Consider the following 144,179-nt stretch of genomic DNA (forward strand, 5'->3'; position numbering starts at 1 on the left):
GACCATCAGTCAATGTGTGATGTTTTCAGGAGGAATCTGGATGAACTTGGCAGGAAAGAAGGGGAGCAGCACTGTGAATTCCAGCAACTAGAATGTTCAGCAGAGAGTGAATGCCCCTCAGAAGGAGATTGCCATCCTAGGTAAACTGTGGGGCAGTCTCTGCACAAAGTCATGGGAGATTATGGTTTATAAGCTGAGGAAGATACAGGTTATCTGTCAGGATAGTTTGCTGTTTTTCTGATAAAGATCTTTCTTAGTTTTCTGGTGTCTGAAGCGTATATTCTGGGGTTAGCATCCAGTCGAGTTTGAAAAGGATTAGTTCATTTTTTCCTTCCTAATTTGTGAGTGTTTTATTTCTTCCTTGTCTTGGTCTGATCAGGCTGCTGTAATGGATAACTGAAGATCTTTCTCCAAGAAATAAAAGTTGGCTCCTAAGATGTATACTGGAGAAATAAGCATAATCACAGAAAATTGTTAAACGTAAATATTTATTGTTGCATTGTCTCTTAGACTAGCAATCTGGAAACAAGTTAGATGCTACTAATAGAAACAAAAATGCTAAATTCATTCCATATATATATATTGGAAACATTTTGCACCTTTTGAAAATTAATTTTAATGATATGTTAACAAATGGCAATGACTATGACAAAATACTATATTAAAAATACTTAATGGAGAAAACAAGACTGAATACAAAGTCAAAGGTGATAATTGACAAAATGTAGCAGGCTTCCTTCTACTCAGGGAATACAGGCCATAGCTCTGTCTGTAGCATGGTGTGCATTATCTGTATTTTCCACAGTAATGTGTAGTACAAATTTTAAGAAGAAAGGAGAAACAAAGAAAGGGAATTGGAACAGAAGGAGTTGGAGTCTATAGCAGTCCTATTGTGGGGCTCCCTCCACAGGGTTCTTCCATGACCTCCTGAGCCGGGTCCTGCACACTGCAGACTCTCATTTGCACCATCGACTAAACCGCTCTGTTATGTGCCAAAGGAAAATGCTCTTTGGATTCAGGAGCTTCTGGAAGGCTCATTCCATTGTCAAATAAGATCAGCATGTTTCATTACTATGGATTTGCACTTAAGTTTCTAGACTTCTGTGGGCTATTTTTTTATTGCTAGCATCAGGAACTGGATTGGAGAACAAAGTGAGGAAAGATGCAATTTACATATTATAACGATTTTGTGGTATATGAGGCTATACGAGGCAAGTAGGAAGCTAACCAGAAATCCTGAAATTCAGGCTTTATAATCAGTTCTAAGTAGTCATAAATAACTGAATTTAATTTTTTTCTTAATTCCAGGTCATTTGAATATTTATTGGAATAATTACTGCTTCCACAAACACAAACTTTGCCTCACACAATTAAATGAAAGAGGTCCCTGCAATAGGTTTCTAATTTGGTTGGCTACCTATAGATGAGAAAAAAATTTTTTTAATGCACATAGCAAGATAGTTACCACATTTTTGTAAAATATACAGTTTTGCCTCAGAGCTAGTTAAACAAAGACTGAGAATGTGTGACTGCCCACATAGTAATGTTACTATAAAGGGAAACAACAAAAAAAAAGTTTAATTTCCCATTTTCAAAGATAAAAGATAATGGTAACAATTTTAATAAAATTAAAAACAAAACAAAACAAAACAAGCTCTCTTGGTTCAAACATTAACCATAGCAAATTATCCTCTGACATGCTTTCTAAGCTATGAAAACTAATGATCAGGTTTTTTTTGATGTTTAAAAATAGAGACTATGCTACCAAGGTGGTCTCCAAGTAACCAAGTAACAGATGATGTTTATAAAGACTCAATATTATAAAAGATAGAACACACTTTTTTTCTCCCAAAGTACACCAATGTCTGGTACAAGCTGGCAGCTATTTATAATTTATGACTAGTGGAAATATTTGTGACTTGTAATAACACTGTTGTGGTAGAACAGAAAAATAATAGGTTCCAAGATATTCAGTTAAAAAAAAATACACAAGAGGAAACTATTTCCCATCGTAGAAATTCTAGTACGTGTAAAGAAGGGCAAGCCCCCTCACTGTGGGGTCCAGGCTGGAGCCCATGTCTACCATGTGTACGCATGGGATATGAGGTCCGTGCTGGAGCCCATGTCAACTGTATATATGCATAGCATTAGCCTGAGGCTCACCATCCTCCCCACTTTTTCCTGAAATTGTTTATTGATAATGGTTCTATCTCAAGCAAATAAACAACAACCAAAAAATGAAAACAAAACAAACAAACAATCCAGAAGTCAAATGGAAAAGGCCTAAAGTGTTCTCAATAAAAGAAAAAAATATTCCTGTTAGGAATAATATAAACACATTTAAAAAATAACTGAAAGTGATTTGTCATTTAGAAATGTGCTTTCCACTCATAGATCCATTTTATTTTATATTATTTTTTTTTTACGATCCTTAGCCAGAGGAAATTATTTCTTAGTTTTATACAAAAGGAGCCTCCTGGCTCAGCATGGCTGCATTCCAAAGCTGGCTGAAGAGAGAAGAAAGGGATTAGTTTTGGAATGCTGGATTCACTGTGGTTTGCAGCTCTGGGTGCTGAGCAGCAGCAGGTGACAAGAAAAATAGAAAGTGAGCATTCAGAACCAGAATCCACAGGAAAGCAAACATCTGGATTCAGAGGCTTGGCCTTACGTGGATAAATGCTTCTGTACTTTCTTCTGCATTTTCTAACATTGGAATCCTGGCCTAGAATATTGCACAAGAAGAGGTTCCCATATTCAAGGAGGAACATCTCTTGGTTATAACAAACAAGCAAACAACAAACAAACAAAAAACACTCCAAATAAATAAAAGTCAAATTCAGAGTTCATGAAGATTATTGACCCAGGTATCACAGTTAAATTTAAGATACTAAAAAAATCCTGCAATGTGCTTCTAGTCAAAATAGAGTAATAATTTGTATGTGTCTTTCACCTTGGAAAATCTAAAATAATAGGTACAATATATTAAACAGTTTCCTAAATAATGAGAGCATCTGAAAATATGAGTTGACGACTTCTGAGACTTGGGATACTATATCCTTTGCAAGGTGAGAGAACCTGGAGGGACCCGTACTTGCTTTGATCAAATTGAAATAGATTGCCAACTTTTTTTTTTTTTTAATACAGAAGCTATTTCTAAAACTCATATAGAAATGCAAGTTCTCCAAGTGGCTGGAGAGATGATGCAGAGGTTAAAATCACTTGCAGCTCTTGTAGAGGACCCCAGTTTGGTTCCCAGCACCATCATGGTGGCTCACAAACACTTCCCTTCTTGGGGATCTGTCACCCTTCTCTGTCCTCCATGGGCACTAGGTATGCACATGACACATACATATAAGACAGGCACTCACATAGATGCATAACATAAAAATGAACAAATCTTTTAAAAACAGTTTGAAGTCTGGGTAACTTACAGTCCATGACTTTAAGACCTATTAGAAAACCCTAGTTTTGTAGACTACACAGACAGAACTAGCATTATGGTGGAGAGAGAGGTTCCACTTCTGTTCACTACAGAAGAACGGACAGTACAGAAATAAACCAGCACATTCACGGTTCAATAATTTTAAACAAAGATTCAATGATTATCCAGTGAACAAAGACATTTTTCCAAGTGAAGCTAAAACAATTTAAAATTAGTTTGTAATAAAATGAATAGTCTGTATACATAATTATGTATTAAACTCTATGCTTCATATAAAAAGTTAACTTGAAATGGATCATAGGTTTAAGGTTCAGCCCCAAAATGGCTGTCTCCAGAAGATGACAGGAGAAAAGTTATGTGACTTGAATTGTACAAAATGTATTAGCTATTCAATCTATGCTGCTTAGTTTCTTGTCACTTGACAAGGGTCATTTGGGGGGAAGAGGGAACCTCAAGGGAGATAATATCTCCATCAGATTGGCCTGTAGGCAGGTCTGTGGGCATTTTTTGAATTGATGGTTAGTGGGAGAGTCCAGCCCATTCTGGGTAATACTCTTGGGAAGGTGGTCCTGGGAAGTAGAAGAAAGCTAGATGAATGTGAGCCTGGAGAATGACCAGTAAGGAGTATTCTTCTGTGGCCTCTGCTTCCAGTCCTGCCTCCAGGTTGCTGCCTTGAGTTCCTGTCCTGACTTCACTTCACAATGGACTCCGAGCTGTGAGATGAAATAATTCCTTTGCTTCCTAAGTTGCTTTTGGCCATGGCATTTATCAAAGCCTCAGAAAGTAAACTAGGACAACATCAATATCATAATTCATAAGATAAAAATTGATAATGATGGCATGAAAATTAAGATCTTATGTTCAAAATATTTTGTTAAGAAGATAGAGACAAAAGCCACAGCCTGGGAGAAATTATTTCCACATTACTTTTCTAATAAAAACTATGTAAAAACACCCCAAATCAATAAAATAACAAACATCTCAATTCAAGTGGATAGAAGATTTGAGCAAACACTTAACCATTAGCAGCTAGCATATGAAAAATTCTTGGGAACATTAGTCATCAGTAAAATGCAAATCAAAACCATAACAAGATACGACTACACATTTACAAATAGTTTTAAATTTTTACTGTGTCTACAAGGGTGTGAAGCAACTGGAGCTCACACATAGCTGGCAAAAATAGAACTCTAAAACCACACAGAAAACAGTTGGATTTGGAGAAATGGCCCTCTCATGGGTTCGAACTCTCAGTCCTTAGCTGGGTGGTGATGTTTGGTGAGGTTGTGGGATCTGTGGGGGCAGGAGGTATGGCTGGCTGGTGGGGGTGGATCACTGATGGTGGGTCTTTGAGGGCTATCAGTCAGTCCTGATTCTGGTCCTGCTCTTTGTCTTATCTCTCCACACGTGAACAAACCTTGTCATACACTCCTTTTATGACTTGTGCTGCTCACACTGTCACTTCTTCCCCACGATGAGGAATTGTATCTCCTGAAGTTGTAAGCCAAAATATGTTTCTCCTCTACTAAATTGCTTCTGCATTTTATTACAGCAGCAAGAAATGTAACCAATGGAGACACCTTTTAAAGTTCAATACAGATCTGCTGCCTGATCCAGTCACTGCACTACAAGTATCTACCCAAGTTAAATGAAAGCAGGTGTTCATACAAACTGACTCATGGATGATCATAGCACTTTAGTTAGTTAAGAGCTCTACAATTATACAAATGTCCATCAACAAGTGAATAAAACAATTCCATATACTTAGACTAGTTACAACAACATGGAGTAGTCTCATAGTGGTTACAGTCCTCTACAGAAGCCAGATAATCGAGAGTGTGAGCCCCATTTAATTCTAGAAAGTGCAAAAACTATAGGATATTACAGAAAAAAATTTCAGGGATTATAGATGTGCTCATTGTCTTGATTGTGATCATATACAATTCATAGATGCAGACCATGTAAATGTATGTGCTAAAAGATCTTATTTTATAATTGGAACCACATTGTTTATTGTGTGACAGTGACAATTGAATATCAATGAAGCTGCTAAAACTTTTATCACTCCTAAAAATACGAGTGATACTTTATACTTATTCAGTAATTTTTATTTTTATAGTGCAATTTTGTTTGTTTATTTGTTTGTTTGTTTTAGGATTGAGTGACCTCAGTCCCTTTAGGGGAGGTAAATGTGGGCAAAGGGCATATATGCATGCATTAAAATGTCATAATGAGACTCATCATTTTATACTCATTGGAATTTTAAAAAGAAGACTTGATTTACATTCTGCCTTGGGAAAGCACACTTCCTCATTATGGGCTAGAAATGAGCCACGAGAGAAGCAGCCATGAGACAAGTTGTACTGGCTCTTATTTAGGAAAATCACCGTTACAGGACAGTGTTAGTTTCCCACCACAATATTCCACATGATAAAAGCAGCATTGAGGCAGGGCGGTGGTGGTCATGCCTTTAATCCTAGCACTTGGAAGGCAAAAGCAGGTGGATCTCTATGAGTTTGAGGCCAGCCTGGTCTACAGAGTGAGTTCACAGACAGCCAAGGCTACACAAAGAAACACTGTCTTGAAAAACCAAAAAACCCAAAAAAACCCAAACAAACAAAAAAGGAAAACAAAGCATTATTAAATGCTACAAAGATGAGAACCAGACATGGCAAGAACAGTAAAAACTAGAGCCAGCATTAGATTGGACATATGTATGTCCAGGGATATTCACTTACTTCTTACATGTTTTGCTCATATGGCAAATTCCAAGGTTCTTTCAGCTTGCTGATGCCTTCAGATACAACAAACCCTTACGTTATATGCACTACTACCAGACCTTGAAAGTCTATGATATTCCTTTAAGGTGCTTATCATTTTTCTGGGCTTCATTCAGCTAAAAAAAAATCTCATTAATTTTCTACTTTTTGATGTGAATTCACCCTGGATAATTCCCTTCTTTCACTTTAAGGCTCTGTTCCTGGAATGAAAGGGTAGAGGATTACTAATGTTCTATTTACTTTCTTTGAAATGTTCCTCCTGTTCCCTCTTCAGCCTGGAGAAAGCCTACATATGCTCTCTGTTCTAGGAAACTCCGGCTGCCTAAACAGTTCTACAAAGCTATTGTTTATACCTGGGTCTGAGCTGATGGAAGCTCCAAAGTCACATGGCAAAGCATTTAATTTTTCTGTGTATTTCTCCCACAATTTCTACCTTTAGAAACCAATGGCAGGTGGTACAATCTATTTTTTTCCCCTTAGGAAGACAGGAGCAATGTCTATTCATCTCAGATAGAACACTTACACAGACCAAAGAAACAGTTCCACACAAACCCAGGTAGATGAGACAATGAGTTTATTGGGGTGACTTACAGGAACATAGGTCACCCAAGCAGCTGAAAGTGGTTGAAAAGCACATGCCAGTATGGGTGACAGCTGTAAAAACTGTGTCACTGATATGTCCTATATAACTTGCAGGTAGCTCCACCAAAGAGTTCACCCTCCCCAGAAGTCCTTTACTGTTTACATAAACTTAGGGAGGAGGCCTTGTGAGTATTGTGACTTTCATTAGACTCCCCCTCCCTTTTTCATTGTTGTAGTCAGAAGTTTTCCTGTGTTCTGCATGGTCCTGCAGCCGCTCAGACATAAGTAAACACACAGAGGCTTATACCAATTACCAATTGCATGGCATATGGCAGGCTTCTTGCTAGCTAGCTCTTATAACTTAAATTAACCCATTTCTATTCATCTATGTTTTGCCACGTGTTCCGTGGCTTAATGATCTGCTGGCATGTTGTTCATTGGCCAGCAGGGTGGCGTCTCTCTCACTCCGCCTTTCTTCTTCCCCTATACATGCCTGAATTTCCCACTTGCCTCTAAGCTGCCTTGCCATAGGCCAATGCAGCATTATTTATCAACCAACTAGAGCAGCACATATTCACAGCATACAGAAAGACATACCACAGCACATTGTTGCCAAAAATAGTAACTCAAATATTAAGTGTTCCAACATTCCTTTTTTTTGTGTGTGCTTTTAGTAGGTACGGCAGCTTCTGTTTCAACGTAGGACCCTAACATAACCTTCTTAAATACACTTAAACTGTTGGTTACACTGAACACACATAGAAACCACTGTATACCTATATCAACTGAAGTGGCAATCATAGAAACAACCACAAGCACAGAGAACTCACCTGACTCAGGTTGCTGCCTGGCCCACAGGGATTAAAAGTTATCTTCTGTTGAGAATGGATCCTAGTCTATGAAACATGTCATAACTACAGAGATTTGTTTTCAAAGATTATGTTTTAGAAGCAAAGAAATGCAACATGAATATTTATGATTGGCTAGGACTTAGCACTTCGTGGCTAAGTGTTCTACATATTTTCTTTATTTAAGTCTTATAACAGTGCTAGGATATTTGGATTATTGTTTTCCATTGCTACGTTGCAGATGGGAAAATTGGGGACCATGGAGGTGAATAAACTTGCCTAAGGACATAGAGCTTGCTAGCTGAAGAATGGAAAATTGAATGTAAGTCAGCTTGATGAAAGTGCTGCTGTTCTCTATTACTGTGCTAAATTCCTTCTGAGGCTGAGTGGAGTGAATGAAGCCAAAGCTTCTAAGAGTTTGTGCTGCCACTTGGACACTTGTTTATCTTTATTCTGGATTTTTTATTTTCTCAAAGGATACTCTACTATATGACTAATAGTACACTTTTCTCTGTACACTCAAAGAATAAATAAATGTTTTTGTCTTTTCTGAATATGGCCAAAATTGTATTTTAAGAAAACAAACCTTTTGGAAGAAATATGGTAATGGACTATTACTTTTATAAGAATATATGTAAAAATGCTGAAAGTAGCTAGACAAAGAATGTAGGTTGAATGAAGGAAAAACTATGTTAATCTCCATCTCAACACATGCATTTCCAGAGGCCAAAGCCACATGTGGTAGAAGAGCCTTTTCATTTACTTCTTTGAGCTCATATGAAAGGTGGAGTGTCAACTCCTTTCAAATTATGAATCTTGATATTGAGATGAGCATGAGAATAATACTCATTTGTCTATCTCAGCCAAGCACCCACCAATCACTTGGGCCTAGGCATGTAACTGAAAATAAGTGACAGCTTACAATGATTCTGTGTTTGCTGTTTATAATGTATCTTCTATTTGCAGTGAATTGAACAGACAGTATCCATTCTGGGACATGTACTGCCCAGATTGCTTTGGGAGGCACACCATGAAACATGTAGTTACCTGTTTCTCTGTGAAAGATAAACTAAAACACTTACATGTATGTAATATCAATCAATTTGGCTTTTTATTATTTTGTATTTTGAGACAAGGGTTCTCTGTATAACAGTTCTAGCTGCCCTGGAACTCACTTTTGAAGACCAGGCTGGCCTCCAACTCACAGAAATCCACCTGCTTTTACCTCCTGAGTGCTGGGTTTAAGGTATGTGCCACCACCCGGCTCAATTTGGCTTTTTTTATGTTCTTCTATAGAACGAATGAATCATAGAATCTTATGGCTAGACAGCTTCTTAGACATATTCCAATGCTCAGGAATATTCTCAGTCACATCACTAGCAAGCAGCTACTCATGTCAGTTTGAATTCCTGCAGTGATGTGTCAGAAGTAGTTTATTTCATCACTGGGAATGTTAATCTCTGAGCTAACCTTTACATCTTGTGTGCATTTGTTAGCTTTGGTGCTATTCTCTAAAGATGCAGATGGTGTCACATCTGCTTGCTATGATATATTCGTATCATACACAGCAGTGAACTTTTCTGTCTGTTTTAACCTACTCTACCTACTGTCCCTCAGGCAATGGAATGAATGAACCAAGAATAAATATCTGAACCAGGAAATAATCTCCCTTGCAAACTTAAATTGTAAACTATGGAATGTGAAGAGTGTAATGAGTAAAAAGAACTTTTGAACTCCTCAAAACTCAGATTGTTGAGAGAAAACAAAGACAAAGCAGAAAAATTGTCTGTGTCATGAAGCATTATCAGAAATTGCTGCTACAGCAAAAAGAGGTCTAACAGGATAGATTTTTTTATTGTTTGTTTTCAATTGTTTTGTTTCATTTATGCTCTAATTAGAGTCTTAGCAAACTATAACATATGGTAAAAAATTTGACGAGGTTGATGGATACAAAATAAATAATATATACACTCTTTATTCCACCCCTTTATTGAAGAAAATGTGGAAACAGAATAAGCAGCAGTGTTATTTGTGGGTTGTGGATCACATAGTGCCGACTCCTACATAACTACTATATTCTTAGAAGGAACTCACAGTGAACTCTGGAAGTCTGATAAAAAGATCACCCTTTCATCTGCTGGAGTGACTACTGGAAATGTGTAAAGATGGAGTTTCTGTCTTCCTAGTTCTTTGTATCTTCCTTTTTGTGATGTTTATTAATACTTTTTTGAGACAAGGTGTCATGTAGCCCAAGCTGGTCTGGCCTTTAACTTGCTATGTAACCAGTTCCTAACTTTCCTGCCCTCATCTTCTAGGTACTGGGATTACAGGCATGCATCATCAGGTCAGGCTGCATCTTTGCATTACTACAGTGAGCATAAGTCTACTTTCAAGCCATTTGGACACAACATGAAACTTGTTAGTTGTGACCATCCCATATACTCAAGTCTTCTGACTTGCATACATATGGTGACTCAAATTAGTTAGTCTATCTTTATCCCAGGCAGAACAGGAGCATATTAAATTGTATTTATTCTTAGAGGCCATACTCTTGGGAACTTTAATATATTTTGCATGTCACCTTAGTTAGCTTAAATATTTTGAATATTTAACTCTACCGCACTAACCTGAGCTGAGGCATTCATTTATGCACATAGATTTACCTACCATTAGAAGACTGGAGAACCACACTCTTTACCTTTGACATGGTGTTCATCAAGCTGCATTCGGCTAGCATTGTTGCTCTGACTGTGTTTTTATTTTATTTTATTCTTTATGTGTGGACCAACTCTCAATCTTCTGGCTCTAGACTGGTTGGCACATTCAAGTTAATGCCCTAGGAGGTCAATTGCCATAACTAATTCACATGTGAGCAGCTTCCTGCATATTTCAGTCTCTAATGTCCTTTATGTCTTTAAGATTAAACTCTCAGAAAAAAATATTAAATGCTTAGAAGTTAATCTATTTTTGTCAATTACTTTGTTTTAACTGCATTTTCTTCTATATTGTGTGCATAGGAACAAGCCAGGAGACTTAAGAATAAATTAATAATTAAGACTTATGCTCTAACACAAGGTTGGCAAGAATATGATATGTACTAATATATTATGGCTGTGACACAGATCACAAATTTTCTATCTTTCTTTCTCAACAAGAGATGTAGGCACTAGCTATGAATGAATGCATCCATCCATTAATCTTACCACCCACTCATCTGTGTGTGTTCATTGTTTAATCAAGCATGTATAAAACTCTTGTCATATCTCAGGCAGTGGTCTAGGCATTGAATAAAGTACAGTAGCATGAACTTGAGTTTAAAAAAGGAACCAAGACAATGTATATAATCCCTTGCTGCCTCCAAAGCTCTAATCAAACAGAAGAAAGATAAGAAAATCTCTTCTATAGTCTTCAGTTTCAAATTTTCTCTGTTAGTAACACTAATTTGGTGAAAGTGTGGCACCTAAAATAAATCAAACTAATTGCCATTCCTATACATAGTTCATCTTTTAGGATATTATCAAGTTACTATAACCTTTGATTTTCATATTTTCATGGTTAGTGGATGGAAAAATTAAAATAAAATACTGAAACTAAATAAGAGTCATAGAATCTGGATTGAGCTGCTAAGTTTTTATCCATATTATTCAGTATTGAGCTGTAATCATGTACTAAGTACATGTGTACTCAAGCAGCCTGTTCAACACTCATAACAGTTATGCAAGGTCATAACACAGGAAATGAACTTCATATAACAGGAAATGACAAATGCTTAAAAGAGCACAGAGTCAAAGGTAGAATAGCTGGATTTGAATGGAGGCTTGTTCTGTCTGAGTTGTAAGGCCCCCTCCCCAGTTCACCAGAGTGTCATTACCTCAGTTACATGCCCTTTTTGCTCTGCAGGCAATTAATCAGAGAAATAGTTTTCCTCCTTGCCAACAGACTGGAAATGCCCAGTTCCATCTGTCCATGGCTATTTACCCTGCTATATTAGTTCCTCCTTGCTTTTTTATTGGCTCTTAAAATGCTACATATTTTTCAACTGAGAATGATGGCGCCAACATATGGTTTCAATTGAATGATTCTAATATATCAATATGAACAAAGAAGAAAAATAAAAACTTAACCTCTTTACTTTTGTAAATATCTTTTAATAAAAATCTACAATGTGAAAAGTCTGGTATTAAGTTGAGATAAATTTATATTTGTTTACTTTTACCTCTCTGTTCATTATGTCAGAAATAGTCAGACACAGCTTTCATTCAGCTGCTTTTATGAGTTCTGAAGTTTGAGGCACTATTTACAGAACTCAGACTATAGATTACATTGTCTGCCTATGGCCTTGAGGTGGATCAGGAGTTGCCAGGTTGATTTAGTTCTTTATCCTTGAAAGACTGGAGGGATTTAACACACTACTCTCTTTTCACTGAAAGATTCTTACTTCTACAAAGTCTTGCCTTTGGCTTGAGAGTGAAGGAATTTTTATTAGATTGTGGTTATTCTCACCCAAAGCAGTTTGCTAAAACCTGGTGTGGTATGTCAGAAGCAATGACTGAGGTAGGTTGTGAAAATTCTAAGTCTTCAAGAAAATTTGGCTCAGAGTAGAGGAGCCTCTGGTATATCAATTGATGCCATAACATGCAGTAATCATAGTTCTTTTGTATATATTATTATGTTTGTGCTTTCGTAATAGACGCTTTGAGTTAGATATTATCAGTAGCATTTCCATATACAGGTGTGGGGTTCTTATTGTAAGGAAGCTTTGGGTTGCTTTAGTTCAGATAGTTAATGTCAACACAGACCACTCATACACATGACAGTGTCTTGCTTCATTTTGAGATCAGATTCTATGAAATCAATTGTTAGGTGTTCTTTAGCTGTCAGTCACCAGTCACTCTCAACAGCATGTTTATAGGCATCTTTCTTTATCTTTCTTTTATTTTGGTTAGTACTTTAGATGCTGGAAAAACTGTTATGAACAAAGTGAGTTTTCTTTTGACCTGTTTTCTTTGTAGATTATCTTGTTCTCACATTCTTCAAGATCGTGAAAGCTGAGTCCATCTCACATTTGATCATGAATGATCTATCACTTTTATTCCAATGAAGATAAGACAATTCTGAATTGTGAATTTACTCATTTTCTTGTGTACAAGTCCGAAAATGAAGAAGCCAAAGATTATGGATCTGCAAGACAGAAGTACCTGGAATACTGGTAAGCCACTGGAAGAAAGCAAGAAGAGGAAATCAGATACTCTTAAGACTGAGCTATGAATTGTGTATAAATTCTTCACTGTCATTGAGGCATCAGGGTTTATTGTTACTATTACATTATATTATTGAAAAATTTATTAGAGTAGATTAATGGTACATAATGAGCATCATTATGACATTTTACACATTATAATGTAATCATTGGCAAACTTTTCCTTTTCTTATTTTCTGAGACAGGGTTTCTCTGTTTAGCTTTGGAGCCTGTCCTGGAACTGACTCTGTAGACCAGGCTGATCTTGAACTCACAGAGATCCACCTGCCTCTGCTTCCAAGTGCTGGGATTAAAGGCATGCACCACCACTGCCCAGTGGCAAACTTTTTCTGTGAAGAGTAAAATAGTAACTATTTTAGATTTTTTTTTTTGGTTTTTTTTTTTTTTTTGGTTTTTTGAGACAGGGTTTCTCTGTGTAGTTTTGCGCCTTTCCTGGGACTCACTTGGTAGTCCAGGCTGGCCTCGAACTCACAGAGATCCACCTGGCTCTGCCTCCCGAGTGCTGGGATTAAAGGCGTGCGCCACCACCGCCCGGCTTATTTTAGATTTTTAAAGAGTCAAGATATAAAACTAATGATATTATGGGTACTTATAACAACAGAGAAGATGAAAGTTCCTAAATGTTAGTGATTAAATAAAAGATGTAGTAATAATATATAATGATATAAAACTTACCATGTAATAGTGTACCCTTTGTAATATAGATCCACTAAAGAAAAAAATGAAATGAAGATATAATACCACTTAATTTTAACTTAAAAATAGAATTTACAGTCAACAAAATTTCTTTGTTAATGTTCACCTGGTTCAATTTTGGTGTTATGTATTAAAATATTTTCTCACTGATGACATTTTTCACATAGATTTTGGCTGAATGTTAGTATTAAACCATGTTTGAATAATTTTATGAGACCTGTTCACTGCTTAGAAGGATTTATAGAATTCAATTAGATTCATCTCTTTTAACTTAAATAAAAAAGTATAATTCTTCTTTCTCTCTATGTATTTGTGTCAGAGGACAACCTACAAGAGTTGGTTACCTCCTTCAACTGTATTGCTGTATTGGTCCCAAGATTTAACTCAGGTTGTCAGGTGTGGTAGCAAGTGTCTTTATCTACTGAGCTGTCTGGTTAGCTCTCCCAGAATTATACCCAAGTCATTGCTTTTTAGTATAACATTATATTGAAGATTAATTATCTAAAATTGGATATTAGGTAGATTTTTATTAGTACAGTTGAAATATGTACATTTTTAACATACTTATATTGCAGGTGAACAAAGTATCTGGAAGTTGAATGAATTCAGTTTTGTGTGAGAATGAAGATCTGATACTTGATTTTAATGTGACAAAAATGTGTAAAACAGTTTAATGTTAGTCTGATCCAAATATTGTCACTGGAAAGCCTTAAGTTCACTATAAATATTTCAAATGGACATTGTTTTGCCTTTATAATTTTAGTTGAATTCATTAATAAACATTACCAAATTTGTGGCAAGTGTTAATTCTCAAAGTTCTTCATTTTTTGTTATTACTGAATAGGGATGGTTCTTTTCATTCAAAAAAAAAAAAAAAGTCCAGAATAGGCTGTGTGCACCAAGAAACAGAAAAAAAAATCTTCAAGTAGATTACTTCCATGAGACAGCATTAGTCAGCATTCTTAAAAGCAATTCACAGATTCAATCTGTTAATATTATACAACTGGCAATGATTAAGTCCACAGGAAGAAATAAACTCTATTGATTCTACTGGGACAGTGTCACAGTAGATTGTATATAAGCTGCCAAGTATCTATTGATGAACAATGAAATGAAGAATGACAGGCTAAAGAAAACCTTGTACTGTGAAATCAACACTGTGAATTTGCTCAACTGAATTTTTTTTTCTGATACATCTGGGGTATTCTGAACTATCTAACTGGAACTTTGAAACTATTGTTGCCTGATACACAGACACTCAAAGACAAGTCTTTAGGCACTTTAGACCCTTCAAGAAGGACAGATAAGCAGCATTGATGACATATCTAATTGTTGACTCACTCAAGGAAACACTTAGGTGATATTGTTCTCGATGTCTTCAGTGATTTGAGCAATTTGGGGATGCGATCACGCATTCAGCACATAATAAACAATTTTTTGTTTGTTTAGTCAATTAAAAAGACAACCACTTTGAAACTTACTTTAATGTTAGCCTGATCTCTGTTTTTCAATATTTTTTCCGTGAAGAAATTCCTGTCATGAGCTATCCAGTTTTAAGCTTAATTTTTGACAATGAGTTGGGAATATTGTCATACATATTAATCAGGTAATTTCATTAAATAGTGTATTCTACAGCTACAGTGTAGAATACTTTGCTATATAATTTGATAACAACATAATTTATATTCTAGTGTATCTTAAAAACCCGAAATCCAAAACTTACCTTTATCTGTGGGAATAAGAATATGAATTTAAAATGCAATTAGATATTATACCAATGTAGGAAGGTGGCAATAGGAGGTTCTCCTCTAGATAGAGTCCATGATCTCGCCAGCCATGGGTAGTTGGCTAAGTTTTTAGTATCAGGCATGTATAATTTCCTACTGAGTGAGCCTTAAGTCCAATTTGTGGAGATATTTTATTTGTGCTCAAATGTGGTAATATTTTATTTGTGCTTTAATAAAGTTTGCCTGGAGATTAGAGGGAATAGCAAGCCATTTTAAGTAAACAAGAAGTCAGGCAGCACATGCCCTTAATCCCTTAGCAGGCAGGATCTCTGTGTGTTCAAGGCCACACTAGGGAACAGACCCAAGCATGGTGACACACACCTTTAATCCCAGTACCAACCATAGAGACATGGAGGTCTGTACAGACAGACAGAAAATGACAGAGCTGTGCAGTAAGAAGAAGTGAGGTAGCTGAGCTCAGAGAGCAAATGAGAGGGCAGAACAGCAAGGCAATAAAAGCATGGGTAGATGGGAAGTAACTCGCATTTGAAAGCTGCAGAGTTAGTGAGGTAAGGTTGGCTGGTGGCTTTCTTTATTTCCCTGATCTAAGGCTTTCACCCCTATATTTGGCTCCATTTTTTTTTTTTGTTTAATAAGATCATTTAGAAATTTGTCTACACCAATTAGACAGCTGATAACTACTCCATAAGATAGAAATGTTATTATTACACCATTTGCTGAGTTGATTATTGTGATCCATAGCTTTATAGCTGGGTAGGGTTATTGTTTGCTTTTGCTTTTCTACCTAGGCAGCTTGCATAGAACCTTTGGATACTATGAAAGCTAATCCTCAGTGAGAAGGCTTCTAGATCAATTCCAGCTCAATTCTTCTAAGTCCTATGTCTAAAGTGTGTGTTATCTTCAGGAATAGGGTCTTATTTTCAAATTCTGGAAGGAAACCAAGGACAATGGTAATAACTTCAAATATTGTCTACTCCCTATGTTTTCCCTGAGTACATACATATGCATACACACATAGGCATTTAGGTCTACATACATATAGGCATGTAAATGCAAAGTTTTCATTTATAATTCTTGTGCATGGTCCAAATATTGGAACATGTCTTAATTGCTTTTTTGTTGCTGTGATAAATTACCCTGACAAAAGCAACTTCAGGAGGAAAGGCTTTATTGTGGATTACAGTTCTAATGGGACACAGGGTGTCATGACAGGAGAAGACAGGGCAGTGGTGGAGAAGCCATGACATGAAGAGGAGGAGGCTGTATGATCATATTGCCTCCACACTCAGGAGGCAGAAAATGATAAATTTATGGCGCAGTTCAGCCCTTTTCTCCACTTACAGTCTAGGAGCCAAGCTTGGGAATGGTACTGCCCACAGTTGACAGGACTTCTCACCTGAATTGTTACAACACAGACATGCCAAAAGGCTGTCTTCCAGGTGCTTCTGGATTCTGTCAATTGCCAATTAGCACTAGCCACCACAGCATATATATATATATATATATATATATATATATATATATATGGAAAAGCCATATATAAAAGCCAAAGAGTGAGTTGAGGGGAATCTAAAGCTTACTAAAAAATTTAATTCAAACCTGCCCCCATCCCTTAAGTGCAAAGCTCATTTTATTTCTTGGGCCGATGGATGTAGCACTTTCCTGGCTTGAGCTGAGTCTCTGGGATGACCTCCTCCGTGTGTTTTCATTAGCCATTGAATCTTTCCCAGGGGGAGCAGAAAGTCTGGCACTGCTTTTGATGACACACAAATGATGTGATGTCTGGTTTTCACTAAAAAATTAAAAAGCAAAGGATGTAATGCCAGAAATGAAAGTATAGACAATACTATATATACATATCAGAGCATTGTTTCATATTTGAAGCAATTATCTCTGAGGGCTACAGTGGACAGGCCTATGATGCTTAAACAAGTATGATGCAGAAAGTGGAGAAAGTGTAAGCTTCTTCCATCATAGTCTATTTGGATTTTCTGTTAAATGATCCCAGTAGGAGAAATACACTAGTTCCTGAGTTACAAAATGTTTTATTAGTCAGGTATCAGGCATATTTTGAGTTTAGAGTTTTGAAGTGAAGGTGAGCCAACTTCCTAAATTATGGAAACATAAATAGTGTCCCCAAATTTGTGTCACACATTATATAGGAATGTGGCTCATTCCTATATAAACCCAGGAGATCAATGTATTTTTTAAATTTTTGGTTTTTTGAGACAGGATTTCTCTGTAACAGCCTTGGATATCCTGGAACTTGCCTTGTAGACCAGGCTGGCCTCAAGCTCACAGAGATCCACCTGCCTCTGCCTCCCAAGTGTTGGGATTAAAGGTGTGCACCACCACTGCCTGGCTTGAGATCAATGTCTTTATGTTGTCATTTGAACTAAGTCCAAGAGGTTTCTCTATTGAGAACGGGTATTTAACTATTTACACTATATGTACTGTACAGTAGCCCTTGAAAGATACTCTGGGGAGACAAAATGATCTAATTTGTTTTTTGTGTTCAGGATATACACAGTCTAAATGTGGATGTGCAGTTTACAAAAGTGATTCATTAGAAAAACTATGGTGATAGACATACAGATGGGGCATTGAATTACCTTCAGGGACATATGATGCTTTTCAGATTCCAGGTGTTCAAACATTCCAGGGCTCAAACACTGGAGATAGTTGAAATGATACAGTTTGTGTGGGCAGGACAATCAAATGATATATGAGAGGTTTACTAGGAAGGGTTTACTAGGACACACAGATTTCTAATAATTTTTATGTCAAGAGAAAAATAGTAATATTAATATTTAAGCATTAATATATGACACACATTAATACAATCAGCCAACTTCTATTAACACTTTACATGTATCATGTCATTTAATCCTCTGACAATTCTGCCAATTAGGTGTTACCTTGGAAATGAGAACCTTCTGGAGAAACAGGAAAAGCCTTGTAGACTGAGGGAAAAGTATTCTTTTGTGGAAAGCAGAGTGGAAGATGGAGAAAGCGGCTAGGGCATGCTGTCCTCTGAGGGAGTGTGCTTCTGGAATCTGAGGCAGCATAGAATAGTCAACATCTTAGAAGATCTAGTTTGAAGGGAGGATGGCATGTGGGTAGAAAAAGTAGTCAAATTTTACTGAAGATTACTAGTATAACTTTATTTAAAAATGTGGCCCTTGGGGATTTCATAAGCATCCTATCCCTATCCATAGATTAGTTTTTAACAAGAAAAAATTATATCAAGTATTAATTTTAGAATGTGTGCTAAACTTTGGAAATTATTTAAAACTCTTAGCATGCATCACTTCCTTTTACCTGCACATAAACCTTGTAAGACAAATGCTATAATGATCCTTATGTACAGGTTGGCAAACTAAAGTGATGTCTAGAGGCTTAAGCTACTTTTATGTGCTTCTCATTTCTAAAGCAGATGTCTGAGCCAAACGTTGAAGACAAAGGAAAAGGTAGTCTGAGTTCTGAGCCTACAGTCTTAACCACATTTTGAGGAAAGTGTCACATTCTACCTCAAAACAAGTATTTCAGTTACAGCAAAAAAAAAAAAAAAAAAAAAAAAAAAAAAAAAAAAAAAAAAAAAGCTCAGAGGAGAAAATTGTAGCAAGATGTGTCCTTTCAAAATTAAAATATGGCTTAAGTATTTAAAGATTTTTTTTGCCCTTCGCTGGGAGGCCTTGCCGACCACCGATAAATGTGTGGTGTCTCAGACACAGATTGGAAGCAATGAGGTGGAAACTTTTGGCTGTTGCTCTGTGGTTTTCTTCAGCTGGGATTTTCCATTGATGCAGTTTGGGCTATCTTGTCTTTAGCTTCTTGGTGCCAGAGCCCATTGAATGTTGAATTTGTGAGTTAAGTTTTTTATTTCATGTAGCCTTGACTCTGCCTGAATCACCTAAAATCATTACCAGTTGTGAGCCTTTCCTGGCACTAAAATCTTGCTCCCAAGATATTTTTTTGTTTTCTTATTCCAATTGTTTTATTCTTCAGTGTCATTTTTATCCCAGGAAAGAAGTAATGGGCCCATCTTTTGATGATTTTGTTGATTGCTCATTGGAAAGAATGCTATTTAAAACTTTTTACATAACATCAAACAACCAGGAAGATGTGTAAATGCAACAAACCAGGGACCCATGAAAAAAGAATATTCAGGTAACTCAGACAGAAAAGTGTTAAAGCTATTTAAAATGTATCCTTCGACATTGAGTGACCCTGCTTATGTCTTGATGTATGACACCTCTTCCTTGGGAGTTCAAGTTCCCAAGGTTTTGACAATAGTCAAATGCAAAATAATTGGGGCAAAGAATAAAGTAGGCAGGGGTACTGAACTTAGCACCTAGCACCTACACCTCTGACAGTCTTTGTCTCCCCTTCTGTGGATTGGGAACAGTGGTCATAACTCATGGTGGCTGGAAAGATTAAAGATATGTATAAAGCTGTTTGTGCAGTAGTCAAAAAGTTTTACAAATTAAATTACAAATTACTGGTGAATTATTCCATAAGCATTTTCTCCATCCAGATTGTCATTAAAACAAAAAATGAAGCATACATATGTTAGATGCTGTTTTTCTTTACTAAAATGGACCCTATTTGCAAAGAGGAATGAAGCCAGGAGAAGGACAAGGGTGGGGATAAGGGAGAGTGATGGGAATTAATATAATCAAAATATATTTTAGGCATATATGAAAGTGTACAATTAAACTCATCATTTTATGCAATTAATACATGCCAATGCAGATGACTAGAAAATAAAAATCCCAAATTAAAAGTAAAGCAATCCTGGCGGACTTCAGCTTTCCTTTCAAGCAACCCTCATCAGACCTAAGCACCAGGACTCTTTTCCCCAGATAATACCATTAACTGCTCTAAGAGAAATGCACTAACTGCCCAGTACAATTGTTGGTGAACACCTCATGCTCTATGTGATAGTTAATAGTATCCTGGGAAAACTAGCTTTGACTCATAGAAAGTCTCTCTTCTGAACACTTTTTTTTTTCCTAGCAATTTCTACCTATTGGTCTCAGTTCAGTTCCTATAGGCCACCCAAGAGGACCCAGTCTCTTTTCCATATTCTCCAAATACATGGAGATATTCTGAGCTAGTTACTTGACCACTCTTGGTTCTTCTCATATCATAAGATGGGGTTTAGTGGACCATCCTTATGGTGATTTCCTGACGATTAAAAACCAGAGGCATATGACTGGAAAGAATTACAGAAGGGCCTCATTAAGCCACAGTGTCTCAGTTCTGACCGTCCTTCTATTCAAGGCAGTAAGAGAGTGTCCAACACATGCTAATTAGAGAATCAGATTTCCCCCATCTTAGTGCTTTTGCTTATTCACAGGAGATTGAACATCAGAAGGAATGCTTGGAATATGAAGTTAGCATAAACACTGATAGTAATCTTTAAAACAAATTTTAGCTTCATTTAATGGTGGTTAATTTCTACCCAGTGTCCCAAGGAACAGTGAGTCCCCCCTCATCTTTATCAGTGGGATTACAAGAAAATAATTAAGTATAATTTTTGAAAATATGGGTTAATGTTTTTTTCAATCTCATTCTCTTGAATTTAGATTTATCTTACGTTAATCAAAACACACAGATAGAAAGAAAGAGAGAACTCCCCTGGTAAGTATTTAGTGAATTCTCCTGATGTGTCAGACTCTAGGATACATATATATATATATATATATATATATATATATATATATATATATATGGAAAATATATAAAGTTATTATTATTAGTAGTAATACTAAAAATAAAGATACTCAATCTTGGATTTGGGGGTATAGTGAACTTTGTTGATGGCATGTAAAAAAGTTAAAAAAAAGTCTATCTTATTCAAGGAAGCTGGGATGGAAATGTGAGAGGAGATATTTAGTGCTGAGTTATAGCAGGGTCTCTATTCATTTCCTGTTCTTGCTGTGTTGGGTTGTCCAAGGATCATACTTCTTATAGCTTATGTGAACCATAAGTTCTATCACCTTTTGCAATAGCCAAGGTGATAAAAAAAAACCTTGATAAAGTGGTCAGTGAGGGCAATGTCAACTCCAGAATCAAAAGTATAATGAAATAGTTGGCATTATTAAAGTCACAAGAGACAACATGGTCCTCAGTACAGCTCAGGATACCCTTTAAGGGCTCCTGCAAAGCCTGCTTAGCTACCTTCTTGATATGGTCATCATGCCACAGTTTCCCAGAGGGGTATTCTATGATCTTCTGGATGGGAGCGATGTCATGCACTGTGGTCATATGTCTCCTCACAATGCTGAGGTTGTCTTGGTTGACTTTGGCCAGAGGCTAAATAACTGATAGTACAGGAGGCGTTGATGACAGTATTGAGAGAATTGCCATTCTTCTCATTCATACCAATCAGAGGGGATGGCTCTTTTGGCTTCACACCATTTCAGTGGTTTCCAGCTTTCTCCATGGTAGTTAAGACACTAGTGTATTCCACAGCATACTTGGTACCGGTATCACATTGATGTTGGTGAGCTCTTACTACTGCAACGTGGAGATAACTTTCCCATTGATGACAGTTTTCCCATTCTCAGTCTTGACTGTGCTGTTGAAGTTGAGGTTGATGGATGTATCATTGACAGCAACAATATCACTTTGAAAGAGTTTAAGACAATCCTGCCGACCAGAAGTAATGTCATATCTGTTCATTTTGACGTTCACCATCATGTCTCATATGTGTATTTGGCACTGCCCAGGACATTAAAGACAAAGGTTATCTTCTCACCCATTATGCAACAATAGTTTTGGAATCCAAATATTTCTATCCTGAAGTGAGTTTCACTTAGACTCAAGAAGTTCCAAAGAAGAAAGTTTATTGTGGAGGAAGCTGTTTAGGACTCAGGAAGTAAACAACTCACAAATGTCAGGAAGTCTCCTAAACTTACAAGATTCACAACATCTTTTCTAAGATTATACAATCAATAAAGACTTCTGAGTAGAAAGGAGATTCTCTGACCTCTCCAGCTACTTGCATCATTCCGATTATTATGTGCTTTTCAGTGAGGCAGCTGTTTTTGAGTTACTTATGCTTCTGTAAGCCATCACTCATGTTTTATTGATAGCTCCAATAAACTCATTGGTTCACCAAGTTGGACTTTGGTAGAATCATTACTTTCATCTGTTGTTGGTTTACTACCTATGGTGAGCAGGCATTTGTTCATGTGTCTCTAGAAAAAGTCATACAATTATTTGACCAAAGGTTTTATTAAACTCTTTGCTACTGCAAAAACAAACAAACAAACAAACAAACAAAAAACAAGCAAGCAAAACAAAACAGCAATTTAGCATAGTTTATGCCTATGTCTGCCATTCATTAAACGATATCATTTTTATTGAATCATGTCTTGAAAGGGTATCTACTGAGTACTGAATATGGAGAAATAGATGTATAGTGAATTACAAACAAGGTTTAGGGTGGGAGCTAATGAGTTAGAAACTAAGTAGATACTGCAAGAAGGGTATGCAGAAAATTGTAATTGTAGGACTCAAGCCAATGTGATCTAAGCTGATGGTGTTGTAAATGAACGGACAGCCCAAGGCTCATGGATATAGATACAGAGGTTGTATTAACCACACTTAACAAACACTATTGTACAGAGCAATCAAAGGTAGTAAAAACTGTGAACTCTCAGAATTCATTGCATGGTTGACTTTTGTAATACAACTGAAGTTTAAATAACCATTTTAGCAATTCTTTTAAGATCTTTAATCTTCCATGGATTATGAAGATAATAAGGGTAGAACCTTGTGTATTTATTTCCTTGCATTTAACACATGGCCCTGATTATAGTATGTGCTCAATAAGTATATGTTGATTGATTTACTTGAATAAATGAATTAATTTAGCCAGGTACATTTTCCTGGTACATAGCCAGAGCTCAATTCTTGTAATAACTTTCCCAGCTTTTCCCAGTGAAACAGCCTCTTCCAAGGAAGGATTCCTATAATCCACTTGTGCTTTCCTTATGCTCCTCCTAGTCTGTGGTCATTGCCAGGAAGATGTGCTCAAAATACCTAGTGTTACTCAGAGTCTTGTATCATTCTCTGGGAGAAGAATTTTCAAGTCCTGTTGCTATGGAGAGATGAGGTTGAAACTGCAAGTGGTCATCAGTGCTCTTAACACTGCCTTTGTGTTGTTTTCATACAAATGTTTTTACTGGAACAATTTTTGGCAGATGAGGCCTGCTCCCAAGACTGTGGAGAGCAAGAGAACTTTGTTCACCACATGCCAATGGTATGTACTTGAGTCAACTTAGGGCCAGTGTGATTTCAATTCATGTCCCTTTCACTTCTGTCTTGATGCTTTCCCACTGACTCAGTGTCTATCCTTTATCCTTTCTTCAAATGGAAAACAGCTGGGCTAAAGTGAAGTTCATGCCCAAATCCCCTGCTTTACTCTCTTATCAAGGAAGCAGCTGCTTTTTCTGACACATTAATCCCAGTGCAGATGTTTTGCTAATTATCAAAATGTGCAATTTGGCAGCTTACTAGTAGAGCAGCCAAAACAGATTCACACATTTAAACATCGTCTGCCACTCAATTACAGTGATTTTCTTTAAGGGCTCTTATGTCATTTACGACTAGAAACTGTGAGAAGATACCTTTTTCATGAGGTAGGAAAGTTTATTTAAGAAAACACAAACAGTGACTGACCATGTGTGAAATGGAGAGGGGGATGGAGTTATATGGATTTCCCAGAGCCTTTAGGAAGGGGAATGGAACTATCCAGCTTGCCCAAACCCTTGAGAGTCAAAGCATGCAGAGGCAGGGAGCAGAATGACCTTATGGGTGAATCACTTGGGTCACTCTGGCCCAGAGAGATGGAGTACAGCACATTGCAGTGAAGGCCAGAGTGGAAAACAAGGGGTCTGAGAGCAGCTATTAGAAGCAAGTCTCCAGGGGTAGCCATAGAAGTGTTGAAAGCTGGATATCTTCTCAAAGGATTCCTGGTGCATTAGGAATCTCTGTGAACTACATCACTAGAAACTTCAAAACAAGTGACCTTGAATAGCATATGGAGAGTTTGTATTGTAGTCCTCCTGTTTTTACATCTCATAGGTGATACAAGTCAAGAACATATTTTCATCCTCTGCAGCAATCATCAATTTTTATGAAGCCATCATAATTATTACAAAAGTTAAATTTCCTCCAATCATAAATCCAAGTGAAGACAGTCTACCAGAAGAACTCACATAAAACAAAATAAAAAACTGTATTAAAGTGAAAAAAGCTACAGAAAACATACTCTAGGAGAGTATGTTTCTAGAGGCACAAAAAAACACAACAAAGAGAAAGAGAGAGAGAGCATTGCATCACGATAACTCCATAAAGAGTAAACAAAAATAAAGATGATCAGTTTTCAGACATTGCAGAAAAAGAGTTCAGAACACTAGTAATTTCTTTTTTCATATGCATGAGTGTTTTACATGCATGCATGCATGTATTTCTGATCACCTGGTAGTAATAGATGGGTTATGAGCCACCAAGTGGGTGTTGGGAACTGAACCCAGGCTTCTGCTAAAACAACAAGGGCTCTTAACAAGTGAAACATCTTCCAAGTCCCCAGAACATTATTCTTAAAAAATTGTCAAAGAGCAAGGAAAGGACTCAAGTAGAAAAGGATTTGAATACAAGACATGGAAAAAGCTTATAAAGTCAATTCAAGACATAGATAAGAACATTATCAAAGTGTATGAAAGAATCAGAACTATGGGAAAAAAATCTGTGTAAGGAAAATTGAGAAAGGAAATAGAGGCACAAAAAAGGTACTGAAAAGAAATTTTGGAAATGACTCAATCTATCAAACACATAATAATAATAACAACAACAACAACAACAACAATAAAAGCACCAACAGGCAAGACCAAGGGGGAAAATGAATTTCACAGATGGTGGACAGGTTGAGACAAGAACTCACACCCACAACATATACCCACACATATACACACACACAAATCATTTTCAATGAAAATGATCAAAACCTCCTAGAAATATGGGATACACTGAAGAAACCAAGCCTGAGAATTCATTGTATGAGAGAAGGAGCTGAGATGAAAGCAAATGGTCTAGACAAGATTATCTCTGAAAATATAGTTGAGAATTTCTGAAACCTGTAGAAAAAAGCAGACACCCAAACACAGGAAATACTTAGAGCTCCAACTAGACAAGACTACAGGAGAAACTGATAAATGATACAACATAGTCAAGATGTCAAAATTACAAAGCAAGGAAACAGCATTAAAAGCTATACAGGGAAACTAGAACCTAAGAAAGAATGGAATGATATATTATAAGCTTTTAAGTTAAATAGATGTCAATCAAGATTGCTATACCCAGCAAAAATTTCCAGTGAAAATAGAAGGAGAAATAAGAATATTTAGAGACAAATGCAAGCTAAGGCAATTTACAACAACTTACCCAATAATGTATAATAGTCTTTAAGTAATACTTATGCAGAGAAAGAAGAATGTTTCACACAAGAACACAGGGTAGAACACAGTCCATGAAAGCAACAGATGAACATACTAGAACGGGAAAGAAATCCATCATGTCCAACACATCAAACTAGCAAGCATCCAAGAATACCAAGAGAGGAAGAAAAATAACTAAATTAACCAACCAACAAAAAACAGCAAGTAATTAAACTATAAATAATATAAGCAAATACTTTTTTTTTCAAGACAGGATTTCTCTGTGTAGTCCTGGCTGTCCTGGAACTCACTCTATAAACCAGGCTGGCCTCGAACTCACAGAGATCTGTCTGCCTTTGTCTCCAGAGTGCATAAACATAACTTGAATAAAAATTACCTTAACTCATCAATCAAAAGACACAGACCAATGGACTGGTTTAAGAAACACAACTCAATTATCTTCTGTCTCCATGAAACACTAACAGGTAGCAGAGATAGCTGTAAACCAAGCAAATGGAAACTTCAGCTTCATAGAAATTCTCATACCCAATAAAACAGACTTCAAGCCACAAATAATCAGAAGAGATAAAAAGGCTCACTGCACATTGATAAAATAAATTCATAAAGGTGATATAAATATAGTAAATATCTATAGGATGATTCAGCCCTAACAGGCTTGCAGGCCAGCCAGCCCAAAACAGTAATAAGATACTCCCTGAGAACCAACCTTGGTCTGCCTATGGGCCTTAGCAACAACAGCTGAGACATGATCTGAGATGACCTGGACCAATGAGAGGCAGCCATGTCGTACCAGCAGATGCATAGTCATCAGACCTTCCCCTGGGGTGAGGGTGGGGTAGAGGTGGGGGTAGGAGTGAAGGGTATATAAGGCTCGCCTCACCCTGAATAAACTGAACTTATTTCAACATCCTCCCAGAGTCTGTATCATTGACTCTGTGACTAAGTGCCCCTCCCCCAAAGGGAACAGCACAGGACTCTGCTCCATGTATTTAAGCACCAAATCTTGGGGGTTATATTTGCATAAAATAAACACCCAATGACATAAAAGAACACATGGGTACTATGGTGATTTGAAAGAAAAATGGCCCCCAAAGGGAGTGGCACCATTAGGAGGTATGACCTTGTTGGAGGAATTGTGTCACTGTGGGGGCAGGCTTTGAGATCTCTTATGCTCAAGCTTCCCTCATTGTGACTGTCAGTTGACATACTGTTTCCTGCAAGATGTAGCACTCTCAGCTCAGCACCACATCTGCCTGCATGCAGCCATGCTCCCTATTATGATGATAATGAATTGAACCTCTGAAACTATGAGAAAGCCACCCCAATTAAATGTTTCTAAGAGTTGCCATGGTCATGGTTTCTCTTCACAGCAATAAAAACCTTAACTAAGCCTGATACATACCCAGTAATAATAGAGACTTGAACAACCCACACTCATATCCAGATAGGTCTTTCAAATAAAAAATTCAATAAATAACTCTCAGACTAAATTATACCACAGATCTATTATACCTAACATATCTATAGAAAATTCCACCAATAGGTAATAAATAAATACACATTCTTCTCAGTAGAGAAAGGACCTTCTCTAAAATTAATCACATTGTAGGTCACAAAGCAAGCCATAATAAATAAAAAATTAAATAATTCCTTCTCTTCTATATCCACGGTGATATTTAACTAGAAAATATGAATAACCTCTAACGGCACAGTGAATCTACTCAGTGAAATTATAGCAGGAATTTCCTAAAATTTACAGAGCAAAATAGAGATCCCAAATCATGAAGAATTTATTTAGAACCACAAATAGGTTTGATCAGAGAAGAACAACTACATGACATATATTCAAAACACCAGATATACCAAGCAAGAAACAAAAGCTGTGGCAGGAAAACACTCATCTTCAAAGTCAAAACACATCAGAGTTAGGAGATCTGTCACTAGCAATGCAACTCTAAAAGACAGAGCATCTTTCAAAACCTGAAATTAAATAACTTCCAGTAAAGATGGCTAAGTCCAACAAAGCCATCTTAAAGTTGACTAAGGAATAAGGAAGGACCTTTGAAGACAAACGAACCAAAGGGAGTTCATGGCATCAAACTAGTACTGTAGAAGAAGCTGAAAGGGTTACTACACATACATTAGTTTATTTCTACCACAGGGAAGAGGAAGCAGCATGCATTATGTTTATTTCTTGGCTTTTTCTCATTGTGTGTGGCTGGTACAATGGGTCTTGCTTTGTAATTGTCACTGAATTAGTCCCTGGTCATTTCTGATAGTGATATCAACTTAACCTAGATAGCTGTTTCTCTCCTATAGGGCCTTCAAGCTGTTTCCTGTCTGGCCTCTCACATATCTGATTACTTTATTTCTACTAATTTAGTTATCTTCCCAGAGTTGGGAGCTGATCCTATGCCTCACCTCCTCTTTGGGTTTGCTATGTCCTAGAAAAATAGCTGCCCTTTCCCTTGTTTCTTAGAAGTTTACATAGCCTTTTTTGGGGGTGGTTCTCAGTCAACAAAATCAGTTTCTCCACTGAGCCACTGTTTTTGTTTTTCTAAGTGTCATGCCTATAGCCCAATGCTTGTCACATAATAGGCTCTAAATAAATGCTTATTTAATAAGTGATTTTTACAACAAATATAATTTCTTCTATCTCATTTATATAAATAAAGTTTTAGAAAGACTTATGCTATTTTTAAGTGTGTGTGTGTGTGTGTGTGTGTGTGTGTGTGTGTGTGTTGTTATGTTTCCATAGATACAGTTACCCTCAGAGGCCAGAAGAGGGTATTGGTTCCTAGAGGAAACCAGTGGTTGTGAGCTACTCAGTGTGGGTACTGGGAACTGAAATCACTTGAGTGCTCTGCAAGAGCAATATGTACTCTTACCTTTTGAACTGTCTTTCTAATCCTAAATAAGAGGATTTTATAAATTAGGAATGTCACTGTGGAGGATATTAGAAAATGGAATATAGGAGGCATGGCTCAATTATAGTTTCTGTATTAATTCACTGAAACCTCTACTAGATCTGTTTTCTTACACATGGAATGAATGCACATGATCGAGGTAATTGTATGCTAGTTCATATTTTGTCTTATTCATTTTTCTGGTTAGCACAGCCAGAATCAAACCCAAGAGCTTCTGACTTTTGGAGTCTAGGTATACTTAATATGCTTAATTTTCTCAAACCAAAGATTGATATTAAATAAAAAGACAAACAGCAATTGAAAAGATCCCATGGATCATAAAGTCAGTTCATATTAAACCAGCTCTGTGACCTTGAGTGAAGCCTGGAATCCCTGGCTCCAGTTTTTCCATTTGTATATGGAGAGTATTGGCCTAGTTTGTAAACACATGGCACTTCTTTAACTACTACTTCTTTCTTCTATACAGAAAGCAGGCATTACTAATCAGTTACTGAACATTTTCCCATCAAGTCCAGCCAGAAGATTAGAGGTCTCTCAACACAGTGCTACAACAAGCTACTTCTATTTTATTGGAACCTTTTTATGTCAAGAATGTAAATATACACAATGGAGTACTACTCAGAAGAGAAAAACAATGACAGCATGAAATTTGCAGGCAAATGAATAGAACTAGAAAATATCATCCTGAGTGAGGTAACCCAAACCCAGAAGGACAAACATGGTATGTACTCACTCATAAGTGGATACTAGACATAAAACAAAGAACAATCAGACTGCAACCCACAGAACCAAGGAGGCTATATAGCAGGGGTACCCTAGGATGACAGTGGCTTATAATAAGTTTTGGTTTTACTCAATTACTGGGCAAGCCTCATTGAAACACTTCACTATTAGGATAAGAATTTATACTGTATCAAGCTGATAATAGATAAATAAATAAATAAAAATTAAAAAAAACCCATGGGATTATAAGGTAAATATTTTGTCCTTCTGTGCACTAGATATTTTCTGGGGTCTAAATTCTGTTGTACTTTAACAGAGCAATAGTAGATGTCAGATTATTTGGATTTATATTTCTGGTCTCTGAGGGTAGTGATGAGGCAAGACTATGCATGGGTCTTTCATCATGAGCTAATGTGTAATCACCAGCCTATGAGCAGCTGTAGTTCTTTATTTTTTCCTGCCTAATGCCAATGACTCAGTTGTATAAGCCAACAAGGGTATCAATGTTAAATGCATCTTAGCAGAGTGAAAATCAATGATAATTGGCAACAGATGTGGATACATGGTTCTTGTGTCTCCCTTTTCTTCCCAGTGGACTTCTGCAAAGGAAGTGTTAATTGACTTTGGCATCATCTCTCTTTTCCTGAAGGCCTATTTAGCAAAGCATTTGAGCACTTGGGAAACCCTTGATGCTTTTGAAAACTAGGTTACATCAGAGAATTTTCTTAATAAAATTTATGTTATTCTATTTTCTGGCATGCTATCAGTATACAGATAAATATTTGTATGATAAATGAATTCTTCTCCTTAGGAGGTAATTCAAGTGAAAAGTGCCATGTTCTCTTTGGAGTGACCCTTTATCATTTTAGCACATATAAAATCTCTGTCTGTTGGTTGCCTTAATTCCTTTGACTTTAGAAATAGTTGAGGTAGTATAGTGACATACTTCTTAATGTTGAAGACTAGCTTTTAAGTCTCTCAGGAGAGTCAGCAGCTTTGAATCCTCTCTTTGCATGTATTATGAAGCCTACTGCATGTTAGTTAGTTTTCAATAACTACTTAACAATGAATTATTAACTACAGTCCCAGAAAGATAGCTTTTAAAATAAATATCAAGGCAACAGAGGTGTTTGATTATTGTATAAAGAATTATAGGCTTAGGCCATGTAAATAGAATCATAATATCCATCCCCTTGTACCTGCCTTTTGCCCTTGCAACCTCTTACCAAAACAAAACAAAATTTAAAAGAAGAACCAAAAACCAAACCAGATAAAACAAAGCAAAGCTGAACAAGAGAAAAGGTGGGGGGAAGACAGGAAAAAAAAAAGAATTTTATTGTGGAAGTTCTGGTGTGGCTTCACCCTTTAGGCCTTTCATCTTCTTTTACAGGCGTTCATTGCCCTGAATCACAGGTCTGGTTTGAGGCCTCAGTCCTCTGTCAATTCACCAACAATGGGCTTTCACCCCAACCCCCACTTGTACTTCTTCCCCCCTACCCATTGTCTTGTGTTGTGGAGATCCTGTAGTTTGGGATTTGTAAGTTCTTACCCTTCTCCTGCTGTGGGATGACTCAGCCCTAACAGGCTTGAGGGCCAGCCAGCCCAAAACAGTAATAAGATACTCCCTGAGAGCCAACCTGGGTCTGCCTAAGGGCCTTAATAACAGCAGCTGAGACATGATCTAGAGATGACCTGGACCAATGAGAGGCAGCCATGTCACACCAGCAGGTGCATATTCATCAGACCTTTCCCCAGGGCGTGGTGGAGGGCATATAAGGCTTGTCTCTTCCTGAATAAACTGAGTGTGTTTCTACATTCTCCCAGAGTCTGTGTCATTGACTCTGTGCCTACTCGCCCCCTTCCCCAAAGGGAACAACAGCACAGGACCCTCCCTGCCACATCCTGCTCTGACTGTTTATAGATGAGGTAGATGTTGGGGTGGGCCAACTCACAGCCCTAGTCCTGGGCCTGGGGGTCAGCTGGATTAGACAGTCCACCAAGTTTCCCCCATTGTCAACCCCCTCCCCCAATGCATTCTCCATCACTGCCTCAGCCAGCCCACCATTGCAACTTGCTGCAATGTAGTCTGCTGCAAGGAGCAGAGCCATTTCTGCTCTGCTCTCAGGCCCTCAGTCCTGCTCATTCACACTCATACCACCAGAACCAGCTCCACTGTCTTGCCCAGCAGCAGAACCCTACCTCCCAATTGCTGTAGGGGACATATGAGGGTGGGGTAAGGTCGGTTCTCCTGTTCTCACTCCCAAAGGGCTGGCTCACCTGGGCTCCAACAACAGGGTTATCTCTAGTGTGCTGTCCTGGTGGGTTGCAGGGTCTACTCTCTTATGTGCTGTAGCTGGTGAGGATCAGGACTAGTTCTCCCACTCTTGTGATCACAGGGCCAGCTCTATGACCTGCTTCAGGTAGCAAGGGATGGGGGGAGGGCATATTTCCCTCACCCATGCCACCACATGGCAGAAGGGGGGGTGTCAACTCTGCTGCACGTATGCCCTCAGGGCTGGCTCACCTGCATCTGGACAATGGGGTCAGCTCTAGTGTGCTGTCCAGGTAAGGTGCAAGCCAATGGTGAGGAGCGGGGCTGCCTCTCCTGAGCGCGAGTGCAGGGCCAACTCTTCTGCTGTAGTATCCAGTGGGGGATATGGCCAGCTCAGCACAGCACTCTGACCTCAAAAACCATAATGGTGCCCAATTAACCAGCACCAGAAGCACCTAGAGGGCTCCTGGTTGGCACATAATTGTTGCTGTAGTGCTCTTGTAGGCCTGGGGCTAGAACCCCCCCTCCCCCTGAGCATTGCTTGGTTGAGTCCTGATTGCCCTAGCTGCTGTAGCTAAAGTTTTCCTGGTTCTGTTCAGGACCCAAGTAAACACACACAGACTTATATTACTTATAAACTGTATGGCCATGGCAGGCTTCTTGCTATCTAGTTCTTATGTCTTAAATTAACCCATTTCTATTAATCTATAAGTTGCCACATGCCTTGTGGCTTACCGGTACTTTACATCTTGTTTCTCATGGTGGTGGTGCCTGGAAGCGTCTCCTGCCTCAGCCTTCCACCTCCTAGAATTCTCTCTCCTTATCCCACCTACACTATACTTCCTGCCTGGCCACTGGCCAATCAGCATAGCAACACATTTTTACAGCATACAGAAAGACATCCACAGCAAGCTGCTTTGCATGGTGTGGAGCTGCTGCTTGAAGATAACTTTTCCATTCAACCTCTGCAGTACATTGCAGGGAAATGGCACAATTCGAGTACATTAAAGAGGGAAACAGCTGGCAAGTGTATTGGTCAGCTTGAGGCTACTATAAAGCAATTTTTGTTGAATGAGTGGTTTGCATGACAAAGATTAATTTTCAATAGTTACAGAGGCAAGAAGTACAAAATCAGGGTTCCAATGTAACAGAGTTTTGGATTGGGTTCTCTGAGTATGTCCTCATGCTGCCTTTCATAGATTTAAGTGCACCGAAAGAACCTCTGGTTTCTTTGTTGTGAAAGACACTAATCTCATCATAGAGGCTGTACCTCGTGACTAAACCTGAACATCAATATCTCCTAAATGACTCATCTTGAAATAGCACTATTAAGGGGATTTGGAATTCAACATATAGATTCCAGAAGAACAGAAACTTCATTCACAGCAATGACTGACTTGAGAAGCCTGCTATACCGTTCAGTTATTAATAGCCTACGGGCATTTATTCACAGATAGGAAGGATTTAGCATACACGTAAGAACTGTCTATGCATGTCTGTTGTATGAAGGACTATTGGGCCTGTTGCATCAGTGGGATACTCATGTGAAACTTCTTAGGGCAGAAGGGAAGTCAGTAAAAAAGGAAACATTAGAGAGATGTAATGAAGACTCATAAATACAATTTGCAGCACATCTCACACTCACCTTCTGCTTGTGTGAAGCCAAAAAATTCCCAAAGTATAGAATGACGATCAGGTTTAGAATTTTGTATTTAATCACATAAAACTTGTGTTTTCTTTTTGGATGAGATATATGGGAATGAGCGTTTGGCACCTATCTCCTACTTGGAAATCTTCAGGCATAAAATAACATTGAGAAAACAAGTTTGTCATATGGCAAACAAACCTAAGCAGTTATTTAAATCTATTTAGTACTTAAAATGTAAACCTAAGCCATGACTTCAATTGTAAACTTTGAGATCTGGGCTGTAAAACCTAGCAGATCCTTGGCAGGCTAATATAAATCTTTCAAGTATTTTAATAATTAGAGCTTCAAAAATATGCCATGTTTGATGGCAACTTGAGAGCTTTCTACCATCACTCTTTTCTATAGAGGCACAAGGTTCTTGAGGTCACAGAAAGAGTTTGCCTGATCTGCCAGTGGACATAAGGCTGATGGTATTGTAGTCTTCTCCCAGGAGGCAGACTTCAGCTTAGTAAAAGGGATGACATTTTACAAGTTGGAGTTGTTCAAAGATGAATATACTATCTTGGCACATGATAAGCCCCCAGAGCAGTTTAAGCATGAAATATAGAAACAGTCTCTGGCTTGCTATAGACTAGAGCAGCAAAGTCCACAGACTTCTCTTTAGAGATGGTCCCCACACAAGACCCGTCAGACACTGTATGGTGTTCTGTCTTGGTGAGCCATGTCATTCAGTAAATTTGATATTTAAAATGCATTTGAGGATTAAAATATATATTTTAGCTTAAAATGGATTTTTTGGCATGTATCCTTGCCATAAGTTCAAGGGTATCTGTATTTCAGTTCTGAGCACACAACTCAAACACTTCTAAGTCTCAAACACAGTCACAAGGAAGCCACAGCACACAGTCTTGCCATTTTTCATCTTTGTTTGGATACATCTTCTTTCCCTATAATATTGTTCATCTGGCTTCTCTACCCTCAGCATCAAATTTTATGGTTCATCCTGCTAATAATATTCCCTTTAACCCTCAAATCTTGCTCCTTGGTCCTATGGCTGTCACTCATTATTGTGCTATTTTTTTTTCTTTGAGACAGGGTTTCTCTGTGTAGTTTTGATGCCTGTTCTGGATCTCACTCTGTAGACCAGGCTGGCCTGGAACTCACAGAGGTCTGCCTGGCTCTGCCTCCTGAGTGCTGGGATTAAAGGCATGCACCACTACCAGCCGGCTATTGTGCTATTTTAAGTATCACAGAAAAGCATAGTCTTGAGCCTGTGTGGTGGTTTCAATAAGAATGGCCTCCATGGGCTCATGTATTTGAATACTTGGTACCTAGTTGATGGAACTGTTTGGGAAGAATTAGAAGGTGTGACCTTGTTGGAGAAGGTGTGTCAATGGAGGTAGGCTTTGAGGTTTTAAAACTTTGAGGTTTCAAAAGCCCATGCCATTTCTACTTAGCTTTCTCTGCCTCATGTTTGTGTTTCTAGATGTGTGCTCACTGCTCCAGAGGCATGCCTGCCTGCCTGCCCGCTACCATGTTCTCTTACATGATAATCATGAAACTCCCACCCTCTGAAACTGCAATCCCCAAACAAATGCTTTCTTTTGCACTTGGCCTCGATCATGGTGTCTTATCATAGTGATAGAAAAGTGACCAAGAGAGCCTGGGAGCCTTCTTTCCTGAGATCATACACTTCTTCTTCCAACTCTCATAAACAAGGACACCAATGACCTAGACATTCTTGGTTCACTCGTCTCTTTTTAATGCAAAGTTCAATGGTTCTCTAAGTAGAGGCATGCAAACACCCAGGAAGGACACACCCTCTCCTTTTACCCAACAACTTGAGATGCTGATTTCTTCCAGCTGGGCCCAATTCTAGGCTTTTTAAGTGTATAGCAGAGTACTTGCTGAGAATGAAACAGAACCACGTGTTTTGCTCCACCTCAACAGCTGTTTCTCTAACAGAATCCTGCTTTGTATTATACAGCCATATAAATGATAGTTGACACAACAGTATTTCTATTTTATATCTCTACAAGCACAGAGCAAAATTGAGCTGAAGAGAAATGAGCCATGTCTAGTTATTTTGCAACTATTCCATTTAGGCTCCTTTCTTAGTAAAACAGCATATTCTTAAAATGTCTGCACTAATTTGCCTTTAAGTCTATGCCAACGGCATAGAGTAATGACAATTTTTTTAAAAAAATCTTTCATCTGTCTATTTTATATAACATGATGGATTTCATTTTATTTTTAAATTATATTTTATTTATTATTATTATTGTGTGTGCATATGGGGTGTGTGTGTGTGTGTGTGTGTGTATGTGTTTGTGTGTGCACATGTGCACATTCATGTACATATCTGCCATGGCACACATGTAGAAGTCCAAAGACAGCCTTCTGGAGTCAGCTCTTCTCTTTCACTATGGGTTCTGGGGATCTAGGGTTTGAACTGAGGTCACAGGCTTGTGTGGTAAGCACCTTCACCTGCTGAACCACCTCACCAGCCACACATACTGAATTGTTAATGCACATTTATTCCCCAGAAAAACTAGCCTTAGTTATGTCTATACAATTAACAGAACTGTCCCATTGAAATGCTTTTGAGGATAATTTCTTTTTGTAATTGAATATGAACTAGAAGAACATTTTAAAAATGTGTTTCACTTTGGATGGGAATCATAACAACTATGGCCAAATTATCTGGACCCTGGATCAGGACACTGACTCTGAAATGGAAAGATGGAACTGGAAAATGGTTCAGGAACCAAGAATGGGATCAAACCTGTCTCTGAATTCATCTGAGCTATTCTTGGATGGAAAGATGATGAGAAGTTCAAAGAAACTCTGGTTTCTTTTGCTCAAGTGACATTGCTCAGAGAGGTGGTTCTTAACCTATTTTGGGGTCAAAGACTATTTTGAGAGTTTGATGGAGGGTTCAGATAATTGCCCAGAAAAAGAATTTCTTACATGAGTGGTTATAGCAATACAGAGATCAAACAAGAACTTTAGGCAAGGGGTTAGGTACAAAATGTAGACTAAAGATATTACTCAATAGCTCAGTATTAAACTAGCCCTATTTTCTGCATGAATGGTTCCAGAATTTCAGTCTCATATTTACTAACTTGCTAAATGTGCTTGAAAATAGCTATTTGTATTTACTATTGGCAACACAAATTTATTTTACTTAAATTAAGACCCCAAGCTGCAAATTAGAGTCATTTTGACTGTTTCTGCAGGGCCCCAGTAGTTAGGAAGAGTATTCCAATCATCGAGGCCCACTTTTTTGCTTTTACTGGGTTTCACATTTGCTTCTTTCTTGCTGATTCCTACACTGTCCAGTCCTTCATTACTTCTCATGTGATCTGCCTATTGATTTCTAGAAGTTTTTCTCATCTGCACCAATACAACCAACTATTGTACTTTTTATCTATGGCTCAATGAATGTTAAATTTCTCCATCAGCTTCATAGGTCATATCTAAGACTTTTAGCACACTATTCAAGATTTACTGTACAAATCTTGTATTCCTATGTTTTGAAAAAATGCTTCTCTTTGCCTGGTGACTTCATGTTTGCTTTCAGAAACCAGAGTCTTTAAGAATCTCTCAGCCAGGAAGTGGTGGTACATGCCTTTAATCCCAGCACTTGGGAGGCAGAGGCAGGAGGATCTCTGTGAGTTTGAGGCTAGTCTGGTCTATAGGGCAAGTTTCAGGACATCCAAGGACAGTTAAGGCAACACAGAGAAACCCTGTCTCAAAAAAAAAAAATCTCTTGATCCCTTCCCTAGTTGCCTTTGTTTGCCTTGTCCTTTCCCTTCTGTGAGGAATAATACCTTTTTCTTTCTGAACTTCTAAGACATTATAATCTACATCTGATATAGCAATGATGGGGAATAGGGTAGATTGTTATGATAAAAAATAAAGAAAGGGTAGATTACTGAATCTACTTTAATCCAAAAAACAACTGTTGATCTCAAAATATTTTACATTGGCATGGATTTTAGTTTATTGATACAAATTTAAAGTCAATTTTGTTATACTGTGTGTATATTTCTACACCTGTTTAAGGTATTGTGTTTATATAGCTCATTTAAAAATGTTATATATAATTAAAAATACAGATTAATAGTCATCTATAATAGTCAAATTTATAGCCATATTAGTTAGGTTTTCTAGGTATACAAAGATATATTTCAATTAGATAGTTAATCTTCAAATACTTCAAAAATCTACAGAATATGGCATTTAAAATGTCTTAAGAATTTAGACTTTTCTTGACAGTGAGACACATCTGCTCCTGGCAGCACCAATTACTTCAAAGAAGATAATGGGCATTGAAGAAACTCCTTAAGGAGTTTGCTTTCAGTGTGGCAAGGCTAGCCATTTGGGCAAGAAACTGTTCTTTGCCTGGACTGCTTGACAGTATGATATATAAACTGGACATGCAGGATCCATAGAAAAGTGAACACTAAACTTTACCAAGACAAGGCAGGATGGTCCTTCAGGTTCCTGCTTCACAGAAGGAACTGCCAGACATTTTGCAGGACACAGAGAAAAGCAAGTAACAAACTTTGCCAATATAGGCAGGACAGTCCTTCAAATTTCCTCCTTCAGTAAAAAAGTCTACCAGATACTCCAGACCTATAGGTTGAAGATGCATAACCCAACATTACAGAAAAACTTTGGGTGACTGTCCAGGCAGCCAGATGTCTCTGTCATTTCTAGAGTTTTGGAAGTTGCTTGCAATGCACTCCCTGTTTACTCAGGTAATATCATATCCTTCGGGGTTATTGATGGAGTTGAAGGCTAGATATTTATAATTATAGTTCTCCTTAGTTGTGACAAAAGGTAAATTAGATATGAGACTTTAGACTCAACAAAAAGAGCATGAATGATAGGGTATTTTCCTTAATTTTGTAAAATACAAATAGATGAGATATTGTAACTGTAATTCTTACTTGATAACTATATGTAACTTTACTATGTTCAAGTTAAAACCTTCCTTTTTGATTATACAAAAAGGGAGAAATGCTGTGAATATGTGTTGCTCTTATTGTTTGATAATAAAGCTGCTTTGGCCAGTAGCCAAGCAGAATAAGTTTGGGCAGTACAATCAAATGGGAGAGGAAGAAAGGCTGAGTCAGGACAGATATGAGCCAGCTGCCGAGGAAGCTTGACATATAGAAAATGAGGTAACAAGCCACAAACCATGTGGCAAAACATAGGTAAGAAATATGGGTTTATTTAAATGTAAGAGCTAGCTAGTAATAAGCCTGAGCCATCCTCTAAACATTTATAATTAATATAAGCCTCTGAGTGATTATTGGGAAATGGTTGCAGGACAGGTTGAAACAGAAAAGCCTTTGAGTATACTACATCTTTTCAAGCCTTGGTTGAGTTGTACCTCATACACTATAAGTCAATGTATCTAAATGTATAATTTAATTATTTCTTAATAAAAATCACAGAATTGCACAATTGTCTCCCACAATTCAGTTCTGCACGTATTTTTAACTTTTAAAAAACATATAGTGTGCTGCTGATGTGATTCAATGGTAGAGCCCTTTCCTAGCATGTGCAACCTTCAGCGCTAGACAGCATTATCAGTAAGTAACTTTTATAATTAAAACCATTCTGAAGGTATTAGCTCTGTTACCAATTATAAACTAAAGGCTTAAAGATATGAAGTAATTATCCAAGTCCCATAACTATTATGAGGCTAAGTCATCTTTGATGTACACATCTCCTTGATTGCAGAGGACATATTTTTAGACAATATGACACAATGATTATCCAAAAAAAAAATCCCTCTCTAAAATTGTAATCCATTAAATAAAACTGGGATTAGTTTTATGCAATGCTGTTACAAAAGAGGTCAGTAAACATCTGTTTAGTGATTTCATGAATGCATACCCATGTTTCACAAGAGGTTTATTTTGAAATTATTCTACTATTGTTAATTTTCTCCAAATGAAGGAAAATAGTTGTCTTAGCTATGGAATAATTTATGCAACTATCTTGGAGTGGGGTAGAGACAAGAAGTTTTCTTAAATCACATTGTCACAGAAAGGAAATGAGTAAAATCACAAATTTATACCACTCTTGAGTAAGCAATCCTTTCTCCATTCCATTTCAGAATATGTCCTGAGTATAGTGTTAAAGATTGATTAGGGAGAGTGAAAATGAGAATAAAAAGAGGAGAAAATAAAGGAGACAGGAAAGAAGAAAGGGATGAAGTCTAGAAGATAAGAAAAAGTAAGAGAACGTGGAAAGAGAAAGAAGCATCTCATCTTGGAATCTGGTTGAAGCCTCCCTCCAGATGAAAGATGAATACTCTAACAGAAAAAAAGATTGCTGTAAAAGTTGCCTATATTATCATATTCCTTATGTAAAGATATTTCTAATAAAAGTCATGCTGAAGGCTTAAGTCCATATGACTTTTGAACATGGTATTTTTCTTTTCAAAGTTATAAACCTGGAATTTTCTAGGAATCTCCCAAGAAATTCCATTTATATGGAAAGATACATTTTAACCCCTGTGAAGGCTACTTTTGGTTGTCAACTTGACTACAGCTGGAATTAACTAAAACTCAAGTTGGAAGATCTACTTAAAAAGAAAAAAAAAACCTGTTTATCGATTATGAATTTCACATCATGCATCCTGAACCCATTCATCTCCAGGTCCCTTCTTATCTGCCCTCTGTACTTGCAACACCTCCCAATCCAAATAAAATAAAATAAAATAAAATTTAAAAGAAAAAAGGAAATCTCATCATAGAAGCTGTAGTGTGAAACAGTGAGTTACACAGTATACACTTTAGTTCATAGATCTTTAAATGCAGGGTTCATTGCAATGAGTCATTGTTCTGGCTCAAGGCCTCTGGCTTCTGCTACACTATTGATACTAGGGTCTTAATGGGATTCCTCTGGGATATCCTGTTGTTCTGTGTCATAAGGATCCTGAAGTTTTGTGTGAGAGCCCACAGAGGTTTCCTAGTGAGAGCTGAGCTTGCTTTACCCAGTAGGGCTGCATAAGGGGATGACTTGATGATGCGAGTGGTTACCAGGCGTGTGGAAGGGTGTGCACTTGGCTGTTTGGTATACCTTGATCTAGCAAGGGGGAGGCCTTTTGCCCCACCCTTTTGCAATGTTATAAAAAGCTTTTTTGAAGAGACAGAAGGTGTAGAAGTAACCATCTTATTAAATAAGAAACACAGAACCAATGCAAAGAAGAAAGCCAAGAGGTCAGAGCTAAGAGCTAAAAACCTTGCCCTTCCTCTCTCAGTGGTCCTACCTCTCCAAAAGAGAGCTACTTCCTGTGTCTGTCTTTTTTTATAGAGTTTCTGTTCTGCCTTCTCATTGGTTGTAAACCCAACCACATGACCTCCTAGTCACTGCCTGTCTGTACAGACCTCCAGGTCTTCTATGGTTGGTATTGAGATTAAAGGCATGTGTCTCCAATGCTGGCTGTATCCTTGAAAACACAGAGATCTACCTAGCTCTGCCTACCAAGTGCTGGGATTAAAGGCATGCACCACCACTGTGCTTGGCTTTTGCTATGGCTCTAATAGCTCTGACCCCCAGGCAACTTTATTTATTAACATACAAATCACATTTTAGTACAAATAAAATATCACCATAAGAAGGGGCCATTAGGTATTGACCCAGGTCTTCCTGAAGCTATCCTGTGTTTCTGTCTGTCTCATCTCTGCTCTTTCCATCTATAGATTCCTTATGCCTCTCTCCTCCTCATAGGAACCCTGTAAAAGGTGGGAACTGGCCTTCCACAGTTTTGATCTTTAGGACTGGCTCGTTCATGTGCTCCAACAGTTCATAGATGAGGTAGATGTTGGGGTGGGCCAACTCATAGCCCTGGTTCTGGTCCTGGGTGGTAGCTGGGTTGGTTAGCCCACCAGCTCTCCCTCACCCCCACCACCAGGGCAAGCTTTCCAGCATTGTCTCCTACTAGCTCACTCAATGCAGCAGGCAGCAAAGGGAGGGGACAGTTCTCTTCTCATGCCCGAGAGGGCAGACTGGAGGATTTGGCAGGCAAATAGGCAGGGTTACAGTAGCAGAACATAAGCATAGCAACTTGAAACACATGGTCATAACAAGTTGAAACAAAGACATGGTTGCAAGGTGGTCATAACAACAGGTGATCATAATAACCTTTTGAAACAAAAGTATGGCTGCCATTTCTTGGAAAAGGCAGAACAAAACTATCTGTCATTAAGGTTATAAGTGGGGCATAGCTCAATCCTTGTATTTAATCATAAACAGGAATGAACCTATTTTGTCTTTACTTTAAGATGGCTTTTAAGAGTAAGATGGCTGGTTCATCATTCTTAAAAAGGAGGAAAATGAATTCCTTAGCAATTCATTAAACTATAGTTTTAGAAGTCTCTGCTGATGAGACCCTTCCTTAGTCACCCACATCCATGCTTGCATATGGCCTATCCTTCCCGTGGAGCATCTCTGTTTTCATTAACCCATGTTTAAATCCATACTAAATATCTCCTTAGTAAGACTGCTTAATGTTAGCACACCTTGAGATTGTTTTCTGTGGTGCAGTCTTTGCCAGATTGAAAGTCTCAGAAAGGACTCCCAAGTGTCGACTTTTGCTGACCTATTCTGATCTGAGTCTGCAAGTCCTTGGATTGAGGAATGGACGGACTACAGTCGAAAGCTGTAGACAACCTTACTTCAGTTTCAGTGTACTTTTACACTTGAATGTAACAATGAAAGCAATGATCTAAAGAAGGTTGTTGGAGTTCAGAAAAACATGATCAGAACAACATGTAAATAAACACCCTAAGCACCTAAGAAATATAGACATAGCAGCCCTTTGCTACAACTTTCTCAGGACAGACCAATTTAGACACAATTGCCTGACACATACTATAGATTATATCTAGCAAAGCATGAAAACAAGGTAGAAGGGCATATCCAGATTCAGGGTACACTGACCAGATTGAGTTCTATAGCTATGATCTGACATCCAACAAGACTTCCAACATCCAATATATCTTATAAATTAAATATAAATGTTTGTTACAGAAGCCATGGAATTGCATCCAAGAACAATCCAGGGGACAAAATTTACCTGAGGTAAAAGGCCCTCTGCCTTTTTTCCTGGAGCCTCTCTCAGAGTTCCTCAAGGCATTGTTCAGCACACATCATTCTTTTGACCATGTTCAGACACCCAAGCCGCTGCTGCAGTAGTATGCTGCCATCTCTGGCCTAAGCCCCCCTGCCATAAAGAATGCATACTGTCACATCCTTTCTTAAGGTGATGAGAAGGGCATGTTTTGCTAGCACACTACTTCTGAGTATCCTCCCTCCCCATAATTTCTTTTGATTGCCCTGAAAATGTGGGATATTTTAAAAAGTGTGGACCTAGAAAACTATAAGTAGATGAAACTTTCTGTTGTTGTTGTTGGCAGATTTAAGTTCCTTTTTTTTTTTTTAGCAAATAAACTTTCCAAATATGATGAATAGAAAGAAGAGGGAACATACATAAAGGAAAGGAAATGTAAAGAAAGAAAGAAACTCATGAAAGGAAAGAAGAAAGGAATGAAGTACATTGTAAGAAGAAAATATGAAGAAATTAAAGGGAAGGGAGCAGGAGAAAAAGAAGGGAGACAAGCTGGGGAAATTTAAAGAGAGTAGAAAAAAAGTGGAATGTAGAAAAAACTTGGAGGGAACAAAAAAGAAAAATTTAGCTCAATTTCAGCCAAGTCTGTGTATGCTAAAAGAAAGCTTTTTGAGTTCATGCTTTAACCACAGGCTTTGAACCACAGTTTGAGCTGGAAAGTGTTGTACTGTTGGAAAGCTTGCCTCATGCATAGGATCTTCTGAGTCTCAGGCAATGCTTGAAGGCAAACCTGGAAGCCCTGTTTTCCATTTCCATAAGAGAAGGACACTTGCCTTATGTGAGCCAGACATGAAGGGGCTGAATTCACAAGCGCTCAGTGCCAAGTGTGTGTGAGTTCTGCATTGCTCTTGGGAGGCCAGCTTGTTTATGGCTTTCTTGATGTTAGTCCAGTGTGATCTCATTCATTGTGACAGGGATTCTACATCAGGCTGTTAAAAGTGGTCTTAAGTGAACCTCAGACCACTCTACAAGGCAGGATAGAGAAAGCTGTGGCCTAGGTTGGGGAGTCTGCAAAGAGAAGGAATGTTGGACTCTCCTATCCAAAGTTTAAGTTAAACTCTGAAGAAAATTTATGAATTATGTAAATCTTCTTCGAATTTTGTTTGCATATGGACAACAGGTTTTGTTTATCTGGAAAAATTTGCATAATCATTTCTCCCCAACTGTTGCATTCTTCAAGATGACTTACTGTTTGTCTTATATTAATCCTCCATAGATTGTAGTGAACTTTGTTCATTATTTTATAGTTGACCCCATCTGCTTACATATTCTGGGGAGCTTTAAAAATATTGAGCACCAGGACATTTTATTAGGAACTTGTTATCTGATGGATCTGTATTTGCTCCCTATAGATGACAGTCATCAAGGGCTCTGCTCCTTCCTGGCTGCTGTACCACCTAGCCTCACTTCTACTCCGTCCTTTCTCCACATTGTCTTAAATGAACCACAGGCTCTACTATTCTCTGAAGGCTTTGAACTCTCTTATTTCGGAACTTTGTGCTTTCTCAGGCTTCAGTGAGAGACTTTGCTTCAATGAATAATGTAGAGAGCCATCTAGGAAGACTTCTATGTCAACCTTGGATATATATGTGCACCCACATACATGTAAGGATATATACAAGTATGTAACACCCACACACCCCCGTTTCTTGTGATTATGATAAAAATCATAAATAGAAACCAGAATTTCATCCATAAGCTGTCTTATTTTCTTCTGAGAGAGAGTGTGTGTGGTAGGTAAGTGAAGCCCCATTTAATTAGCACATGATTTAAAGCACATGATATTTGACAGATACCATGAGATGGGTTAGCATATGGGTGCTGCATATATTGAGATCTTGGGCTCGAAGAGGATCAGATTCTAATCAAAGCCACAGGTTAGGATTATGGGGAAATTCATTATGATATAGCATTTAGGTGTCAAGATATTATGAGTACTAGTGGGATCAAAACCTGCAGCGTGAAGGGAAAGAAAGCAAGATGTGGAAATTGGAAGACTGACCTTAAATGATCCACAATGGTCTTGGGCATCTCCTGGGAAGACGTGGAGCTGACACAGGTGATCAGAGTTGTTCCACTGAAACAGAGAGACCTTCACTGCCTACCTTAACTGATCAGTGTGCATGAGCTCTTCCAGGAAGGGAAGGTCCTGAGGCAAGGTGGCTTTCCAAAGCTAATTCCTCAAAGGGCAAATAGCTGAACACTTTCTGCTAAGGGAGGGGGCAGGGGTGGTGGTGGAGGGAGTTGACAGTACATTACAAGTCTGTTGCACCATAGATTATATACTATATATCACATAATTCTGATACAGATATATTTAAAAAGATAATTCTAAATCCCTAGTCCTTGAAATCCTTTACATAGTTTTTTTAACACACTGTCAAAAAAATACAGACAGTTGATCAAATGTATGTCTTTGAAGATATAAGAGAGCATTAGAATTTTGATTATTATACAGGGAAGCACAGATGATATGGAAATGTGATGATTTCAATGTCATAGAACTATATATGCAATTAAGGAAAATCAATGGATGTGGGCTGGTAAGGTGGCTTAACAGGTAAACATACTTTCCATGAAAGGTTGGTGACCACATACATACATGACATACCACCCTCCCCACATCATACACAGTAATAATGAACACAAATTAAATAAACAAGTGCTTTATATCTCTTTTATAAAGGTGGCATGGATAATAATCACTTTTCATATCATTTGAGGTTTTTTGAGACTGGTTTCTATGTGATGTTTTTCACTGCTCATACCCTTTGGCAGGTAAAGGTGACCATCTGCTGAAGAGACCGAAACTCCCCCATGTTCCCAGCTATTGAGAAGTCCGTGTCTCCCATGGTTCTGGCTCCTGTGATGTGTTTTATCTTTTTCCTTCCTGTGCCTCATGTTCCACTTTCTAATACACATCTCACCTTCTTCCCTGCTTTCTTTTCTCTTTCTTTTGTCTTTTTCTTTCTTTCTCTAATTAATATAGACCCCCAGACACACACTCTCATGTACACAAGCACTCACATGCATACCATGTATTGAACATGCTGTAGTGTGAGCCCTACAAACGTCACTGAGATGAGATCTGAACCTAGAGGAACTCAAGGAAACTCGGATCATCAAGTGAGACCAAAATTTCCTACCTTGAGACAGTCCATATCTCTCAAAAGAATGTTTCTGCTTAGGAAGCCGACTTTCCAAACACTGAAGGAACTGGTCTCTAAATTATCTTCTGTTTGATTCATCCGAGATGGAATCAAACCCATGACTTGGCACCATGCCAGATGTAAGAATACTGCTGAACGATTTTCCTTGTCTTTTGTTAATCACCATCATGTTGATTGTTGTTGCTGATGAGGTAAATTCCCTGAGCAAGCTGAGGCAATATTTTCCAAGGGAAAGTGAGTTTTGTTTTGAATTTCCTTCTCCTCACCATTGCAAACCATGCTCACATCCCAGCCTTGGTCTGCCCACAGACAACCATCTGGTCCACAGCTGCTGTATTCAAGTGGAAACTCCAGTAGGAACAGTCCACGAACTCCTCTTGCTTCTTGTAAATAGCAATGTCTATGTTATAGGTTACTCCAACCCTAGTACTGGAAAGTCAACAACTATTGTTTTCCTTTATTCTTCTTTCTATAAATGGTTGTTTATATCAGGGACACGGATATCAAGCATACAAGTGGTCTTAAACTATGAGTATGGCCAGTTGTGTTTCATCATCTTTGAGAGCCCAGCTCCTGGTGAAAAAATAGAAACTGAAGCATCAACATCAGACTCAATGTATCCACATGCACACTCATGCTGCCAGGAAAGCCTCCTGCTTGACTGCAGTTTCAATCATGGAAAACAACCCACTCCTTCACTTTCCTTTCTCTTGTCCCGACCAAGCCTGGTGATGTGGTTAGGAACAACAGTTAGTTGATGTGTGTTGGTAAACTTGCTGAATGCATTACAACCATCTTCATACCAAATTCTCTTACCCATGCTCAGAAGTGGTTAGATGTATTAACTCTGTCATCCCAAGGAGGTGAATCCATTGTCCAGAGTCACACAGTCTGTCCCAGTCTAACGCCACGTGGTTCCTTAAATAGATTATTGTAATCTGCTGTGGAAGAGGAATCATGAATTATCCAGCAATGAAATTTTGATACATAGGACAGGTCCTGGGCCACAGAAGATGATAAGAAGCCAAACAAAATAAACATCAGATAGCATCTGGTATCCTGTCTGTCCCTGGGATGTTGCTCCAGACACTTGGTCTCGTATTATTCATGGAGAGCATGCCTCTCTTTCTTCTGTATGTTTTCATTTACAGGGTTCAAATTATGACTATGTGTATAGACAGAGCTTTATAGTAAAAATATTTCTATTAAGTTATTTACTAGTGTGGATATTAAGTGTTTATACTGTGAAAGCACTCTAACTACACAGCATGAGTCTAATACTCAAAGAGAAGGCCTAGCCTAAATTGAAACTACACTAATTGTTGAGTTGAGATTTTAGTAGGATTGTGGAAGTCTTGTGTGTACCTTCTTCTGGAATCTTCTTTCTCATTTTTTTCCTGATTCCTGAAGTTCTACTCCTGGAATTTCATTTTCTCATTGCTGGTATTAAACAAATCTAAGCATTTTAAGCTTTGAAGACCATAATATTCAGTCTTGAAGAGCTTTTCCTCTATCCTTTCCAGAGCCTCTTGCGACCAGACTGGCTGTGAGTTTTGCTTTGCTTTCTTACTTTATGCTTCTGTTTCAGAACTACCATGAAAATAACCTCATGGCCGATATTTGAACTGATACCCATGGTCCCCACAGTGTGTTCAGCGGCTCCCTCCTAAAACCTGAGTTTCCCTACGAAGAATAAGTGGGCTTACAGTTTTATTTTGCAAATGAAGAAAACAAGACTTAGTAACCAAATTTCTGGCCCCAAATCCACTTATGATAGATAAAGACCTGATGTACTCTTAAGTGCATAACTTTCCCACCATGCATTTCCTATTCTTAACATTCTCTCTGATAGTGTGACTCTCATTAGAATCACCTAGAATGTTTATAGCAAAGGCTAGAGCCAAAGTATTCCCCAGTGAGATTTTAATTTCAATGGTATGGGAGGGACTTGGCTATCAGAATTTGCATGTGCTCCCCAATTTTAATGTGAGAAGTATTTGCATTGCACTTGGTGAGCCACAAAGAACTCTATGAACTAAAAGCAGTATAAATATTAGTGATTTCCTTCTTTGCACATTTGCTGAAAGCCAGGCTATTAAACTAATGAATCCTTGGAAAAGTCAGTTTTCTGTGGCTGCAGAGGCTTGAGAATCCAGCTTTTTTGTCATTCCAGCAGACAGTTTTCCACTCAGGACTGCATGCTGCCCCAAGCAAAACACAAGGGGAAGGTGGTCATTTCGGCATGGCAGCTCTTGATACCTATCGTGTTGTTTATCCTGCTGTGGATACAATACTTACAAGAGCTGCCACCAGCTCAATTTCATACAGGGCCTGCTGTCCAGAGAGAAAAAAATAGCTTGTTCATCCTTTCTCAGAAGTTCTATGGAGAAAACATATTTCCCAATGAATCAATTCCTGTCTTTTTCTAGGCTTGAAACAATAACACTTTAGATGTGATCAGTGGCTTGGACTCAGAAGCAGAGTTGGCTAGCTTCTTGCAAATAAGGTCAGTTTGCTAAGCACCAGCAGGAGCATGGTAGGCATGCTAAGGGGCCAGTCCTCTAAACTCACGTAGAGTTAAAGTTCACTGTGTGAGGATGGGGCCCATTTTCCCTCCTAGTTCCCTGATGGATCATGGGTTTAAGTTATGGGCAAATAATCTTTTCTGAATAAAGAAAATGTGGTTCATTGGGAGCTTAAATAACCAGAATGCCAATTTGTTTTGATAAAAATATATTAATTCTTTTTTGTTGTTTGTTTTTTGTCTTTCCAAGACAAGGTTTCTCTGTGTAGCCCTGGCTGTCCTGGAACTTGTTCTGTAGACTCAAACTCACAGATATCTGCCTGCCTCTGTCTTCTGAGTGCTGGCATTAAAGGTGTGTGCCACCACCACCTGGCAGATATGAGTTCCAATCTGGTAAATTATAAAAGCAATTTAAAAAAGGAATATTAGAAAAATCCTCCCAGTTATGGTCCAGATTCTATGAGATGTTGAGAACTGAAAGTTGGGAATGCTTTGTATCTATCTGTCTGTCATTCTCAGCCACAGAGGTTCATGCTATAATTTTGGCAAATTAATTCACCTTACCCTGCAAATACCATTTGTTGAGTAACTGGTTACACAGTGAACTATAATTTTGTTTTCCTAGAATTGAATGAAAATAAAAACATGAATAACTAAAATCTATAGGACTCAATGAAGGCAGTCCTAAGAAGAAAGTATATCGTGCTAAGCACCTTCATCAAAACACATATATTATATGGAACCCACACACATGGAATTACAATGGTATGATTGCTAAATGAAAACAGAGCAATGGTAATACCAGGTGACCTGCCAACATAGATGGGGTCATTTCATAAGGCCTTATCCCTGGATGAAGAGCTGTAGGCAAGTCGTGACTGCTGACCGAGGGAGAATCCATCTTTCCCAGGGTGAGCTTCCTAATTGGTAATCCAATACTAAATTGTCAGCCCTAATGGGTGTACTCATGAGTAAGACTAAATGTACTCAGCAGATGGTACTTCTATATTTATTCACACACACATATATATGTACATACTAGCAATAACTAAAGAGAGGGCATGACTTTGTGAGTGAGTCGGTGGTGGTTGGACATAGAAGGAACTGGATGGAAGAGAGGGAGGAAGAAAATTATGTAAATGCATTACATATATATGAAACTTAAAAAAGAAACAAGAAAAATTTGAGAAGTCTCAAAGTAATAACTTGAGGAATCATAAGGCCTTGGAAAAGCAAGAATGAACCAAAGCCAAAAAGAGCAAAAACCAAAATCAAGGCTGAAATTAATAATATAAAAACAAAGCAAATAATGATTCAAAAAACCCATTAGATAAAGAGCTGATTCTTTGTAAACATAAACAAGACTGACAATTCCTTAGCTAAATTAACTAAAAGGAATAGAGATAAGATCTAAATGAACAAAATTATAAATGAGAAGGCAGACATTACAGCAAACACCAATAAAATTCAGAAAATCTTAAGGGCATATTTTAAAGGCCTCTGTTCCACTAAACTGGAAAGCCTGACTGAAATGGAAGCGTCTCTAGATATAACATAAGAAAGTTAAAGTAGATTAAATAATTTAAACAAATTCCTAAACCAGCAATGAGTTTTAAACAGTAATAAAAACTTTTCCAACAACAACAAAGCCAGGAACAGATGGTTTCACTGCATAATTCTGTCAGAACTTCTAAGAACTAGTATCAATAGTACTTAAATTGTTCTGTAAAATACAAAAGGAAGAGAGGCATTTAAACTCTTTTTAATGAAGCTATATTACCCAGATTCCCAACCCAGATAAAGATATAAAAACAATAACAACAAAATTAAAGACTGATTTCCCTGATGATCATAGATGCAAAAATTCTCAGTAGATACTGGCAAATTCAATCCAAGCCATATCAAAAATGTCATTCATTATGACTAAGTTGGTTTCATCCCAGAGATACCAGGATGGTTCAGGATATGTAAGCCAATAAATGTTATCCATCACATAAGTAGACTCAAAGACAGAAATTACATGGAAATCTCAGAAAAGGGCTTTGGCAAAAGCTGATATCTCTTTATAATAAAAAGCATGGAGAGGCTGGGGATAAAGGGAGCTTACATCAACATAATGGAGGCATATATAACAAATCTGTTAACTAGAGAACATATACAACATCATGTTAACTAGAAAACAACTCAAAGCATTTTCACTAAGACCAGAAGCAAGACAAAAGTGTTGTCTTTTTACTCTTGTTCAATATAGTGCTTGAAATCTTAGCTAGAGCTATAAGAAAAGAGAAGGAAACAGAATTATATGAATAGGAAAAGAAGAAATCAAAGTATACCTATTTGCTGATAATGTGATTTATTGTATATGAGACTCTGAAGACCCCATCAAAAGATTCTTGGGACTGATAAATACTATCAGCAAAGAGACAGGATATAGAACTAACACACACAAATCAGTAGCCTTCTTGGAAACCAATGACAACTTACTGATACAGAATTAGTTTCTGGTGTTGCTCTGGAAATATATAATTTCACTTTATATTGTTTTTCTTTTCTGAGAATGTGGTGTGATTTTTCTGACCTCAGACAGTATTGTACAATAGTGTGGTTTATTAGTTGTCTATTCAGTACACCAGACAAAGACCTGGCATTCAGCCAGTACACACAAATGCAATGTAGAAGTTGATTTCCATTCTGATTGGGTTGCCTATTCTAATAGAGGCTGTAATCCAGTTTCCCCTTCAGCAAAGAATCATTGATTCATCCAGCTGCAGGGAATACAGCCAGGCTATGCCGTCTGCTGAGATCCTTATTGCTTGGGCTCGACATTATGGTCACATTTGTCATTATGCCCCCTTTGAGAAGAAGCCTGCTACCAGTGCCTAAGCAAAAGATATAAAGGTCCAGTTTCCTTCCTTCAGTGCAACTCCCAGAGTGAGTCACTGAGACTTTACAACAGACAACTGAGACCTTCTTCTCAGTCCTGCCTGCTTACTTTCTATCCCACAGATACCGATCAGGAACCCTCCCTAATAAACACCCTGAACAGTGACATCCCTTCTACAGTAGCTTCCCTGTCACAACTGGCAATAGGGCCCATGCTATGCAGATGTTGAGTGTTTTCAGTAGCAGCCTTGGCTGGGTGCTCTTGAGTCCTGGTTTGTATCGTGTGGTCGATTTCTTCCTCGTTTCCTTTGTTCTGGATGACTTTAGCTGAGAGTCTGACTTCATTTACTGATTTTTTTTGCTCTATTTGCTATATCTTCATATCTTGTACTGATATTTCCTTGACTTGTTTGCATTCATTGGTTTGAGTATCGTAAGTTCATTTCTAAATGGTCTGTATCATCCTACTATTTTTCTTCACCTTCTGTGCCTCCTCATCATATTCCTCCCTCTCATTACTTTCTTTCAATTTCATTAATATTTCTTACTAATACTCTTGTAATAGGTAAAACACAGTATTGAAAATAAAACCTCTGTTTCATTAGTTTTTAGACCTAGAAGAACTTTTACTAAGCAAGCTTTAGTGACTAAACTTTATTTATTTATTTGAACATTTATTTAAAAAATTAGGTTGATGCCTCTGTGTTTGGTCTGTTAGGTTCTTCATACTGTTGTATGGTGTATATTCTATGCCTCTGCTGTGTGTCTGTCCTTCAGTTCTACTTGACCAGGAACCCTTGGCAGGGTCACATACTTTCATATACTTTGTGTATATTTCTCTGATGTTGTGTTCCTTAGCTTCTGACCCCTCTCTTTGCCAGGTATATTATTCATGTCATTGCAGAAACACCATAAAATTATAGAAATTAACATTTTAAAGCAACAAACGTCCCTGGAAAAGGCCAGAGAACTTGCTCTGGGATTTGAAAGAGATTATTTCACAAAAGCAACAGAATGGTGCAAAAATCAATAAATTGGACAAGGTGAAGCAGGATTACAGAATGTGCTGTCTCTGAGGATGATGAAGAAATTAGCTCAAGGATACAACCTTTCTTAGACATGCGTTTCTTATGTGTATTTGTGTGAGTGCATAGCACATGTGTGTGTAGAAGCCAGAGGCCAACCTTGGGCACTGTATCTCAGAAATGCTGTCTACCCCATTTTGAAACAAGGTTTCTGACTGGCAACTTGCCAAGTAGACTAGCGTTAGTAGCCATGGAGCCTCAGGGATCTGCTTGTCTCTGATTCACAATTCTGAAAACATGCATCTGTAGCATCACACCTAGCTTTTTATGGGGATGCTGAGGACTTGAACTTGGATCTTCGTGATTGCAAGGCACTTTACTGCTGGAGCCATTTCTATAACCTTCTTTTTAAAAAGTGTATTTTTGCCGGGCGATGGTGGCACACACCTTTAATCCCAGTACTCAGGAGGCAGAGCCAGGTGGATCTCTGTGAGTTCGAGGCCAGCCTGGTCTACAGAGGGAGATCCAGGACAGGCACCAAAACTACATAGAGAAACCCTGTCTTGAAAAAACAAAAAACACACAAAAAAAGTGTATTTTTATCTTGAGGATTTTGCACAGCAAAAGGCAGTTCTTTTATACCTTGAATTTGAAAGCACACCTTCTCTCTCCTGTAAGAAATACTCAGGAAGCAAACACTATACCAGATCAGGAGTTAGTGTTTAGTATTTAAAAATGACCAAGATATAGCATCTCTTTTGCTATTTTTGTTACTACTCTTGTTTTATAGGTTTGTGTTTTCTTTCATTTCTTTTTTTCCTTCCATTTTTTTTTTCTGAGACAGATTCTACCAGATGGCCTTTTAAGTTAGTTAAGCAATGGAGCCCAAACTTCGAGAGAAATTCCATTTTGTCAGGTTAGCCTTGAATCTCAGTTCTCCTCTCTGTTTCATAGGTAGTTGAGATCACATGCATGCCCCACTATTCCTGGCACACTTTGATTTTTATACTAAGTGAAAACTAAAGTAGAGATGGATTCTACACAAACAATGTAGCAAAGTGCCACAAGTGTTGTACTGCAAATACAACACTAATATTCAGTGGGAGCACAGAATGAATGTGAGAACAGTTTGTTCATGTGAACTGAAATTAAGACACTCACATCTTTTACTTGAAAATAATAATATCCTGGAGCTTAATACTAGATCTTTCTCATGCCAGTAATGCTGCATCTGGTCCCTTTCTCTCTACCCGGAGAGTTACACAATGCTTTTGTAACCTTGTGAACGAAACCATGCAGTAGCTCCCACTCTACTCCTGTCACTTGCAGATTTGATCCACCTCCCTTGAATGTTTCCATCCAAGTCTGTAACAACGGTTTTGCTCAAGGTGATATCCTTGAACTACACACAGAACTGCCCCAGTTTTGAAAAGCTTCAAGCCACTAGAGAGTTCCTTTGTTCTCAAACTGATTCCAGCCGTGAAAGCTCTGAAAGAAACACGACTTTTCACTTCTCCAGGGGAACAGCTGCCTTCCAAAAATCCCTCAATAAAATTTGTTTCAGACGAGGAAACAGATGCAGATCTTCACTTTGCACAGCTCCTTCTCCAAATGCTAACTGGCATGCTGCAATGCTAAGCAAGGTGACAGGTGGCCCTCGACCTTCCATTTAATCCCCACAGTGGCCTTATCAATTGGGTTCTCCTGCTCACACTTTACAGATGTGGCGAGTAAGATAATAAGTGTTTACATATTTTACCTACTAATGTACAGACAATAACTAGGTAAGCTGAGATGGAATCCGGTTTTCCTTACTCCCTGATGCAAATAGTTTCTTTGGGAACCAACCTGCTGTGCCTGGTCCCTGAATGCAAATGCACTAATTATTTCGTTGATATGTGAATCTTACCTCTGTTTTGCCAGGACAGATTATATCCACATATTCTATGCCAGTAAACTATTAGAATGGGATTTTTTTTAAAGTAGACTTTTAGATTAAACTTTTAGAGGATTTTGATTGTGTGGGATTTTGATTGGGGCTTATGTTTTAAGAGCCTCTCTTGGCAATCTGATGACCGAGCAGGCTTGGAACATCGGTTTACTCTCTCAGTGTTAACCCTAAATGCATAATTGAAGACATGGTAAGCTTTCTCTCTCTAGAAACAGGAGAGTAAGTCTTTCTTCTCCTGGGAAATTTGCCTTTTCTCTATACACACAATTGATTTTCTTATTTCTCAAGCAAAAGTCCCAAAAATGGTGTCTTGTTTACATTTCTCTCTTCATGCCTATCATGAGAGTTTACCTAACTGGATTTGCTAAGGGCTTGTGCTGTGACAGTGGCTACCCATGCTAATGCACATGAAAATGTGCAGGAACTGGCTTACATCTATTAGTAAAGCCAATATGAAAGGCAAAGAGAAAAGACAGGTATATGTTTGGATAGAAGTACCCAATAATCCCTTGCTGGAGAAACATACAGAGTTCAGAGTTCTGGGGTGTTATGTGCTAAGTCTTGTTATAGATGTTCAATAGTGCTTTTTAAGACATATTTTTTTCAAAAGCTACCTTTTCTATATGATTGAATTTTTCTCTTTGATCCTATGCACTTCAAGACCAATGCTGGAAAATGTCAATAAGTGTTAGCACCCAAAACTTTTCTTCATACCTTTATATTACGAAAAATAGAACATTGAAAATATGTCACAATTTTTTTTCCTGAAAAATCAGTGTCAATTTTAGGGATTTCTGCAGTTGCATTGATAACAAGGCACGTTTGTGTTAAATTGTAATTTTTCTGTATTTAGCAGTAGATTGTGAATTTAGATCTCCCCATCTCTCCTCCACTTCAGTATAACATAGAGGTCTGCTGTTTGAGTTTGTGATGTGATAATGATTTCACAAAGTAGCATTATTCCTTAATTTAAAGGCATATTGGAGAGCTCAGTTGGCTGGATATATCAAATGGGAAAAATAATGTTTGTTTTTTATCTAAATTTAGACATCACTCCTTAACATCTGCAATAAATCCTCCCAAGAGTAATTTTTGTTTATTATTTATAATTATACAATAGATTTTAAAAAATAGTTTAAACTACATATCAGAAAACTTCTTTTACTCTTCTGTCAAGCATGTGCCAGTGTCAAAAATAAATAAAGGAAAGTTTGTCCCTAAATCCAGAGAACACTGGTTGGATTCCCAGAACCCACATGGTGGCTCACAACCATTTGTATCTGTAGTTCCAGGGTATCTGACACTTTTTGTGGCCTCTACTGGCACCTTGTGTGAATGAGACATGCAGACATACATGCATGAAAAATGTGTGCACATAAAATTTTGTGCATATAAAAATATTTCAATTACAAAGTAATGTTGAATGTAATCAAGTTTGCCCTTGTCTTAGGGAAATCATGAACTGCATGTACACACTGGCTATAGACATTCTTAAGAGAAAATTCATGAGTAGCTGAAAGAGGCTGGGATTACATCCAGGGCAACATGATTGTTGTATCATCATTGAATTCACATTGAGACCTGTTTGGTTCTACCTTGCAGATATATGTAGTCATAGTTGCATAGTTCACAGAGTTATTATATTCAATGTCTCTTCGTGTCAGTTTTTCCTGTGCATTGACTACAACTAAGGAGTAGTTTTAAAAAAGTACCTTCTTTCATGCCAAATGTCTCTGACGACGTTTCTCTACTAAACTGTGCTGCAGCATAACATGATACCAGTTGCAGTGAGCTTCCAGGATAAGGCCGCTGTACCTTGGCTCCAAATTGTCCTAGTTCAGCTTCTTCCAAAACAACACTATAACAAATTGTAGAGGGTCCATAATCAGCAGAGGATTTTTGTGGCTTGAAAATATACCCCAAATTGCCAATAATGAATATTCCATAAGCAAGAAGGCCTTTTCAGTTCCAAACGCTATTAGGGAAGCACAAACTTTGTCAAAAATACTTATTTTGCTAAATACTTTTGAACTGAGCAAATGACTTTAGAGATTCTGCAGGAAGAATCCAAGTATGAGTTCCATTTACATTCAAAGTGGGATTTTCCTGTGCGAGCTGACTTAAGATGAAAAGTCCCCACAATCAGACCCATCTTCCAAAGGAGATGAGAGATTTGTTCATATTTTCCAAGAGCTCATTCTCTAGGTTCAATAAATTTTGCTTGTGTTACTGGAATAGTTCTATTTATAAAAGATTGGAAATATTCCTGCTGGTGATTAGGGAATAATTTGGTCACTATTTGGAAGACAATTGACTTTCTCATGTAGCCAAAGGACACTGCATGTTTTGGGACTTGCTCAAACTGTAGGACTACATTAATACAACTGGATTCCATATACATATGTTTGGAACATCCCCAAGGGCCTTTGTGAGGATCTAGATATGATATATGATTTGAAAGATGAGAAAACAAAGGCCTGAGAAACTAAGAAGCATCTCCAAACGTATGCAGTAAGATTGGCCCTATTCTTCTGGTTTCATTCCTTCAGGCATCCCATCATATCAATATGTTGTTATTTTCCATTCCTTTTCATTTAACTATTTAGGGCACACTGTGTGACAATCACTGTGATAGATTCTAGAGATATACTCATATCTCATTTTCTATATTTGAGGATCTAAATAATGTAAAGGTCATGTCTGCACGTCTCCCCATCATGATCTCGGTGTCCCCCACCTGCAGAATCTCTCCTCTCTCTCATCAATTGGATTCCCAGAGCTCAGCCTGGTGTCTGGCCATGGATCTCTGCATCTGCCTCCATCAGTCACTGGACAAAGGCTCTATCATGACAGTTAGGTTATTCACTAGACTGGTCACCAGAGTAGACCAGTCCAGGCACTCTCTGGACTACTGCCAGCACTCCAAAGTGGGATCATCCTTGTGGATTCCTGAGAGCCTCCCCAGCACCCTGCCTCTTCCTATTCCCATGATGTCCTCATCTGTTATGGTGTCTCCCTCCTTGCCCTCCCACTCTGTCCCTGTTCCAGGTTGACCCTCCCATTTCCCTATGTTCTTATCCCCAACACCTTGCACTCTGCCACCCCCCCCCCACCCCCCGCAACATCCAGTCCGTTCATGTAGATCTCATCTACTTCTCCTTCTCTGGGCCATCTGTGTGTCCCTTCTAGGGTCTTTCCCTGTTAGCTAGCCTCTCTGGAGTTGTGGGTTGCAGTCTGGCCATCCCTTCCCTCACATCTACTATCCACTTATGAGTGAGTACACACTATGTTTGTCCTTCTGAGTCTGGGTTACCTCACTCAGGATGATATTTTCTAGTTCCATCCATTTCCCTGCAAATTTCATGATATCATTGTTCTTTACTGCTGAATAGTACTCCATTGTGTATATGTGCCACATTTTCTTTATTCATTCTTCAGTTGAGGGGCATCTAGGTTGTTTCCAGGTTCTTGCTATTATGAATAATGCTGATATGAACATAGTTGAGCATGTGTCCTTGTGGTAAGATTGAGTATTCCTTGGGTATATGCCCAAGAGTGGTATAGCTGGGTCTTGAGGAAGACTTATTCTCAATTTTCTGAGAAATAGCCATACTGATATCCAGATTGGCTGTACAAGTGTGCATTCCCACCAACAGTGGAGGAGTGTTCCCCTTGCTCCACATCTTCTCCAACATAAGCTGTCTTCAGAGTTTTTGATCTTCGCTATTCTGACAGGTGTAAAATGGTATCTCAGAGTTGTTTTGATTTGCATTTCCCTGATGACTAAGGATGTTGAGCAATTCCTTAAGTGTCTTGCAGCCATTTGAGATTCTTCATGGATGGCCCATCGAAGGAGAAGTGGATGAGATCTACATGAATGGACTGGATGTGGGGGGTTGGCAGAGGGCGAGAAGTGGGGCATGGGAATATAGGGAAATGGGAGGGTCAACCTGGAACAGGGACAGAGTGGGAGGGCAAGGAGGGAGACACCATAATAGATGAGGACATCATGGGAATAGGAAGAGGCAGGGTGCTGGCAGTGGTCCAGAGAGTGCCTGGACTGGTCTACTCTGGTGACCTGTCTAGTGAATAACCTAACTGTCATGATAGAGCCTTTGTCCAGTGACTGATGGAGGCAGATGCAGAGATCCATGGCCAGACACCAGGCTGAGCTCTGGGAATCCAATTGATGAGAGAGAGGAGGGATTCTGCAAGTGGGGGACATGGAGATCATGATGGGAAGATGTGCAGAGATGACCGGCCACACTAGTGGAAGCCCATGAACTGTAGACTAGTGGCAGTGGAGCCCCCGTGGGACTGGACTACGCCCTCTGGATATGGAAGATAGTTGTTTGGCTCCAACTGTTTGGGGGGCACCCAGGCAGGGGGATTGGGATTCGTCCCTGGTGCATAGGCAGGGTTTTTGGAATCTGGTGCCTGTGGTGTGCTGCCTTGGTGCAGTGGGAAGGGGCTTGGACCTGCCTAGGCTCAATGTGTCAGGCTCTGCTTACTCCCCGTTGGAGACCTTGATATGGTGGATGTGGGGAAGTGGGGTTGCTTGGGAGGGCGGGCTGGTGGGGTGAGAGGAGAGAGGAGGTGGGTTCTGTGGGTGGTATGCAGAGTGAGTAGAAAATTTCTTAATAAAGAAAAATGAAAAAATAATGTAAGGAAGAAAACACTAACAGCAAGGTCAGAAGCACATTTTAAAAAGTAAATGGAGAGATGGTTCAAGCAGTTAAGTGCTGTTTACTGCTCTTGCAGAGGACTTGAAATCAGTTCCTAGAATCCACATAGGGAAGCTCGCAACCATCTGTAACTCCAGCTCTAGGAGATCCAAACTATCTCCTGGGCTTGGAGGGTACCTGCAGCCTTGTGCACAATGCCCCCATTAAAAACAAAAATGAATCTTTGAAAAGTTACTATATTTAGACCAAAGCTTTTCAAATATTCTCTGCACAACCAGTGAAGTGGAAGCACAGAGACAACCTGAAAAACGAGGGAGAACATTTACAAATTGGAGAATCTGACAAACGTTTGATATCTGGAGTAGATAGGGAATGCTGAAAACTCAGGAGGAAAATCAAGCTGATCTGTAAAAACAAGCAGTAAGCCTAAACATACATTCTTCACAAAAAGACACACAAATTCTCAACAAGTATAGTTTAAAAAGTGTTCAACATCACTAATTGTCAGGGAAATTCAAATTTTCCCACAGTTAGCTTTTACCTCTGACTAATAGTGGATTTTGTAAAATATGCTAACAAATCTGTTAAGAATATGGCAAAAAAGGAACTCTTGGATATTTGTGTTAGGATTATAAATTAGAATATGCATTATGGAAAATAATATAAAGATTCCTGAACATGTGAAAATAGAATTACAGAACAGTCTGGAAATTCAGCTACTGGGTATAGATCAAAAGGAAATAAAATCAATATGTTGAACATACACCTGCAGTTTGTGGTTTTTTTTTTTAAAGAGGCATTCATAATAACAGACAAGAAAAGGAAGCCACTTAATTGCTCATCAGCTGATGAATTGTTTTAAAAATGTACACATATATGCAATAGAGTATTATTCAGCCATGTGAGAAAAATGGAATTCTGTCATTTGGGAAAGTCTGGACAGAGCTGAAGATGATTATATAAGTGAAATACGCCAGGCACTGAGAAACAAGTAAGTACCACCCAATCCATTCTTAAGTGAAATATAAAATTGTTGACCTACTGTGGTTGAGAAGAAGAAAGGAGAGATTGGAAGAGATTAATTAGTGGTTACAAAACAAGAACTACAGAGGAATTCTGATGTGCTCTCACATAGTAAGGGAGATAACAATAATTAACCATACATTTCAAAAGGCTAGAGGAAAGGCTGTAACATTTTTCCCCACATTGAAATGATAACTGTTGTCATACACTGGTTTATTGCTACATGTATTGAAGCAGTACTCTAATAATATGTACAAAATATTTATTTTTATGTTTCACATAAAATTATCTATTTTTTAAAGTTTCTACATTCTCATTATACTTACGTATTATGAGTCTATATTAACTGTTGCTCACCACAAAAAGATGCTTCTGTCTAAGACAAATAATGGTATAAATATAAATATTTTAAAAGTAGCTTGGCAACAAATCTATTTAGACTAATATCAATAGCAAGTTCTGTCCATAGGGCCTTTGATATCCCCAGACATATATTAACTGTGCATGTTTCTAGTACTGGGTATGTTGGTTTCTGTGGAACAGTCCTCAAGCCCAATTAGAAAGTAGTTTGCTACCTCCAAAACAATCATGTCACTATCACACTAGTGGGGCTGGCTGCCTTACCTGGCAGGTATCCACAGTTGGGTAGGACTGTTGTTTCCTCCCCTGGAACTCTAGCAGCCTGCATAGCACCTCTGAAACTATGAATGCTGCCAACTGGGTGGTGGCTTCCAGCTTAGTCCCAGCTAGGTTTATCTGTTTACTGCTTCCCAAGGGTGAAGTGTTTCAGAAATAGAGTCTTAACATCTACTTCTGGTGTATGACAGAGCAATGACAATAGCTTCCATTTCTTTGAGAGCCCCTGGGGGTGATATCATATACCTGAAACTTGGATTTTTTATTTAAAGACCTATGACTTCTGGGAGTAGTGGCATCCACCCACGAAAGGTACTTTTTTCAAACTTTTAAAAGACTGATTACATCAATTCATTACCTAACAATTTAACAGGTTTACATATGGAATTTTCCTGTATCCTAAGTTTTTGATGACCCCACCTTTTCTTTATTCCCTTTGCCCTTATTTAAACTTTTTCAATATTCCTACTATTCCGTCTACCCATTCATATTAAATGTGTTTTATATCCTTCCCTCTAAGAGCTTCCTTCTCCCACCCACACTTCTCACGGCTTCTTTCTTGTTCATTGACTTCAACAGACCCTTCAGTTTAAACACAAAAATCTAAAAATTGAAAGCTATGATCCACACACAAGAGAGAACATGGGCTTGTCTTTCTGTGTCTGGGTTGCCACACTCAGGATTTTTTCTGACTCAAACCATTTTACTGCTTCATAATACCATTTTTCTTTAGTGCTGAGTAGAATTTCAATGTGTATATGTAATACATTTTTAGTATTCTTTCATTAGGATAACACCATTTCCTAGTTATTATAAACAAAGAAACAACAGACATGGATGTGAATGTATGTTTGTTGTAGGATAGGGAGTCCCTTGGATATATGCCCAGTAGTAGTGTACATGGGCCATGTGGTAGTTTTATTTTTAGCTTTTTTAGAAGTCACACTGATTTTCATAGTAGCAATACTGGTTAACACCCTCACCAACAGTGAATAATGGTACCCTTCCCCATATACTGAACAGCATCTTAATTTCCTCATGATAGCTATTCTGACAGGGATGAGAATGAATTTCAAAGTAGTTTTAATTTGCTTTTTTCTGATGTCTAAAGATGTTAAGCACTTTAAAATGTTATTGGACATTGTAATTTCCTCTCTTGAGAAATTTCTACTCAGATCCATGGCCCAATTTTGGATTAGATTGTTTTCTTAATTATAGTGTTTGGAGTTCTTTGTGTACTCTAAACAGTAATCTTCTGTCAGCTGTAAAACTGGAAGAGATTGTCTCTCATTCTGCCTCTTTACTTGATTGACAACTTTCTTTGTATACAAGCGTTTTCAAGTCAGTGTGGTTTTACTTGTAAATTGTTGACCTCATTTTCTGAGCAAGCAGTGTCCTATGTAAGAAGTCTTTACTTATGCCTGTGTCTTATGTAGTATCTTCATGGTTTACTCCAGCAGCTTCAGTTTTATGTTGTGGTCTTTGATCACTGGGAGTTGACTTTTGTTTGAAGGATGAACAAAGACAGAACATGAAGAACACCTAGGAGATGATTCTAAAGGCTGAGCAGAATAAAATGTATTTTAAGCAGAAAGAAAACCATATGTTGAGGGTATAATGTATTTAATGACCAAAAGATGCATGGTATGCAGTGTGGTTGATAGGAGATGAAGCAAATGTGATGGCAGCAGTCAGATGGTGAGAGCGTATGTATATTGTGTGATGGGTTTGAATTCTATTCACAGATTATAGCAAAGTTCTAAAAGTTTTTAAAAGTCTGTGAGATAGATATATGATACCATGGCAATGTAGCATTACTGAGATATAAGTGTGGAGGTTATATTAGGAAACAAAAAGATGAGAGATAAGGAGAACATATTAGATGTGACTGGAATAATGAAGGAAAAACTAAGACAGCATGAACTAGGAGTAGCAGTGGGTATAGACAGGAGGGAAACAGAGGGATAGATTTGACAGTGTTCACAGTTAGATGTGAAGACTGAAGAACAAAGAGCTTGGGTATTTACAAGCTTTATTGCTCAGACTCCTGATAGACCAGAATCTCTTATCAAAATGAGGTGTCAAAAATGAAACGTAGTTGTAGTAAAAATTAGGACACTAATTTGTTTGAAATGCTTTGTGTATCTTAAGTCCAGTAGATCTCCAAGTTGCAAAGCCAAGAATGTTCCCTAGGACAGAATTATGTAGGAACAATTTCATCTTCCAAAACAACTAGCAACTTAAAAATACTATTTGATCTAGTAGAGTATTGTCTAGTTGCTAGAGTAGAGTTTGACCTTGTTTCTAGAGCAGAGTTTGACCTAGTTGGCAAGGATGATTTCAGCCTCAGTTTACTGCAACTTTCTTGAGGCTTTTCCTTCCATTATCATATTGTCTTTATTCCTTTATCTTTCCCTTATAAGAATCAGCACAGGACTAGAGCTTTGAACCTCAGTTTGAGCAACATCTCTTTGATATATATATATATATATTTCACCTTCATAATTTTGGCCAAATTAAAATCATACTTCCTATTTGTAAAACATCTATGGTTTCTTACACTGCAGATATCCTAAAATGAACTAATAAATATGAACAAGTTTTGAAACAAAACATAGATATGAAATGTATGTATTATAGTTAACAGAGATGCAAAAGTGACTGTTGCTATTTTAATACACAGAAAATTGAATTCAAATATCCATCCTGAATAAATTAAAAATTACAACGGAGTTGAAACTAAACAAACAAACAAACAAACAAACAAAAAAGCATTATATCCTCTTTGATGAGTCATGTGTCCTTTCAGTGGGCAGTAACCTTAAGAAGTGAGTCCCTGGAAAACATACATACATACAATATCATACAGACTGAACAGGCTATGTTTAGTAAGATATACGTGCATACATATGAATAAATGCATGCAAAAACAATTCATGAAAAAAACAGGTAATAGATTTGACAGAGAGTAGGGAGGAGAACAAAGGTGTGTTTGGAGAGAAGAAAGGGAAGGGAGAAATGTTATAATTATAATATAATCTGAAAAGAAAATAAAAAGAAATAACTCTCAGAGAATGAAGGAATTAAACAAAATAAGATAAAAGGCAAATAATGTCTCTTTGCTTAAGTCAAGCCTATTAAGATCCTCCATATGGAACAGTGAAATTCTTACTATGGCTTGCAGTACGTGTTCTATTCTGTCCTGTGTGTTCTCTTCCAGCCTTATGCATTCTTTGTCTATCTCTGTTGTGGGTTCTCCTGCTGCCATCCTAGTTGTTCTTTATTTCCCTAAAATACAATGACACCATATCTATGTTGTTTCTTGTGCTTAGAATTCATTTCCTTTTTTGACTTCATTTTCTCCTTGATCTTTCTCTTCTACAATTGACACTTATATTTGCAGATATTTGCAGCAGTATTCTTTAGTGTATTACCTGGGTCATCACCTCTTCAGGATGGCACCTTCAGAAAGCTTCAAATGCCAATAACGGCTACTGTTACTGCATAGTGTCCACGTTTCATAATTGTAAATATATATTGTTTGTAATTTGTGCAATTTCCCATGGGGAAGTGGATGTATATTTCCATGAGCCATGTTGTATCTTTTTTGCACAGTAAACAGGCTCATGAATGTTTTCACGTAGTGGATTCTCAATACATATCTCTTGAATTAATAGTGTACTGGGCTATATCTAAGGTTAATATTGACAATGCTTTCTATTTATTTATTTAGGGAATTTATTTATATAGGAAATTAAACCAATAGTTTCACATATACCATAGTTGTATGCCATACTTTTGAATTTTTCTGTTTGAAACCAAAATAAGAACAGGTAAATACTGGCTAATTTAATTTTTAAATATCAAATTCTATCTATCAAAATCCATATTTAAATTTTTATTCTCTGTATACAGGAGGAAATAAATTTACAAATCAGAATTGAATGTTTGGCAAAATATGTAATAGGGATGATCTACTGTGACAATAAAAATGAATACTTCCAGTCTGATTTTGAATGATTCCAGATGTTTCAGTGTGGCAGATTTCTGTAAAAGCTTCCTCAACATTACCACTGTCAAAAATAATTTGCTATATGTACAGCTTTAGGATACATTACACCTGAAACATACAAAAGAAAATGGCATGGGCTTACAACAGCAACTGTGTATGTCAAATAAGACATATGTTTTGGGGAAACAAAATAGTTTTTTATCCAAATCTGAGCATAATAGCAAAAGCTAAGCTGTCTTCTCTTCATGGATGCCACAACTTTGTGATCATTTTATTATTTTATGGAATTTAAATATATGAATATTTCTTTTCCATAACCATTTTACTTCAAATAGCCCAACATCTGTTTGTAGTCTCTTCTCTGACTCGTTAAGTACTCATAAATTTAAGTGGAACAAACTGAGGCAGCATGATGCTATGCCATACAATTCTTGAATTCTTTTGTGTAGTGAACAAACACAGAAATTCTTTTAATCAGGCTACAGTCTAAGAGTAAACACTTGAGATTCAGTCATATAATTGACTGGCATTGCCTCTTCCAGCCCCCTCTCTCTGCACTGCTGGCTGATGGAAAGCTGCTAGGAACCTGTCTCACTAGTTGCCTTGGAATTTTGTTTAAATGTTGATTATGATTCAGTAGGCTCTCAGAGAAGCTACACATCCTATCCTATGTTTCTAACAAGTTCACTGAATTCTTAAGGGCTTCTAGTCTGGGGACCTCATTTTGAGCCATAATCAGCTCGAGAGCATAACGTCCACAGGACCTCACAATATAGGTGCAATGCATTTTCACTAGAGTAATGACTGTTGAACACACCAAACATCCCTAAATTTTTGCATAGGAGAAGTGAGGTCATGCTCTCTCAGCCTCTGCAGGTGTAATCTTTTCCTTTTCAAATTTGAATACTACTCGTTGATACCCCTGATTCTACAAAAGTTCGAAAGCTTTAGGTTGCCTTTGACTATCATTCTACCTGTTCTGCTATCTCTTATGTTCAATCATCTGGTATAGCATATTTGCAAACCTCTCCCTTTGCCTACCACTTCTGTCTTCATATCTTTCTGATCATTAACAATCATTACCAACACTTATGAATAATCTATAGTATGTTTGCACTTACATCATTATGTAATCTAAACCTTAAACTAACTGCAAAAGAGCTGGAGAAATGGCTTAGTGGGCAAGAGTTCCCATAATTAGAATCTATAGAAAGCTAGACATAACTGCATACCCATCTGCACCTGATGTGCTATGGGAAGCAGAAGATCTCTGGGGCTTGTTGGTTGCTAGGCAGCTCCATGTTCAGTGAGAGACTGAGTCTCAAAGAAAGGAGGAGGACAGTGATAGAGTCGGACATCTAACATTCTCTGGTCTTTATGTGTGTACCCTCCCACATGTGTGCATACACCACACATGTGTGCATATACCACACACATATGCATTATACTCTCACACATGTGTACACTCACATATGAGCACACATATACACAAAAACAGGAAAAAGAAAAAGGCTTTGTCAGTTGTGCACACACACACACACACACACACACACACACACACACAAGAAATAGGCTGAGAGCACCAGTGGTTCACTTATTACACATCTACTCTAACCATAACTAAATTCTAAGCAGATTGACTACTGCTTGCTATATCTTAACTAGTAGGTAGCCTTTGGTGACTGTAACGTTAGTGTGTACACCTACACGGTCATTTTTGAGTCTATTCTGCACTGGAGTTTATGAGCTTTCTTCTCCTTGCTTACTTCTGATGTCTGTACTACTCACACACGTTTCAGCTGCATTTGAGCTTCTACACCTCACAGGCATAACTTACCTTCTGTCACAAGCTTTCTGCTTCATTGCCCCAGCAACTCAGTATCTCAGTGCCTTTAGTGTCTCTTCTCCCTTTCTTTCCTCCCTCCCCCTCCACTTTGTGCTAGGGATTAAACCTAGGGTCTCATACATGGCAAGCAAATGCCTTATCACTAAGCCATCCCAGCCCTCTTTTTACTTTTTATTTTAAAACAAGATCTCACTAAGTTTTTCCAGACTGACCTTGAACTCACACTGTAGCCCAAACAGGTCTTGAGCTTTAATCTTTCTGCCTTAGTCTCTTGAGTAGCTAGCATTACGGGCTGACACCATCAAGCCCAGCTTGGTCCTTCGTCATCTTAACAATTAAAGTAGTGTTGCAGAATTAAGGCTGAAATGCCACATACCATGTTCACAAGTATTCTCCCGTTGGGGATTAAACACATTCTTTTGTTTTATAAATATTAGTACCAGTTAGTGTATCCTTATGCTGCTTACTGTATAAGAAACAGTAAAGAGTTATCATTTGTTTTCTAGTTGAAGATCTGAAACTTAAACAGAGTGATATATTAAACAGAGTGATATATTAAACCACATCTCTATGTCATTATGTTTAATTGTGCTGATGAGGAAGAAATAGGTGTGAAATCTAGCTAAGACATGAACTCAGTAACCTTTCTCTGTTGTGTATTTGCTCATTCCTTGGCTGTCTCTGGTCCCTGTCCCTGCTTCTGTGTCTCATGTCTGCTTCTGACTCACTGGGTTTAGCCCATTTAGAACTCACTGCTCAGCATCCTGGATGTAGTTCCTAAGCAGTGTTACAACCAGTTCACTGCTTCGAGCTTGACTTTTGTTGTTATTGTTTTGCTTGTTTTGGCATCATTTTAGGCTTTAAGTAAAAGACTCAAGAAACTTTATTCCTCCAAGAAAAAATATTCAATGACTATAATGCTTTTGCTTCCAAATTTGTTTTCTCCTTTTAATCTTACTGGACAATAACATATTGTTTTTGAAATATGTATACAATTTGGAATAGCTACATTTGACTAATTAGAATATTAATTTCTTTACACACTTTTCTGTGTCATGAGACTGTTCAACTCTTGTAACAATTTTCAGTGCAATACTCTGTTAAAATCTAGAGTCACTATAGTATGCAAAACAATGGTTTTTCAAACAGTAGTGCCACTTGGAATAAATGGTCATTTCTAACTGGTCAACCTGTTTTCTTCATATAACCACTGAAAAGAAGTTGACAAATGTTGCCCAGCTCCACTGAGTGTATTAATTACTCTTAGAATCTTTTTAAGTAGGGAGTTTGTCTGGATGTTTCCTACATGATTTCTCCGTGGAAGGCTGAGATGCAGGCTACTCAACCTGTATAATTTATGTAGCTGAGTCTATTTTACTGTTGAGAAGCCAAATCCCTCAGACAGTCTTGCCAAAGAACTATCTTCCTCTTTTTTTCCATATTCAAGGTTTTCATTCTGACATTTGGGTCCCTTTAGTAACAAAACTATGAAACAAATTCTTATTGGTAATAAAATATATTTTCCTATAAGCAAAGTGGGACCGTTTGAGAAAAATCATTCTTTCAAATAGTTGGGTTTTTGTCTTTGAAGCGAACTGCCTATATATGCAATACCAATGGCTTGACCTTGAGGCACTTAAAAAATAATTCTTTAACTCTAGTGACAAATTATATAATACCCCTAATAAAATGGCCTCTCCCTCCTTGGGCCAGTCTTCTTTTTTGAAGGATATTTTTACTTATTCATTGAAACTTTCATACTTATGTATATTGCATTTTGATCATATCTGCTTCTAATCCCCCCTCCAACTTCCCTTAGATACCCTAAAACACCCCTTCTCAACTTCATTTCTTCTTTTCTCTAAAAGAATGAAAAATATGAACATCAGATATATGTCTTCTCTACCTACTAGATTTTAATAATGGTTTTTATTTTTTTTATATTATAATTACATTACTTCTACCTTTCCTCTTCTCCTTCCAAACCCACCCATGCATCCCTCCACTTATTCTCTTTTAAATTGGTGACTTATTTTCTTTAATATTGATCTCTTTCTCTCTCTATGTATAATACAATATATCAAAATTAAATATATAGTTACAAAAAAATAAAATTTATATAAATTATTTTAAACTGGTCATATGAAGATTGGTTCTGGGAGGCTGGTAATGATACACTCAAATTTTATTTGAAAAATTGAGAAGTTAGTTAAAATTAATTTTATATAATAAGTAATTTGTCAGCATTTTTGACTAGGAAACAAACTTCAAGGGTATAGAAAGAGGACTTCTCTAACATCAAGGAGTCTTAGAATGTAATGTTAATGGGATAACATTGGATTTTGTCAACTTGATCTAATGCTATCTTTATGGTTACATATTTGTTCAAAGTTTGGGGAAGAATCTGACCTCTGGCAAATTTTATAGCTCTTTCTAGTGCCAGTACTTTTGGAAAATACAGGAAATAGCTTTATCTGGAATAACAGACTCTTGAGTCAGGACACATGTCCAGATTACGAGTGTCAGGAATTGAAGGAGAGGTAAAGAGAAGTAGGTTATGGGGTGTGTGGCTTTTCTTGGAATGCCTGTTTCTGTATTATGGGAGAGCAAGACATTTTAAAATTAGAAGCACTACAGAGGGTGTACCACCATGGCCTTCATGCTCTTCTGTTTCTTCTCATTGTCCCCCTGTTGATGCTATGCCATATGTTCATGAATGATTATAGGCAACCGGAGAACTAGGGACAAAATCTGGTGCAATGCTAGAGGTACAATGAAGGTTCTGTAGTATCCTAGCTTTTAAGAACATAGAAATGCTAAAGTATGATAATCTATGGTTTATCTGGGAGGTTATAGAAAATTCAAATGTGTCAAAGTGGGGGTTATAGCTCAGTTGAACAACAAAAACAAACTATGTATATATATATAATATATATATGTATATATGTATATTATATATGTATATTGCTTACAGAAGCATGCTAATACTATACTTTCCAATCTCATGATATCAAAGAACGGACGGAGCAATCTTAGGATATTCATATACAACAACTTCGTGAGACATGACAAAGTAAGAAAATATAGTATAAAGGAACTTTTGATAGAGTTTAGTTTCTATTTGTGAATAACCTGTACAATGGTTTGTAATTTCTAGCTCTGTACTCACCATAACAATCATAATTACATAACAAATAACTGGGCATAAGCAGAAGAAATGAGAATAATGAAGAAGGGAAATGTGTTTCTTGTTAGACCCTCTTAAGTATTTTTACCACCTGCCATTTTGTGGCACATCTGTCTCATGAGTACAAATAACTACAAGTAAGTTCTTAACAAATCTGAAACCATATTATAAACACACTGCTTATATATAATACAATTAAGTATAATTCCACCATGACATTTCTCATCTGTTGAAAGTTTTAATTGAATTTTTACATGTCAAAAGAATCTCAGTTTTATTTTATAAAAATTAAAGTTTATCTGGGGTCATCCTTGTAGATTCCTGGGAGTTTCCCTTGTACCAGGTTTCTACCTGACACTGAAATTGCCACCTCCCTTTACAGTCATCTCCTTTAGTATCCACCCCCAACCTGATCCTTCATGTTTCCATCCCCACCTGCTCCCAGTCTACCCACAAAATCTTCTATTTCCTCTTCTCAGGTGTGTCCCTCTTGAGCTCCCTTTGTTATCTAGCCTCTCTGGGTCTGTGGAATGTAGCATAGTTATTCTTTACTTTATAGCTAATATCTACTTATAAGTGAGTACATACCATGTTTGTTTTTCTGGGTTTTGGTTACCTCACTCAGGATGATTTTTTTCTAGTTCTATCCATTTGCCTGCAAATTTCATGATGTTATTGCTTTTAACATCTGAGTAATACTCCATTATGTAAATGTACCACATTTTCTTTATCTATTCTTGGGTTGAGGGACTTCTAGGTTGTTTCCAGGTTCTGGCTATTACAAGTAAAGGTGCTATGAACATAGTTGATTGTCATGAGCTGTCACAGGCCATGATGCAGATATAGCAGAAAGCAACTTATAACTCAGATGTCAGCCTATCAGATGAACAAATCTCTGTTGGAGGAGAAATCCATTTAAGCAAGTCTTATGGAACCACTGACTCTGAAAACTCTTGCGCCTGTCTGTAATTTTACATATGCAAAAACAGCTGTGAAATCTCCCCATTACCATGCATTTTCATGTGATATGTATATGTAATCTCATGATTATATCTCAATCTTATGGGCACATATATCTATGGATGGTTAGGAAGACGACTTCTCATTAAGCTGTATAATTTTGATATATAGAATATATACTAGGATATGCTTCATAACTAGATCTATTGTTCCACAAGGATTGTGAAACACTTAGAAGCCTGTTTAGTTTCTTTACTCAGACTAACATAAGAAAATAACAAGTTCTCCCTAGGATAAGACAAGCTACATGCAATTAACTAATTTGTAACCTTAGAGCAAATTTAAACTAAACTAAACATGTCTACAAATGCCTCATAAGATTAACCTCCACAAAAATACAAAAAGACAATTTCCCAAATGTCTAATTGTAGAACCAAGGTTATTATCACAAAGCAACCTAAGATACTACGCCAATTCTTCACCGGCTAAAGTCTTGCTGATAACACAGACCAGCAGTCACTGCCTGGAAAAGTGTCAAACACCATGTCCTTGCCTATATGTTGCCATGATAAATGGCTCTGTTCCTTATTGTTTACTCAAGGAATGTTCTATGACCTTCAGAGGTAGCTTTTGCAATTTTGCTTATTATTGAAAAAAGCCTACTGTTGAATAAGTGTATAGCTGTGTAGAAGAAAGGAGAACAACAACAAAACGAATGAAAACTTAGGAGGAATTGGAACTTATGAAGAATTAAAGCTATAGGAGAAAAATAAAAGAGCATGAGCCGAACAGTTCATGTATAAATTTATTACAGATAAGAAATATTTCTAACCCCCTGCTCCTGAGATGCATTCTCTGCATAACCCTGGATACAGCACTGAGAGCTGGTCTTGCAGCCTGCAAAAGTTGAGCAAGTGTCCTTGTAGTATGAGTGAGCATCTTTTGGGTACATCCCCAAGAGTGGTATAACTGGGTCTTGAGGTAGATCAATTCCCAAGGAAGACCCAAGCTGAGACTCCTAGTAATATGGATACATAACCTGAACTGGCCATCTACTGTGACCAGGCAAGACTTCTAGTGGAGAGATTGTGGAGGGACCAACCCAGCCACATAACTTTTGACCTACAGTCTGTCCTGCCTATGTGCTGGGGTAAGGGTGGTACAGAGATTGTGGGAGTGGCCAACCAATGACTGGTCTAGCCTAAGACCCATGCCATGAGAGTCAACCCACTCTGACACTGTCTGCAGTGTCAGAACCCAGAGGCTGAATGGCCCAGAGACCTAGGATAGAACCAAATACAACTAGAGGAAAAATGTCAATGTAATGAGTGATGCCTAACAACATCATGCTATACTTACATTCTGAGGTACCACATAGTGTGTGAGCACGAATCAATTTAGTTTGATTGGCACAAGCTTTCAAGCAGGTTGGACATCATAGACATCCACTAATCTGCTCATGCTTTAACATTTCCTTTCTAATTCACTGCTTCTAGTCCAAAGACAACTATTTGAACAGAGCCTGCTACATCATCACTGAACAGGGGATCTTACTTCCCCATCCTTCTGAGAGTAGAAGATGCCAGAGTCTGCTAGCAGTTGCCAGGCTTGACAGCTCAGGAGATGGTTAAGTCTAGATGAAGTCTTTTGATGCTATTTAGATGGCCCCAGGTCACATGTGCAGAGACTTCTTGAAAATCAACAATTGCTGTCACACAGACACCCCCAAACTGAGCCCCAAATTCACTGATTAAAGAACAAAAACCCCAAAACAAAGAGAGAACCAAGAAGTTGCTAGAAGAGTGGCTTCCAAAGGAAGTGATACTGCCAAGGAGCTAGGCTCTGGGAGGCCACAAAGCTTCTAACTTGTGGTTTGTTTCTATTTTGATTCAAGGTCAGACAGAGAGTCAGAGTTTGTGTTGCTCTCTGAGGCTGTGTAATAGGATGTTTTAGCCAAAGGCATGGTTACCAGGTGTTTAGAGAATTAGGAAAGGGTCTGTACTTGTGTGTATTTCATACTTTGATCTTGAAGAGGGAGGTCTCTTGCCTCTCCCCTTGCTAGTGTATAAAAAGCCTATTAGGAATAAACTCAAGGTGACTGGGTATTGACCCAGAGTCCTCCCGAAGCTACCCTGTGTCTATATCTTTTTCTTTGTCTATATCTATATTTTTTCCTATCTAGTATTTCTCAATTCTTCACTCTCCCCTTTAAGTACCCTTCAACAGTTTAGGGCTGGACCCTAACACTAGACAGAAATCTTTTGAAAAAAATTTAAAAACAAGACAAAACCATCCAACCAACCAAACAACAACGGCAACAAAAACAGCAGTGTGGAATTAAATTTAAAGCTCTTTTTGTGTTTGTGTAGATGCCATGAGAATTTAGAAAGTATGTACGCAAATAGAAGAAGTTGAAGGGTTATGGCTGTCAGCTTGGGATGGACCCTTTCCTACTTGGAATTAGATTAGAAGCACCTTTGTATGCATATGTTATCTAGGAGCAGAAAGCTCTCATAACTTGGAAGCTTAGCTGGGTGGGGTCTTTCCTTGAAAGACATCCTTCCTGTTATTCCAGTGATGATTAGGAGGTCTCTCATTACAAGCAATAATCTTGTTAAAAATGTAGCCCCCTTTAGTGTATGCCTTGGCTAGAACATTAATCTTGCTCATGTGCTTTTTCTCTCCAAATTATATACTTTGTGTTTCTTTCTGGTTGACTGGTTTGCATAAGATCTATCAATAATAACCATGCCACATCCTCAGTGTTCTACTGTCTTGAAATTTCCTCTACCAAAGAAATCAGTCCATTACATTTAATTTTAACATCAGGCAAGTTCTTAGAACACGAGCAGAAGGTAGCCAGAGTCTTTGCCAAAATATCATAAGAATGGTTTCTAGTCTAGTTGCTAATAGAGACCTTGTTCCCTTCTGAAACTTTGTCAGCTGGGCTCCGACAGGTCACATTCCTTTCAGCACTAGTACCTTCCAGGGTCCTACTAAAATGGCCCATTATGTTTTCCTCATAGCATTCAACCACTTATCTAGTCAAAAGTTCCTAAGTCTTCCATAAGACAGTATGTTAGGGTCTTTTTCACAGCAATTTCCCACTGTCTGGTACTTTTCTACACTAGAAACGTAGTTATGTTGCTGTGATAAAACACTCTGATCAAAAACAATTTAAGGAAGGAAGGGTGTAAATTTTAGCCTAGGGATTCAGAGGCCTAGAGTCCATAATGATAGGCAGAGCATGACACTAGGCAGGCATGATAGCAGGAAGAAGAAACTGAGCACTGAAATCTTCATCCACAGGCAAGAGACAGAGAACAAACTGGAAGTGGTTGTTGGCTATAACTCTAAAAGCCTCCTCCAGTGACATGGTTCCTTTGTCAGCTCTCCATGATCTAAAACTCCCCCAAACAGTGCCATGAAGCATGCAAGTATATGAGCCTATGGGAGACATTTTATTTGACTGCCACAGTCATGTAATTACAAGTATTATGATAAGCCCTTTATAGATATCATTTCTTTTGACTTTGTGTAAGTGTATAAAGTATGCCTTATAATACTAAATGAGCCTTAGCTCATTTCACATTCTGAAATCATTACAGCCAACTGAACAAGAACTTTTGGGAAAATTTGCAGTTAACACCGACACCCAGCTTATTTGTTTCTCTGCTTGGCCTGTCTTTCTTCTGTGTTTCCTCCTCATACTTACCCACTACCCAGCACAGGAGTCTCCCAGTGAACGCTCTCCAGCCATTGCTCAGCTCTGAACCATTCAACCTATCCATGTAGTATCTTCATTTTTCCTTTTCTCAACTTAATTTCCACACATTATGCTCTTTTGTATAAATGAAATGTATAACAAAATGGGCCACAAAATGGTATCATACAGGGAAGGATCCCTGCTCTGAAATCCTCCTGTGTGTCAATCATTCAGGTGCTATCATTTTTCTTTTCTTCTTTCTCTTTCTTTCTTTCTTTCTTTCTCTCTCTCTCTCTCTCTCTCTCTCTCTCTCTCTCTCTCTCTCTCTCTTTCTTTTTTGGTTTTTTCATGACAGGGTTTCTCTATGTAGCTTTGCACCTTTCCTGGAACTTACTCTGTAGCCCAGGCTGGCCTCGAACTCACAGAAATCCGCCTGCCTCTGCCTCCCAAGTGCTGGGATTAAAGGTGTGCGCCACCTTCGCCTGGCAGGTGCTATCATTTTTTAAAGATTATTTTATTTTAAATTATGTGTCTCTATTTGGGTATGTACATGTGAGTGTAGTGCCTACAAAGGCCAGAAGAGGGCTTAAGATTCCCCTGGAGCTGGAATTATATACAGGTGGTTATGAGCTACTTGATATGGTTGCTGGGAATTGAACTTAGGTCCTCTGGAAGAGCAGTAAGTGAACTTATAAAATGGCATTAGATTTACATGTTCTTATATCCTTACTAAGACTTGATGTTTCACATTTTTAAAAAATCTTGTCAATTTTATGGAGTAAACAATTTTTATAGTATAATTTGTACATTTTTAATTAATTAATTTTTTTTCTTTCTTTTTACATACCAACCCCTTTCCCCCCCTCTTTCCTCTTCTCCTGATCCCCCCACTTCCCCCCATTCCACTCCCCTCCCCTCCTCATAGAGGGTAAGGCTTCCCTTGGGTAGTCAACACAGGCTGGCATACCAAGTTGGGGCTGGACCTAACACTCCCCCCCACCCCTGCATCAAAGCTGAATAAGGCATCACACCATAAAGAATGGGCTCTAAAAAGCCAGTTCTTGTACCTGGGATAAGTTCTGGTCCCATTGCCAGGGACCCACAAACATATCAAGTCACACAACTTTCACCCACATTTAGAGGGCCTAGTGTGGTCCCATGCAGGCTCTCCAGCTGCACTTTTTTTAAAAACTGAGGTTGAAATTTAAAAATTAATTCTGCATTTCTCTTTTTATTTAGTGTACATAAGTTCATGCATACTTGTATGTGCTCTTGCTGTAATGTAGAGGTCAACGGACACCATGTTGAAATCAATGTTCTTCTATATCAGGTAGATACCGGGGACTGAACTCAGGTCATTTTATTCATGGGAAAACACTTTTACTCACTGAGCAATTTATTTGAGACTGAAACTTTTAGTAGAGCCTGTATATATATTTGTAATTTGCCTGGTGGTATTACTCTTTCTCTACTAGGGCATTTTTATATGGACATAAATGTATTTATTCATTAAATGCATTAATCTCTCATGATCAAATTAAACAATTCTTGTTTTACTATTTTCCTTTAATTCTTCCCAATTCTAGTTTTAAGACAAGTTTATATTTACAAAGGTATTGGTGAAATTATTAAGGCCACTCCATGTAGTTAAAAGGAGATTTATTTAATGGCGTAACTTACAAGTTAAGGGATAGGTAGGTCGCTAGGTCTGGGGAAGGTGTATCGCAGTCCAGCGGTGTTCTCTGGAGCTCTGCTTGGCCCACCTTCACCGTCCAAGGTCCCAGAACCGAGAGAGCACTGGCTGATCCGATCCAGATCTCGGGTCTCCAGGGGCCTCCCTTGGCCCTGCCTTGTAGGCGTGACAGTTGCTGAAGTCTCAATGGGGGTTGGAACTTGCAGAACAAAGCTGGAATAGCTACCCACTACACAAAGGAGCTGTTTCTCCATCTCCTCTACACATGGATTCCCGTTCCTTTTGTAACTACAAAGCAAAGGTGGAAAGGGAGGAGCTAAAGTTTTATTAAACAGGTAGAGAAGAAATCATTTAGATTTTATTCTTTTTCTGTTAGTGTCTTTCTACTCCCAAGCTCTATTCAGGATTCCAACTTGCGTCTGTGTTTCCTAGTTCCTCAATCGCCCCTGTCTTTCCTGACTTTTGACATTTGATATTCTTTACTTTTCAATGTGTCTTTTTGAGATCCTTAAGTCTTACAATATTTTGTGTCAAACATATCAAAATTTCCATTATGTTTTCTCTATTTGGTGTTTAGATACCAAACACTTGGAAAGTAATATCCTGTTGCAGATAATAATAACACTGGCTGTTGTCTTATGGTGGCTGTTTGCGTTTGTAATACAAGGTTTCATTGAATGGCTCTGATGGCCTTGAATTCTTTACTTAGACTGTGCTTGCCTTGAGCTTACTGTGGTACCTACCTACTTCTGCTTTCTAAGTGCTAGCATTACAGGCTTATTTCATGCTTCAATTGCTTTAGTTTTTTGAGAGTGAATTTTACTTTTTTCTGGAATTTACTTTGGCAGGAGCTATGAGGTAAAATAAGTTTATTATTTTGTCTCCAAACACATGAACACATTTGCCACCATCATTTATTGACAGCTCCATTCTATAAAAGTGTTTAACTGCATTTGTGACTAACTTCTACCATTCTTGCATACTTTTTGATAAAAATTCTTGGAAAAGTCCAGAAGTGCAGAAGTCTAGAAATAATTGAGAATAAGTACTGTGATTTCCAAGACTGAGCAACTTCTTTCTTCAAAGAATGAACCAAAAGAATTTTGTGCTCTCACATATAATTCATTTTAAAAGAATTATAATCTTCTTCAGTCATTGGAATTATTGCACAATTACTTGTTAATTCTAAATTTTCCACTGTTCACTTGGAGGGAGGAAAGCACAAGTTGTTTCACAGTCAAATCCAAACTCCAAATTTAAAATATTTTGAGTTAATTCTGAAATAATATAAAATGCCATTATTTTCAGAAGAATGATAAGAATTGCAATAGCAAAGATTAGAATTGAGAAAAAATGTCAAAATTTATTATAGTTTCTTGTTTTCCTCATCAACTTTATCTCATTAAGCTCATCACAACACCTTGACATTATAACTATTATTCTCTTTCATATAAGAAAACAGCAGGATGGGGACTGGAGAAACGTCTCAGATGTTAAACATGCTCATTGGTCTTGCATTGGAACTAGGCTCAGTTCCAGCTACAACAGGTGGCTCACAATCACCTGTAACTCTAGTTGAGGGAATCAGACAGACTACTCTAGCCTCTGAGGGCACCTTCATGTACATGATGCACTTACAGACAGGCAAGCTCATACATAAACACAAATAAAAATAGATTAAAAACAACAAGATGAATGACTGTAGTTAGCTTTAGTAAAAGCTAATAGCTGGTCATTTCAAGGACTTGAAAACATAACTTTTGATTCCATTATGTTTTCATTACACTAAATTTTATGCTTAAAATGAAAAACAAACTGGTTGTTACTGTACCAGGAAGACCTCTTATCTTCAGATAAGTCACATGAACACATGAGATGTGCACATTTGATGACAAATATGAAAGTAAAATATTTGGTTTTTCACTGTGATAAGTATAACATACAGTTCTATGTTCTAATCATGAGTCCCTGTAAGCTCTTCAGTCATCACAGAAATACCAACCCCAAAATAAATAAAATAAAAATAAATAAATAAATAATAAATAAATAAAAATAAATAAATAAAATAAAATAAATAAATAAAATAAATAAATAAAAATAAATAAAATAAATAAAGCCTTAGTTGAAAACTATGCTAGTCCTATGGACTACTGTAACATTGCCTGCACAGTTACTGCCTTCCAAATATATGATGCAATGGGGTCCTGAGTTTGGATATACACGTCCATATATAAGCTAGAATGATGACACATGTCTGTCTTGTTGGAGGAAGTATGTTGTTGTAGAGGCAGCCTTTGAGGTCTCAAGCCATGTCCAGTGAGACAAACCACTTTCTGTTGCCTATGCAATATGTAGAACTCTCACTTACCTCTCGAGCACCATGTCTGCCTGCACACCACCATGTCCCACCATGATGAAAACAGACTTAACCTCTGAACTGGTAAGCCACCCAGTTAAATGCTTTCCTTTGTAAGAGTTGTTGTGGTCATGGTGTCTCTTCACAGCAGTAGAAACCTTAACTAAAACAACCGGTCTTTTGACTCTGCAACCCACCATGCAGGACTGAATTTGTTTGGGATGTATCCAATATGGTACCCAGAAGCTGGATGGTCTATCATAAACACTAGTGGAATGCTTGCTTCTTGTGATAAAATTTCATTTAATAGTTTTTATACATGGTGAATCATTTGGGGAAAGTTTGGGGACTTGCTCAAAGTCACAGAACAGTAGCAGGCAAAGGAGCTATGAATTGATCTATAGAAATTGATTCCAGAGCTCATTCACTGTACGTGCTTCAAAGACCAGAATAACCACCGAAGGCCAGTCTAAGTGGTGGTAGGATAAAGGAAGTGAGCCAATGTAGCATTTATATAAGTTGTTAAGACAATCACATCATACATAGGAAGAAAAACTTTCACCAGTTTACTTTTGTTATTTTGAAAACAGATACCACACATGAAAAGGAGCAAACCCTAACTTTAACAAATATTTTGGTGTCTTAGAAAAAAAGCCAATTGAAATAGGTTCAAGCAAGGCATTAAAGTTTTCCTTTTCTGTTATGAAATATTCTGATTCAAGCTATAAATCTTTCTGTCTCAGCTCTCAAGAGTAATAGCAATAGGTTAGTGTGTGGGCACATGGAAAGGGCAAATGAGCATTTCTTCTCCAATAAGAAATCATTTAAAATGTACAGTAAAGCAATAGAAAAATTTAAATACAGTGGTGCCAAATCAAACTATAAGGAATATTTTAATATCAAAATTTACCAGTACTTTCTCTGACAGGAAAACCATTATTAAGATCTGTGAGCCTGGTTGTACAAGAAGAAGTTCTATTAGGCTCTGCAGAAATCCTGACTCACAGTGATTCCATCCTTTTGGGACCTTGGCGGTAATCAAGCATTTCTTCACGACAGCTGCGAGATCTGCATGAGATGCAAGGTCAATATGAATGGCCAATGAGAATATAGACTCTGATTTAGTTAGTTAAAGTGTAACATGCACATGAGTTCTCTATTTTGGACATTGAGAGCAACATTTGGGCCCTTCAGTCCCAGAACATTTATTCTGTATTTATTGACCAGAATAACTTGACATCTTAAAACATTGCTGAGTTTTTTCAAATCTTTGTCTCAAATGAGCTAAATATAATATTTAGTCCAGCATTGATCTTTAAGTATAAAGACTGAAGTTATTTGAGTTCATGCTAATATTGATATCATGCTATCTTTTGAGGGATATATGACTTGCTTTTGAACCACATAACTGACTCCCCAAACTAGAAGTTTATAATTTCCAAATCCATTAGGAATTAATGAGAGGATTCATGTTCATGGATCTTAAATCATAGAACTTTTTAAAATTTAGATTATTAAAGTTCTAGCTATTCCTGTGCTGTTTCCTTTGACCTTCAGTAAGCACTATAATAGCTAACAATTCAGTTGGTGAAGCAGAGACCAGCAGAAGAGGGAAAAGAGCCACAAAGAAGCACCTGACTAGCTAGTTTGTTGTTCCATCCAAAACTTATTACCTTTAAAAAAAACTGATGCCCAGGGAATTCACAGTATACTAATGGCATAATCGAATTTACTTAGCTGGTTAGAAAATACTGCAAGACCTTCCTTCATGTAGCTCACTTAGAGAGAGATCTAGAAGAGAATGGAAGTGCCAGGGTTTGGCCAGCTTTTGCAGTCGAGACCTGCCAAGTTGCACAACACTGACATATGAGCTATCAAGGGCTTCACTAAATTTTATTAACCACTGATATGTACTAGACTTTCAGGTATCTAATGCAAATTTAAGTGACTTGATTATTAAGTGTCAGTGTTGCCTATTTCATGAGGTGAGGGCAGATCAAGTAAAAAAATCCTTTATAGTACCCATAATAATAGCTGCTAGTAGAACCTTACACCAAGGGATAGGCATTGTGAATCTGGAAACAACCCCATACCTAGCTTAGCTTATCGGTTCATATATGACAGAGGTGCTGCTGCAGACCAGCAAGAATTATTTTTTTCGTCAAATGGTGCTAAAACTATTTGGTATAATATGAAAAAAATAGTGTCCTGTGTCACACATTAGCAAATATCAGGTCCATGTAAATTAATGATAAATAGGAAAAGCAAGAATATGAACTCTTAGAAGACAATGCAGTAGATCTTGAAGATTTCTACCTGGAAAAGGAATTCTCAAAACACCAAATACTCAAGTGATACAGGGAAATATTGACCACACTAAAATTAATATTTTTTGTGGATCAAAAAGCATTGCAAAAGGTCCTTTCAAAAAAGAAAAAAACCCAAATGAGAGACAATTATGATAGAACACATATACAAGATTGGAAAATATGCTTTAAATTTCTGCAAATCTGCCATCACAAACCTGTCAGACTTAGGAAGTATAACAAGAAACTTTCTGAGGTTTAGGAGCAATGAGCATTTCCTAGTAACATAAAATATATATATATATATATATATATATATATATATATATATATAATGATCCCGTGTTTTTGCTCCTGTGTATATAACCTAGAGAGATCAAGTGTATGTGCACTGTGAGATACATAGAACATAACACTGATATACCAGAGAAAATTGGAAAAGGAACTACATACATTTAACAGACTAATATTTTAATTTAAGTAAAATTTAAAAACAATCATAACTAAATAATGCCATGGTTCAGGATACACAAATGGGTATTAATGACCAGGAAGAACAACAAAGAAAGGACTAACAAGTTCAGAATCATGGATTCTTTCAGAGAAATAAGGAGGATTTGGTGGGGCTCTGTGGTGTTCTATTTCTCAGCCTGAGTGCTTGAACCAAGAAAATTCATTTTATTTTTCTCTTTAAACTTATATGCATATATTTTCAATTATTTTGAATGCCTGCTATATTTTATAATAAGACAAGATCAATGTAGGCTTAATACATGTTGTTGTTTGTTTTTGCTCTTTTGAGGGTCCTACCACCCAGCTCCCAAATAAATCACATTCAGAGGCTTATTCTTAATTATGAATGCCCGGCCTTAGCTTGGCTCATTTCTAGTCAGTTTTTCTTAACTTTAAATTAATCCATCTGTCTTCTGCCTCTGGGCTTTTTCCATTCTCTTACTTCTGTAAATCTTACTCTTACTCTGTGTTTTGCTATGTAGCTGGGTGGCTGGCCCCTGGAGTCCTCCTCCTTCTCTGGCTACTTCTTCTTTCTCCCTCACTTTTTTTTCTAAACAAAAAATGAAAGGTTTTAACTTTAACATAATAAGACTGTACACAATAAGAACAATTATCAAGTAATGATTACATTGACAATGTAATGAATTCCAGTTCACTTGTATCTGGCAAATTAAAAGAAAACACTCCATTATCTGTCCTATCTTAATGAATCTAGAGTTTTATACCTAATTAACTGTCTATCAAAGCTAAGGAAAACTGCAACTACAACTATCTAGTCATCAACTCCATCAAAGACCCAGAAGGATGTAATATTATGTAACAAGAGAGACATTTGACTGCCTGGACAGTCACCCTAAATTCCTCTGCAACTTTGGGACATCCATCTTCAGCCTACAGCCCTAGAGTATCTGGCAGACTCATCTATAAAGCAGGAATTTTGAAGGACTGTCTTGCCTTGTTTTGGCAAATTTCAACAGTCTTTTTCCTTGTGTCCTGCATGTCCAGTCTGCACAGCACATTGTCTGCAAGTCAAAGACAAGAACAGTTTCTTTGCCCAGTGGCCAACCTTGCCACAATGAAAGCAAATTCCATAAGAAGTTTCTTCAGTGCTCATCATCTTTTCGGAAGTAAATTGATGCTGCCAGGAGCAGATGTGTCTCATTGGGATGAAAGAGTTTAAACTAACAAAATATTTAAATGCCATATTCTGTAAGTCTTTGAAGTATTTCAAGTCTTATTTATTTCAAACCTAACCATTTCACCTAGAAAACATACCTAACACATATACAAATTTGATCATTATAGATGACTAACTATTGACCTATGTTTCTTGATTGTCCTATATGATTTATAATAATAGCTTTCAAAAACTAGAACTTCACCCTACATTTCCAAATGAACTGCATAGGCACAATATCTTAAGCAAAAACAGAAACATACATATAATATGTAACAAAAATAGCCTTAAATTTTTATCAATATACAAAAATCCTTTAAACAAGAGTAGAAACATATATATATATATTATACATAATATATATATATAGTGTAACAAAAATAACTTTAAATTTGTATCAATATGCTATATTCCCCTAAGTGATGACAAATATCCATTACCAACCAAATAACCAAAGACCACCCACCCCATCTCTTGGGAATATGGACATAGTATTCTCCAAACTGCTTCCTGCTGTCTGTGGATGAAGTATCTTTAGGCTCCCAGAGAGAAAATTTTGAGATAATGATCAAGTCCTGGGAAGAGCAGCAGTAACCTTTGCTGATAGACATCACCTGTCAAGTTTTAGGAGGACTTGCCTGACCAAACCTGATCCATATTAACCCTGAAGGAATTCACAGCCTCTCGTCTCCTGTGGGAACAAAACTCTAATGCATTTTTTATTTCCATTTGACAAATACATTTTTGACTTTTTAAAAGATAAGGTATTCCTAAGGTACATAGACTGATTTGTTTCAGCAGTCCCTCTTTCAATTCCAGGTCTCTTTGCAGCTGTCCTTTGCTTTTCAACAACCAAAAAATCCAAAATCAACATAATAACACACATAAGTTTTTTCTATGGCTTTTTTCTTTTATATTACTTTTACTCTCTCTTTAAAGATTTTATCATTATTTTTAAACTGTTCATTTCTTTCTATGACTATACCCTTTTTCTATCTTTAAGTCTACACACATTGTTAATCACACTGTAACCTGTTTAGGGTTTTTTCTGCCTTGACCTCTTTTATTGCTTATCTTCAGCCTTCTTTGACTGTATGAGCAAACCTTTAAAGTGCTAACCTACACTTGGATCTTCCACACATGGATGGCTCTCAGCTGGCTCCACCTGCTTCTTGGGTTGTGAAATCCAAATGTGAAACCTGAGACCTATTGGATATTTGTCTGACCAGGAACTTCATTCAACCTTCCTAAAGTTCTAGAATGCTGATGCTTTGCACTGTGGCAGGTATTTTTACTAATTTTTTTGTTCCTACTTAATGTTCTAGCTGCTCAAAGGGTTTGCTAGCAGGCAGAAACTCAGCTTTTTAAGCCCTACATGGAAATTTGGGCCCGTGTTGGAATGCCAAAATGTTGTTGGTTATTTTTACTCTTTTGGGAGGCCTACCACCCAGCTCCCAAATAAGTCACACATGGAAGCTTATTCTTACTTATAAACATCCAGCCTTAGCTTGGCTTGTTCCTTGCCAGCTTTCTTTAACTTAAATTACCCTGTCTACCTTTTGCCTCTGGGCATTTCCTTTTCTATTCCTTTATACTTTTCTTTGTTTCTTAATCCATGGCTTGCTTTGTAGCTGGGTAGCTGGCCCCTGGAGTCCTCCTTCTTCTCTGTCTACCTCTTTCCTTTCTTTCTTCTTCCCAGATTTCTCCTTCTATATATTCTCTCTGCCTGTCAGCCCTGCCTATCCTTTTTCCTGCCTTGCTATTGGCTGTTCAGTTCTTTATTAAACCATCAGATGTTTTAGACAGGCACAGTAACACAGCTTCACAGAGTTAAACAAGTGCAACATAAACAAAAGTAACACATCTTAAAATAATATTCTATAATATGTTTATAAACATTCGATTTACCACATCATTTCCTTTTTTCCTTACATTTAGCCTTATTTGCAGGGCATTAAACAAGTATTTCTCTAAATTGTTAGAATTTTAAATAAAATCTTATTTTTGGTTTCAATAAGTGGTTTATGATTCTAATAAACTGTTATCAGTGTCTGGTCTCAGAGTTTGATATATGCCTCAATGATCAAGAGTACTTGTTGCTCTTGCAGAGGGCCCAGACTCAGTTCCTACCATCTACATGATAGCTCACATGCATCTCTAATTCTAGTTCCAGGGGACTCAATGTCATTTTGTGATCTCTGCAGGCACCAGACATGCATGCAGTACATATGCATTCATGCAGCCAAACTCTCTTCTCTCTCTCTTTCTCTCTCTCTCTCTCTCTCTCTCTCTGTATGTGTGTACTAAATTAAAAAAATTTAAAACTAAATTAAAAAAACAGTATCGGTCTTTACTTACATTTTTTTTTAAATCTTAACACTCAATTGAAAAATATATATTGCGTATTTATCATTTCTAGACCCTGAAGAAAATATCTATCTGGGGCAGAGTTTTTATATTTGAATAATCCTCAGTCCTGTGATGAAGCAATGTTTACATGCCCTAGTTTAGTGGTTTTAAAATATATATGCACTGTATTTTTGTGTTTCATTTGCCAGATGCTTATGTTCAAATAGATGGAGGACACCCTAGGTTAAGCATTATGTTCTAGTTGCCAGATTTCAGAGCCCTTTGAATATCTCACAACCATTGTGAGAGTCTAGTGACAATGGTGAAATAATGTTGTTCAGTGACCTGGGACATGTGTTTTCACCTGAATCCCTGTTTATAGTTATCAGGATGCTATTATTTTACAAAATTCATTTTGGAAATTGACAAAACTACTACCAAAATTACCAGGGTAATTATCATTTCTTTGACACTAAACGTCTGTGTAAGAATGGGCAGATTACTTTTATGAATTGTTTGATCACCTTTTAAACAAAAATTAGGTGAAGAGTTATTATCATCTGCATACTGCATTGAAGACAGGTAATAAGATCTATTCGAAATTAAAATTTGAATTTACACAGGCATCTAATTGCATTCTCCTTATAAGGAGACTAGGAGAAAATGACAGGAGATGGTTTATAGAGCTACTTTAATGAGTGATTTCTGCTGAAGCATTTCCTAGAATGATCGTGAAGAATCTTGAAAACATTACACTTCATAAAACATAAAAAGAATGACTGTAAGTAATCAGGCAAGAATTACAATGCTTGTAAATTTATCAATGTCTGCATAAAATGATTCTGGCTTCTCCGCTGTTTCTCTGGCAACTTGGGAGAAAAGCTTCAGAAGCAGATGGGCCATAGATGCCAAATCATTTCACATGAAATTGTGTTCATATGATGGAAGAGGCAACATGATGCAATTCTTGGCTTGTCATCATAAAGTGGTAATGTGCTCTGCTTAATTCCCAGTGCACATCCAATTATAAGATGCTTTCTGTATCAATACATCTGTAATAGTTTTTAATTCCTTTACAAAATTTGAGTTCTGATATCAAATTGCTAAAGTCACCAAGTAAGAATAAAAGAATTATCTACCATTTCTGTGAAACACATATTCAATATGGATTAGATAAATACTCTCTCTTTTGAGAGAGAGTTGAAAGAGTCTTGAACACATCACTCACTAATGCCCTGACATTTTTTAAATTGTTATAACCACTTAGGAAAATTACTGCAGGGGCGGTACCCTGATTCCAAGAAAAAGAGAAAAGGTTAGTGGCATAAGAGAAAGGGTTGATGGGAAGGCTCAAGGATGCTGTTTTAGGATTTCAGTTGCTGTGATAAAAACAGCGTGACCAAGAGAATTTTGGGAGGAAAGATTTATTTCCACCTGGAACTCTCAGGTCACAGTCTGTCACTGAGGGAAGTTAGGGCAGGGACTGAAGAAACCTGGAGGCAGGACCTGAAGCAGAAGCCCTGGAGGAGAACTGCATACTGGCTTATTCCTCCTTGCTCCTTTCATTTGGCTTCTTTTGTTTGCTTTGTCTTGTCTTTTTTTTTTTTTTTTTGTACCACCCAGGACCACCTGCCTAGAGGTAGCACCACACACAAATGGACTGGGCTTTCCAACATCAATCATTAATCAAGAAAATGCCTGAAGGCTTGCCTACATTGTGATCTTATTGAGGTATTTTTTTACCTGAGGTTCCTTCCTCTCAGATGACTCTAGCTTGTGTCAATTCGACAGAAAAAGTATCCCTCGCAGATGCTTGGTTACTGGAAGGACTATGATCTGAACAGGCAGCTTTGTTTTGTCCCATCCTGTGCTCTTGAGAGGAAATTAGAATGCTTCATAAAGATTCAGAGTGAGTCAGGTATCTTAACTTGATTCCGTGATCTTTGTCCTTAGGTACAAACAATTTCACTCATGAGCCTCATTTTATCTCTTGTAATATGGAGAAACTATTTCAGAGATTGAAAGAAGTATTGCATGAGAAAATATAAAAGTGGTTGGTGTATGGTAGACACTCAATAGGGGTTCATAGAAATTGAATGAATTAATAATAATAAAAAATCCATCAACTTTGTTTTTACCATTCAAGAGTTACCACATTCTTATTATTTCTGTCATCCATTATATAGTCATCATTTTGATGAGAAACTAGGTCTTTTGAAATTCTTCAAAGCAAAAGAAAATGAACATAAAACAGTGGTGTTTATTGTGACTCTCTGAACAATCACTTCTCTTGTACATATGGGACTTCCAGGTTGGAGGAGGAACAGCTTTGTTTAGTTCTACCTTTTGAGACCACCCAAGAGATCCAGCTGGAACAGTTCATTGGCTGTTTATCTGGACTGGGCCACAAGAGAAATCTCTCCCACATTTTCTCTGCTACTTTCTTGTATACTTTGTCTTTTTCTATAGTGTAGTGCCAAGAAATGGGTCCAAAACGTGCAGTATGTGTCCTGAAGCTTGTCTACCCTCATGGACTTTTTCTTTCTTTTTTGTTTCTTTTTATTTTTACTCTGGCTAGGGACTCCTGAACTTTCTCTTTTCAAGTAACTAACTAACTAATTAATTGATTGATTGATCAAATTTTCCCAGCCCAATCACATTTTCCCTTCCCTCCCTCCTCTCCTCCCAGGCCCCACCCCAACTCCCCATTCACTCCTCCTCTGTTCTCTTCAGAAAAAGGTAGGCCTATCATGTATATGAGGCAGCCATGGCATATTAAGTTGTAGTGAGACTAGGTACCTCCTCTTCTATTAACGCTGGACCAGGCAACCAAGTATGAGGAAAGAATCCTAAAAGCAGGCAAGAGAGTCAGAGACAGCCCCTGTTCCCAATGTTAGGAGTCCCACAAGAAGACCAAGCTACCCAATTGTAATGTATGTGCAGAAGACCTAAGTCAGTCCCATGCAAGCTCTCTGGTTGGTGTTACAGTCTCTATGAGCCCCTATGAGGCCAGGTTAGTTGATTCTGTGAGTTTTCTTGAACACTACAAGAAAATCCTGAACTTTCTTAAAGGGATAAGAATCATTTTCTTAAAGTTTTGCCTATAAACGATGACAATATCTGTTTAAATGTTTTTCATTAAATTGACCATTTACAAATAATTATATTTTTTGATGTTAAAAAAAATCCACCCCCAAAGTTTTGTTGTCTAGCATATTAAAAATCTTGGACACAAGGTCACATTTAGTGCAATAATGGTCCATGGCTTTATTGAATAAAGTAAAAATACCCAGGTAAATATTAGAAGGCAATGTCACATATCACATCAAATAGACAGATATGGATTTTTATATATCTGAGCTCATATTGCAGATACACCAAGTTGGCAACGTGGCATATACAATATCAGGTACCTAATCAAGAACATGATAATAACAGTATCTTTCATCAAATATTGTGGAAAGCAAAATGCTATAGTCATACAAAACAAAACCTTTAGTTACTGTGAGATATTATAACACTGTGAGGTATTATAATAATAAAAATTGGTATTGTCTTTTCATCAGTGAGACAAAACTAAAATTGCCATTGGACAAGATAATTTGGGGGAATGGAAGAGATGTAAAATAAATGAGAAATTAAAAATATATTTAGATGTAGACTGTTGCTGGGTGCTTTTTTTTTCACTTTTTGATTCTTTTGGGGAGCCCGGCACCCAGCTCCCAAATGAATCACACACAGAGGCTTATTCTTTCTTATAAATGCTTGGACTTAGCTTGGCTTGTTTCTTGCCAACTTTTCTTAACTTTAAATTATCCCATCCTTTTATTTCTTTCCCTTCAGCCTCCCTTCTGCCCCTCCATCAACACCTCTGTTTCTGTTCAGAAAGGGGTAGGCCTCCCATGGGTGTCAACAAAGCATGGGATATCAAGTTGAGGTAGGACTAAGCTTCTCTCTTTGTATTAAGGCTGGGCAAGGCAACCCAGTATGAGGAATAGGTTCCCAAAAGCCAGCCCAAGCATTAGGGACAGGCCCTGATCCCACTGCTAGGAGTCCCATAGATAGACCAAGCTACACAACTGTCACACATATGTAGAGGGCCTAGGCTGGTCCCATACAGGCACCCTAGCTGCTGGTCCAGAGTCTGTGAGCTCCTATGAGCCAAGGTTAGTTGTCTCTGTGGGTTCCCTTGTGATGACCTTGACCCCCCTGGCTGATACAATCCTTCCTCTTTCTCTTCAAAAGGATTCACAGAGCTTGGCCCCATGTTTGGCTATGGATCTCTGAATCTATTTCCATCAGTTACTGGATGAAGCCTCTCTGGTGATATTAGGGTAGTCACCAATCTGATTACAGGAGATGGCCAGTTCAGGCACCCTCTCCAATATTGCTAGGAGTCTTAGCTGGGGCCATCCTTGTGATTCCTGGGAGTTTCCTGGCATCAGGTTTCTCCCTGACCCTGAAATGCCTCCCCCGCTGAAATGCTCCCCACCCTGATCAAGACATCTCTTTCATTACTTTCCCCCTAGATCTCACCCTCAACCCACCCAACATGATCCCTCATGTGCCCATCCCTCCCCGCTCCACCTACCCTGTGCTGCCCCCAGTTTACTCAGGAGATCTCTTCTATTTTCCCTTCCCAGGAAAATCCATGTGTCCCTCTTTGGGCCCTTCTTGTTACATAGCCTCTCTGGGGCTGTGGATTGTAGCATGGATATAATTTACTTTACAGCTAATATTCCTTTTTGAGTGAGTACATACCATGTTTGTCTTTCTGGATCTGGGTTACCTCATAAAACCTAAAAGCTTCTGTAAGGCAAAAGATACTGTCAATAAGTCAAAACCATAGCCTAAAGAATGAGAAAAGATCTTCACCAGCCCCACAACTGACAGAAGGCTGATCTCCAAAATATATAAAGAACTCAAGAAACTAGACATCAAAATACCAAATAATCCAAATAAGAAATGGAATACGGATTTAAACAGAATTCTCAACAGAAGAATCTTAAATGAGATACACTTAAATAATTGTTCAACACCCCTAGTCATCAGGGAAATGCAAATCAAAATGATTCTGAGATACCACCTTATGCCTGTCAGAAAAGCTTTGATCAAAACCACTGATGACAGCTGGGCGGCTGTGGCGCACACCTTTACTCCCAGCACTCGGGAGGTAGAGCCAGGTGGATCTCTGTGAGTTTGAGGCCAGCCTGGGCTACAGAGTGAGATCCAGGATAGACACCAAAGCTACTCAGAGAAACCCTGTCTCGAAACAACCAACCAACCAACCAACCAACCAAAAACCCTAAATTACCAAATGATTGATGGATGGTTTTGTAGGACACATTCTTCTTCAATTTGAGGTACATTAAAAAGACCTAAAATGTTGGTCAGATCTAAAGTAATGTGTCTTATGTATTTATTTATGAAATAAAAATTGTACCTTTTATAGTAATGAAAATATTCATAGAGATAAGAGCATATAACAACAAAGATACATTTAAGTATGAAAGTAAGAAGAGGATTATAGGCAATGTTTTCATTTTTTTTTTACTCCTCTCTTTCTCCTTTCTTTCTTTTTCTCTTTTCTTGTTTGTTAATTCCTGTAACATTATTGGGCACTTTTTGCAAAGTAATTAAAATTGAAATAAAAATGAAGATAATATACCTCCTTTATTTGAAATGTATTATTAAAAAGCTGCCTATTATATGTATTGTGAAATGGTAACTTAATAGCTTTATAACATCAAACAGTATCAATCTTATAATTAAACAAAGAATATTGAGATAGATACAAATTATAATTTTAATTTTTCTTGTAGTTATATTTAATTTTTGTGTCAGTGTTTGGGTTAAGACAAGAAACAATCAGGCAACTATCCACATGTTACAAACTAGTACTTGATGAGACAAACTGTTACTAAACAAATTATTTTAATAACTACATAACATTAAATTAAACTGGATAATACAGCAAATCCCGTTAACAAAAAGCAGCTCAGACAATAATCATATTTGCAATTGATACATATTTTCCAGGCAAGCTATAATATTTCACTTTATGAACTATTGAAAAATATTTGAAGATTAAATTCCAAACATCTGTAACATGTCTATGTCAAATTCTCCTAATTGCCTGTGGTTATTTTGAAATCTTATTAGACATTCTCAATTTAACAGCAGGGATGGCACAATATGTTTTCTTGGCAAAAGAGTCAAAGTCCTGGATCTCAAATAAAGTCTGATATAGTCTCTTAGTAAGTAACTTTTGAAAACTTAATTCACCTTTCACCTCTCTATGATATACAATTTTCTTTTCTTTCTTTTTTTTTTTTTTTTTTTTTTGGTTTTTCAAGACAGGGTTTCTCTGTGTAGCTTTGCGCCTTTCCTGGAACTCACTGAGTAGCCCAGGCTGGCCTCGAACTCACAGAGATCCGCCTGGCTATGCCTCCCGAGTGCTGGGATTAAAGGCGTGCGCCACCACCGCCTGGCAATGTACAATTTTCTAACATGAAACCAAAGAGAGAATATAGCCTTTTAGGCTTTCTTATTTCCAAAATCACCTACTAGAACTCCAAAAATAAAGTTCTTATTTTGGTCCAACCACTGCCAGTGATAAAGTAAATGATTGCTTACTTGGTTTGTAAATGAGATTCTGGCCTCAAAGGTGACTCTTTCTGGTCTTAGATATGAAAAATACTTCAAGGATTTTAGTGAATCAAGACATGCTGTTTTCAGAAAGGACCCAACTTAATCCAGTCAGCTCTGTGGTTTCTGGTTAAGCTTGCAGTTTATGATTTTGGGGTCTATAATATAAACACAAGGCATCAGCAAACTGGTCATAGTACTTATGATGTTTGAGGGACTGGATTGGGAAAAAATGGAAACACCAAAAACAATACTTTTTTTTTTCAAAATGCTGTATTTTGCTAAGACTTCTCAATCCAAAAACATTTTGCAAAATCAACAATGACACATGACAGTCTTGAGTAGCAGCCTGTGAAAATATCACATAAAACACATAGATTGGAAATTTCAAAAATATTAAAGCTATCTTATAGACTTCTAAACCAAGAGAGTTATTTTCAATATAGTCTCTCTGTCACAAATCCTCCTGATTATATCTTATTTCAAATTCTGTTGTGGAGACATTTCTACAACTTGATTCTTTTCCAGTTTGGCTTTGTTTGAAAGCAAACAGCATTAAAAAAAAGAAACATTTTTGCCTTAACTAATGCCAGTAAATTCCTGATTGGCCAGGAAGAGCAATGATTTAGTATGAGAATTGAGCAATTTTTCTCAACTGGAAAGTTTAGTAAAATTTTTTCTTTCTAAAATAATCATATAAAATTCTAAGATTTAGTAATAGTTATTATCTGCATTTTCTACCTCTCTACTAAATTATGCAGCAGAAAATAGGTTGCAATGGATTGTTTCAATTAATCACAGCCAGTTTAAATGGTTACATTTCATTTTTGAAAAATTATGCAAATTTTACAAAAGGCAAATATCAAAGATACACTATACAGTGAATTCATCTTGCAAATATATAGCTATACAAAGAAGCTGAGTGATAAAATGGAACAATTTTAATTTTTAGGGTTTTAATACATTTACTGATTTATGAGTGTTTATAAATATGTATAAGCGCAGGCCACTGAATGCATATGGGAACCAGAGGACAACTTGTGGGAGTCAGTTCTCCATGTGGGTCATGGAAATTGAACTTCGGATAACAGACTTGGCAACAAACATCCTTACCAGCTGGACCATCTCTGTGTTCCTAGTATTTGATTTTATGTTATAAAATTTATGCAAAAATATAGTATTTTAATAACAAAAAGTAACAATAAAATGATCATTTTATACAAACATCATCACATTGACTGTGAATTCTGCAGATACAGTGTATTTTCTGTATACTGGACTTGCATAAGTTTAATATTGTCCAAACTAAGCAAATAGAGTAAGGTTAGAAAGTAAATTTTCAATCACAAGTCAAAATGGTGATTTTTACTTCTGTAGCTTCCTGCAAACAGCACTGCTCACTGTTGTCCAAATATGTTGCTGTGGGGAACATTTCCTATTAAAACCACCACCCTAAAGAAACTTTGGGAAAGAAGTAGTTGGCCACTCTGACAGCAGTGCACAATGTTTCATTTCTCTTAATACCATTGCCATATTCGTTGTTTATTCTCTCTCGTCCCTGTACTCCAACTTCCTTTGTTTTTCCTTTGTCACCGCTTGCTTTTAAGCTGCCTTAATTCTTTCTACAGCAAAAGCTGAATGTAAGTATATAATTGGAGCAAAACTATACGTATGTGCTAGACTATGTGAGGAAACTACGGGGTGTTCAGTTTGACTTTGGGGCAGACTCCATGTTCTAAGCACACATGTGTCAGGAAACTCATCACACTCCTTTTCTACTAGCTGCTTAGATTTCTAGCAGAGAATCATGAGCTATAATCACATCTTTTCAGTGTATCTAGCCTCCTCTTACCCACAGCAGGATTCCTACCCATCCAATGAGAAGTTGGATCATAGATAACTGTTTCTCAGTTTAAGAAGACACAGCGAGGTGTTAATTTTGTCCACATGCCATATAGCACAGTTTGATAGTAAAGAAGGCATCAGCCGTCCCATTCCTTAAATGAGCTCCCTTTCCTCTTCCAGGCCTCTTCTGGTGCCTGGAGACATCATCATTCACGCACTAAGCCATTCCATGGTATCTGAGGTAGTCACATGTGAACCAGATGCAGGAAAAGGAGATATTTCAAGCTTCCATAATAATTACCTTTGTTCTCCTTCTCCATTTTGAAAACATTTTGCCTAAACCCTTGAATGGTGGTTATTCAATCTCAAACACCTCTGCAATTAAAAAAAAAATCTGAGTTTGCTAGTTTATGCTTGAAAATTAGAAACCCTTGGTGAACACCATGCTGACATAGTTAAAATTGGCTCCAAGAAAAGAAAAGGTGAATTGAATAGTTTTATTGATTCAACATTTTGTGAATGGATTTGAAAATTTAGAAAATACAGCCGCATTCATAACCTTGAGCAATTTTCACAGCAGCCCAGATACACACAGCTTGAGCTGTGCTGTTATTTCATAGATTAGGGAATTATGGTCTGAAGATCCAGAGATGCCCAAGATCAGGAAAGTGTGCGTTGCACACTAGTTTTATTTTTTAATTGTAACACCCAAATAAAACTCATAGATTACTCACGTCACAGTTTGCACTGTTCTATTTTCTGTCTTCTGTGAAAACACCAAAACCTTTAGACTAATGTAGAACGTTACCTTGTCTGGCACTAGCCATACTCTGCCTCCTAAATGTCTCTACCACCTGTTCCTTCCTTCATCACTTTATAATCACCAGACTGCTATTGCTTTGTTACCTCCATTCCTAGTTGGAGTAAACATGGTCACCTTGCTGTGAACTTTATAATATTTCAATAGGAATTTGCGAGCACAGGTGTCTCTCTAACATACACAGTCTTGATCACTCTTGATGCACTACCTACAATGATTTCATGATATACAAAAAGCTCAAATTTCTTATGTAGCAAACGTGTCTCTCAATTATTGTTAATCTAACATTATTTTCTTTTACACTCTATATTTCCATACTATTATTTTTATCATATCTACCACACCATACTTGCCACTTTCTAAAAGTATTATGCAGTGCACAGCTGCTGGGTCAAAGTACTCAAGACATTTCTAAACTTCATTTTTAAAAATTTTAGTTCAAACATGCCTCAAGTAAGAAAAGCTCCTATTTTCTTCCAACTTGAATTCATACTCCTATATTCTCCCATAACTTTTGGTTCAAATTCCATTCAGACACTCACTGGACTCTGTGTTTCTGTCTTCCCTACTACACTAGAAGTTCTGGAGGTTTTATTCATACCTACCATTCTTTTTGTGCACTTCAGTGCTCTGCAAATTAGTACTGATATAATAATTACCAGCTTAGTTTATGTGAAGACCTCAAGGCTTTGAGTTAAATTTAATACTGCTTCCATTTTTATTAAAATGGTGAATATTATCTGAAAGGAATAATATGACCAAGTACACTTTTTCCTAATTTGACCAAGTTACTAAAACAAAAAGTATACAGCAATGTTCTGAGAAACTAAAAGGCAAAATTTGATGCTGATAGCTTTTTAGGTAGTATAGCGAGAAACAACATAGCCTATAAAGGTACACCTAGGCTCTCATAGTAAATGCTATGGGCATAAGAAGGATGAAGGGAACTTTACTTTTTTTTAAAAAAAGCACAAGCTAGTCCTTTATCTGGCATTTTAACGTAGGTTTATATTTATCCCTATACCCTCAGAAGTCTCCCTTCCTTCCTTCCTTCCTTCCTTCCTTCCTTCCTTCCTTCCTTCCTTCCCTCCTCCCTCCCTCCCTCCTTTCTCTCTCTCTCTCTCTCTCTCTCTCTCTCTCTCTCTCTCTCTCTCTCTCTCAATAGAGCTTTTACAACTCAGAGAAGTGTAGCACATTGAGCTCAGGAACATCTTTACACTATAGGCTATTGTGTTCCCTGATATATTTACTTGAATAAGATAGACAATATGCATGTATGTATGTATCAGAACATCACAGTGAAACCCACTACTTTGCCTGGTAACTTTAAAAATAAGAGAGAGAGTGAGAGAAGAGAGAGAGAGAGAGAGAGAGAGAGAGAGAGAGAGAGAGAGAGAGAGAGATCAAGGATAGTGGAGTTGACTAAAGAATATCAAGGAGAAATTTCCCTTTTACCCTCACTTCTTTCTTAGAGAAAGGAGGTGTATTTATGATAAGTAGAAATATGCCTCAAATCAGATTTCAAATACAGGACCCATTAGAACTCTGTTATGAATATCTTTCCTGGGCACATTCTGTAGCTTGACCTGGACAGAAGCAAAAGAAAGGAGGTGGATGAGGAACGAGAGGGAGAGTTTTGTACAATTACTTTATTTTAATAGACTAAATTGTGATATGGAAGTTAGTCTTACATCTTTAAAACATAAATCTGAGTGGAGCATGCTGTGTTGGGAAAAACCAGTAGCAATGTGCTGAGTGTTTATGGACAAAAGAACTTCGTGACAGTGCTAATTACCATCAGTGAACAAGAATGGGAGGTGGTGGCCCGGGAGAGGGAACTGGGACACAGATAAAACCCATTAGACACGCACATTCTTCTGTCTGCTCTGTCTTTAAGCTCTAGCTACTGACCTTAAAAAGTTCAAGGTTTGTCTTTAGAGACGAAATCCCTTTGAGATCATGAGAAATCCAGAAGGAACTTGTGATCAAGGGTGAGGAGTCTCACAATTTGCTTAAAGGTGAAGCCCAAAGTATCTTCATACCCCAAGCCTTGTGAAGATGTTGGCTTTCTAGCGCAGGTTCCTGGGGCTCCTTATTTGAATTTTTCATGCAGTCTTCCCTTGTGATTTCCACTGAACACATTTTATTAGGTGCAATAGCTGGATCCCGCTGTCTCTTTCTCTAGGTCTGGAGTCAGCTTATGAATGAGGGCAATTCAACCTCCATGGCATGGCTGGGAAAAAATAAATCTAATGAATTCAGGCTGTGAGGGGAAAGCTGTTCTGGGGCATTTGCACTGGGAACAGAGAAGAAAGGAGACAGTCAGCTGCTACCTGGCAGCCGTCTGGAGCCAGGGTGTCGTCTGGGCTTGGGTTTCCTGCTGGAGTCAAGCAGGCCCTCTGTTACATAAGGCCTTGGTGGCTGCTCCAAGGCAAAGCCACTGTCTGTGGGACACACCCAGGTCTGTTCTCAGGAGCCTTAGTTCATTTCAACAAGCCACTCCTGTTAACATGCCTCCTTTTTAAAAAATCTGACCATGCCCTTGCCCTAGGCATTCTGCTTCAAGAGAGAAATGAGATATAACTACTACCAGATTTAGCCTCAGCAGGGATTGCAGTGTTCTCGCAGGTGAACTACCCAGATAAATCAGGAGGAACCATTAATCAGTACAAAAAAGTACTTAAGACCCAGGTCCAAAATTCTAGAAAACCATCACCTACATTCTTCTTAGGAGAGCAATGTGAATGCTACTCAGTATTTATTAGCCAAAGCCATAAATAAGAGGCACTAATATAGCATTGGACTGCTGAAGTGAGAGGCAAAATATTTAGTTATGGCATGCAGCACAACTAAGCAACTCAAATGAATGCTAGCAATGAATAAGGCCTTGGTCTACTTAGTGCTCATGGACAATCAGCCTTGTCATTAAGGTTTAATGTACTCAATGTTAAAACATTGTGCTGAATGTCATTGGCCAAATACTGACTTTGATTATATCACTTAAGTGAATCTTCAAACAACATTATGACATACAAAAATTATTTGTGTTTTGCAGAGGAAAGCACTCATGGCAAAACAATTTGCTTTGCATAATGGCACAAAGTAAATGTCAAGAGCAGCAGTTGGTCACCTCTCAACTACCTAACCTCATTGTTGCCTCCACTATATTATTTATACTGATGGAGGAAACTACTAAACATTTAACGGGGGGTGGGGTGGGGTTATCCTCCTTTGTTCTTGTCCAGGTGATAGATTTTCTTATTTAATCTATAGCATTCAGCTAAGGACATACAAATAAGGGGAATCCAAACCTCCTTGAACTAGTACAGTTGAGAGCAGGGAGTCTCTTACAGTGTTAATCCTTTTCATTTATATTTAGACAATATGGACTATGTGTTAACCTTTCAGAGACTAACCTTAAAGTCTATTTCACATCTAACTGTGCTACTCGTCACTGAGCTCCTTGAAGCGGTATTTGTGCTTTTTTATATTTCCTTGCTTGACTGCTTCAAGCCCTTTCTCAGCTATAGCCAAGAGCAACATGAAGACTCTGAAGGAGGGTTTACAACCTTGTTTTTCTTTTACTAATACAGCACACTGTTCTCATCATCATCCTGATTTGGCTATTGACATGGTGACAAGCTGGAATGTTTGCTCAGAGATCCAACCGTAAAAGAAAGCAACAAAACAAAAAAAGGACAAAGCGTTCAGAACGAATAGGTGTCTTCCAGAAAAGTCTACAGAAAGGAGTTGAATTCCTTTGGTGCTCAAAGAGAGAAGTATTTATCACCATAGAACAAGTGTAGGGTTTTTTTTTTTTTAAATTGTTAGGAAATCATGGGAGGCATATATAGTTGACTCTGTCATTCATCTCCTTAGCCTTTTAGTGGTTCCTTCCTTGAATCTTTTAGCAGAACACACATGCACATTTTAATCCTTTAACTCTTTCATCAACTGAACACTTACCTTTTCCAAGAAGGAGTTTTAAGCAGCCTTGTCTGAATAAAATTGGCACATCCTCCTCTGTACCCTTCTCTCACATTCTTCAGACTGACTTTCAGCCTTGAGTCAGCATGAGAAGACATACTTTGAATGCCTGGGATTGGAACCTGACTTCTACACGTATTAGCTGACTTTCAGCCACTTACTTAACCTTACTGATCTCTAGTGGCATTCATAAGAAAATTGGAATTAGAATAATAATAGCAATAGCAATTCTCTTGAGAAAAAGAAAAATCTTTTTTTCTCAAAATTTAATGAACATCTGGTAAAGTACATGTCACAAAAGGCCTCACATTGATTCCAGAAATCGTGTGTCTGTTTTTGTAAAATTTTAATGTACTTTAAATATTTTCAACTATAAATTTAAGTGTCTTAATGATGCACAATTGTCAATATTTAGGGTGTTTTATGATGATTCATGTACATAGCACATGGTGATAAAATCAGAGTCACAGAAATTTCCCACTCCCTACACATTCACTCTTTTCTTTTATGTTGGAAAGCCTCAAATATCCATCTCTGAGCTCTTTATACATCATTGTGAACAAGTCAGACACTGTCCTGTAGAACACTAGAGAATTCTCCTTCTGTGCAAATGTATTTTATATAGTTTTTAAAAAGTATTCTTCATTGTATGTACAGCAATAATTTTGCATATTAAATAACACTATAATAAAATAATTCACTATCGTTTAAAACAGAAGGGAAAAAGAGAAAAGTTTTAGGTTACAGAACCCCTCCCCACAGAACAAATTTCTTTTTAATTCAATTTTTCTAAGTGAGTCAAGGTTTCAAATGTATTCAGTGACTAGCCATGTCAAATTCCTAGTTTGTTAATGGTCAATGAAATTAAAAAGAAAGCTCAATTTTCACAGTCATGGCTTTATAGGAAGAACACATGTTGAACTATTTTGGATGCAAAAATGACTATTGCTACTTCTGTACACAAAAAGTTGAACTCACAGATTTATCATATAAAAGAAAAAAAATATGATGGAGTTGAAACTCAAATTCAAAAAGGAAATAGGTTTATATCCTCTTTCATGATTCATGTGTCCTTTCAGTTAGCAATTGCCTTAAAACATGAGTCTTTGAAAACATACATACATATAACATTATACAGATCGGGCAGATTGTATTTATGTATTTAGGAATAAGTATGCATATACATATAAATATGTAGATATGTAGCAATGATATAATTTTAAAAAGAGGCCATGAATTTGAAACAGAGCAGGGAGGGGTATATGGGAGGCTTTGGCAGAAGGAAGGATGTAATTATAATTTCAAAAAGTAAAAAAAAAAATGTAAACAACAGTTTTTTCTCTCTTTCCCTTTCTCTCTCTCTCTCTCTCTCTCTCTCTCTCTCTCTCTCTCTCTCTCTCTCTCACACACACACACACACACACACACACACATACACACACACACACCAAGTGTCATGAGGACATGAGGATTTGGTACAAATTTATACTGAATAGTTATTTATTACTTATCTGAAATTCAGATTTAGTTAGGTGTTCTGTATAGTATCTGGAATTTCTAATTTTAAGGGGAATTCATTTAGTTGCAATTCTTCTTTAGGTAAAGGGATTTCCTCCTCTTTGATTATACTTTTGCTTTTTAGTTCTACACACACCCTGAAATCTATCCTGTGTCAATATTCATTCTTTCTAGGTACCTCGAATGATAAAAAGGCAAGAGGTATTAGGGATGATGTCAGAGAGTGTTAAGGGCAATCAGCCCATCATGTGATGGGATTACAAGGAGGGGTACAAATTCACCAACAATTGTTTTCTACAGTTTAGGTCATCTCTGGAGCAATACTAAGGGCTTGTTACAGAAGATATTTACTATCTCATCAATAAGATCAACTCATAATTGACATCAAACCTAATTTTACTATGAAGCTTCTATTTCTGTATCTAGTCTAAGCTTTACTTCTAACACAAGTTAGTTATAAATATATCATGATAAGCATTATTGCTATAGTAAAGGTAATAGCAGTAGCTGTTGTCATAATAGCATGTTTTTTGCTCATTCACTTTAGGGTAGCCCCTTTACAATTATTTTGAAAGAGTTATCTCTTCCAATAAAATGTACTTCAGCACAAAGAATTAAGAAACTTTTCCAAGTGAGAAACCACAGACAAATGAGAAACCCAGTGCCACTGGATTAAGGGTTGATGTCAGTCACTGTATTATTTGGCTCTATTAATGAATATTATCTTCCCACTGGGACAGTGACTCAAAGCATCTAATTTTCCTTATTGAAACACAGCCCTGGAGTGAGTCACATGACTCTGGTTCAAAATAGTACCTTTGCTTTTACTTAATGGTACTTTTGATAGATTGTTAGCCTCATTTTTGTTTCTGTACCTCTTAAGTATAATGACAATACCCACTTAATAAGGTTATCATGTAAAATAGATTTCATTTTATGGAAAGACCTGACATTTAGAAGTCCAATAAACAATTCATGTTATTATTGTAAATGTTTGTGCCCATGAAAACTGGATTGTATGAGATTTACCTCTTTAAGAACTGAGTGGCTCACATCTGTAATCTCACCACTCAGGAGGCTTAGGAAAAAAATAAAGGTATCTCAATGTTTACATATAGACAAAAATGGAAAAATTTCTATTCTCTATCTTGTGATCATCATCTCACTGACATTTTATGTGCATTCAACATATACTTCAATGAAAACTGCAAAATATTAGAAATAGAAAGCTAAGCATTCCTTGATGCATTTTAGTTGAAAAACATCATGGTATTTTAGACTTGTTTTCTAATAAAATAATTATATTTATTTTTCCTTACAGTGTTTCAGTTGATTTTTTATTAGGCAAATTAAAACAAAAATTCGGTTATTTTATGACCAGTATATGACTGTTTCTTTGAAAGGAGAAAAATGCTTGGAAAGGAGTACTGATTTCATACATTTTGTTCTTCAAGTGAAGATTGTATGCAATTTTCTGTGGTTTGTTCTCTCTTACCTTTTCTGACGATCTTCCTGTACTAAGTTCCTGTTTCAAGATCTGTCCAACATACTCTGGAGAAGATGTTGACTAACTCTTAGTCTTTTATAACCAAGCTCTTGTCCAAAGTCACTTAGGATTAATATTTTGCTTTATTTTTCTGTTTCAAGACAAGATCTCATTTACACTCCCTGGGCTGATCTCTAATTTTCTGTGGTCCTCTTGTCTCAGTTCCTTTAGTGTTGGTTTAACAGGCAAGCACCACCATGTCCAGCTAGAACTTAGAATTTGGCATCAGATTACTGTATGAAGCCTCTGCAGATAAAGCTACTGACAGAAAGAACTTTAAGCTTACAGTAAATTGCCTTACATTCCACTTCTTATAAGTTGTCTTTATACAACTCTCACTATTAAAATATATCAGACATTTAATAGATGCTTGCCCATTAATGGTAACCATTATTTAAATAAGTGATATGTGGCAGCAGCTTACCCACAGTAGAGATTCAAAATTATTATTTCCTAGTTTTAATATAACCATGCTTCCTACCTATAAAATATCATAAATTTTGACCTTTGAATAGGTCCTACTTAGATTGGTGCAACAATCCTAAAACATAAATTCTAACTGACTTAACCAGTCCTCAGTAAAAAAAAAAATAGCTTTCCTACCAGATATTTTTTTTAAAAAAATATGTTTTCATGAATAAGAGGATGTTTTTCAGAGATGTGGATTAAGGAGGAACTGAAAGGTAGTATTTTGTAAAGATGACCATCTTATACACTGTTAAATTGTTTTTACAATTAAATATTTTTGAGAATTTAATACATGAGTGCTGCATTTATGTTTCCTATACTGCCTCTCCCCCTCCATGGCCTCCATTACCCTCTCCACTCCCTTTCAAGTTAATGACATATTCTTTAGTTAGTTAGTTAGTTAGTTAGTGTGTGTGTGTGTGTGTGTGTGTGTGTCAGACAACCAAGGGTACCGACAATAGCCTAAGTCTTTTTTTGAGTCTCTTCCATCTCCCTGACTAACAACTGAAGGGTAGTTTCTCATGGGTGGCACTTGAATTTTTGTTAGATATTCTATGGCTCTTATGGGAAGTATTATCAGTCCAAATGACATAACTTCATTCAAATATATATATATATATATATATACACACACACACACACACACACACATACATATATAGGTATGTACATAAACATATGTGTATATTACAAAACAGGATTTTTTTCTGTGGATTTTACAAATATCCTTGGTGTTATTTATCCCTCTGTACTGCTTTTCTTCCCTCCTTGCCATTTAAATGCTCCACTTCCCCATTTTTCTCTTTCTTTATCGACCTTTCCCCCTCTTTTTGTCTAGATTTCCTTTTCCCTCTCTGTGCATAGACCATTTTAACTGCCTCAATCAAAGTGTTCACCAGAAGTGACACTATGTCTTCCCCAGTCCAGTTGACTTTGTCCTTTTTGTAATATACACCTTCAAAGTATGAAATCAACATGAAAAACAATCCCTCTACACTCCTCTCTATATTGGAGAAAACACGTGAAGAGGCCCCATGGAAATAGAAATACTTATGGATATTCAGATCTGGTATCAAAGTTTGGGAGTAGAGAAGTTTCCCATGCAATCCTAGGCATATCTACCTTGAAACAACATGACAGACCTCAAGTAAGAAGGTCCATATTAGATGGATTTTCTTGGATTCTTGACACATAAAATTATGAGATGATACATTACTGTTTCAAGTAACTTCATTATAGAGTGATTTGTTCCATATCCATGCTAACTGGAGCAGGATAATTGGAAAATAATGTTATTCTAGTTCGGTTCAAATGGTCAAACAGATGAGACATGTATTAGAATATTCCATCCCTCAATCTAAGTGACCACTGTGATGGTAGGGAAATGACACTGTCCAATTTGTGAGCTTTCCATTAGTTTGTGGAGTTGTGGCAATGAAGAGCCTTAAGAGTTTTGTCCCAAAATACTTGTGGCTTTGGATGAATAAAATATATGTTCTTCTTAATGGCTTTCCCAGTAATTAAAGTTTTGTTTCTACATCTTTTTCAGTAAGTGTAAAAAAGGCACATACGTCACTCTTTCTCCCAAACTGGGCAAATGAAGGAGGAAAACAGAGCACATATGTTTCCACATACTTCTAATTATTATTTCTCCTTGACCTAGATCATGCACCCAATCTGTGGAGGGGTTGGGAGGACAAGGGACAGCCTTATGTCTGGAGTACATCAGATCATATTCATTGTGCTTTGCAGACTGCAATTACCTCTCCAGTTTTTCTTTTCTTTTCTTTCTTTTTTTTTTTTGTTGTTTTTGTTTTTTGTTGTTGTTTTTCGAGACAGGGTTTCTCTGTGTAGCTTTGCGCCTTTCCTGGACCTTGCTTTGTAGACCAGGCTGGCCTCGAACTCACAGAGATCTGCCTGCCTCTGCCTCCCGAGTGCTGAGATTAAAGGTGTGCGCCACCACCGACTGGCTTTTTTTTTTTAAAGATTTATTTATTTATTTATTATGTATACAGTATTCTACCTGCATGTGTCCCTGCAGGCCAGAAGAGGGCACCAGATCTCATTCCAAGTGGTTGTGAGCCACCTTGTGGGTGCTGGGAATTGAACTCAGGACCTCTGGAAGAGCAGTCGGTGCTCTTAACCACTGAGCCATCTCTCCAGCCCCAGTTTTCTTATTATTACCCTTTTAGTTACACAAAAGAAACAAAAAGATTTAAAGCATATTAAATCGGAATTAGGCAATGGAGATGATGGATAATAGGCAACTTAGACTTAGTCACTATGTTACAGTAAAATGTGAGGTCAACACAGGAGTTAAAAAATGAACAAGGTAGTTTCGTTCCTGGCTATGAGTGTTGGGAACAAAAGCAAAGTGCAAATCCTTTAGTGGAGCTATCTGCAAGTTGTGCAGAAACGCCGTGTAATAACTTTTATGGGTTTTCACTCATGCTAGGAGGAACCTTTGGGGGATGCAGCTGTATTTGAGTCATCCCAGAAAAACTCACTTGGTGTAATTGGCACCTAATTAGGGACTGAAAGGACCGAAAATGACTTATGGAGTTATGTGCTTTTATGGTGAATGATAAGACATGACATTGAAGTTGGTTCATCTGAGAGTAGAGCAACCGTGGTGGCAACTCAGGATCTACCTTTCCCTCGTGTGGTAGGGAATGGTGTGCCTCTTCGTTGTAGTGACAGCCGCATGCTTTCCGCATTGTGTGATGAAATCTGCACCAAACCGAATCTCCTGAGAGTAGGACATCCTTGGAGGGAATCCCGGAGTGCCTCCCTTCCTTTATATGGTATGAGTTGGGATTCTTCCTTATGATTATGGGAATTTCCCCGAAGTGGAGATAGTCTCGATAGTATCCTGCAGTCACACAGGAAAGGATCATAAGCCAGCTGTGGTGCAGTTGTGGGGCTTTTGCTGTAGGCGATAAGACATGAAACATGCTGTGTCTGCCCAGAAAGAACTTGCCACCGAGAGGCAGGAATTACAGTAGGAGAGATCATGCAGATGCATAGGAATCCATGCTGGAGCAGGCTTTCCAGTGGTATAGTTGCCTTCGAATCACCAATGCTCCTCTAAGTAAGCCCAGGAAACTCATTGGTTCAATAAACTGGTCTTGAGTAGAATTGTTTCTGCTAGGCCTCATCATTCTGTGCAGATACAAGTTTTTTTGTCTTTTGTTCTAATACTGCTTTGAAAATTCACTTCTTGAACTTCAAGTGTCCAGGCAATAATCTCTCATCTTTGTTGTGTCTGAAAAGTTAATTTTCTGCTTTTTTTTTTCTGTAAGGTAGTCATAGGTTATAAACTTTGTACTTGATAAGCTTTGTGTACTCTAGACATTACCTTATGAGTGCCTAATTCTAGTAAGATGATGAGAGGAAATTATATCTTTTTCCCAAATGTATATATTTTTTCCTGACTGAAGTCAAGATTATTTTTTATCTTCAGTTTTTGGTAGAAATGTCATTAATTTTTGTGGAACATTACTTTACACTGTGTAAATATATGTTTCTGTGATTAGTTTAATAAAGAAGCTGACTGGCCAGCCGGGCGGTGGTGGCACACGCCTTTAATCCCAGCACTCGGGAGGCAGAGCCAGGCGGATCTCTGTGAGTTCGAGGCCAGCCTGGGCTACCAAGTGAGTTCCAGGAAAGGCGCAAAGCTACACAGAGAAACCCTGTCTCGAAAAACAAAAACAAAAACAAACAAACAAAAAAAAAGAAGCTGACTGGCCAATAGCTGCACAGAACAAGGTTAGGTGGGAGAACTAGACTAAGGACACTGTGAAGAAAAAGGGTGGAGTCCGAGGAGTCACAAGCAAAGCACAGATGAGTAGGAAATGAACATGTCATGCTGAAAGAAGGTACCACCACATGGCAGAGGGTAGATAAGTAATATGGGTTAATTTAAGTTGTAAGAGCTGGTTAGTAATAAGCATAAGCTATTGGTCAAGCTTTTATAATTAATAAGAAATCTCTGAATGATTATTTGGGAGTGGCTGCTGAGACACAGAGAAACTCCCCCCACAAATTTTCATTTTATGCAAATGTTTTCCAAACAATTAAATTTGGATATTCTTAAAATGTGTAATTAAAATAACAGATACATCATTTTTTATACACACAATGATAATCTTTTTTTGGTAAATCTTTCCAGTTTTACTTTATATGCAATGTAGCCAAATAGATTCTCTTCTGTCTATCATGGAAGGCAATATCCTCTAGGCTGGCAGAAAATTGTTTCTGTATTTCGATTCTCCCTCTTTAAGGCACTTTCAGTTAGCTTTGTGGATTTTCAGGCTCTGCTCATAGATGAATGGAACAATTTCCTGAACCTCAATGTTTGTTTAAATTGGCACAAACTCCTAAAAAAAAAAAAAAAGTTCTATCAAGCTTCCTGTGGCCATCATCCAGAAACAAAGCTCAGATTCACTGCTGGCCCATTGCCTGAAGCCTTGACTGCTAAATGGAGTGGCAGGGTTGACAGAAACTCAGGAATGAGTTAATGACTTTGTGCAGCAATGGGCTTTTCTGGTCTTTGCTTTCTGTTACCCATAGTCCAGTTTAGCTAAAGAACTAAACAGGCTAACTATGTTAGACAAACACCCACATTTAAGCTTTGAGTCAAGGCAAGCTTGAGTTGGCTTTTACTGTGCCATTTAGTGCTGCATGACTTTATTAGCTAGGACACATTTTCCTAGAACCCCTGTGTCTCCATAAAATGAAGTGTTGCAGTTATTGTGAAAATTCAATGAATAACTACACAAAGAAGACAGTGCAATTTTGAGGATGTTGGTTTTGACCTAACTGGTACCTTAGTTGTTCTCTATAGTATTTGTGAATAGTGTTTTCTGTCCTGAAAATACTTAAAAATGAAGTATAGTTTTGTACATATGGCTAGGAGTGTACATTGAAGCATACTCATATGTTTTCCACAACTGTAATTCATTTGCATAATCTTTTCTCAGTCTGTAGTCCATAATATTTAATACTTTTTGCAAAAGGAAAAGTCAAATAACACAGATTATGATTTGCCCCAGGGCAATTCATTATTTGTAGATAGGCCATATCAAAATAGCATCTTTGCATGAACTGTATATTTCAGAGCAGATGAAATCTCACAGCAGAGTTGCTCATTCCTGTGTGCCAGCCTCCATCATTTCATGCATAGCATGTGGTGAGTTTCTCCTTGACAGTATTTAAGATAGTAGACTTTTGAGTCAGAATACTCACATTAAACTGTCTGAGCCACATCTTTTTTGGTTTATTTTGTATTTAGAATAATAAAGGGTATTTTATTATTAGAATAAAAATGTAGCAATAATGGTACAGTCATGAGCATTGAATACTTATTATGTAATAACCCACACATATTTCTAATACCTTTCAATATTTATCTTTGTAGGTATTAATACTATACCCACTTTGCAGACAATAAGAGTAAGGTTAAGAAAAGTGAAATGAGATGACCAAGATTATCAAACAGTAAGCACGAGAGTTTGAGTTTATAGCCCATGTGTCTATGTATTGTTCTCTATGTCCTCTGTTTTTCTCTACAATTGAATGTAATACTTGACATTTGTTTATTGAGGTTGTTATTGGGGGTTTGATATAATGAGTACTTTATATACTAAAATTTATATGAATTCTGTTTATTTTTCTGCTATTACAGTACTCCAGCTTCTGAAGCAGAGTAAAGGTTGTTCTAACATTAAGGAAAAAGTAGGAAATGTCTTGAGAACACATTGATTCCCTAGCTGAAGGCAATTTCCAAAATACTTCATTATGTATTAAGCCCATTTCTTCTATTGAGATCGAAATGCTAGATACGTATTTCTATTTTTTTCACTTTAGATACCATATATATGTGAGTGTCTATGTGCATGTGGGGGAATTATTGTGCCATTTTCCTAGAATTTCTTCAGTAAATGATCACAAATGTGGTTGCTTAAAACAATAGAACAATCTAACAGCAAATTCCCTGATCCTTTGGCTCTTACAATCTTCCCACCCTCTCTTTTGCGATGTTCCCTGAACTTTAGGTACAGGAGAGTTTTGAATTGTATCCATTGGGACTAGGCTCTACAACTCTGCATTTTGATTGGTTGTGGTCAGGGAGTTTGCTGTGAGATTGTGTCTCCCAGTAATTTTAGAAGCTGCATACATACAGTCTCACCATCTGCCTAAACATGAGCTGATTTAGGGTAACACCAATGGGCAATGCCAACATGGATAGGAAAAAGCCCACAAGGCCTCAATCTCACACAATGAACTATAGGCAATCAAGGAATGCTGTAAGCAGAAGACATGGTCTTCCTCAGAGATGAGCACACCAACTAGCTATCTAGTACCAAACAATCAGCTCTGAAAACATGCATACAAGTAATAGAAAGTCTGAGCAGACTATATTTGAGAATACACATCATACACACACACACACAGGTATGTATGCATGCATGAATCCAATAACAATTAGTGAAAAAGGCCATGAGTTTGAAGGAGAGCATGGAGAGGGGTATATGAGAGGGCTTGGAGTGAGGAAAGGGAAGGGAGAAATGTAATTATATTATAATTTCAAAAAATAGAACACCTTATAAATCCAAACATACTCAACATATAATGTAGTAATCACATTCTCTGGTATTTAACTAAATTAATTAAAATATTTGTATATATGAAACTGTTACCACAGATGTTTTTTGCAGTTTTATTCATTATTGCCAGAGGTTGGAAGCAAACATGGTATCTTCAGTAGGTGAAGGATAAATGTCACATGTAAATGGAATGGAATATTATTCAGAATAAACACGTGAAAAGACACAGAAGAAATTCAAATTCATATTACTAATTGAATAGAAAAAAATATGAAAGGGCAGAGTCTTGGCGATGGTCAATTTAAAAAAAAAAGTTTGTGTATGTTGACAGTACAAGGTGATGGATTTCACAATGATAAAATATGTGCTGGGGCCATATTCAGCTTCTCATTTGTGTATTTTTATCTTTCCATACTCCTAGCAGTTCCTTCTGCTTCCAAATAGTTACCTTTCTACTTTCATACCATATCATAAATTGTGTATGTATGTGTGTGTGTGTGTGTGTGCATGCGTACGTGCGTGCATGCGCGCGCGCGCGCGCGTGTGTGTGTGTGTGTGTGTGTGTGTGTGTGTGTGTGTGTGTAATCCAGTTTCCAGATATAATAGAAAAAGTATTAGATTCTTTTCTTTTGAGTTGTCTTAATTTTATGTGTCTATTTGACTGGGATTTCAGATTCCCAGAAACTCAAACTGTCATGGGTGTATTTTGTGACAATGATTTTGGGTGAGACTGGTATCTACCTTGGTATGTGAATAAAGTAGCTTACCCTTCATGATGTAGGCCTTATCCAATAATCTGAAGTTCTGAATAGGAAACAAGAGCACCCATTCCCCTACAAAAGAACTCTTTTTTGTTAAACAGCCTTTGGAGACACGTTTATATCTTTCCTTTGAAACTATGAACATTAAGTAATAGTGTCTGAATTCAGGCTCATGGATTCTAAGAAATAATGCAGAGCTTTAATGCAGGATATTGGTAGTTGCGAAGATTGTATGTATAGTGGGCAGGACATATCTTGGAATTCTGTGATTTCCATTCAGTTATGCTGTGAACTTAAAACTGTTCTTAAAAGTCTATTGGTAATGGGAAAAGTTTTGGAAACAGCAGCTGGAGAGTAAATTTTATGAAGAAAATTAAATCTGAACAAATATTTATATTATAAATAGGTAGAGGGAAAGAGACAAAGCAAGTCCAAAGCTTAAAGGTCAAGCCTTAGGAGATGCTTTAGGTATGCACAGTGGTAAAGGTGAAAGACTCAGTCAGGGGAAAAGTGATGGTTTATCACACCTCTGTACTAGAGAGCTAAGTCCAATGTATTAGCACTGGGAGACACAAAATGCTACTCTTCCACTCCATAGTTATGTCTTGAGGAAAAATGCACAAATGGAAATATACCGAATATGCAGATGATAATAAAAAGAAAGTGTTCAAGACAATAGATGTGGGAACTCGGGTCTTTTGAAGAACTGAAGCCCTTATTTACTTGGCTTCTCAACTCTTTGTAGCTCTATAGTCTGTACATGTGTATTATACTACTTACAATTCAAATGGGCACAGACACCTATAGCTATAGTTGAATTTTGAATTCCAGTTTCATAAAATATGAGCTTACAGTGAATGCAAAGCATCAGCAGTATTTAATAAGATGACTATTTTTTTCTGGTTAACTCTCAATGTTTCCAAAATAAATCATGGTTTTGATGCTTTCAGAAGTTATGTGAGTAGAGTGGCATGTGTGTGCTAACATCAAAACTTCAGAAAAGTATAACATGACCAGATTGAGGCCTTTGAACACATAAATTATACCATGCATGAAGCATCTACTTGTCTTGTTTCTAAATCTTACAAATCACATGGTTAAACTGAGCGAGTACTGGATTTTGTAGTAAAGACTTACATTCAGTAAATGTAAAAACTCAGAGCAGGGTGTGAAAGCTATCAGGAAGTGGGTAGAGCCTGCAAGAGCACTGGAGTTGGGCTGGAAACAAATCTTACTTAATAAAATGCCACTCAAACTTCTGCTTCTCCTTCAGTCATCACTGACTCCACTGGCAGGAATGAGAGGGTGACGCAGACAAGTTCTCTGACACATGGCCCAGAATACAGACAGGGAAGCTGACAGGGATGATGAAATAGCCCTCTACTGTGAGTGCATGCTCACCTGCTCAGTGTGATTAAGTGAGCTTTAATTTCGCTTGCTGTCAGATTTTACAACTTTCAACACCTGCAGCTCCCTGGTAGACCAAGGTAAGCCTTGGAAGAATGCTTTTTTTCCTTTGCCTCAGTTCCTAAATAAAACTTTATTTCCCTGCAGATGTGGGAAATCTGTTTTGCTCAACAGGTCTTTGACTTAAGCAGATTAATTTATTCTGTGGTCTGGCGGCTAGGTTGTTTTTCCCTGCTTCACAAATCTCCCTGTTCTCTGCATCCCAAGGCTGTCCTCATTGCCACATACTTCTCCAAAGGAAAACAGAATTTCTGGCCCATATTTTTAAGTTTATTCTTTAACAATTTCACGCATGTATATAATATATTCCGATTACTCTTTCCCTATATTGTTTCTTTTTAAAAAAAAATTTAGCCATCAACCATTTTTTGAGATGTTTATATACAAGTACACTATATTTACATCATTTCTACTTTTCTCCTCTCCAAACTCTTCCTGTGTCCCCCAAACTGCTAGATATCCTTTTAAAGTTCATGTCATCTCCAATAATTATTATTGTTTTACACACGCACACACACACACACACACACACACACACACACACACACAAACATACACATTGAGTCTATTGACCATGTGCATATGTATTTAGTTCTGACCATTTAGGCTTGGCCAACCTATCAAGCAGCCCATCCTTCAACAAAATTCTTATAATTTCTGTCCCTGTGGGGTTGACCACTCAAAGGTCATTATTCTCTATACCTTGATCACTTGTGGTTCTTTGTAATAGCCTCCTTCTGCTGCAAAAAGTAGCTTCTTTGACAAAGAGTAAGAGCTGTACCTATCTATAACTATAAGGCAGACATTTAGAAGGCAGGTGGATACTATATTAATTTAGCAAAAATAGAAGTTGTAGCTTCCTTTCTAAGATCTATGAACTCTCTAGCCATACTAGAGAGGTTTAAACATATGTTCCCACTTATTGAGTGGGCCTTAAGTCCACTAAGACAGTCATTGATTACTCCCAAGACATCCTTGCCACTATTGCAGAACTGAGGACATCCTGCTGGGCTGGTCATGATTGTAGTTTGCAGTATTTATACTTGGTTACTACTCTTGATAACTGTTATCCCCTGGAAACTTGCATATCACCTTCTGACATTTCCAGGTCAGTCAATATCAGCTTGAATTCTCTGAGTCTTGTGACTGAACTCAATGGTGTCTTCAGTAACAATGTCTTCACTTCAAGTTCTAGCAAGCAACCAAGAGCAGTACTCAGTTTATGTAATTTGGGGGTGTGTCCCAGAACTCCCTGACAAAGAACTCAAGTGAAGGTATTCTTTGTCTGACTTGCTCTTCATTAGATAGTCTATGACTCCTGAGAGGAGCACCCTATACTTTTTCTTGCCTCCTTCCCAGCCTTTTTTCCTCCCTACAAGTCTCTTTGCCAGAGTCATGTCTTTTTGTTTTGTTTTATGACCCATTGAGTTTAAGCATCATATTTTAATCATGATGAATTCACAGAGCATCATGTGAACATGACACACTGTCCTTCTAAAGATCTGAGCACCTTACTTTACAACCTCATCATTGAATTTCTACCACCCTAGGCTCACCTTTTGCTTAGTGCCAGAGGACCAGTCCTTGAATAGTTCATAGTTTTGGACAAAGGTCATGGAGAGCGTTTTATTACGAACATGTTATAATCATCATCTAAGACTGTACATGCCTTCACAATACTCATCATTTACTGAGAACTTGTTTTATATATGTATTGCTTTAAGCCATTACAATGTTATATTCAGTAGGACCCGTTTTTCTATCTGAATAATGTCCTTCTTGAAAGTCAAATCATGTAAGGAATATCACATAGCTAATAAATGGGAGGGTTCACATACATGTGCTTTTACCATGTCTTCATGTGGTTTTTTAGTGACAAATTGTTTGAAATGTGTCCTCATACACTTTTTTTTTTTTTTTTTGGTTTTTCGAGACAGGGTTTCTCTGTGTAGCTTTGCGCCTCTCCTGGAACTCACTTGGTAGCCCAGGCTGGCCTCGAACTCACAGAGATCCGCCTGGCTCTGCTTCCCGAGTGCTGGGATTAAAGGCGTGCGCCACCACCGCCCGGCCTGTCCTCATACACTTAAGATGTTCGCTGGAGCTCCATCCACAACATTGCTCTGCAACTCTGTGCTTTTATCTAGAGCACTGGCTGTACCACTGATACCCAAAATTCTATGCTAATCACATTACACCAGTCATTCTCTTTTGTTCTCATGACACTCCACAGAGGATATAGTGTTGTACACTGTTATTTAAATAGATGAAATGCTAATAAGTTAGCTTTCTTGGCTTCCTTTCATGTCTTTACTTTAATTTTCATTCTGAAGAGAGATGATAGGACATACTATTCTTAAATAATATATTCCCATGCTAGTTTGTGTTTAATAATGATGTGCAAAATCTATAAAGTAATAAAGGATTAGCTTTTCACAGGTTTCCCCAAATGGTAGTCACATATGGTGATGGTGTAAGTGCATATCAGATTTGTTTAACTTTATTTTTTATAAGTAGCTATAAAAAGATTCTACCTCTCCAGGATTCATGAAAGTGAGACAGCTTATGCCTTCTCCTGTGCTAGAGCAGGGTGGATCCAAGGATGTCTTGAGAGTAGTTTTTTTTTTAAAAAATAAAGAATTTATATAACTATTAAACAAATCTGTTGTATGAATATGTTGTATAATGAATTAATTAAGTCTAACTTCACCTAAGAACAGCAATATGTATATGTGTGTGTGTGTGTGTGTATGTGTGTATGTATACATATATAACACATGTACACACAAAACATGTCAGTAAGAGGATGCTTCCTGTATATTCTCAAATCCTAGGTTTACCTACAATTAAAATTTGTTTGAGTCAAGTTCACAGTCTTTTTCTCTGAGTCCTGCATACTGAGCTAAACTGAAACCCACAATCCCTAGTGTCACAGGCAATGGTCACTTTACTTCCCATGATGCTAATGACTCAGAGCACAATCTAAAACTACCAGGTATTAGTTTGCCTAAACTCGGCATCTACTTCCTTCACTTGATTCTTCCTAATCCCAGGCAGCGATCGTTTTTTTGTCAAGTCATGAACTTTTGTTGCTTCTCAGAAGACCTTCCCATGGTGTTTTTGGATCAGGGACTGCACTTTTTTCTGCCTTCGTTGTTCTCATGGTTTCCAGCATCTGGAATAGAATTAGCATCCCTGCTGAATCACATTAAAATGTTTTCATGTGTCAGATTTGGGAAAAAACATTTGAGCGTGACATTTAGTACCAGTAACTGTTTTGAAGAAACAGAACCTATTCTATTGAAAACCTTTATATGAAAACATATTCCACAATTTTACCAATTCATTCCAGGCCCTGTAGTCAAAAGAGTGTTTATGGTTTGGAGACAAGTAAAATATAATCAGGAAAATGTCAGTGTTTCCATTACACTCCTTCTCTTTCACTCTAGAGTAGCATGAGTTTATTAGTATGCCCATAAAAATTAATATTCCACTGAAGCCAAGCCGAGAAGCATAGAGTAAATGTTTACATTTCCCTCAGCTATTAATTCAGTTGTTGCTAGTAAATGGGAGACCTGCTAGGCATGAACATTTTCAACCCTTTCGTAGCTAATTTATTTGGATTATTCTTTCAAGGACTAAACTTAGCTAAAAAATAGCACCTGTAATGGACAGGAAAAGGCTGAGAGAGTAGTTTATTAATTATCCAGCAGCTTCCAGCATGAGGTCATACTAAGAAGTATAAACTGTTAAATGAGGGGAGGATGGCCAAGAAGGCTGGGATGTTTGCACTAAAGTGTGCATCCCATTCCTGGTTTATCTCAGCTTCACATCAGATGTGAATAGGTAGTCTGAGGGCAAACACTCTGGAGTCTGATTCAGAGGAAGTGCTCAAGACAGAGGAACAAGTACTGACTGAACTCCAATTTATTTTGGCTAATGTAATGGTGAGGAAGCCAAGCCATAAGTAGGCCTTCAAAATGTAGGTCACTGGTAGGAAGGCTGAGAAAGTGACAGTGGAGTCAGTGAAGAAAGGTGAGACAAACGTGCTGAGTTCAGGGTTAGAGACTGAGGGGCTACAGTGTCTTCTTCTATTGATCCCCCTGCTCATTCTGTTTATGGGGATTCCATGTCCTAAGGTCCGACTCCCTTGTTTCCTCCCATAAATTCCTCTTACAGTGGAAAGAATGTTGGAATTAAAGGACTTATTTGATTCAAGACTCTGCCTCTACTTCTTACTTTTCTATATTTATTTCGTTATCCACAAAATAAACATCTATTAAAATGTTCTAAACAAATTCTTAATAGTACTAAGTCCCAATACATTTATGAAGTTAGGGTCAAGTTGACATGAACTGACACATGAAACTATGTGGTTACAAATAGCAATAATAAATGACATTTATGTGCAAGGCATGGTAAGATTTAGTATTAATATCTTATATAACCTCTACAAAACATGTCTAACCCATTACTAATTTTTGGTGTTGTAGATAATGAATTAGAATAAAAAAATCCAACATTGGGCCTGGAGAGATGGCTCAGTAGTAAATAATATTTCCTTCAAGAGGACATGAATTCAGTTCTCAACACCTACATGGCAGCACACAGCCATTATCTGTAACTCCAGTTCCAGGGGATCTAAAACCTGTACTGGCCTCTGTGGGTAATGTGACTGGCTGTGCACACACACATACATGAAGACAAAACACCCATACACATAAAATAAAATTAAAAATACATTTAAACTGTTAAACAATTCTAATATCTTTCCCGATATACTAATTTTTCCAAAATTAGCCATAAATTGGACAATAAATATCTCAAATGGCTTAGATTTTTATAGATATTTTAAAGCTGACTATAAAATTAATATGAAAATGTAAAGAACCTCAAAGAGCAAAATAAATTTTGAAAAATGGGAAAGAAAGGTGAGTAAACATTTTGAGAAAGTACATACTAGCGCATTCAATATTTATAAATCTACAGTAATTGTGATAACCTGGTATTAACATGCAGAGGTATACATAGATCAATGAGACATACATAGGAGGTAAGCAATAGGCATGTTCTTGTATGATCACTTTCTTTTCTACAAAGACAACAGAATCTTCTTCACAAGGAAGAAAGAAAAGAATGTTTTTTTTTTTTTCAAATAGCATACAAAATTCACTATTATGGAAGCAAAAATATAGAATACAAACTTCATGAAAGCTAAAAATGTTATAAACAACACTTAAAATAACGTGAATGTAGAGTTCAGATAAGAAATATTTGCGATACAAATATCTAACAAAGGATTTGTAGTAAAATACAGATAATAATATTTGACTAAATGATACGATAAATGCATTATATGGCTACATAAATAAGTTTCCAAAGTAGTTCAAATTAATCTATGGCATTGAAACCAGGTCGGTTTTTGCCTCCAGTTGAAGGTAGGGGGTGATTACCTGAGAAGAGGGAAGAGACAGCTTTTATGATGAAGAAAATTTACTATCCATAAATGCATGCTGGTGATGTGAACACGTCAGCTTATTATAATTCATCCACCCACCTACTAAAATGTGTAGCTTATATAAATATTAAATTTCAATGAAGGCAATTTAAGAAATTAATCAAAATGCTCAACTTATAGGGATAATATTCTGGAGACTGATGTTCTGCTTTGTGTTTGTTGGGATGAGAATTATTTGTGGGTAGGGGGAAGAACTTCCAGTTTGTGCTGTAGTTTGAGGTAAACAATGAGACCGAGAAGTAAAACTGTCATATTACCCAGCATTTCCACTATCTGGTACAACCAAAGAGAAGGAACTGGGCAACAGAGCACACAGCATAAAGCCCGTGTCCTAATAGGTTTTCTTCGGCTCACAGATCCCATGCCTATAAAAAAAGCACAGCGGATGCTTTTTATTATAGAAACTTTCCATCACAGTGGAGGCACCTGGCAGGGCTGGGGTGGCAAATCATTTCTAATTTGTATTCAGGAAACTCCATGTAATGGACTCCAGACTGATTTATCTGATCTTTCTTTTAGAGGAGGATATTTTTTGAAACATTGACAGTAAACAAGCCTTTCCTCTACTCAGAAGGGAAACATAATTATATAAGCCTATATTATTATTAGAAGAATAATCTTTGCTTCAATTCTATCTGGGTTGACTCTGGGATGACGTTTACAAAATGAATACAATGGAAGTGAGTCTTTCTTCGTCCTACAAGTAGCCTCTGGAGGGTAGGCAGATTCTCTCTTGGAAGACACACCATATAAGAAATTTGACCATCCCAAGACCACCAGGTTTTAAGAAACAAGGGTGTGTGGAGCACTGTGAATGGTGATACATCATGTGAAGAGAGACATTAGTACACCAGCTGTGTGAATGAAGGATCTGTCAGAGAAGTGATTGGTCCAGCTGCAATGGGTCAGCAGAAATGTATCATTCACCTCCAGTCTACTTGTATTTCTTGATTTTACAAAAAGTGAAATAAAATGGTTATTTCAAAGTAAAAAAAAAAAGAAGAATCTCCAAGAAAGACCTATAGAAAAAAATTACCTTCCAAGATTAATATAATCTTCTCTTTCAATTTTTATAGAAAAATTGATATATGAGGTACAGGGCTGTTCATAGACCCTGGGCTACTGATCCCACTGTTCGGTTCAGTGGAGCCTATAAAAGTTAATTTTTACACTAATTTTACTCTTTCGCTAGGAATCTGTAAACTTTTTATTCTTATTATTTCAGGTACCTTCAGAAAATAATTGCAGTCTAGATGAGGTAATTATTGACTGTGTAGTTGATAACATTGTTCTTGATTCCAATAGAATTTCCATTTGGTTATGGTTGATGCATTTCTCTGTAGATTTCATTACATTTGAAGACTTGGCCATCAGTAAGTGTCAGATGAGAGAGAGAGATTTTCCAAAGAGACCTTCAACTGAACTCTATATTCTTTCTGATCTATTTCAACCACGGGATAAATTGACATCTTAACTAATTTAAGCATACTGTGGAAAGAATATCAGCTGGAGACTGGCAACTCATGTTCTAACCCCATTTCTTCCATCAGTTTGCTGTGGAAGCTTGGACAGGCATCTAGGACTTTAGGTAGCACAGAATAAGAATCACTTAAAAAGAAGGCAAGCCAAACACATGGAATAAGCTTTGCCAATTTTAAATTACATATCTGACATTGAGTTTCTGGTTGGGATTTTTATTTAATAAGTAGAACAGTATTCTTCCATACAAGAAGCAGACAATTTTACACATCTCTCTCAAAAAAGCAAAAGCAAAACAAAACAATATTAAAACAAAACAGTATCAGAGAGAAACAGAATGTCTATTCTAATGCTTTGTAAACTTTGTGGAGTGATTAAATATTTTTTTTGTCAAATATATTAGCCCACAGCTAAAAAGTATCCTAAAATTTTTAAATCACAAAAAATTCTCAAACTATCTTTTATAATACATTCAAAGTTTTATGTCCCTTCATTCTGAAAATATCTAGTTTTATCTCCAATAGGAATCAATTTTATATCTTTTGTTACCAGTTACCATACTAGATTTGCTTAGGGGATCAAATAATTGATCTTTTAATTCAGCTCACATATTTTGGCATATCTCCAACCTTAATCTTTCTTTTAAAAGAATCTTGAAAGTTAAACCACCAGAAGAAAAATCACTGCCAAGACTTTGGTGTAAGTAACATTTTTTTTTAATATGTTCCCCAAAGCATAAGCATCAGAAACAAAAATTTGACAAAAGAGATTATATAAACTGTAAAGTTTTTACATTGCAAAGAAAATAACAATAGAGTTAAGAAAAGTCATGGATTAACTAAAAAATTGCAATCTATTTGTACAAAAGGACAGGAATTTGCTGTTAGTCAGCCACTCCCATTGAAACAGTATGAGTGTGTCTTTCTCAAAACCTGAGAATCCTGTATGTATCTTCTCTTTTCCATAAATTAACATTTCTCTTTGATGCAAATTATCCCCAAATGCTAACTAAAGACCTGTAAGCCACAGTTTTGAAGGCTTCAGGCTTTCAAATCTTTCTTTGTAAATCCACTCACTGTATATTTACATAAAAAGCCAAGAATTTATTATTTATACTGATTAAATAATAAAATGTACTCCAAGATACGCATTTACAAGACATCTATGGAGGCATAGTTCATAATACTGAAAAATTGTCAGTTGGTTAAGTGGCCAATATGCTATTAAGGATAAAATATAAGTAATTATACAATATTTGTAGCATAGGATTTGTATGTTAAAGTAAATTTGTGTTCAGAGAGAGAGAGGAAAACTCTTGCATATTCTAAGGTTTCTGTGGAAGCACTTCACCATCTATGGGATCATATTAGATATTCTTATTTGTACTGTTTAAATGTTATTATATATCCTGAATGATATGTGTTTAGATTTTATGATAAATTGAATAAGAAATACTCTCCCCCCCCCCCATAGTCTCAGGCATTTGAGTACCTGGTTCCCGAATGATACTGCTGTTTGGAAGGCTTAGGAGGTGTAGCCTTCTTGAGAGCCATCCCAGGTCTTAGGGGTCCCCAAGTGGCCAATACCAGGGACATGTACCTCAAGGTCATATACAGGTGTAATAGTTACCTGCTACCTCACTAGGGACCTGCTTCAGGGCACGGCTCTAACAGCCACCCACTACAGGAGGGGACTTGGGGAATTTCAGGGCTTATTCACATCATCTCAAGCTCCCTCCCTTTGCTTCCTGCTTGCAGTTGAAGACAAGCTCTCAGCTTTCCACTCCAGCAGCCAGGCCTCCACCCTGCTGTCATAGACTCCTATCCCTTTGGAACTGAAAACTCCAGTAAACTCTTTCTTCTATAAGTTGTCTCACTCATAGCATTTTATCAAAACAGTAGAAAAGTAAACTACTAAAAAATTGAACTGTATATCTTTGAATACATGGTTGAATTCCTAATGCTCAGTGCCCTTAAAGGTGACTTTCTGTGGAAACAAGACTGCAGCTGGTGCACAGTTAGATTGGGTGGTACTGGGGTGAGGGGGCATCATAATCCAATGGAGGTGGTGGTCTCATGAAAAGGAGCAATTCTGACAAAGAGGCACGCATACAGAAAATGCCATGTGAAGATTGGAGTTATGATACTGTAAGCCAAGCAGCTACCAGAGGCTGGGAGGGGCCTAGAAGAGGCTCAAGCACCTTGAGAAGCATCATGGCTTTCTGATACATTGATCTCAGACATCTAAACTCTAGAACTATGACGTAATAAAATTAGGTAGTTTCAGCTGCTTAGTTTGTGGTGTCTTTCACTGTCAGTTCCAAATGATATGGCACTCAAATTGGCTGTAGAATATTTTGCCTTGCTCTGTTTTTCTCTAGAGCAGTGTCAGAATCAGGTCAACCGAATTTTGGCTTGGTGGCATGTTCTGTGTTCCTTTCAAATAGCAAGCATCAGTAAAATGTGACTATAGAATACTGAAAATGTGACTACAGCACCTCTGAACAATCAATTTTTATTTTATTAATATATATTTATGTCAAATAGTTGTATGAAGCTGGCACCTACTATGCAAGATACTGCAACTCGTAAGCTTCGATGTAGTGTTTACTTCTAACTCCTGGTCATACACAATTTGCATTTAGCCTTTAAACATCTGTAATATATACCTTGATAGAATAAACCATGGGTTCCACGTCAGAGTTTGATAAATCTTGTTGACCAGAATTCATACAATGACCAGAAATTCAAGTTTAATGAATGAGACAATCAGGAAAGGGAGAATGCTGGATTCTAATTCAGTCCTAGTTTTCTTTTCATTAATCATTGATTCTGCTGAGCCTGCACTCCGGCTTTACCATCATGCTAGTGGTTGGTTTGATATGAATCATGACTATGAATTAAGAACTAGGCCATGAGACTAGCCACAGAGGTTATTTGTTACGTCAGTGACCTTAACATGGAATTTAACCAGTACCCAGAACACACATGATTCAACTAGGCTCCTGGAAGTATTTCACTCTTTTATTCACATTTTTCTGATTATGGTCTCCCATGATTATAGTTGCTTTTGTTTTTTCTCTAGATTCTTTGTTTGGAATAAAGCTTTCCCTAGCATTTTAGCTTATTGAGCTACTTATATCTATCATTTGATAAATTTTCTCAATTGACTTTTGTATTTTATATTATAATGTTGACATGTAAACATCTCAGAGTTTGCTGGCTTTCATGGATTACATTAGTTTCAGACAAAATCAGGGTTTTGATCAATCACTTACATAATCTACTAAAATCTCTGAAGAGAAGACTTTATTTCCCAAAATTTTTCCATAACTTTTAAAACTTTTAATCTAGTTTTTTCTGTATTTTATTTTACGTGTTATAATTCATTTTTTTTCTTTTTAAAGATTTATTTATTTATTATGTATACAGTATTCTGCCTGCATGTGTCCCTGCAGGCCAGAAGAGGGCACCAGATCTCATTACAGATGGTTGTGAGCCACCATGTGGTTGCTGGGAATTGAACTCAGGACCTCTGAAAGAGCAGTCAGCGCTCTTAACCACTGAACCATCTCTCCAGCCCTATAATTCATTTTTTAAACAATTTTTTCATGGGTTTGAGACTAGACATTATTGGTCTTCAAGTTGCCAAGAAAATTGTGATCTTTCTTAGTAAAGTAATAGAGAACAAATTATATTGCTCTTTCTTCAAGGTAATCCTCTCTGGACAACTAGAATACTGTATGTAAATTAACTGTTGACTTTAGAGGCCATCCTAGTATCCTAGTTAAGGTACTATTACTGATCAAAAGCAACTTGGGGAAGAATGGGTTCATTTGGCTTATACTTCCACATCACTGTTCATCAACAAAGTAAGTCAGGAAAGGAACTCAAACAGGACAGAAACCTTGAGTCAGGAGTTGATACAGAGGCCGTGGAGTACTACTTGCTGGCTTGCTCTTCATGGCTTGCTCAGCCTGTTTTCTTATAGAACCTAGCACTGCTAGCCCAGGGATAGCATCACCCACAATGGGCTGTATCTACCCTCATTAATCACTAATTAAGAAAACACCCTATAGGCTTACCTACAGCCCGGTTTATGGAGGCAATTCTCAATTGAGATTCCCTCCTTTCAGAAGAATCTAGCCTGTGTCAAACTGACATAAAAGTAATCAGCACAGGAGCATTGTGAGATGGCTATGATCTGCCAATATCCAAGATGCAGGAGTAGAGGGCAGCATGGAAGATGGATGGAACATATGAATAAGGAGGGTGAAATGACACTATGGTTTGCATGCACTAGTCCTCAGATATTCTCCAACTTTGCTGATGTTGGAAAAATGAATTACCTAAGCCTTAAAATAAGACATTAGTATCTAGTAAGGCTAGATTTCCCAGAAAATCAGCCTGGGAGGTAGGACAGAACAACTTAAAGGTTCTATAAGCTCTGTGTATTCTTCCAAAGGGGTTACTTTAGATATGATCTTCCTTTATACCAGCAGTTCTCAACCTGGGTATGGGTTGTGATCCTTTTGGGGTCAAATGACCCTTTCACAGTGATCACATATCAGATATCCTGCATCACATTTAATAACAGTATCAAAATTGCAATTATGAAGTAGCAACAAAAATAATTCTATGGTTGGGGATCACCACAACATAAGGAACTCTAGATCAAGAGATGATACTTAAGATGTATGCATAGACATATATGATTATATAAGCATATATATTATTATATCATCAAATATTAACATAAAATTATGTCCAAGTGTTATGCTCAGTAGTTCTGGAGGTATATCACTGTCAGATATCCAAACATATACCATATCCAAACAGATACCAATGGCTAAAGGAAAGCAAATGAAATACTGAGGACAAACTCATCTAAACTAATTTTACTTGTGTGGGTGTGCCAGATTAAGTGTGACCTTAAGCTGAAACTTAAAGGATAAATAATTATCTAGGAATAAAGAATTAGGAATTGTGTTGTGAAAAATAATAAATATTTTTGCAGAGATGGCTACAGAGATCAAAATGCAGAAAACAAGTGGCCATGGAGTACCCAGGCTCAACCACTCCTACACTAAGGCTCAGAGAGCATTGTAAATGAGGGGGCAGAAAGATTGTAAGAACCAGAGGACCACAAAGCCTGCTAAGTAATAGTGTCTTTCAGACATGCTAGGGAATCTGCAGCCATGAAATCTTAATGATATCATTGCCTAAACAAGACTGGCATAATAACAAAACCAGCTGATAGGTCAAGTTGTATGGAGGGGGATTTCACAGGGCCCCAACCCTAGATGAAAAGCTTTAGCAATTAATGGCTGCTGAGAGAAAGAATCATTTTTCTCAGGAAGAGCTCCTTAATAGGTTATCTAGTGTTAAGAGGTCAAACCTGACTGAACACATGCACATATTAGCAATACTAAATGGACTCAGTAGACACATGTATCACACACACATATAAATGTGTGTAACTAATAATTAAAGAAGTAGTCTTGAATTTGAGAGAGAGTGGGGCATCACAGGAGGAGCTGGATGTGGGGGGAAAGAGGTGGAGATACAGCATTCTTGTATGAAATTTCCAATAACATTTTACATTAAGAAAAAAAAAAGCGAAGATAAATCAAGGATTGTGTAGCTTTTAAAAATCCCCACTAGGAATAGGATTTTACAGGCTAGTGCATTCCCTAAACTCCTGGTGCCTTCATACTATCTTTTGCATTTCCTGCTACTTGTTTTAGGGTAGGCAATAAATTACACTGTGTCTAGTTTTCTCATGTGACAATAAACTCTCAGGGATTTCTCCACACATGGTGATATCATCAGAGCAAGGGAGTCAGTGATGGCTTGGAAGCACTGAGTGGGGGCTGAGAAGACATGGAGTAAGTAAGATTCTGATATTATACTATGATCTGTGAACTTGGTGATCTCAGACTACACTCATATCTTTATGGAAATTTATGAAATAATTTTATACTTGCATTTTTTTTGCTTTAAAATTCCCTTCCGAAGTGTCTTCAGTGCAGAAAACAATGGAAAGATATTTCTGCAATTGTCTAACTACTGAAATAGTTGCTTATCTTGTTGCTGTGACCAAAACAACTTAATATAGGAAAGATTTATTTTGACTTATAATCCATCATGGTAGGGATAGTGTGGTGTCCAGGGCTGGAGGCATCTGGTCACAATGCATCCACAGTTAAGAGACAGAAGGTGATGAAAACATGTGTTCAACTCACTTTCTACTTTTTATGAAGTCTTGGAACCTAACCCAATGGAAGGGCATCACCCATGTTACACCTCAGTTAATCTAGTCTAGATGATCCCTCAGAGACTTGCTTCTGAATCCCATCATGTTAACAATCAAAAACAACTGTGATAACTGCCCTTCAAGTCAAAAAACAAAGAAGAAAAGAATGAAAAGCTCCAGATTCAAGAACAGAGTGTCATGAAGATGAGCAGAGAGAAAATGTTATTTTCTAGCAACAAAAAGTGATAAACTTTATACCACCCAAGAAGAAAAATTATCTACCTTGATAATTTTAAATCTTTATCAACATTTCAATCACCCTAAATTTATTATAAAAAGAGCACTGATCTATTCCTAGAGACGTTGATTTAGGAAGCTTGGCATGAAGTCCAAGGTTTGATATTTCTGACACGTTAGTGACTTCTCTGTTATGGATCCCATTTTGAGGACCTTGGTACAGAATATCCTGTCTTCAGTTTTTGGGCTTCTGATATTAGAGTAGTGAACAGAACTATTTCTTCAGTTCACAGAATTCTTTATCGCAAGTAACCGCAAGTAATGACGGAAAATGCTGTTCTATGAAACACGAACATGGACTTTTAACCATTTTTAAATGTCAACCTAAATCCCAAGACCCTGTGTTGCCTGGGAGTTTTCATTTAGTCATCTTAAAGCAAGTGAAAAAACAAGGCCATCAGGAGCTCTCAAGAATTTAAAAACCACTGACTGCAAGTGTTCATTTTCATTATGAGACAGAAAACCACTGTAATTTGTTTTCCTGAGAACTTAAACTGCACCAAAGCAGTGGTATTTGAATGGATAAGCCATCTCTTTTTGGCTGAATGTCTACGTCATTTGACAGTTCCCAGTTCCAAAAGGTGAGACTTCAGAGACTCATATTTCTTCACTAAATTTTTTCTTCTTTTTCATTTTCTTTCCTTTTCATTCTGAAAGAATGTCTTTTCCTGTTCCTTCTCTGACTCCACTACTACACTGACATAAACAAGAAAATCCCTAGGACTCTGAAGTGATTATATTGACAAAACACATTGAATCTACATTTGTTTATCATAATCTAAAGATGATATCATTTAATTTAGAACAAGGACAAGTTTCCTTTTACAATACCTTCATCTCCACCTCTCTTAGTATCTTCAAGTTGCCAAGAATTCACCTAAAATTAAGGGAAATGACTAATGACTACAAGCTAGGAAAGGAGTGTCTGGGAGATGTAGGGACTGCTTAGCAAAATATGTGGCAGAGTAACAGCACCCACCCTCTCTGCTCAGGAAACTTTGAAGGATTTTTTTTAAGCTGGTGTGAGCAGGGCTAGACCTACAAGGTAGATCCTAGGCTGCTAATTTAGTTGCCTTGTGATCTTTTTGAGTGTCTCTCATTAGTGTTTTTGTTTGTTTGTTTGTTTGTTTTTTGGTTTCTCAAGACAGGATTTCTCTGTGCAACAGCCCTGGTTGTTACATAGAACTCATTTTGTTGACCAGGCTGGCCTAGAACTCACAGAGATCCGCCTGTCTCTGCCTCCCAAGTGCTGGGATTAAAGGTGTGCTGGGCATCATTGGTTCTTTCAAAGCCTCTCACCATTCTTATCAGTTATATTAACAGATATACATTATGACCAGATCTGTAGGACACTAGCACTCAAGTATATGTGGTCTTCTTTGAACTTCGTGTTTATATATAGAAAAACAATGATAATATGAACCTGAACTGACCCTATTCTCTTACTTTCTATAATCCTGTACTTGGTATTTCATGTTAGTTTTTCTGCATCTTTGGCATCTCATTATTCCATCTCTGACAACTAGATATTGGAATCTCTGCAATCAGTACTTCTGTTTCCCTCACTGTTCCTCACTCTCTACTCAAACGTCTTCATTCACTTATGTAGGTTTAAATCTCAACCAAAGACCAGCGATTCAACTTTGATAAAACTCCTCCAAGTTCTGGGGTGGGGGTTAACTTGATAGTGTGTGCATGTGTAGGTCAGAGGTCAGTATCAGGCATCTTTCTCAGTTCCTTATTCTTTGAGGCAGGCTCTCTCACTGACCTAGAAGCTCATGATTTGTCTAGGTTGTGTCTAACCAATGGGCTCCAGGGATCTGCCTTTCTTTGCCTCTCAGCACCAGGATTACAGTCCAGTGCTGCCACTCCTGACTTTTTACATGAGTCCTGGGAATCTGAACTCAGGTCCCCATTCTTATGTGGCAGTCACATTACTGAGCCACCTCCTCAATCCCTGGCAATTCACAACAGATGATAATATTTATGGGATCAGGGATTACATTTGTTTTTGCCTTTGTCTGAACAGTAAACTGATGCCCTTCTTGATATTATTTATATTTGAAGAAATAAATGAACAAGTCTATAAAGCTTAATTACATGCTAAACTGGAGGTTAAGAGCTTTGGTAGTTAGTTTGAAGGCAGCAAACAATATGACCAAATCAATTCTTACTTTTTGAGGAACATAGTTTACTTATCCACGCAAAGAAGAATAATCTGTGATCTCTTGGTTTCCTTTTATTTCCAAAAAGCCCAGATCCATGACAACAGTAAAGTTTTATACCACAGTCATAATTGTAGCCTGAGGATATACTGAATAGATTTGTAAATGGAGGGAAATGAGTGTATTTGAACCACAGTGACATTGAGGTAAAGTTTGTTGTTATTTGAAAGTTAAGAAGCAAGTTTAGGACTTGGCTCTACCTTTTTCAAAATAACTTTAATAAAAAAATTATACACACTAATCATAAAGCATCTGGACTTTTATTTGTGTGTATATGATTGCATCTAGATCCTCAGCTTGAAATGAACCTCTGTCCAATATGATAAATCTCATTCCAAGAGTGACAGATATCATCTCTCTTGTCTTCTATATATAAAATCATAGGGCATTAAGTTTATGGGATCATAAAAAGTAGAAATTTATTTATTTGTTGACTATCTGTGATTCCAGCAAGGAGGAATCTTTCATAATGAATTTTGTTTATTAGAATCTGCATAGAAGATAACATGATAGAATGAATACCTTTGTCTTTCTATGCAGATATTCAAACAAGTCAGCAGTGCTCAGGAGACAAAACATTTCTCCCAGATCACCAGTGTTTATTCTCATGACATTTCCATTACTACATATGAGTCTGTCTTTCCCAAGTCTTACTCTCCTTCTGTTATAGATCACAAATGTTCAGCTGATAGTTTTATAAAGTGAGCCTTACTTCTTGCTTTAAATTTGGTTCCACGTTTACAAGACCTCTTTTTGGAACCTCACATGAACTCAAATATTTACGATTGCTGCTAACCTCAAAAATAAACAAGACCTTATCCTTAATGCATGAGGCCGCATTCTTTTCATTAGCTTCTGGAAACTTACTGGCTCTGCTACCCAAGAAGTTTGGGATCATTTATCCTAAAATTATCTGGTCGTTGAGAAAACTAGATACTGGGAAGCTAGCCCTCCCACAGAAATAAAGGAACATTAGCAATGAATGGCAGACTTCTTATTCTGTATCCACACCATTTAACTCAGCTACAAGAGTTCAAATTAATTGCATGACATCTTCCTCTCTCTTTTGTACTGAGAATCATGGCAGGGGAGCCGACATTAGCACTGAAATTCCCGGAATAGGACATTCATGGTGAGACTTTATGGACTGTATGGAAATTCCTTCATTCTGTTGCTTAGTCTTTTTCCTTTGAAAAGCTTCTTAGCTAACAGAATGCAGGAAAAAATATTCACTTTAAAACTAAGTAGACCCAAGTTCAAACCTCAGTTCTACTTTCTACCCAGCATTTTGATGATATCATACACACAATGAAGATGGCACTATAAACTCACCAGTATGATATAAGATTGAATACGGTGATTTCCTATAAATCATGGTTGGTATATAATAAATGTTCACTAAAGTGTTGTTATCTTTAATAATATCTATGGATCCCAGAATGAATATTTCTACATTCAAGATTCGGTGATGTGCTGTAGTAAGGAAAAATGTTTCCTTTCTTTACCAGCAGCTACAGAGACTATTTCTTTTTGTTATTATAAGAAAGAGGTGACATGGACTATGTTATTGCTTTATTTCAGCTTTTTACTCAACTCAATAATATGCCCTTAATCATACAACTAGAAAGTGATCGGGACAGGACCTAACTAGGACTTTCTGAGATATGGTTCTATAAACTCATGACTTTGACATAAAACTGCCTTTCTTTTAACTTTAGAGAATAATTATACCTTTCTACAGATTACATAGACGTGCCTCTTTATATCACAGATTAAGTATTTATTAGATAAATTAATATTTCCATAGCATATGTATTAAAGCCTGGAAAGTTACTGAAACATGAAATAATGTCCTTTACAACTGTGTCTGGCAGAAGGACCATGGAAAAAAGGCACTGTGGAACACTTCCCATATAGTGAGAGTCATAGGTTCTGATCCACAGCCATAGATTTTTATCCACATATTCAGTTAATACTATGAACTTTTTATCTGGTGTGCTGATGATAGACAACTAAATATGAAATGAGTTACAGCTGACTATAGAATTGTACTTCGTGAAATAAAATGATGTAAGCATTAGCTGAGGAATAGAAAAACCAGTTGAGAATATTTAGGGTATTTAAATAAGCTCAGTATTGAAAATTAATATGAGTGTCTCTGAACCATGTGTCTAAAGACATCTGTATTGTGTTAGTATGAAATAGATGCCCCGTTAGAATACTAAGTGATTGATCCAAAGTAGAGTACCAATGAGGGCAGAAACATTGGAGAAGGGCATTTGCAATGTACATATTCTAAATGGATGTATATGAAGGTGAACATACATATTACATTAGGCAATAGAAATTATGAAAAAGCATAGACATCACAAAGAAACAGATGATGCATCACACATTAATTTTCCATAGCAAATGTCTTTTTATCAAAATATTAAATTTGATATATACAAAGACACAACATATTGTAGTTCTTAGTGTAGAAACAAAGTCAAACTGTTGGCTGAAAATTCTGACTGCCACTTACTAGCTTGTCCAAGTGATTTAGACTTAATGTGCTTCAGTGTTCTAATTCCTAAAATGAGCCTAAATGCTACCAACTTGAGAGGTGGCTAGGAGGATTAATTTAAATCTCTTACCTTTATAAATTATTTCAGAGGGCCTGGCATACTAAGATCTTAACAAATGTTAACGTGATTGTGGTGGGGATCTGAGCAAAACACTTTGGATACTCAAAAGAATTATTTTTTCCTGGGAAGATTGAAACAGGCTTAACTTTTCTGCCATGACTATTTTACCTGCCTGCCGCTTCCCATTTCTTTATCAAAATCCACGAAGAGGTCATCTTTTTCTGTGAATCCCTCAGAATTCCCTGCCTGTCTTGCTTTAGTCAGATGGCATCGGTCTGCTCTCTGTGCTATCTGTGGCTCTCTGTATGATTTTACCATCTGGTGAGCAGTTTCCACTTGCTGCACATTGTTGCTCTCTACAACTACAATGAAATTTCATGAACTCAGATTAGTGTGCTTCTAACTGTGCAGTCTTCATATCCATGTCAATGCTCAGTAGAAGAGCTGATCCTTTCTGTCACATGGAACTATTAAAATTGCGTTTGGGCTACACTTTCAGAGCTCAAACACTAGCGATTTTATAATTCTAAAAGAATGGTGGTTGGTTATTACTTATTGTGGTCAGGCATGGTGTTAAGGATTACGTGTGCAACATTAATTCTTAGTCTTGCAAAATATCTTCTCCTTTTGTCCTCAACTTTGTTGAAAATACCACTCACACAGAACATTTAAGATTGTCCTTTGAGCATGTTAGGAAATGATCAGAACATTAAAGAGAAGTACAACAGGAAAATAAGATGTCCTGGGGACTTTCCCTAGTGACTCTTGAAGTATATTTCGTGTTAAAACAAGCCAGAATGCTGCCAAAATAGACAGACAAATCATTAAAAAGAGAATGGAATGTCCAAAAAAAGGAGGTAGGTTTTCAGTAAACAGAGTTCAGACAACCAGATAACTTTTGGGAATGAAATAAAGCTGAACTCACATATCATCCCTTATAGTAAAATCAGTCTCCAGTAAAATGAAAAAAATGTAATAATGGTTTAAAAGCAGACTGCATGAGAATACACTATTCAGTGTTTGAGAACTTTTTCTATACTTACAACAAATAAAATCAGGCACTATACTTTAAATTATAGTTGATATGATAAATTAAATATTTGTAATATATCAGAAACATGGAAAAAATCTTTGAAAACTACACTAAAGATACAGCACTCAGAAATATTTGAAGAAGCTATCATAAAATAATCTTCATTTACAAAATCGTTCAATGAAATAAAGTAAGCTCTACAAAGAAAATAAGTAATAATGCCAGAGACTTCTCAAAATCATAAATATTACTTATTAAAATATTTAACTAAATAAAAGATCTAATATATGAAGTTAATCTATATAAAAATACAAATTTAGAATGATCAGATTGAATATGTTTTCAAAAAAAGGGTAAAAGCCATTGCCAGCATTCATAATGTGAACTGGATACTATACACCTTGTAAATGGGGATGTAAAAAATGTGCAATTTTTTAAAGAGTAATGTATCAAGTATATAACAAAAAAATTAAAAAGGATACACTTACATTGCTGCAAAACCTTTAATTCTAGAGATAAATTAAAGAAAAAAGAAGACCCATATAAAAACAACTCTCCAAAAATGAGATCACACTGGTCTCTATTTGTAGTAGTGCTGGAGTCAATGGGACTGTAGAGTGGATTCTAAAGACATAGCTGTGGCTTAGTTATGAGCCTTTAGAAATGGAAGTGTGAAAAACTCAGTGTTGGTCTTTTGGACCTAACTTATTTCACTTAGTAAAGTTAGCCTAGTGATTATTGGAGGCTGGGAAGGGTAGAGAAAGGGAGGGCAAAAAGGTTTAGATAAACAGGTACCAAAATATTGCTGCACAGAAGTAATAGATTTTAGTACTCTGCGCACTAACACAGATTATAAACAGAGATTATAGTTTCTATTAACTAATCACACATTTTACTAATAACTAGTTCGAAGATTCTGAACATTAAGTCATGGTAAAGTAGATAGTATTCTAATTTTATTAGAAAATATAGAATACATGTATTAAAATGTCTTCACTATATTCTATGACAATGTATAATTATTATACATTAATCAAAAAAGTTTAAAAATAGAAATGTTAACTATTGTAATATGATTATTATATATTGTAAACACGTATCAAAACATCACACTGTCCCCCATAAATCAGCATGATTATAGTATTCATCAGTAAAAAAATGAATATATGTTTATTGACATGAAAATGATAACAATGTATTGTGAATTACAGATATTATTTTTAAAATATTGTTCATTAAGATCTGCTTTTAGAGCCGGGCGGTGGTGGCGCACGCCTTTAATCCCAGCACTCGGGAGGCAGAGCCAGGCGGATCTCTGTGAGTTCGAGGCCAGCCTGGGCTACCAAGTGAGTTCCAGGAAAGGCGCAAAGCTACACAGAGAAACTCTGTCTCGAAAAACCAAAAAAAAAAAAAAAAAAAAAAAAGATCTGCTATTAGGAAAATGTGGATGTATATTAGGAAGAAGTGGTAAGTTCATATTAATATGTTATATATATAGTATATCATATATACACATGTGATAATTTTTAAGTTGTTTTTCTCTTTCTCTCAATATATGCATGCATGTACATGTATATGTTTAGGGTAGAGTATATTTATTGTTCATCTATAATTGCAACGTGTTAGTAAGGAAAAGGAAGGATACCGAGAGGGTGTTTATGAACACATGTGCTGCTGTCGTTTCCAATGACACTGGCTGGGCACTTGGGAATGGTTTGAGACCTTCCCCTTTGTAATTCGAAACACAGCTGCTGCTCCTCGCACATGGATAATTTGAAACTGCAGATTATGTTTTCCTAATTTTCCTTCTCTTCAAAACTTTCCAGAGACCAGATAAAACAAAACACCATGAATTATTAGCACATGGAAGAATTACCAGGGGGAAAGGCCATTTTCAAACTTCATTTTTAAAAATAAATAATTTGTTTCCTTCTCCCATCTAAATGTTCAAAATACTGGTGATTTACTGAGGAAAATTCCAGATTTATTTCCCATGGAATGACAGATACATTTTCCAGATGTGGTGTTTGTGCGGCTGCGTTATTTATCACAGGTGTCGGCCTTTTCCTCTCTGTTTAGCTCATTATAGAAACAGAAGTCAGAAGTGACACAGGCAGTTCCGTCTCCACAGAAATGTGCTAGAAGCTTCCAGGGGTTGACATGTAACACTAACGTGGATCATATGAGGTGGATTTTGTTAAAATAGCTTTTCATGATTGAAGATGATAATTTGTCTTTCATTTTATAATTCAGGTAGAGTGCGATAATAGTATAAACAGATCAGGATAGAAATCTAGTTGATACTCAGATATTAATTTTATAATTACTTAAAGTTTTGATTAACTCTTAATAGACCTATTAATATTTCTATTATGTTACTCTCTTTTCTCTTTCTGTTGGAAGACAAGTTTCCATGCTCTACTCTGAATTTTATTTTGGATAATGTGTTGTTACTATTTTCAATAAGGGGCCAATATTAACCACAATAAAACTTCCTGTATTCATAAAGTATTTGCTTTATGGGAACCACGGCAACTCCCTAGCACCATTTCCTAATAGGAAAGGAGATTATTTTAAGTAGTGGTCATTCTATGGGGCTGCAAATCAAGCCTATAATTGTTTGATTCCGACTTGATCACTACATTACACTGCTGTTTCTAACAATAGACCAGGATAGACAGGTCTTCTAAGGAGACATGCAGTGTAAGTGCAACTCACACATTTGTCTGTCCTGGTATATTCCTCTGGGTCCTGCAGTCCCCTGTTTTATTGTACTCTGTAATTCTTGTAGATATGTACAGATCAAAGAAGAAAAGCGGCATAAAGGTGACAGCTTCATTTAACAAGATAAAACATTGCCTTAGAAATAAGAGAAAATTATTCCCATCTTGTCAGCCTTCTCCCTGTGAGCTAATGCTTTAGTCCTTAGTTCATTTCTTTGTGCATTTGTGAAGTTTATTTTTGACTCTACTGACAAATATGCTTGATTATTTTTAAATCTCTCTCTTGTACACATACACTCACGTGTGTGTGTGTGTGTGTGTGTGTGTGTGTGTGTGTGTGTGTGTGTGTGTGTTTGGGGGATCTGAACTCATGTTCATACGCTTGTGTGACAAATGATTTACTCACAGTGTCATCTCCTCTGCACCATAACATGCTTGGTTTTGTTTCCACTTTACTGTATATTAGGGGAAGCCCACTAGAAATGAACAAACCGATTAAAAATATTGAATGAACAACATCTTTATTTAGTTAACATTTTCTAAATATATTTAAATATTAAAATATTTTGCTGTAACTGTTAAATAATTTAGTAACTAAAAATAACCAGAGTCTACTGGTGTATTCATTCAATGCTTTTAGAAAGCACTAGACAGTTCAGTGTTTTATACAGCTGTTTTCATTATATGATCTAAATGTTCAAAACATCCAATAATTTATTGAATAAAACACACCATGAATTGGTTAAGTTTCACTTCATACATATATATTCCACAGCTGAAAGGAGTCTTTATTTGTGCTTCTTAGGGACTTCGTGGACCCTGAAAATTCCTAGATATTTACACAGAATTTTACACTATAAGTCAACACATATGATAGTTTTTATTTCTTGTTAAGGTAACTTTAAGTGCTCTCTACCACTAGACTACTAGCTCTACTGTTATTCTTGCTTGTCCTATGTAAAAAAAAAATGAAACTCTCATTTCCATGACAAATGCAAAATATGTCTATATTGCATTTTTCCTCCTGGTGTGGAAATTATGTCATGCTTCCATACTTTTTCTTCTTTTTTTAAACACCTCCTTTAACAGCTATAAGTGAGCATATATTTGTAGAAGAGAACTCTAGGAAATGAAGCAGATATTCATGTATTCACTACAGAACACTGTGATTCTGGGAAATCATGTTCTAGACCATAAGAGTTCAATAAAATAAAATCTCCTGTCAGTTTCTAAAATACTATTTGCATCACATAGACCATGAGGGACAAACCTTAGGGTGATTTCATGTTTCATACCCTGCTCCGGTGGACAAGCTGCTTACTTCTGACAGATAAGATAAGATGTCTTTTGTTGTGGTTACTACTGTGTATGTGTGTATACACACTAAATATGTACACACACATACACACAAAGTGTCTGTCTTATCACTTGTGGGAGAGACTTTTGCTTTGCTTTTTTTCCCTTTTGGCTTGAGGAAGTTAAGTTCCAGATTCTGAACTACCTGTTGAAGGAGACTGGTGGTGAGACACTGTAAGTGCTGGGGTGAGGAGTCTCCTTTAGCCATAGCAACGGTCAGGAGGGAGGCTAGGTCCCACAGCTGCAAAGAGACAAATTGTGCCAACCACTTGAAGAGCTTGGAAGTGGCTCTAAGCAGTGATGGTATTTCTGAGTCATAGAACTATGAGATAATGAGTGTTTTGAATAATTTCTTTTGTGGTAATTTGTTACACAGTACTAGAAAACCAATGGAAGCCTTGACCATACATTAGCTTCTACTAATTCATGTTTGAAATTGGTGGTTGCAAACTCCAGTGGATACCTTGTTGATAATAGAGGATTTACTTAACCAGAGTAATTTTCTCAGTCATTTGAATTAAAATTATAAGGAGTTTCTTGAGTCAAGGAAAGTGTCATTGAGGTTTTTTTTTAAATAGATATCTTTTATTATTTGATTCATGAATATAGTGATATGTAGGCATTTAAATTTACATTATATCCAAAAAATCAGTTAAGTCTCTCACAAAAGTATTTTCAAATTCATATCATATAGAAAAAGTCTGGTTTGATTGGAAAAAACAGAAATACTTTCCAGTTTAATAACACCATTATTATGGGGAGGGGATGATATAGCTTAGCAGGTATGGGTGCTTGCCACCAAGCATGAAGACCTGTGCTTGATTCCTGGAAGCCAAAGAGTAGAAGAAAATAACTACCTGCCCCCCCATCATGTTATCCTATGATCTCCACATACATATCACAGCAAGAGTGTACACATGAGCACACACACACACACACACACACACACACACAGATACCATCACTTTGATTAAGTGATTTCTATGCTGGATTATAAAGAGTTTGTGTTTTTTACTATTCTAAAAGTATGAAAATAAAATATTTATGTAACATTGTGAACTAATTCATTTAAGAGTCATAGCTTTTAAATTTATAACAACAAAGTTCTCATTTGGGGACTGCTGTTTGCACAGCTTTAACTATAATAATAATATAGTTAATATAACTATAATAATCCTTGGTTTCTCTGATGATGGCTTTTTACAGTGTAAATGTCACAGAGACACTAAAATGTTTGTGGGGGAAGGAATAAGAGGAAAAGTCCTGAGCTGAGTTGAAGCAAAGAAATTAAATTTCAAGGCACGGTTTTAATTGAACAGTCCTGCTATTTTCCCACTAGTGTCAAAAGTTTCCCTAAAAGAGTATTCTGCTTATCTGAACCTTAGAAAGCCTTTCTTCCAGCCTCAATCCACCATTCACCCTTCTCTTCCCTTGATCGTTGGCATCTGTTTTCCTGACTTCCTGCTTTCCTCCAATGCTCAGGCCACTCTACAATCCCATGAAAGTGATGTTGCAGCCTTGACCCAGTCTCCTCTCATTGGTCTCCTTTCTTTACTTTCATCTGAACTTTCTATTATTTCCTGACCTCTCCGCTTTGTAACCGTCCTTGTTACACTTCGTAAGTGGTGTCTCTAGCATAAATCTAATCATTCTTGTTTATGGACTTTCAGTGGTCTTCCTTCCATTTCATTACAAAGTATTCTTATTTATTTTATGTAGACTTCTCCATGCTCACCTGCTTCTCCACAGCCCATTTTCTACTGTTCTATTCACATTTCAGTTTGTATTCTAGGTATCTCGGTGTTTTTCTTGTACGTATCTCACCTTACCTATCAAGGTTGTACAGTCATTGAAATTAGGCAATGAGCCTTGTGCCTATTTGAAAAAAATTGGTGACTCACTTTGGAACCAACATTGACCAAAAAGGGCTGATAAGGCCAATCTAATAAGTAAATGTGAATGCTGCTGTGTCCCACAGATGTGGTATTTATTTATTTGCAAAATAATCACTACTGGACTTTCAGGCAAGCAACACACACGGTTGGTCTATAAAACTAGTATGATTAAAGCTCTATTTTGGGGTTCTATTTTTATCACTATTCTGAAACACCAATGTCAACAATCTATTCTTGGAGATATTTATCCTTTTTCACCACACATACACACTGATCATACCTTAGATCACTGAAAATATAAGAAAATAAATCTCTTTTATATTCAAGTGCTTTCCTTAGGGTTTTAGTAAATGCTCTTTTAATTAGAGAGGACATGAATAAAGGATATTTACACTGAGAGAAAGTCTTTCACAGATCACAAATAAATAATGCAGGAGGCAGAGCAGGCATGCCTGAAAAGCTAAATACTGAAACACAAGAAACTCAGCACATATGTGAATTCCACAGTCAGTCAAAACACTTACATGGCAGCTGTTTTTCATTATATACTGCGGTCTCTGAAATTTATTTCTCGTTTTTAACCCCGCCCCACAGGGTAAAAAAAAAATCTTCTCTGCTATGCTTGAACACAACATACAGAATTTTATCATCTGGAAGGATTAGATTTGATCATAAGTACTGTAACTAGTTTTACAAATTCTAGAACCAGTTGTACTTACAAAGTTTCTCCAAGATTAGATCCTTGATGACAAGGCTGTTGTGCTATGACTCACATAAAGATATCACAGAATTATGATAAACACATTCCTTGTATCATTTAGGGTAGTTTCAACGAGATAGCTAACTATAAAAATATTAATGTTCACTAAAACTATGCCTATTCTTAGATGTTTGTTTGTCATTAAGAGAGTAATACTCAACAAAGAAAACAGTGTGTGTGTATGTGTGTGTGTATGTGTGTGTGTGTGTGTGTGTGTGTGTGTGTGTGTGTGTGTATGTATGTATGTAGATGGTATTTAAGAGCATTTGTCATGAATAAGACAATTAAGTCCAAAGTCTGGCTCTCCCTTAGGTTTATTTAATCCAGAACAAGGAAAAAATATTATACTTAATCTCTTTGAATTTTGCATTTTTTTCACTGTGAGGAGAATGAAAAGTTACTTACCACATATGTTATTATGAGAGTTAAGGAAGAACATTCATAAAACAATACTGTATTCAGTAACTTCTCAATACATGCTAGCTGTTTGATTATTATTAAATCAAAAGGTTTGGTTTTTGTGTTTATTTGTATGTATGTATGTATCTTTGCAATGTATGCCATATGTGAAGGCCAGAAGAGGGCTTTAGATCCCCTGGAGCTGAAGTTACAGGTTGTTGTAAGACACCTGATGTGGGTGCTTGAAACTAAATCTAGTCCTTTGGGAGAGCAGCAAATCTCTCTTAACTACTGAGCCATCTCTCTGGCCTCCATTTATTAACAATCAAAAATGAAGAAGGCCAGCATATAAAGTTTCAATAATTTATTTGAGATAGACAGTTGTTTAAAAGAACGCACTAGCAGTGGGACTTAGACTTGAACTTCATTAGCATCTTATCCTTATATGTTACAATGTTGCTTAAATACGAACGTCCCGTGGCCTGTTCAGACCACACAACTTCAAAACCAAACAAAACCAAACAAGACCAAACCCTTGGTTATTGGAAATTCAGTTTCAGCTTCATCGTACTTGTTTTCCTTCCCTGTGAAAAGATGGGTAGCAAGAGCTGCCTGGGAATGAGTGAGAGAAAGGAAATACCTCCATTTCTTTGGGTTTTCAAGAAGACCAAGCCCAGGCTGGTTCGTGAAGGAGCCAGAGAGGAATTCAGAGGGTATATGACATTCAGTGGTTAGTTTGCCATAGACACCAAATAAGCAGAATGGATGCATTGCCCAGCTCCAGATTGAAGCTTACAGGGTAACTTGCTGGGCAAGCTTGTGTCTTCAGTTAGATAGTGGGGCCATCGGTTGGTTGGCTTGGGACAGACACTGGTCCAAGCTAAGAAAATGTTTTCATGTTTTGACTGGTAAAATCACCCATTGCACAATACTTGGTCAGCCCTGAATAGATATCATCCTATCCTTATTATTCATTGGCTTCTGATCCTGATGATTTTATCCAATGGTAAGTTTTAAGGTAAAGAATATTCAGACACATTATGTGCAAAGACATCTTCAAATACAGAATTAAGTCTGAGTCTCAGTCCTAAATCCTTAATTTTATGTTGTACTGTCTAAACAGAGGGAAAGTAAATTCCTGTATCTTCTATCTACACTTGAGAAAACAGATCTGTGTGGCTTGTGGTGACAGATCCAGAACTTAAACTCAGTACTTCTTATATCAGTTTACCTTTAAAACATGAAAAATATTATTTTTTTTTCTGGCAATACTTCACCTTCCCATCATTTCAGCCTCTTGCTGGGCTTGGAGTTCTATCAAACAGACGCCCTCACTTAGAACCCTCCCAAGTTCTGTCCACAGTTCTGTGACTTTCCTGGGTCTTGTAGGTTTGATCTATGACTATTTTTCTGGCACAAAAGAAGTTCCTGATGAATTCAATGTTTCAAGTCTTCAACTGCTTCCTTAAACCACCTAAAGTAGTATTTTAATATCATCACTATAGTGATAATGTGCAATAGTAGGGAATGCAGAACTGTATTCCTATATCAAGATTTAACGAATATGTTTACAGAACCTATTGGCTTAACCAGATACATTGACATGCTTGGTGGAACAGTAGCCTCAGTGCTCCCTTTCTCCACTTGTGAGAAAGATGGAATAACAAAGACTGTGATGGGTTCGACCACTAGAAATGACACTGAAATGGTTCATAAGTCCAAGATTCCAGACGACTGTATAGAGTTCTATTAACAAGCCAATTTCAGTGTTTCTCTTTTAAATTTTACTGAAGCATGCTACTTCTCCACGCTAACATTTGGTTTTACTTCTCTTCTCACTTGGTATCAAATCGAGTTCATGTTTCTCTAGCAGGTCTGTTACAGTGACTGAAATGTCATCTGCGTTAATCATATGCTTACTTCTCCATATCGCTGACATGCAGTTCTGAAACCAGCACCATCATGAATGTCGATAACTCAGTGTAAAACTCTTGGCAAACTAGCTAACATCTATTCATTATTGATGCACTTTACCATTTAAAAGTAGGTTTAGGGGCAAGATTATGAAAATGAGGGAAACTTCTCTTAGGCGTTCCCTCAACTAATGTCAGGGGGCTTTGGGGGATATTCGTAAAGGATTTCTCATTCTTGAAGTCATGCTACAATACATTCTGGTTGAGCAATGGGTGTACTTCAGATTCCAAGGAAAATGGTCCACACGTGCTCAAGGATTTAAGCAGTTTCTGTATAAAGGCCACTGTTGACTGGACCTGGTAAACCCCTTTTTTTCCTGATTGAAAATTGTGACTTACCTGTACTCTTCCATTCCTTTCTCTTTTCTAGAGTTGTATGCTACACTCTGTTTTCTACACTTAGAACAGTCACCTCATATCCTGTTTTTATTACTATGATTTCTTCTTCTGTAATGTATTTGTTTTGTATTCTGTGCTCCAAGTGCCCTTCATACAGCTACAATTTATCCCTTTCCATTTGTAATCAGATCTAGGTTTTGTTATCTGGATTCAAAATCCTAGAAATGAAATTCACATACTTGTCTACAACTCCATGAAAGAAACTGATTAGATCAGTGTTTGCAGAAGCAGAGAATTGGGGAAACCTTTGGATGCCCCTCCCATAACTGCTGTGATTGGGCAGAATTTAGTGAATGAATTTCAATGACAGGATATTATTAAATTTGAAGCATAAAGTAAAAACAACATAAGTAGATTTAAAGGAAAAGCTGCCAAATTATAAAAAGAGAGAGAATTGAAATGTATTTACATGGGTTAAAATATAAATACACACAAAAATTCTCTGAGGAATCTGTATGTATGTGCATTCTTAAGCCAGGGGTTGTTGAATTGCAATGGAATGGAGAGTAAAGAATACCATCCAAACACACAGGTAAAAAATGAGACTTTGTTGGAACAACTTAGTGGGAGAGCAATGACTCTAGGAAGAAAAATTTTGTACCATCTGTCCAAGAAATAATAATGCCTGAGAAACTTGCAAGGAAATTCTTCTAAGATTTATGTAATTATAAAATTGTTCTTTTAGTCTTTCCCATCAGCTTTTCCAGAGCATAGTATCTTACAAACTTGATGTCACCTTTATGCCAATAAATAAATAAATAGAGACATTTTTCCTACATATGGGGATGCTCATTATTTATAGATACTGAGATATATTTCAGAGAAACCAGAGAAACCACTACATATTGCATGAAACACTTTGGCAAAGCCCTGATTCACACACTATATTTCACTTCTTCCCACTGTTGTATTATTAAAGGTGCATATTTTTTCATGGACTCAAAACTTCAGACAAATAACTTATGTTTCTGAAATAAAGTATATGTAAATTAAATCTATGTAGTAATTCTATGGTGTAGACAAATTCCAATGTAATATATTATATAAAACAAATACATTCGATTTTCTTCTTTTTTAAATTTCCATATTATTATTATTCTGAGTGTGTGCATGCATGCAGGTATGTACATGCAAAGAGATATGGGTGGAGGTCAAAGGCCAACTTTCAGGAGTCAATTCTCTTCTCCAACCTTGGGTTCTGAGGATTGAACACAGGTTGTCAGAATTGTGAGTCATTCTGACAACCCCAAATATGTAAAATTTTTATTTTTGATTCAAAACAAAACCAATTTATGTGGCTTCAAGTTAAATAGTCTGAGCCAATTTGAATGAAATAAGTAAAAACACATAATTGTATTGTGGTGATATTTTATTTGTATGTTAATAAATAAAGTTTGCCTGGAGATCAGAGGAAATAGCAAGCCATTTTAAGTAAACACAAAAATCAGGCAATGGTAGCACATTCCCTTAATCTGATCACTTGGCAGGCAGGGTCTCTATGTATTCAAGGCCACACTAGGGAACAGAGACAATCGTGATGACACACACCTTTAATCCCAGTACCAACCATAGAGACCTGGAGGTCTGTACAGACAGGCAGTGTGACAAGGAAGTGAGGTAGCTGGACTAAGAGCCAAGGAGTGGGCAGAACAGCAAGGCAATAAAAGCCTGAGTAGACAGGAAGTCATGGCATTTTGGAACCTGCAGAGCTGGTGAGGTAAGGTTGGCTGGTGGCTCTCACTGTTTCTCTGATCCCTAAGGCTTTCACCCCTATATTTGGCTCCGTGTTTTTTATTTAATAAGACTGCTTAGAAATTCGTCTACAGTGTATGATAGGCTGGGCCCTCACACATCAATCATAAATCAAGAAAATATTCGACACAGGTGCCTATTAGCAATCTGATGGTGGCATTATCTCTGATAATTATCTCTTTCAAGATAATTCTAGCTTGTATCAAGTTGGCAAAAAACTGATCAGGACAGAATGATTATGAAGCTCACATGGATACTTGGGAAACAAATCCTAGTCCTCAAGAGCAGTCATTGCTCTTAACTGCTCAGCCATCTCTCCAGAACTTCTCATTTTGTATTTTTATGAAGGGCCAAAGATCATTTTAAAGATGTCAGTCTATGGAGTAGAATGATAAGTTTTCTAAACATAAAAATGTGGATGTTTATAAAATACAGGGTAGAAAAATTACTCTCAGTACATTAGTTAAGCATTTTTCATCATTCATTTATCAAAGTTCCCCCACCCCCACCCCAGGAACTTGGGCCAGATTCTTGGATGGAATCATTGGCTAAAAATAATTGATTTCCTTAGCATTACTATTGAGGGTTTCATGGCAATGTCTATAGCTTATACCAGACCATGAACAATAAAAATTAATGTAAGAAAAGTAATTGTAATACTGTGAAGAAACAAAGTGGTTGCTTAAAACTGAGAATGGATAAGATGATCAGAACTTCTATGAGAAGTAGACTCGTTATGACTCTTGCCATGACCTGCACTACTTTGAGATTGACCTGGCTGGGGGGACAGGGAATGGAAAATTACAAACGCAGGTATAGGAAATCTGAGATGGGGTGAGCCATGTGCTCTGTCAGAGCTGCACCAACAACCTAGAAACTCAGCACATTTATTATATATAGATGAAGGAGGAGGTGGTAGTTAACTAATCTTAGTAGGGGATCTCTATAGGGGAACAGTCGCAGGCTGCAGTCATCTGGAGGAGGGAGCTGCAACTAATATTTTTTGCACACACTATCAATATCCATACTTGGACCAGGGGAAGCTATTGCCCTGGACAGGTTGTTCTGGGTGGCATAACAGAGCAAGCTGAGCAAATCAGGGGGACCAAGACGGTAAGAAGCACTCCTCCGTGGCCTCTGTATCGGTTCCTGCATCCAGGTTCCTGCCTTGAGTTCCTGTCCTGACTTCCCTGGATGATGGACTACAAGCTGTAGGATGAAATAAACCCTTTCCTCTCCAAGTTGCTTTTGCTGACGCTGTTTATCACAGCAATAGGAAAGTAACTAAGACACATATATAACTCCAGTTCCAGGGGACCTGACTTCCCTCTTCTGGCTTCCACTGCCACAAAGCATGCACATGAACACAATACATGTACATACATAAAATAAAAATAAATAAGTCTTAAAAACAATTTTAGAAAAACATTGTAAACATACCCAATAGTTCTCAGAAATTCCTAAATAGAGTTGTCTTGTTTGAAATCAAGATCCAAGATGAGACATATTAGTGGTTTAATGCATTGCTCCTCAAAAAAGAACGAAGAAGTAATTTGAAAACAGCATGGGATTATTGTGGATTGTAGTTTAAATTTTGTACAGTAGAACATGAATGCTGTTTCAGATTAGGGGAGAAAAATGGATGGAACTTGTACTGGGTGTTCCAGGAGGAAGATATTGTTTGGGGAATATAAAGCTTTATTAGAACATGGTAGCTTAAATTATTGTGTCTATCTTATATGATTTTGAGGCTGTCCTTGGTGAAGGATTACATTTTGGGAGATAATTGGTTGGCAGACGACCTTTCTTTCCTGCCTGTCAGTTCCCAAATAACCAACATGGAGGCTTATATTAATTATAAATGCTCAGTTGATAGATCAGGCTTGCTATTAACTAGCTCTTACAACTTAACCCGTTTTTATTCATGAATATGCTGCTCCAAGGCTCGTGGATTTTACCTCCATCCCATTTTGTGTGTCTGACTCATTCTGCATCTGGCTGGCGGCTCCTAGACTCTTCCCTTCTTCACCCCAGCATTTTCTCCTATGTCAGCCGGTCTCACCCAATCTCTTCCTGCCCAGCTATCAGCCAATCAGGTTTTTATTAACATTGAGAACAATACATATTTGCAGTATACAAAGATTGTTCCACAGCAATAATTAAAAATTGTTGTATCACCTGACAGTTATTAATGTACGTAGGGCCTTGGAGTAGGTGCTATAGAAGCAAGGAATTTCCAAATTTCAGAGCAACAGATAAACACAGATACATGTTTGCAGAAGTTTCAAGTGGGTAAAAGTAGTCGGCAGAGGACAGATTAAGGAAATTTTTGTGTGCAATTATATTTTTACTCTGATGATGGCAGTGGAAGAGAGTAAAACATTTTTAGACAGGAATAGCTAATGTGAGTTATGGATGGAGAAAAAAAAGTTCACTTTTAATGGCATTCTACAGAATTCCAAGATTCTATTTTATGCTTGGGAGTTATCCCAGGAGGTGATGGGGAGAGAGAGAGAGAGAGAGAGAGAGAGAGAGAGAGAGAGAGAGAGAGAGAGAGAGAGAGAGAAAGAGAGAGGTGGAGAGGAGGCAGAGGAGGAGGGAGCTAGAGGAGCTAGCAGAAGCAAACTGGTCCTAATGGAAGTTCCTTGAGTCTACTTTAATTATAACAACATCACTTACCTGTTTTGTATGTTAGATTTTTTTTGGACTTCCCTATTTCTGATTTTTAAACTGTCCTCTGTAATGCCAGTTTGATTCTTTTGGTTTCAAACAGAAAAAAAAAAAAAGATCAGGTTAATTTAATCTTTTTACCCATCCTCTACTTCTCCAAAGAAATCAATTGGAAAAAAAATCCAACTTATCCTACTTCAGAGAACTAAAGAACTGTAAGAACAATCCTTAAGTTAAAAGGTTCACTAAGTGTCCGTTTATACCATGACTGTACAGAGTGCGGATGGCAGAGTGCTGGTGAGGGTGCAGCCATTTACACCATTCCCTTAAGGCACAGGGAATGGTGTGGAAGAGAGGCCGAAAGGATGTGTACGCTGCAGGGTGGGAAGAGGGGCTGTGAAATACCATTTTCTATGCACAGTGTGGATATGGGCATTGCAAGCTCAGCGGTCGTACAACTGAGTCCACAGAAGTTGGGCCTTCCTCCCACTCAGCTATGGAGGGGGAAGGGACCATGGAGGAAGTCCCACATAGTACTGATCTGTTAGTAATCAACAGATTCTGGGAGAGTAGGGAAGCATAGTATAAAATTGTATACC

This window comes from Peromyscus eremicus, chromosome 4, assembly GCF_949786415.1.
Source record: "Peromyscus eremicus chromosome 4, PerEre_H2_v1, whole genome shotgun sequence".
NCBI lineage: Eukaryota > Metazoa > Chordata > Mammalia > Rodentia > Cricetidae > Peromyscus > Peromyscus eremicus.